At 46.0% G+C, this 115,667-nt stretch overlaps 1 protein-coding gene across 4 annotated transcripts; it reads left to right on the top strand.

Annotated features, from left to right (window-relative positions):
• Positions 1 to 51,241: 51,241 nt before the first annotated feature.
• On the top strand, positions 51,242 to 115,437 carry KLF7 (KLF transcription factor 7). Of its 4 annotated transcripts, none has more exons than XR_010373033.1 (6): positions 51,242 to 51,312; positions 51,593 to 51,849; positions 82,009 to 82,621; positions 100,886 to 101,009; positions 107,930 to 108,325; positions 108,970 to 115,437. XR_010373033.1 is itself a non-coding variant. In XM_064451835.1 (5 exons), the coding sequence occupies exons 2-5, from the start codon at positions 51,748 to 51,750 to the stop codon at positions 107,979 to 107,981; spliced, it is 891 nt and encodes a 296-aa protein (XP_064307905.1). In that variant the 5' UTR covers positions 51,242 to 51,312; positions 51,593 to 51,747; the 3' UTR covers positions 107,982 to 115,437. The 4 variants fall into 4 exon arrangements, 2 of the variants coding, with proteins under 2 accessions (XP_064307905.1, XP_064307906.1); XR_010373034.1 differs by having other exon boundaries at positions 107,930 to 109,054; positions 112,848 to 115,437; XM_064451835.1 differs by having other exon boundaries at positions 107,930 to 115,437.
• The last annotated feature ends 230 nt before the right edge of the window (positions 115,438 to 115,667 follow it).

The raw sequence follows: 115,667 nt of genomic DNA, 5'->3' as shown, positions 1-115,667 counted from the left end.
AATGCAGATAAATCTGAAGAAAAATGTAGGCAAAAAAGAGGGTGGGTAGAAGAGAGGAGTGATTACCATTAGCCTTCTTCGATTTCCATTGCAGGCGTGTGCTATCTATTACTAATTTAGCTGCATGAGGGAGCCACAATTTCTTTAAAACATGCCAGGAGTCCGGTCTGTCTCTCAGCCTGTAATATCCAAACAACAAATTGGGTCCCAGCTGGGCTGTGTTTATCAGCTTAAAAGGAACTGATTTTCTCTTCTTCCACAGTCAGGAGAAAAGCATTGTCTGGCAACACGAACTGAGATCGACACTCTCTCTCAAACTACCTGCAAATGGTCAATTTCAACCATTTGGTTGTCCAAGTACTGATTTCGGCTCTGCAGGCTTTAACTGCACCCTGTAACTGGTGGCACATCCCCATCATCCATCTCCATCCCCACCATTCATCCCACCCGCAGTGTCCATCATCACCTTTTATCCACCACCGCCATCTTCTACACAACTAATTACGCTTTGACCTCTCTGGCCAGATGCGCTGGCTTAAGTGAAAATGACTCTAAGCTGATTTGAATTGCACTTAAACAGGCAAACAGGAAGCTGGGTTCAAATAACTAGGTTTAGCCTTTTTTTGTGATTGTTCTTGCCTATTGTCTTCCGGGTCGATTTTCATGGACTGCTAACTATTAAAGCATGGTGATTTGTACAATACTTCCACTAGCCTTGCTATTATGTGTAGGTAAGAATGAGATACTGTATCTAATCACAAGTATTTATTTATCCAATTATATAACATATTTACTTGTGTGGCTATATAACATATAATTTAATTTGTTCTATGAAAATAGTGAGTCTTCCTTACTAGATTTGTGTCAAACCATCTGAACATAAATTGGAATTCAAATAAAAAATCACATTACTCTAAAGTATTCTTATTTAACTATTGATAAAATAGCTCAAATGAGCACAGTGTAAATGACAGTAAAATTGGCGTTTACAACAGACCTATTAGACAGAAGGGAATTGGACTGAGAAAAACAAATCGATATTTTTCTACACCACGCTTGAAGTAAAAACTGTGCGTAGAGAAGGGATCTACTAATTTAAAAAATCTTGGCCAGTTTATTGGAGGACAAATGTTTGTTTCTCCCTCTGTCTCTCCCCCAGGGATCATCTGCCAGGGGTAGGTGAGGGCTGTGGTGGGAAGCGGCTTCCAGCCCTTCCCAAGGCCCCTGTCTGACCTGGTGTCCCCCCCTTTGGGATGATGTCCCTCAGTCCCACTGAAGTGACCCCCACATGCCACTGCTGGGAACATGCTCCGCAGCATTTTCAGCATTGCCCAGGGGCTCCCAATGCTGCAATGTGCACCTGCCTTGTTGGCTGCTCCCAGCGAGCCCCAGTGAGCCACTGCTGAGGAGTGGGGAAACAGCCCCAGGACCATCTGCATGAAAATCTGCATGAGAAATTAGTGTCTGAGGAGCATCTCCTGACCTGTGGCTTAAATACAAAGCATCTCTTTTTTTTCTTTAAAGCCTCTGTTTTTACAGCTGTCGAAGCACGTGCTCCCCTACTGTTCTGCTGTTCCTCCCAACCCTGAGGACAGCAAACCTTTCGTGTTGCCAACCCACAGCCATGACCAACAGCCCTGAGATGCTCGTGGTTCCCGGAGAGCCACAAGACAGCAGGTGACAACAAAGTGCTCTGCAGGCGGCTGGCTGGCCTGCACCACCCAATCTGAGGATTTGTATCTCCTGGATGGCTTTGGTTGCAGAGCAGGGAGCTTCACAGTGTGCTCACCCTGGCCAGGCAGCAGGCAGCCTGCGCCTGCACGAGCTGTCACACTGGCCCTGCCGGCGGGAAAAGGGGAGGCGATTGACTTCAGGTCTCTTTGGCAAGATAACTGTTGATTGCCCTCCTTTCCCCTCTCCCTTAACCGGTAAGTTTTGATATCAATGAGTGGCCACGCAGAGCTATATACAAAAGGATATTATACAGTGGGGAAAAGCCAAAGCCAAACAGTTGGCTGAGTGTAGGCTGTTCTGTGCCTTTCCAAGCATGATAAAATTAACAGCATTATCTCTGTGTGTGCACTAGCACTTTCAGAAGGCTAATGGTGTCAAAATGGCAAAAGAAAATGAGAACAGGTTTGGGAAGACAGCAGAGTGTTATCCCTAGAAGAGAAGATTTGTGGTTTAATTTGAATAGCGTCATGTTGGAAAGATTCTGCCCTGGATGGAGAGTAAGTTATTTTGAGAGAGGAACTCTCTTGCCCATTTCTATCTGTAGGAAGAGATTAAGGAGGACAGTGGCAAGGACGCTGCTGGAGAGCAGCATGTGGGGACCTGAGGTTGCTTAGCAGAGAGTATTTCCTCACTTTTATTTAACTCTAGGGCATGGGTGATCTCTAGCCGTCTGCCCACCACACCTCTCTCAATCTGCCAAATACATTTAGCTCTTCTGGGAGCGCAAACAAACAAATAAAACCAATGTAAAGATCCGTGGCAATAGTTTGGTTTCATTCATGGCTGCTTTTAGCAGAGAAGGAACAAATTGGACACTATCTATCCAGGTTTCTTGCTGAAATTTGGAGTTTCCGATGGACTACACCTGGATTAATCTTGATTTCTGCAAAGTGGAAATGCAGTATAGACTTTGTAGTTTGCAAAGCCACAGCCAGGTCTGATGTCCCTCCTGATGTCTCCCACCGCAGATTCTAATGGTTGACATAAGATCCCCACTGAGTTATAGTAGCTTTTGTGCTCCTGAGCACCAAATTTCATCCTCCTCTCATTCTCTGGGTTTGCCTTCACTTCGGTGTTCACCATGGCTACAGCATTAACTATGACCTGTCAAACAAGAAGGTGGGAGAAATATCCCAAAGCTGCTTTTGGCTTCAAGACTTGGCAACACTTACGATTACTGTGATTTGTGAGGAATGGGATAGATCATGAGCTATACAGTGAGAAAACAATGCAGCATGGTACCATTTCAGTGCCAAATTTTCATGGGTTGGATGACACAAACATCTCAGCAAGGCAGAACCATGAGAGCCATGGAAATCCTAAAATGCAAGAGAAAGCACAATGCTATAGCACTAACTCCAGGGAAATGCTGTTTCTGTAAGCACAGCACCGCAGATCTATTAGGGCACACCAACCCAGTCCGAGAGGAATAACCTTGGGTTAAACATCTGTGAAGTCCAGATAACGTGGGGTTAGCCTTGTCTGTGGAGGGCGCTGCTGTGCTGGATGTTGGTGACTTAACCAAGTTAAAATTCGGATGATGGTCTGCTCTATTAGGGTAGTTCACTTGAACTACCCCAGGTCAGCCCTCTTGGGGACAAGTCTTTTTTTTCCCAGCACTGACTTCTTTGCACTGGATCCCTACTTGCTAAGGACACCTCACCCCGCCCGGGCTGCTACGCAGCCATGAGCTCATCGGTGCTTTGGAGCAGTGTCTGCCATGCCTACGTTTGGATTCATCGCTTAGCTGCCAAAAATCCTGATAATAACATTCTTTGATCATTTCTTTCCCCATCATTCTTCTCATGTCATCTCTGCAGGGACGTACCTCAAGTGATGAAAGGTTTGTAGGGAGAGGTGGTATTTCTGATTTGAACAAAGGATGTAGTTGTGACAACCAGGTGGACTTTGGGCCAAGCCCTTCTCCGTGCTGCCGTGCAGTGTGGGGCAGGGGTGCCTGCTGCGGGGCCTGTGGGAGGCCAGTGGTCCCAAAGCACAACTGTGTGCTTTTACTGCAGCAGCAGGTCCAATGGAAGGTATCACCTTTCTCTGCAGGGGTTGCTTTTGGGAGGGCAGGAGTAGGGTCGGAAGACAAAGCCCAGGCTGAGGCAGGACCTTGCTTCCCCCAACCTTCCTGCAGCCGCCCAATTCCCGGGGCTGGAGGAAGCACCTTCCTGCTGAGGCTCTGCACTGGGGCACACTGCCCTGCTCTCCCTTGAAACACTTGTGTGAATGCCGTGCCCAGTGCTGAGTGGGATGGGGCTGCTACCCTGCCGGAGCACCAGCATGACCTCTCTCCCCAGCACCGTGGGACAGCTTCTTGGAGACCAAGATTGTTATTTTATTTTTCTCCTTTTAAATCTTCTAAACTAGAACTTATGCGCAGCCTAAGCAAAAAGTCCTGAGGCTGCAACTAGCAGAGAAAAGAGCTGTAATGACTGTATATATTTAATGGCAGATTGTAAATGACTGGTGATGTGTCAGCTGGAGGTCTTCAGCAGAGCAAGACTTGATCTTGAAATGGTAGCTGCCACCCGTTATCTGCAATGAAACAAATGGAAGTACTTTTGTGTCTTTGCTTGATGTCTTTTTTATGTTCCAGGTTTGGAGATTTTCCTTGTTCCTGTGAAGCAGACTGTGCTGACAAAAAGGAAAATCACCTGCAGCCGGCTTCTGTGAGGTGACTCGTGCTGCAGCCTGAACACTCCAAGGCTGCTTTCTGGGGCTTGCTGTCAGCTCGGCATCTGCTGCCCCGCATCCACTGCATTCAGGAAAGGTGAGGGCCTAGAGACAGAGGCAAGCTCCTTCACCTCTCACTCCTTCATCTCTTGCTCCTTCCTAACTCCTTGTGTGGACAGTACAGTCCTGAAGGGATAGCTCTGGCCAACAGTATACTTCAATGAAATATGGGTACTGGCAATGGCATCTGCTGTAACCTTGGTCAGCCCAGGTTATCTCTGTTCCCTTTATTTGCCTTCCTGCCTTTGATCTTATCCACCTAGATTTGTGCTCATAAAGAAAAGTGTGATTTCTTACACAGTCTGTGGAGTCATACGGTGTCTTTTCTGACCAAGTCAGGGAAAAAGATGTAGTTCAGATCAATCCAGATTGTTCTGGCCGGGATGGCCCCTCGTGGCTGGAGTTACTTCACCCTTTCTAAAAATATCCATCTATACCCAATGTAACAACAACAACAAATTTGTTTTGAAGAAAACCCAAAATATATTGATGCTTTCCCATTTGCTCTGTCACTGTGAATGCTCTATAAGGGTCATACAAACATTTTGGGATTTTAGACACTTATTTCTTGGGCGCTGATTTTGGGGTGGTGTCTGTCCAGCGCAGGTCCCTGGCTCAGCAGTCAGCAGGGTGCAGCCACTCCCAGCACAGCGCAGGGTGCAGCCAGGATGGGATCTGCCTGTGGGAGGTTTTTGCGGGGTGTGGGTTACCCCAGCATGGCTGCCCTGTGCAGCCCCGCTGCACATGCATTATCAGGGCAGAGCTAAAGATGGTAGCAGGAATTTGGTTTCCCTTACTGCGTTTTGTCTTCTTGGGAAGCACAGCTTCATGAGGGGCTGCTGTGGAGTGCAAATGGAGCTGTGATATGGGTTTAATTACGTCGCTTCTGGGGTTATTGCAGAGAAAGATTAACTTTTCTCCCCTTGCATTTAACCCTATTGCATGCACAAAGAACACTGAAGAAACCCAGAAATCTCCATGTCAGTCTTGAACTGAGGTGATCACCTTTTCTAGGGATCCTCCATCTGGTGCAGGTACCGCGGGCTGTACCCCCAGGCCCATGAGCTGCCTGCTCGTCCATGCTCCCACCCAGAGTGACATCTCCATGCTACCTCGAATGGCTTTCAGGAATGGGCACCATGTGGGTTTGCAGTGCACAGCTAGAAGAATGAAAAAAATGTCAAGATAAATAGGCATTTTGCATGCTGGACGCCTTGCTTGCAGGGGCTGATTGCTGAGGGGCTGGCTGCTGGTGGCTGGGGAAGGGACACTACCAAGAGCTCTGGGCACTGGCATTTTGCTGCTATACTGAAGGGGGATCGTGGCATGAGATCTGCCCATTTTATAGCAGTAGGCAAGAGAGGGGTGCCTGGTGCTCTGCCAAGTACGCAGTCATGAGTGCCTGACTCTCGAGCCAACAAGAGAGAGGCCAAGGAAGACAGCAGGAACTTTACTCTGCATCTTAATTTATAGATGTTTCCTTAATCCTCTCACAGACCTCATCTGTTTGAGAAATCAGGTTCATATGTCATCTGTAATGTCTCCTTCCAGACAAATAGCACCACAGCATCTACAATTTCCATAAGTGTGTTGCACTTTGAAGACGGAGATACATGGGACACTTCAACATAGCTTGCTTTTAAGTGCTGCAGAATTTGCCTCATCAACATGAAGGTCTATTTGCCGTTCAGTGCATGCCAGTATTAGTTTCAAGTTGCTCAGATGCATCAAGAACAGAAGACCCCGTTGCGCTGGGAAAGGTACTGTCAGCTGATGCATCGCCCAGATCCTCATTTAGAAGGTAGAAATTGAAAGGAGGCCTCAAAAAAAAAAACCACAAAGCACAAAAAAAGAGAAAGGAACCCCATAAACTTTACATAATTTGCTGTAATTTTACACATGTCTTCACATTAAGTGCTTATATTGTCAGAGGAGCACTCAGGATAAGTAATGTCACTCAGCAAGTCACAAATGGAAGCTATGTCAGCTGGTGTTGCAAAATGGATCTATAACTGGCTTTTTGTCCCTCAATTTGAGATGATCTAATTCGATTTCTGTGATTTACAGCTAGGAGGAGGATGCTCATGGTCTTCACGCTCCCGCTGTGCTCCTGGGCTCAATGGCTTCCCCTCTTTTGAATATCCTCGGTTTTGGAGGTAATTCGTCTCTGAAAAGGGAGCGTACATTTCCTACCTAAACTGATTTGTATACCAGTAGCTGGAAAAGGGAATTGTTTTACCTGTCCTTGCTGACAGCCCAGGATAGCACGTATCACTCGTGCCAGCCCTGAATTTGGAGATCACGGTGAAACTGCATGTGTGAGAAAAATGAGTGAGGTGTTTGGGGTGAGTTATGGAGACCTGCAAGAATTTACTGCTGCAACATGGAGCTGCCAGTGACAGCGGCGGTGCCGTGTGCCAGTCCAGGCTGCTGCTTGAGAGCCTCCTCTCCGCGTGTTTATTTAATCTCCATAGCTCCATAGCTCTAACACAAAACCTCCTGCATCTGTGGGTTTCCGTGGGCTTCAGCAGGTTTTGGATCAAAGCTGTGACATATAAAAATAAACTGTCTATAAAATCTCACAAGCTACTACTTGGGCAAAGAAGGAATTGGCACTTAATGTACTATGTCTGATTTAGCAGAAGAGGTGTTGTATCTCAGAATCAGATATGATTAATATTGAGATAACCATGTTCATATGGTAGAGAGCCAACATACTTATCTTTGCAGACGTAGTTTGTTAAGGTCCAAGTAGCCTGGTGAGGTGCTCCCACTCTCGCTGGTAAGTGAGAGGCGGCAGCTGCTGATAAACCCTGTGGACCTGAGAGCTGGGGCTCTTCCCAGCTCACGCCAACAAGAAGCCAGAGCACCAACATACAAAACCCATTTGCTTTAACAGCGCTTCCTCCCTCCGTGCTGGTCACTGTGCCTTCCCATCTCCTCAAGCACGGCAGTGAGCCCCTGGCTTGCAGGCTGTGCATGGGTCTGGTGTGCAGGGCAGGGGGGCAGTCGTGGGCACACAGGGGCTCCACGCTTGCTTGGGCACTGCTGTAAGTCACACACGCATACACGTGTGCATGCATGCACCTCTCTACCAGACTAACCGCCCCTGATGGCACTGTGGGGTAAATCCACTCTGCCAACCTAAAGCCTCTCTTAATAATTGCAATTTGCAGCTTTTTCCCTCTCTGGTGTTGACCTGCAACAGGGTGCGGGTACAAACTGCTGGCCAGCCTCAGGGTCTCAGTGATTGCACTTTCAGCATGCGTGGAGCTCCCAGAGCCTCCAGGGTGGAAGGTGCCCTATGAAAGGGGAGGTGGTCACCCCTCGTCTTGCTCATCCCACAGATGCTCACATTGCTAGCTCTGTGAACAGCCCCAGGTAAGCTCTGGCCTGATCTCGTGAGCCAGGATTTTGAGAAGAAAAAGTGCAGGGCTGCCTTTGTGCACCCTATGCCGCAGCTGCTCACCAGGCCCTGAAGCTACACTCCCCTAAAACTTGGGTAAAATTTACTGCTGGCTCTCAGTAGTGGCAGGACAGATAGAATCCTGCCACAGTCCTGGCAGGTCTCTCGTGGCTTCCCAGCACCTTCTTCCCTTGCTGCATCGTGCTCAAGTCATGAATAAATGTATTAACTACAGAATAGTCTTAAGCAAACATTTATCTTGCAGAGCAATGGCTGTTGTTAAAGACTCAAGGGATGGATGTTTAGGAAAACAAGCCCATTGGAGCGCAGTGCTGGAAATGAGGACGTTCTCACAATAATTTTTTCCTGGGGTTAACAGTTTCCAAATAAGCAGGTGAAATGGTCTGAGGTGATTAAAGCAATAGAGAAGATTAGTTTTGTTATATATAATCACCTTTGCTTCTCTTTTATGTGTGGAGTGATTTTCTCAGCAGGATGTGTTATCTATTTTAGGGAACACTAGACTCCTTTTTTTCCCCCCTTTTTTATTAATGTAAATCAGGTTTTTAATCTTTTTGTGTCAATTTGATAGACTGTAATAGCAGTTCTGTTTGGTAGTAGTTTCTCCCTTCCAAAAGAACTTCTTTGCCTTTGCCTCAGTTGTTCTAATTTGAATAAATCTGGGATCACACCTTGGCTTGTGGAAATTTGCTGAGGATCTGCAGTGTTCTGTGTGGAGCCACTCCTTCAGACCTCTCTGTGAGCTCTCACAGGTGGGATGTGGGATGTGGGGGGCAGGTGGGAAACCCAGGCAGCGCCTGATCTTGGTAACAAGAGGGTACAAAGGCTTGACCCTCTAGGGACGGGTTATGGCTTCATCTCAACTATATTTCACTCCTGCTCCAGGAGAGAGTGGACACCTCCTCCTTCCCCCCATCTTCTCAAAGAGATGAAGTTTTGGGTTAAATGAGGCAACTCTCAAAATACACATTCAGGTTTTTTTGACCATTGCAACTTTTTCTAGTGGTAGATGCAGTGCTGGGCACTTGCTTCTCCCTGTACCTCACATGAAGGCACTGATTTTAAATGCTGACTTTAAGTGGCAAAAAGCAGCAGCAGCATTTTTCAGTGGAGCTCAGCTCTGCTGCCCTCAGCTCTCTCCTGATTTTGTGCGGAGGACATGGCTGCCCATTAGGGGACATTCCCATCTGAACCCCTCCACAGCACACTGCCTTGGGGACCTGCAGACCCTCAGCTGCCGCTCCACTTCAGATTACAACCAGAGAGAAGGGAAATGTGTAATTTGGCATCCTTATGCATTTTATGGTGAGCTGAGATAATTCTCTCCATCAATCCCCAGGTCTCAGTGGGGCATCCTCACCAAAAGATGCAACATGTAGAAATGCCTTCACCAATATGGGATGTGTTCATGATGGCATGTGAGCCAATACAGCCTGTCAGGTACATGACGGGGTGCAGAAGAGCCTGAGAAATTATTTCATATAGACCACTTGGAAATCAATCCCTGGAGCAGCCTGGATGAGAACGGCTCCCTCGGGAGTGCTGGAAAATTAGCGTTCATCTGGCAGGCATGTCTTTAGGAGAAGGTGGAGATGGCTGCGGGCTGCCTCCTGCACTCCCCAGCCCTGACAGGGGGACCTGTGTTTAGGATGCTGCCCACACTGGGAAGCTCTGAAATCAGGGAAGGTAGAGCAGGGATTTATTTCCAAGGAAATTGTGTCCAGAAGGCACAGGGCAGCCCAGAGAGTCAGTCCTCCTTGCTCAGCCCCTCTCCCCAAGCCCCCCAGCCTGAAAGCTGCCAAGACGGGTGTGTGTGTGCTCTTTTGATTAAGCTGCCACAGGGGCGCTTGCCGGCTCCGGGGTCACTGTCTACTTTTACAGAAAAGTTAAGCGTTATTGGGACATAAAGAAGGAAAACGCTAGATGATTATCAGGGAGGAAAAAAGGTTACAGTAAAAAAAGGAATTAAGAGAAAAATAACAAGTTGACCATTATTAGGGAGGAAGATGCAAAGAGATAAGAGGTGGTCGGGGGGAACAAACATCTTGTACAGTATATTAGACTTCGGTGCGGATGTAAGTATAAAATGCTCCACAAGTCCTGTAATTGAGAAAATCCATCAAACGTCCTGACAGCTGTTCCAGCATTTCCAGAAGCGATAAAACTTGAATTTATTTCACTTCTGGAAAGGGGGCAGTATCACCTTCTGGCGGCTTTAATGAAATGCCATAAAATTCGAGGAAAAACTGTGCTGTAAAGTAATAAAAAAGGGCAGTCAGCAGCAGGTTGTTTGCTGAAACACTGTCAGAGGGGATGTGGTGGGGTGGACCTGCTCCTGACAGCCATGGCACCCAGCCCTGGAGAGATACTTCAAGCCCGGTCCCCGGTCCCCACAGACGGTGTGCCTGCAAGCAGCTGGAGCAGGGCTGAGCACAGCTGGGTCTCGGCCTTGGCCAGGAGGCATGGAGGTCATGGAATAATCAGCATGTGCCAAGGCTTAGGCAGGGCTGCAGAGGACCTGGGAGAGACATGTGTAGCTTCTACCTGCTGCCGGCCAGCCCAGGCACCTGGGCCAGCTTGGAGCAGAGGAGGGCTGCAAAGTGCAGGAAATTGTTTTAATTTGAGTTTGGTTTTTTTTTTAACTGTATCATCTGGTGACAGGAGAAAAGGTTGTTGCTGCAAAATGCAGTGGTATCTCAAGCTCATGCAATACCTGCTAGGTAGTGAGCTTGTTTTCCTATTTAATTTGTTAATTGAAACTAAATTTGTAATACAACGTTTAACTTATTTAAAGACTCACAGACTCTGTAATTTAGCCCTAATTTGTTGGCAGGAGAGCACACCTTTTGCATACATTTTTCTTTTTGGCTTACCATCATCTCTCACATAATTGCTGAGATAGTTTCCTTCCATTGCCTAATTTTGTGTAAATGCCGCAGGCACCTTGGGAGGCAGCATTACTACCCCCAGCTGGCAAATATTATGGATCTAGGTAATATGTTTAAACAAGAGTGGGAGGAGACGTCTAAAAAAAGAAGCGAGGAAAGGAGCGATGCTGGCCGTGCGGAGGGACCCCTCTCCTCCTTCCTGGGGCTTGCAGGGGTCAGGAACAGGAGTTACCGCTCACACCTTGCCTTCCCTGGGTGACACAAGGGGAAAGTGGCCAGGAAAGCAGAGCAAGAGCCACCAATTTGCTCCCAATTAGGGCTTAGTAATGTAAAATCCTCTGTGCCAAACAAAAAAGTTCAGGGTGAGGCCATAAGAATGATTTGGCTAACACGTGCCCCAGTCACTAAAAGCAGTAAAACACTCTGTGTAATGCTGGTTTCTGCTCTTTGACCCTCTGTGTCACTGGCAGCATGGCCGTGGCCACCGCTGTGTTTCTGCCAGCATCTCTTACTCTTGGACACTGCCTGTGGTTGATGAACCTATGGGGAGTAACTGGGACATCTGTATAGGATGAGAAGTCTGTACTTTGGTCAGACTGTGGTTTCCAGTAGCTCGGCTGGAGGATGAATTATGGGAGTCATGTGGGAGCAGGAGTTTGCTGGAGGAGGCTCAAATCAAGGGAAGCCTCCCCTTGCCAGCATGCACGAGATGGGGCTGCTCATGCTCCACAGAACACCGAGCACTTTCCACCACCAACCAGAAAATAAAGAAAGACAGAAAAGGTGGTCTGTGAAAGAACTATGAAATTCCTAAGTGGGCTTGTCTTTTCACACATGCTGGTGTATATTGGTCAAGTTGGAGAGGCTGAGCCCTGCTGATAACCTGCATGCTTTATTCTGTGTTCCCAGCCCGAGTCCCTGCTGCTTACAGAGGTGTTGAAACAAGCAAGGGAATGATCGCCTTCAGCCTGTGATGAGAATACGGAGCCCTTTTCCACTGACAGGTGACAGGCAGCTTGTGGCCTCAGATCTCTTGCTTCAGGCCAAAAGCCCAGTGGGGAGCCAGGGCTGGTGCGTGGCATTGAACCAGGCATCACAGCTGTTTCCTAGACTGCTCGTTGAAAAGAGCTTTCTCCACAATAAGTACTCTGAGACAGCCCATGACTTCCAGTAGCAATTATTTGAGTTTTAGGCAGGGGATTTCCCAAGACTTCGGTGACAGCATATTAGAGGCTGATACTAAAATACCCTTGGGCATGAGCGTGGCAGAGCTAACCCCTTCAGTAAGGGACAGCGCTGTGCTGGCACTGCACCAGTGGAAAATCCGGCTCCTGCCCAGCCATGGGAAGGATCCTTTTGATTAACCCGAAGTCTGGATTTCTGCTTGAAGGTTCCCATGGCAACTGGGCTACAAAGATTAAATATTTAAAAATATGGAAGCAATGCTGACATGAGAGGTGAATGCAAGAACGGTGGGGCAAGTGGTGTCTCTCTGCTCCATCCATGTGGCTGGGTCATGGTCAACACTAGTGTCCTGCAGCACTGCTGCTGCCACCTTGCCTGGCGAGGCTTCCCCAAACTGGGAGCAGCCACCCTGCCCATTGCCCTGCACATTGGCATCACTGCCCAGAGCCTTGTGGGACATCTCCCCCATCTCCACACGATTTTCTTCAACAGAAACTGCAGGGCACAAGGCTGGCCCCTTTCAGCAATTGCTCCCATTACAATCAGGGCTCCTTAGCAAAGGAGGGGGGAAAATATCATTTGAGTGAAAACTAAACCTTCCCCAGGCCTCTGCCCAGTGAAATGGCATTTGTGGAGAACTTCAAATTTGTTCCCGTTAATTTGGGGTGGGGGGAGCAGACCAAAAAGCATTGCTGATTTGCTTTCGTTTTACAGCGCCACTGTTGGAAAGCGCTGCTTAGTGAAAAGCAAATGCTCTCTGGGAAGTGATCAGTTTAATGATATTTTGATAGAAAATTTCTAATCCACTAAAAATTAGTAATCTGTTTTGTCCTCCTTTTTTTGTTTCTGGCGTACAGTGCCAGTGCATTGCTTGGGTGGCACTGGCACTGCTCACTGCGGTAAGATCATTCTTCCAACTTGGATGGTACCTATCCTAGAGTAAACCAAAAATAGCAGTTACAGCAATTCAGGATCTTTGCTGGTAGTTGCATATTTCAAGCTTAAGGTAGTCACCTCTTTTCCCACCAGTCAACATTAATTTATTGATACAGCGATTGAGTAATAGTGGTAATACTAAAGGAAGGCAGTGCCAGCATCTGGGCGTCCGCAGAGAGGTACAGATGGCCTCTCCAGACACGGCAGAGCTTTAATGGCACTGCAGTTTCAGCTCCTGTCTCTGGAAAAGAGATATCTCATTTCTGAAATCACTGGGAAGTTAGGGAAGTTGAGTTTTTAATGGTACCCACCATACCTATATCCGCGTTTAACATTTCAGCCTTGTCTCTAAGGTAAAGAAAAGTGAGGCTCATTAGAGTCCTTTTTCTAATTAGCTGCTGCAAACAGATTTTCTTTTATAAACGCCTGAATGTAAAGTTATTTGTGTACCTAATTTCTTTTTTATGTTACATTTATTTTTAAGTGTAATTCACTAAGGCTTAACATTTGTAATTCTTGCAGGGGCATTACAACCAACGATGCACATTTATTACAACCCCTTAAATTGCCACATTTTATTTCCATATGCTTTTGAATTGCTATTGAGCTTGTTTTGTGCTCTTCCCATCGTTAAAGTGTATTTTTTTATTGTACATAAATGGTAAATAATTGATACCTGCCATCTGGTGCCAGCCCTATGTCTCCACCCTGTCCTTTTATTGCTTGCTACCTCTCCCCGATCAGCTCTTCCCCTTTCTTTCCCAGTTTTCTCTGCATCTTCACCCCTTTGCTTCCCGGACATGATTGCAGCAATGCAGTGCTGAGAAATGTGCTGCCCTTCACTTCTGCTCAGTCCAAAGCCTCTTCCTCCTCCCTGACACCTTTCAGGGGAGGCGATTCTCCCTGTAAATTATCATCCCACCCTCCCTACCCAGGGTTCCCTCATCCCCATGGTCCAGCTGGTCCCATCATGCAGGGACCACTGGGGACCCCCCACCAGAGCTGCTCTGCCGTGACATGGCCGAGCTTTGCTGCGCAGCTCCTATGGCGCATGTGTGCCTTGTTACTCTTACAGAAGCAGCATCCTTGCCAGAATTTTCTCCTGTGTTAGCAGCCGTGTGTACAGACCCATGTGAGATACACACACCCAGCTGCAGCTCTGGTTTTCTTTCAGTATAGACTGTGCTGCAAAAAAGCAGCCAGACATTACGGTAGTTAATGGCAGCAAACTTCAAGTGCTGGCAGCTCTAGAGATAAGCAATGAGCCAGAAGCCACGGTGACATGATGCTGTCACCGGCCCCTGCCCTGTCAGGGAACAAAAAGAAGTCCCTCCAATGCCTGAGGTTGCTCATCAGTGAGTTACATGGGCTATGTACTCTAAGAAACACATTTGCAAAGTATCCAATTGCCAAAGTCAAAGCCCAGAGCTGCCTGCAACCAGACTGGGTTTTCCACGGGCAAAGCACTTTCTTTCTCTTAGCTTGAATTAAATCTTTCCAGACATTAAAAAAACCACCCTTGGAGGCAGATTCTTGGGATTGAGAATTTGTGTCTAAATGGTTAAAAGTTTGGCAATGTTGTGAGTGACCAAAAGCAAGGTTTTATAACGGGAAATGCCTGGGAATATTAGTAGCCAGCATTATTACCAGCCCAGCCGATAATAACAGCTTGTGCTGTGCAGAGATGTGACCATCCGTGCTGAGCTAATTGTTGATAAAATCCTAGGAGTTATAATTAGCCCCGGTGGGACTCCTCATGCTGCTAAACCGAAGTGCGTGCCTCCCTGTTTGCAGCGGGGAGCTGCAGGGCAGGGTGGTAGCCCAGCACCCCCAGGGTGCAGGATGCGACCCAGTGATGCAGACCTGGCTGGGCAATGCTGGCTCCAGAGAAGGGGAGGACGGAGATGCTTGGAAGGGTTGGGAATAAAAGAGCCAGTGCTTCACCCCGTCCCCTGTTCCCCACCTTTGTATGTGACAGTTGAATTGGGCTGTTGAATGGGCAATTGAATGACAATTTTGCCGTTCTACCCTTGTCGGAGCATGAGCCCTCTCTAAAGGCCGTGAGGCCTTTACTGCCTGTGAGACTAGGAGGTTTTAGGATGCTGTACCTGTCCATCCATCCATCCACCCATCCTGAGCACCGTATGCCAGGCACAGATACACAACTGCTCTGGGCAGCATTGTGGGTACAGGTGCGTAGCTGTCTGTATATGGTGCCTGACCCCTCCAGCAGCCCCAGGACAGCCCTAGCAGCGTCCCTGGGGATGGAGCAGAGGTGGCCTCGGTCCCCCCAGTGGGGCAGGTACCAATGGTTTTTGCCTCTCCTGAAGCTTGTGTGTGTGGGTGAGCTGGGCTGATGCCCCTGAGAAACCCGAGAGTCTCTGTGTGGCCGTGGTGGGTGCCAGCCTGTGGGGACTGCCAGGGGACAGGCCTTTGTGGTGGCAAAGAGGGGCAGCAAAGGGATGGTGAGCGGGAGGAAGAAGGTGTAAGGAGAGTGGCAGGAGGTGGCAGAAGAAGGGGAGAGAGGTGGAGAAGGTCTGTGTGCCAGTGCTGAGGCTCAGGTAGCCTGAGATCTGTGAAGGGGAGGTCGCTGCCAGCTGTGGGTCAGAAGTAGCAGTCTGTACCTGAATATTGATGACCAGCGGTCCTAGAAGATGGGAAATAAGCTGAAGGCTAAAGGCATCCCTCCTGATAGACTGTTGCCTGCAGTATGTTTAGTAATGAACTGAGCTCCTTTCCATACTGCCTGTATTTCAGTGCATGGGGAACAGCCCTACTGAATGTGCCTCGAGCAACTAACTCCCAGAGAGATATAGATGGGTTTTACTCTGTCCTGAAACCCCCTTTCTGGCAATCTTTCTTCACTGGGAGACCAACTGATCAATAATTAAGACATAGGATAATTAAAATCTCGTGAAAACCTTCTCTGAGTCCTCAAAGTGAAATATATCAGCTAATCCACTAGCTACATTGCTCATCCCAATTTTGCGACACCTCCCAAGCACGGTGATCTGACCACGCTGTTTTGCTGCTGTGCAGAACTGGAGACAACAGCCACCAGGAGCACCAGTCACCTGTGGCTCCCTCCGGGACCCTGATGCATTTGCAGCATCGGTTGCATCATCTTAGCATGGGTGCACGCAGGGCACGTGCGTGCCTGCTGGCTTTTGTTTGGAAAACAGGGCGGTTTCAGCTACTTACAGCCACCAGAAACTGGAAGCCCCGGGTCCCTTTGCGTCTGAGCAAATCCACCCACCAGGTATGAGCAAGATTCACCATGAGTGTCCAAAGTCCAGTGAAATTCCACCATGATGCAGGAAGACTAAAGGCATTTTACCTGTTTGCTGCCAGGTAAAAGGTGACCATCATAAGAGTTGAACCTGTAAACTGGGCCCTTTTTTGTGTGTTCATAAATCTAGTAATGACAATAAAATGGCAGTTTTCCTGGCGAAAAAACCAGTCTACTTCTGGACATCTAAATGTTAAAACATGCCAAGCAGCCTTTGTACCAAGAGTGCTCCTGCTCCCTCTGGCGAAGCAGAGCCCCTCTGCCCTGGGATGCTTTCCTGGGCACATTCAGGCCTTTGAAACACTCCAGCTAAATAGCATTACTCAGGAGAATTTCTTTAGAGAAAAAATGCTGTACTGGAGCCAGGCGCCATCAACGTGTGATTAATAGCAAGTGGTGGGGTCTGCACTCACCAGTGGGGGGGCAGAAATGCTCTTTTACTCCCAAATGTCTTTGGCACAAGCCTTGGCAGCTATTTCTAAGCTTTCTCCTGAAAACTAGCCATCTTGCGGGATTAAAAAATGCTGCTGTGTCAACAGCTGTGTTTACGGGTGCAGGTGAAACGCAGCACTGACATTTCCACGTTGTCCAAGCAAGACAGTTCCTGACCGTAGCTTTGTGTGGACGCTAATTTTGGCCACCGGACCACATCACCTCCATCCCCCAGGAGCAAGCTGCAGGGGTGGGGGGCTGGGCTGCCACCTGCCTCTAGCCACCCAGCCACAAGCCCACCCCTGCAGGTCCCCCCCCGCGGGAGTCCGGGTCCCTGGGGGGCACATTTGTGCTCCCCTGCAGCCTCCACATACCTGCAGGCCACGAGGATCTGAAGAAACATCTGCCACTGCCAAGGCTGCTGGTGCCCAGAGCTGACACCGAGGCTGTGAATGCGTCCAAATCCTCCCACACCCCCAGCAAGGCTTCGAGGCTGGCAGCGATACCCGCCGGCTTCACAGCATGCTGTGGTGGTGCTTGCAGGGGGGTGTGTGTGTGTTACGGCGGCTCTCAGGCCTGAATTTTCTCCCTCCTGTCTGATGGGCTAATTATTATTGATTGACATTTTTGGAGTTTTCGGGGTACTTTGGGGGAAAAGCAGAGTGTGGGAAGAGGAATATGTTGACAACTTTTTCACATAATCCTTTCCAGCCCCCTCATTTTTCAGTCAGACATGGAACACATCCAAATATCTGGGATTTTAATGAAATTAAAAGCAAGCAGACCCAAAACCACTTGAAAAACGCAAGAAAAGCCACAAATGGCTGTCTTCCTCCTCTCGAGCCTCCATGATGCATGGCTGGGATGGGTGTCCAAGGAGGTGTGGTGGTGATGCAGGCTCTGGCCCTTGCTCCTGGCCCCATACTGGGGCAGCACTCCCCACCCCGTGGTGCCACATGGCCATGCTGCTTGGGTGCTTGGGTGGCATCTGGTGTGAGCATCCTCACCTCCCTCTGCAGCCTGCCACCAGGTCCTGTGGTAAGGGTTATTTATATGAATGTCCTCTGCCACATGCATCCTCAGTCCTTTTACAAGGGAGGGAACCAGTGGTTTTGGCCCAGCACCCCTGCACACTGAGCTGTCTTAAGCAATGTTTTGAGACCCATACCTGCTGGTTTGTATTTATCCTAAGCCCTGAGCAAAACCCCACTGGGAGCTGCACCTTGGCACATGCTGTTCAGGATCCCCAAAGGGCTTCAAGCAGGTTTGTCACAGGAAAAAGAAGCTGTTTATATTAATAAGTAACAATCTGCTTTATCTTAACTGGACTGAAGCAAGCAATTTTTATTGCATATGCTAGAAAGAGGCAGTTAAAGATGGTTACAAGGGACAAATGATTGTGCACTGAATACATAAGCATCGACATGTGCAACATGTACCTCAGCTGCTTTAAATGCATTTGCACAAGTTTAACCACTGCTGCTGGAGGTAACTTTTGTATTATATTATGTATGATGCAAACTAAACTGGTGTACAGTAAATACCTAACTAGCAGGCTGGATTTTAAACTGGTGACAAATTTTCCTTGGAAACAGCAGCCTGAACTATCCACGTGGCTCAGAGGCATCACTGCATCCCCACTGCCACGGCTGCTGGCGCTGGTCAGAGCCAGCACAGCGATGTCTCTGAAAGATGCTCCCGTTCCGTGCTAGTACTGTGTAGGTACAATCCAGACACAGCTGGAGCTCTGGCTCCTATGAGATACTCAGATCTCAGCCTGCAAACACATGCTCTTTGTATTTTCCCTGGGCAGCCTGCTTAGCCTTTAGGCTTCCTGGGTTTTGAATTGACTCTGCCTTTTGAGTGGGAGTTTTAAGAAAAAAAAAACCAGCAGGTTGAAAGCAAAGGAACTGGCTGTGCTGACTAACCATTTTGATTTAAGGCTAATGTCGGAAATACCAAGGGGATAAGCAAAGCCTCCACTTTGTGAGCAGCACATTGGCAGTCAGCAGCACCACGCACTTAAAATGGATCCTGATACCTGCTGCCCTCCATTTAAGATTATTAATGTTACTTAACCTAAACAAGACCGGACAGGAGGATTTTCCCCCAGCATGGATTAGTGAGTCAGGAGTAAACAAAATTCAGCAGAAATCCTCTTAGTCATTTTTATCAGGGGTAGATTTTCACGTCTGAATCTCAGCTGCCAATTTGCATGGATAATCTCAGATTAGCTTTAGTCTGTGGTTTATTTTTTTGCTTCCCGCCTCCTAAAGAAGTGCACTTCTGCAGTGACAAAGGAGATGAACAGTTCTTTAGGAGAATGGCTGTGACATCTAAATAACAATGATAAAAAAGTCCATCTAAAAGGAGCAGCTCAGTGCTTTTGGCTCCCCCCCCTTCACTATGTATTATTCATAGTAGACAACAGGACCAAATGTGTACGCTCCCTGTGCAATTATCAGGAGAACATATTCAAAGACATATGCTAGTGCCTCTTAGTGAAAGGAGATGTGCAAGTACCCATTATTTACTAGGCACTGTTATAAAATCTGCAAGTTTGACTCCAAGGTTGCAGCTTAATTGACTCCCCCTGGTAGCTCTTGTCATCCATCTAATTCAAGCCACGTGAAAGCGTGGTTGTTGTTTTGTATGTGTACAATACGCTGGCTGCTTTGGCACATGCTGGTGGAAAAAATGTGGTTTGCATTGATTAGCCTTTTTTGTGGCAAGGAGAGTGGCTGAATGACAGGGCATCTGAGAAGTATGTAAAACTTCAGTGCTTCACTCAAAGCAAATCATCGCTGAGGTCATCTGTGTTATCATCACAGCTGCCTTTGGCCCTGCTCCTCCCAAGCACAGAAGCCTCGATAAGGATCATCTGCTCAGTTTATTGCCTTCTTGATGCAATAAATATATATTCTATGAGAAAACCCTTCTGAGGGATTTATTTAAATCAGCCTCCCCAAATTAATCTCTGCAAACTTCCTTCCTCTTCCTCCCACACCAGTTCTCTCAGTGTGCTGTAAGCTGCAAGGATCTCTTCACTGATTCCTTTCCGTATCCCCTTCTCAAGCAGGCAGTAATCTCTGTGAATGTGGAAATAATTTAGCTCCAGTCACCTAGACCAGTCCAGCTCTTTTTCTCCCCAAAGCACGTCTCCCAGAGATGAATGCCCCTTTGGAAATGATGTACTGAGGGGCGGTGGCATAGAGGCACCACTAAAAGCACCAGAGGAGGGTGCTTTCCTCCGTCCCCTTTCACAGTCAAGATGAAGAAATCTGTGGTTATTTATTTTCAGTAGAGGCATTTGACATGGGTGGTACAACCACTGCCAGAATAAAGAGCCATGTGAGGGATGAGGAGCCTAGTGGATAACTAGCACAGGTGAAAGCCATCTAGTGCCGCAAAGCTTCAGTTTGCAGGCTCTGAACATCCCCAGGAAGCTGCCCCACATCCTGGGGCTGCTGCTGGTGGGGCTGCATCCCACGGAGCACTGAAACACTACCGCCCAGGCTGGCGATGGGGACTGTCAGTCAGTGATCCCCCAGTGCAGGTGGAGAGCCCGCCCCAGAGCACACTGCTTTGACACTGACCCATTGGGTGGGCAGGAGGCAAACTGATCCCAGTGCAGAGCTGGTGTCGGGTTGGTTGAAGTTAATAAATAGGGATGACAAAACTTCCCTGGATAGGGGATTGATGCTGACAGGCGTCACTGAAATGAAAGAGAGCAGCAAAGTCCTTGTTGTGTCACCTGTGCCGGGCGCTGGTGTGTTTTAGGCAGCTGCTCCGGCTGGGAAAGGGCTCTGCAACAGGCCGGGAGCTGCAGCAAGGCCAGCAGCAATGCACACCCTGTGTCATTGCTGCACCTTGTCGTAATTTATCTGCGGCTCCTCTCTCCTTTTCCCTCCTGTTTGGTCTTGCGTCAAACGATGTTTCCCCCAGGCTGCTGTCTGTCAGGGGAGCCGTCCTCTGGTGATGCCAGCATGGCAGAGACCAGGGAGCCCACAGCACCTGGCTCTCTCTGGGTGGGACCCTGGAAAAAAGCAGCAGCAGATGATGTGCTGAGGATGCACAGGCATGGAAATGCGGCACCTCTTTCCTTTTAAACTGGGAATGTCCCAAAAAAGGAAGGCCAATATTTAAATGAAGTTTTGGGATGACAGTATACTACAGTTCCTTAACTGGTCAAATAAACATAAGAATCTGTATGGAAATGCTCATCCTAATTTTGAATGAGAACAAATTCAATTAAATAGGCATATTTTGGAGAATTTGTGTGAAATATGCGAACTATTTTAAGCAGCCCTGCTCTCTGCAGTGCTGGTGGAAGAGGAAAAGCATCACTTCCAGCTTGCGTAGACTGGGAGAAGTGACAGAAGCGGCGCTCTGGTGTGCTTTCCATGCGAATCCTTAATGTAGACATGCTGCAGTACCGCAAAAGGGAATTGACTTAACCGCAAATGAAGCAAGGCCTTAAGTGCTTTGTTGAACAGCAGCCGAGCTCTTTGGTAATGAACCACAGTGACAAAAGAAATAAAGAAGCAAGCCGTGATAGCCTGATGTGGTTCCAGTGGAGAAGCTGTTCTGATGGTTGCTGGCGTGTGAGATGACATGTGAATACAAGCTATCTCCGCATGTTGCTGCAGTCTTTCACCAGAGGCTAGTTTAAAAACCTTGAAGACTTGGCAATTAAGAGGACCTCTAATTGAAACAGAACAATGGTAGCATTTTAATTGCCATGCAGCTCCCCTCTGGAGCATCATGGTCTAGCAGAAATCCAAGATTTCTACAAGCAGGTTTAAAAGCAGGTTTTTAAAATCATACAGAAACAATATGTCATGCATGTGCTTTTCCCCACCAGCAGTTTGCATTGGTGGGGAAGGGATTAGTTCCTCCACAACACCAGGGCCACATGCAGGTGGAAAAATGGGTGACACTTGCCTGGAAACCATTGTGTTGGAGAAGAGGGGAAACCAGATTCTGCAAGCACTGGGCATTTTTAAATGCATTAAACTCTGCTCTGGAGCCCAGAGTTAAAACAAACCATTGGCTGCTAATGATTAGCAGCTGGACAGAGACAAGGAAAACTGGCATTGCAGACACTGGGATGGTGTTGTTGTGATGTGTGCTGTGGAGGTGCTGCAGAAACCAAGTCGCATCAAAGAGAAAAACAAACAAACAAAACCAGAGGTCAGGATATTCTTTCCCACTACCTGCATTATCTTTTGGTTTGGCACTATTGACATGGAGCTCTTCAAGGAAGGGACATTCATTCCTTCTGTAGCTGGGAAGAGAAACACTACAGGTAATGCTTACACTGATAATAGATGGGATTAGAGCCGCAGTCTCATGCCAGCACAGAGTAACTGCAGTGCTGCGTGGACGTGGACCCTTTGGGGAAGGAGGGAGGTGCTGGAGGCTCTGGGAGCAGTGCCAGCATCCTCTGTGGTGGGTGCTAGGGCCCACACTGGGCAGAAGGCACTGGCAAATATATGTTGTAATATATTAACACTCTTTTATAATTTCTTTAATTTCCAAGAGTCCCAAGACATGCCGCAGCAGATAATCCTGCTGATTAGCCGAATCAAAGCTTTGTGAGCAAAAACTGCACACTATTTAGGGAGCTGTGCAATATGAAATCAATATATCGAAAGAGCACTGTCGACAGCAAACAATGCTGATTCACAGCCCCGTGGTGCTGAGGGGAGCAGCACCCCACCGCTCCCCCTTTGCAGCGCACATCGGGGGACACTGCCAGCACCCTTGTTTTCATCACCGCGGCCCCGGCAGCACTGTGGCAGCCTGTCGCTCTGCCACGGGAAGGACCTATTAGATAATTGACTGTATCCCCTGCCAAGGCAGGAGGTAGTCTCCTGACAGAGGCTGTAACAGATATTAAACATACTGCTCTTGATCTCAGCAAAAAAAGGCCACTGGAGTAATTTTTTTTTAACCTGCTAAGTAAAAGCTTTCTAGCTAATATTAATAGGTTTTATCTGATGAAAATGGTATATTCATCAGGGAAGACCTTCTCTTTTTTTCTCCCCTATTAAACTTTCGAAGAAATGTTTTAATTTTTTTAAGCTGTCATTGATTTTTTTTGTAAGCAAAAATGGACATGTTCAAGCAGAAAAAAATCCATTTCATTGTAAACCAATTTTCATTTAGGAAAACACTTCAACATACAATTTCCAGCTTGGCCTTGTCACATCCTCCTTGTCCCACTGTCACACAGGTCAAAATGTTACTGGAGACTGATAAGAGTGCAAAAAAGTGAGCTTGTTTTAGCAGCAATCAGGACGTTTATATTTGTTTCCAGACAGTTTTGTCTTGCTGTTTTCCTTTTTTTATATCAGCCAAAGAGGCTGAAGCCCTCAGGTAGCTGTATGTTGGTGCTAAGCCCATCACAGGGAGATTTGTCCCTCTCCCTCTTCCCATTTCTAAATGACCTCCTTAACTAGACACGGAATAAAGACCCGTACTCTGCTGAGCAGCCACCAGCACCATCACCACGGGTGATGACCAGCAAGCAATTCCCCTGTTAACACCAACTCCCTTGCTGAAACACTGCCTGTCCCATGCCCCCAAAAGCCTTGGTGCTCTCAGCCTTGCCCTGCTCCCACCTGCCCAGCCAGGGATGTGGAGCGGAGCTGGGGGCAATGGGGGACAGACCCCCGGCAGGGTCCTGCTCCCTCCAGCTCAGAAACATGGGGTCACCAGCATGGTAAGCTGCTCTGTTCACCTGGATAACATTACCTGCCAAGCTTCTGGATGTTGCAATGGTCCCTTGATGCTAGTAAATACTGGCAGTACCAGTGGTACCAGCACTGCACAGCACTGCACCCCTGCCTCCCTTTTGGCTCTGTGTGCCTTGTGGCCTCATTAGCCCCAAATTATGTACAGCCAGGGCCACGTATGAGCCAATCTCCAGCAGCCAGGGCTTCCCGCTGCCAACCTAGCACCTCTGCCTCCAACCTCAGACCTGTTTTGCAGTTGCCTCCGTTAGGTACCAACTGAAGGAAAAGAGGGAAAAGGTGAAAAGCAAGGAAACGGGCTCCCGCATTGTTCGTCTCCAAAGGAGGGGAGGAAGCTGCTGCTACAGCCCGCAGGGGCACCGTCTGCCGTGAGTCAGCAACCAGCCAGATTTACTGCCGATTGATTAAATTAACATTTGTTATAAGCCAGGGAAGGGAGGAAGGGGGGAGAAATCCTCTTCACGGCTCTTGAATTATTTATGCCCTGGAAGCCTCCACGCCGTGCTCGGGGCAGGCAGCAGCAATGCAAGCTGCAAGGTCCCACGCACAGGGACAGGCTGAGCTCCTGCAGGACCTCCTGTCCCCTGACAAATTATAGCAACACAGGGTGATATGGGGTGTGCAAGATGCGCGCTCCAGAAGGCATTTTTTTCCTGTTATTTTGGCTACAAGCTCTGGTTTTCCCAATAACAACATGATGGATGGAAGGGCCACTGTATTTTTAATGCCCTCCACTAAGCCTTCACTGACTGGCGCAAGCGCAAGGGCAGGTTTGTGTGGGCAGGGGCAGGCAGGGCTGGCTTTGCTCCACTCCCCTGGCAGGGAGCCAGGAACAGGAAAAAACCCAAGCTGAATTCCCACCAATTCGATGTGATATTTTTTCCTAGGTGCCGATAATGAATCTGGATGGAATCAGCTCTTAGATGTCAGTGAAACCTGCCTCCATGTGCAGTGCGTGAGACATGAGGTGCTGACTTTGGGACTGGGCTCATGTTCTTCTGTGGGGGCTGTCTGGGCTCAGTACGTGCCTGGCAGGGAGGGGGAGAAAAACGTGGCAGCACTGCGAGAGATGTGTTACATGGGCAACGCCCGAGTGGGCTGGACCTGCTGGGAGAAAACATCCATCCCAATCTGGGCTCCCAAGCCGCTGAGCCAGTGAGGAGCGGGGATCGTGGGTCTTTTGTTCTCGTGGCTCACGTTGGGTTTCAGAGCCAGCCAGCCCTAACACAAGACCATAGCCCTGATCGCAGTGGCCACCTATTTGCAGAGCTGGCACCTAGCCTGAGTGAGAAATAAGGCAACTCTCTCCCTTCTCCTACAGACTAACGTGCTCCACGCAAACACCATCAGGATGCATTTCCTTTCTGCCAGCTGACATGCCATACAGGGACGATGCTGTGAGCCCCTTGTCCCCTTCCAGGGTGACAGGCAAGAATCACAGCCCCTGCAGGGATGGGGACACATGGTGGGGACAGGACCGTGGAGCAAGGAAAGGAAGAGCCACCGAAGCATGCGGGCAATAGCGGGGGTGACCCCAGGAGCAGTGCCACCTCCTGTCCTCACCAAGCTTTCCTGACGCCCAGCCACTAGCTGCACCTTTACAGGATCTTACCCCACAGCCCATGCTGGCATGTGGAGGCTCCCTTGCCCCCTATAGACCTACACAGCACCCCCAGCCCTCCCAAGTCCCAGGCTGCTGTGCACAGCTCTGCAACATCAGCGGAGCTGCCACTGTGCCTGTACCAGAGAATAAATTTAGGTATTTAAACTCCTTGTTACAGTCAGCCATCAAATATTCATAGTAACAGATAAACAAGGAGAGGAGGGGCGAGCCTATTGCACAAGTGCTGAAAAGGGAAATAACTTTATACAACCAGCTGATTAAGTTATAAATCTAGATACGTCCAGGATTTATTTAACATGCTGTCTGGATGTAAGCACGCCACAGTTGCCAGGGGAAGCCACAGCTGCGAGTGAGGGCAGGAGGCCTGCCATTTGTCCAGCCCTGGGATACGAGTTGGAGGGGGTGGTAAAAGGAGGGAGGGTCAAGGAGGAGAGGAGCCTGGGGTTAGGGGTACAGGCAGAAGTCAGTGAGGAAATTGAGGAACTGCACAGCCTGCAAGGGGATACGGGAGTCCATGGCAGTGGGGTGTGGCAGCAGGGCTGGTGCCCAGCAAGCTGGGGCACCAGGCAGGTCTCTCCCCTCACTGCCCAGCTTCATCCAACCTGCAGGACACTATAATCCTACCTCTGGGATTTAAGCTGGGGGGCTCTGGTTGCTACTGTAGCACAAGATGAAGAAGGCAGCAAAAGCTGAGAGGTGGGCTCAGGCCACTGAGCCCCTTCCCATAAGTGCTTGAAGGGCCATTGCCCAAGGACGGTTTCCCACAACTGTCAGCTGGGAGGCAAAAGGCTCCTCTCCCCAACTCCTGCAAGCAACAGTCCTGCTGTCCTGGTTTGCAACGGCGAGGCTTGAAATATTGCAGGGAAAAAGCCACGTCCTTGCCATGACAGGATGAGGCATGGCACCAGCTGGAAGATGCCTTAGCAGCCCCTCTGGCCCCAACTGCACTGTGATGGTGGTCTGGGTTTCCCTTCCCCTCTGAGCGGCTGCTCAGCCTGAGCACAACCTCCAGTGCACGGAGAGACTACAGCAAGGAGCTGTTTCAGCAGGTTTTCAGTTACCAGAGAGAGGGCAGCACACAGAAGGAGCTCCCTGCTGCCCTGCTCACTGAGCTGCTGGCAGACAGAGCTGCCCAGCAGGTACAGGCAGCCCCAGAGGTCATCAGCAGATTTTCCCTCACCACTGATAGGAAAAGGGGTGGGTGCGGTGGGAAGGCTGTTCTCCCTCTGCACACCCCTTCCCCCAAGTCCTCTCCCCATCCCTGCTTCCCCCTGTGGTTGTGCCCGCTGCAAGGGCACCAGCCGGTGCAGGAGCCCTGCAGTGAGGGGAGGCCTTTGCAAAGCTTATTTCTGTACAAGGATTTTCCCCTCAGCCAGGCCAGGATTTTCCTAACCCCCAAAGGCCCGGCATTGTAAAGGTCAGGGCGTATCTCACTGGCGCAGTGCATCCGGCACGATGAGCGGATGCCTGGACACTCTCCCAGCAGCCAGTGCATATTCCCGGACAATATCACATCGTGAAGCTCCAGGTTTTCTATGTCCCACGGAGCAGAGCCGGCAGGGAGGGTTGGAGGGATGCCAAGGGGAGTTCAGTCACTGATGAAGTTTCCAGTCATATTCTATTTTAATGTTGAGATCCTCCATTTGTTCAATTCCTAAAGGTGACCCACAAAGGAAAGTACAATTTGGGCTCATGCCCAGTGTTCCCTTCCCTGTGCTGAAAAAAAGACCTGGAAGTAGGTGTTTTTATAAAGCTACTTTTTGGCATTAGAAGTGTGGATCCTTGTTTCACCTCAAGACTCTGGGGAGGCAAAAGGACTTGCAAATGGTGTGGTTACAAAAATGATAATGATGTGAGCTGAGCCGCTGAGAGGTGACCAGAGCAGGCTGTTTGCTGTCCGGTGTTTCTGTTTGTTTTGTTATTAACATCACTTAATTTCAATGACCAACTGACATTTTGGACAAAAAGCCTTTGTTAAAAACTCAGCATCCTTCCCCCTGCTACAGTACGCTTTCCACAGCTTCATCCTCCATCTGCTTCAGCAAAACATATCGACTATCACTTCCATCAGCTAAAACAGCAAACAGGAAAAATCTTTAATAGCTTTTCCCCTCCAGGACTTCCGTCATACAGAAAAGATAACTATGAGACAGAAACGCATATAAGAAAAGGCTCCAGGTGGCCCCAGGGCTGCCCCAGCTGTGTGGGGCTCTTTGCTCTTCCACAAGCCACGGCAAAGGTGAGTGCCGTTCTCCCATGAACACATCCCTTTCTCAGCACAGCTACCCCCTGCCCCCCATTTTGGGGCAGGATTCATGGCTGTCCTCTGGTCAAAGGCCAGTAGCGTGAAGCCTGTACATCTCTGTGTAGGCTTTTGTCTCGATCTACGTCCGTGTCCTTGGAGCCTGTCACCCCTGCACAGACACCTCCACCCCTCTCCTCTTGCCTTTCTCTTATTTCCAGAGCCACTGTTAAGAGCCAGGGTCATTTCTGACCCTGGGTGTATGCCTATACAGTTGAGAGTAAAAACACTCAGGAAATTTAATCACTAATAGAAATCTACTCCCCATGGGGCTAACACAGCTTCTCGGTGCATTGAGGTTTTCCTTGTGATGCCCCCACCTTTTCCAGTCCTTGCTGTCAGGCCAAGGCTACTGCCAGTCCTTAAGTGCCTGCCTCTGGGTGGAGCATGCAGGCATGCTGGCAGGCAGGAGGAGGGCAGTGGCGCAGGGCTGGGGATGCTGCTGCAGCTCTGCCTGTGCTGAGTCATGCCTGCCGGATGCTCCTGCAAATCCCTCTGTTTCCTACACCGCTGGAAAGGTACCAAGAGCATCAGCATTGCGAGCCCAGTCTCTGCAAAATAAGACAACCTGATCTTTGCAGTAGCTCCTGTTGAGGCCCATGGCTCCCTCCCCAGTGCCCTCCAGCCACCTGTCTTGCCCAGGTCAGGCAGCCTCCCTTTGGTGTTCAAAGCAACATCCTTGGGCCTTCTCCAAAAAAAGCTTCCAGACCTGGTAAGATGCTGCCATAGCTTGTTTACAGCCTACTGTTCCCACTCCCGTGCTCCTGTCCTCCAGCAAGTACAGTGATGCCTCCCGCCTGGTTGTCCCATCATGTGGCACTCACTGGCCATGAGCATCACCACATCCATGCAAGGACCAGAGAGACACCAAAGTGGCCTTCAGCAATAGAGGCCAGATGTTGAGACTCGATGTTGGCCTTTTGTTGACACTTGCAAGCACGGGGGAGGTGAAGGCTCAGAGGGACCGGCCTGCCCTGCACCCTGGGGGGGTCACATCCCACAAGCTCCCCTTCCCTTCACCTGCAGGCAAGAGATTTATGGCCTCTGTGCCTCCATTTCCCTGCCTGGGACCCAGACATGCATCCCTCCCTTTCCAGGCTGCTGTGACAATGGCTGTGTTTAAAGCCTGAGGTTCCTAGACACTATGGCAACGGGGCCATACAAATACTTAGGGCTGAGCCACCCTTTGTTTGGGATTTCTGGAGCTCTGGTGTGACTGATGAGCTCTCACCAGACCAAAACCATCAAGAGCAGGCTCTGCTGGGGCCAGGCTCCTCTTGGCGCCAGTAGGATTTGGACCAGGGCCCATCTTTCAGAGGAGGAGAAACCAAAGCTTCTTTTAAACCATGCTCATTCTGCCAATGGTGGTGAGGACAGAGCGGAATGCAGGTCCACAGTGGCCCTCCAGGGATGGAGCTCGACCAAATCCACTCGCTTTAGTGGGCTGTCCCCGTCCAGCTTGACGGGTGGCTGCTGGGACCACCGCCTTGTCCCTGAGGCCGTAGGGCTCCTGGCATGGGCAGCAGACCTGTCACACTCCCAGCTGTTGCTTGGGAAGACAGGGCTTCCTCTGCCCAGCTCCTCAAGCATTACCCATCATCCCTCCACATCTTCCTTTCCAGCAAGGTTTCCTGAGGGGATAAGGTTACTGCCACCAGGCTCTGCTGACACCTGGGGACTGAGAGGCTATACAATCAGCTCTGGTTGACATTTGCAATGTAGGAGAGACTAGAGAGACCAACCACAAGACCCCATGATCTCAAAGAGTTCTCTGAGGCAATACTGTAAATGCCAAATAACCAGCAGTTCAGGCTGTCCCAGGGGGTCTCCCCTTCCTGTTGGGCATCTAAGCATCTCCCTCCCAGTCTGGGTCCTTACTACAGTGTCAGAGACAAAGTGAAGGTCTGTGGAGAGAGAACAATTCCTTCACCACCCATCACATGTACTCACCAGCTTGCCCTCCCCATGCCCCAGGGCTGAGCTGCTTCTGGCTCTGGCTCCTGCTCTCCAGTTTTTGGTTTAAATGGGGGCCTCTCTGGGCTCTCCCTCACCCAGAGGCTCCCAGGGCCTCCAGCGCATCTCCCAGACTGCCAGAGGGGCAGTGGGAGTCTGGGAAGGGTGCCGACCTGCATCAGGAAGCCGAGCATCAGTGCTCCATGGGAAGGGAGCACTCCTCTCCCGGCAAGGCAGCATCCCCTGAGAGGTGCATGTCCATACACCTGGTGCTTGCTCTTGCTGTCCCCCAGCAGTAGGACCACCTGCCACTCCAGTCCTGGAGGTGCTGGGGCTCAGCACACCCTGGTGCCCCACCACCCGGGCAGAGACCGGTGTCTGCAGTGTCTGTGGGGCCCATACCGTCCCTCTGCCCTGTCTTCCCCTGGGAAGGAGGGCACAAAGGGAGGGGAAGGGGGCAGGGAGGCATGAAACGCCCCTCCAGCAGTCAGGATCCAGCCAGGACAGGTGCTCAGATCCAGGCTTCAGGCACACTCCCCATGCCCTGGGACAGGCAGAGCCTTTGCTGGTGCTCCGGCCCCGCGGCTCCAGGTGCTCTGCATGAACGGGTGTTTGCCAATGGCAGCGCTCGTCTGGGCACGCTTCCCAGCACCCACTGCACAGGCTGCTGGCTTTGGCTTTGGGCTTGCGACATGCCTGGGGTCCTACTCCAGGCTGGAGGTCCCTGTGCAGGACAGCAGCATAATTAACTACTAATCTTCCTCCTCTCTGGATTTGTCCAGCTCCGCTAGGTCTCCCCGCCACTGCTTTCAGGCATTTCATTGTCTCCTGGCTCATTCACTCCCACCCTCTTCCATCCCAGGGCTGCTCTCTGAAGCCACCAAAGCTGCTTCTTGGGTCTTACACTAATTTTAACTGAGGCTCTTCCTTACCCTGGGAATTTTGCTAGTGTGTCTGTCAAAGCTGCTTTTGAAAGCTTTGCTACTCATTCTCACTAATAATTTAGTGTTTGGCTTCTGCATGGCTTCCCACTGTTCTCCTGGCTCCACGACTCTCCTTCCTGCTTCACTTTTCTTCTTCCTCACACAGGTAGGGAGCAGGAGCCAGTTAATATTTGATTTCCCTCCTGACTGACACGTCTGTGAGGCATCAGGTGATCAGCTACAGACACCCAAGGAGGGAGCGCAAGCCCCCCTAGAGCTATTCGCAGCCCTCCCAGATGTCTCACTTTGCTGCTTTTGTGCCTTATGATGTCCCGTCCCCTTGACCCTCCCAACACCCACCCCCCGGTCTGTTCTCCCTGTTGATAATCCATTATCTACATTTAATGCTTTGCTGATGTCCTCCCCTTTGTCTGATGGTGAAACCCCGACCAGATGTGAGGCGGCTTCTGTTACTAATGGCAAATCCTTTTGCAATAGCTGGTTGGAAAATGGGGAAACCGTTTTCATGAAATAAAAATTGAAACACTGGACTCAGTTTCATTCTGCGGGCCTCACAAAGGAATAGGTTTTGTTTGGCATTATTTCTATCTTTTTACAGAAAATCACTCTTTGGAACTGTAGCTCAGAAGACGGATTTGTATTGTCAGTACTTGTGTTGCTGAATGTTTCCTTTGCTGTACCAGTCTAGTCACTATTGCCCTCATGGTCCACTTTGCCTCTGAAAAGAAAAAGGGGAGCTAGATAGGGAAGAAAAAAATGCAAATGCTCTGTTTTGTGTTCAGACCTCAGAAAACTGAGGTCACTGGTAACATTTCCAGAAACACAATTTCCTTCTGTGCGTGCTGAGCACGCCCAGGCTCCAGGAAGGGGGTGAAGTGTGGCTCAGAGGAGAGTCTCCAGTTAACCCTCAAACTCTGTTTTTATCATTTCACATAATTTCCAGGGTGCTTCTGAAAACTTCCTTGCTGCTATAATAAGGTGTTACGTTGTCCCATAGTGCCACCCTCACTCAAGGTTACCCTCAGCCAAATTATTATCAAAATATATCAGGGCTGGCTGTTACTCACTGGCAGAGCTTTACAGCAACAGCAGAGCTGTGGTATCCAAAGCCCTTGAGATCCTGCAGACGGAGCCATGCCACATCAGACAGCATGTGAATGGAGACCCCCAAGCTGGAGGGATGCAGATAAGGTGTCACCATGTGCCCCTTTCTGGTGAGCCAGAACTAGCACAGCATTTTGGTCTTGCATTTGGGCCGTGTGTTCTGGGATCTGCACCATCTTTTTTGCTGAGACAGGTGGTAAGAGGAGATCCTGGACTGCAGGAGCCATGAGTACTGCCAGCAAGCTGAGAGAGAACTGTCCTCCTGATCAAATGCTTATTCCCATCACTACAGATGTGTCTAGCTCTGTTTTTCCTTCAGATGCAAGCGTTCATTTTTGCAGCTAGTCAGAAATTCACTGACAAATGCCAGCCTGAAATGTTCCATCTCCTGTTCAATGAACTGTCACTGAACCAAAAAAAAAAAGATCCGCAAGGACATGGCTGGGCTCCTGGTGGGTCTGCCCAGAGCCAAGATTTGAGGAGCCTCCCAGACTTACTCATGACATTCTTCCAGTTGAAGGGAAATCTAGCTAGTTTTTAAGTTTTGGTCTAATTCAGAAGGATTTTTGCTTTTAATTTCCGGATATGATGGCATATCCTATGAACTGGAAAGCCTGTGCACCAGCAAAGTAGTGTGTTAGACCTGTGGAGGTTCTTCTGTCCTATCACTTGGGATGAAGAAGTTGAGGAACTTATTTGATACCCCCGAAAGTGGACACAATAAACAGAATATGCAAACCGCAGCCACACAAGGCAGAATGAACACTTACGCTGCCCGAGAGATTCAATGGCAGCTAGTGCAGAAAAAATGTTGGGTTACAACCATTAGATGGCTTGGAGCAGGGAGACCAGGCAGACAGAAAAACTGCAAGCAGTGGCAGCAGGGAAGTGCAAGAGGAAGCGGCTGATGGGGGCTGAGGAAAAGAGAAGAGGGAGAGGTGTGGGACCACACACCAGCAAAACCAGCCCTGGAATCATGAGCAAAGACATTTTTCCTCATGTGATTTTTCCCAGGCACAAGGAAACATTTCTTTGTGAAGGTAGAGGTTGGCAACAGAGGTGCTTCCCTTTGCCACCATTTTCTCTTTCCAAGGCCCAAAGCCTGCTGGGCACTGCCTTTTCTGCTCCCCACCACCACCAAGGAGAGATGGCTGTAAGAGGAGCAACTGACCTCAAAGAAGCTGAGCCCCCTGGCACAGGAGTTTTGACCTGGGAGGAAAAAAGCCCTGGAAACGGTGACAGCATCTTTACCTAGCTTTTCCCCTGAAGCTGAAGGCAATAACAATGAACACAGTGATGGGAACAACCAGGGCAGCCCCATCAGGGCCTGCCATCCTTCAGTCCCCTCACCTTGGCTCACAGATGTATTTTGCCCTTAAGAGCAGGGCTGGTGGTGGGTCTCACAGGTTTAGACGGGCACTGCTGAGCGCACAGTGTCAGCAGGAGGTGCTCTGTGTTCCCTTCTTTGTTTTCCTTCCCATGTTTTTTTTTCCTGGAAGCTTTTGCTGCTGAGGTGCCATCCCGGTCGGCAGGGGCAGAGCCATCCAGCGTGCATAGGTGCTGTCGGCACAGGACGTGCGAGGCATTGCTTCACCACAGTGGGGTTAAATAAAAGTAGGTCAGGAAACTAGGTTTGTCAGAGCTGAGTACTGGACTGTCACCTCACTTGCCATCAGTGTGGGAACCAAAAACTGCCAGCACCAGCCAGCTAGTGAGCAGAGTGCTGGGCAGAGTGGACAGCCCCTGCCCTCCCAAAGCCATGGCACCATACATGGCCCCACTGCTGCAGTCACCTCTGGCAAAGGCTGAAGATCTCCACAGGGATGATTTGGGTCTTGCATGTTCCCCAGCCAACCAGCTGCACTCACCTGATTGATAATTGAAGCAAATCTCTGAGCCCAGGGTGAAGGCACTAATTGTAAATACCCACTGCCTCCACTGGAGCGGCAGGACAGCACTCCGCCAGCCAGCAAAATGCTCCTCCTTGCTGGAGGGGTCTGCCACCGGTCATTGATAGAGGAACAGAAATCACCGCATGGGCCCCCCAAATACTTGAATTTGCCTGTTAGTGAGCCAGAAAATCACCCATGCTGCTGCTGCCTCCCACAGTAGGAGGAATGCTTCTTTCTTTAAGACACTTTTTAGTGGATGAGCTGCAAAGCTACCACGTGTGTTTCTGTGATGCCCAGTACAAAAGTCCTTTAAATGCTTGGAGACCCCAGTATGCTGGGCTCCAGGATGGGACTAGACTTTGTGGGTCAGGGCAGCAGAGGGGATTTCTAACTACCGAGGGAAGGAAGATTTAGGCCTTGTGACCTGGAAAGCAAGTCAACTCATGAAGATCATGGCTGTATTTTGGCAAGCAGGGCCCTTCTGCGTCAGGTAGGGTTGGCAGTGGCTGGGGCTAGGTGGGGAGGAGCAGGACAAAGCCCCTACTCCCTGCCGCAGCTGTGGCAGGCAGCCAGAGAAACATGGACACCTATTAAAATTCTTGTCCCTGGCTGCCCCCCAACCCGTGGCTCCCCCCTGCAGCCACCCACGCAACTTTTTGGGGGCTAAAACTGGTGCTGCTCCCTCCTCACTCCTGGCTAATTGCTTTAATGCATCCCGAGGCACTCACCCTGCCTCCCTCCCACCAGTGGCTCATCATTTATTCACAGGGCTGAAACCCCCCGAGCTGCATCCCGCTGGCCGTCACGCTGCAGGGGGCTGATGCGGGACGGCTGGCCAGCTGTGGAGAAGGATGACATCATTTTCGTGCCGGGAGCAAGGCACACGGGGCTGGGGAAAGGCTTAGCCCACTTATCTTCCGATGTACACCTGCAATTTTCCCTTTCAATCCCCTTCCAATCTGGCTACTCCCACGTGAGTTACTAATATAGGACACACAACGGGGCTTCTCCCCGCCTGGCCTATCCTCATCTATTCAACTAATTAGCTCAGTTTCGCTTGGGGGGGTGTGGGGCTAGAGAGGGGGAGAGAGGAGGAAAGGGGAGGGGGAGATCTTGTCTGAAATCCATCCTTCTGCTCCATCTTACGCAAGCCCAGGCTGGTCAAGCTGAGCACAGCTCTGCTGATGCCAGCCAGCAGGACCCACTGCGGGGCTGGTGTTTGTTGGCTCTAATGCTATATCCAGTGCCCTGCAAAACTGGGGTACACGTTCCCACCTGCCCCGCCAAAACACCTGCCCACAGCAGCAGCCTTGCAGGCACTGGGGCAATATTGCCCCTGCCCTGGGGAAATTACACACCCCAGCTGGCTGGTGAGGCAGGGCAGGAGGGGAGCAAAGAGCAGAGGCATGCTAATTTGTTTTTCTCCTGCCTCTTCCTGCAGCTTGTCCCCATGGCAGATTGGAGACAGACAGTGGGCTTTGGAGGATGTTCCCCCTGGGATGGAGTCCCTGACCTCCCGGCGTCAGGACCCACCAGTACCAAAACTACCCACAGCTGGACCCGGGGCAAGCGAGAAACTTTACAAGTCGTTCGGCAGGGAATGAGTGGTTAATTACCATGTGCCACTGCTGTTAACCTCTGCAAATAAGTCTAATTATCACAGATTAATGAACAGAGCGCAGGCACATCCGAGAGCCGTCGCTAAGGGTCTTTCTGGGGACACATTTCATTATCTTTCTGAGTGCCGCTGTCCTGCCTCCTCTGCTGTTCCCCACCCTGAGCCATGCACCCTACTGATGCTCTGGCTGTCCCTGAGAAATGTGGCCTCATGGCTCCCATGCTGCTGCAGCAGTGGAGAAACCCTGGGGGTGTGCCAGGGAAGGCAGAAAATCAGGGTCCCCAATGGCTCCCAGAGCTCTTCCCACAGACATCAGCATGGACCTACAAGGATGCTCGCATATCAGGGCCATCCTCTTACACAGGGTTATGGGGGGGCCCATAATGTTTGGGTTGTGTCTACCTTAGAGGCCCTAGCTCTTGCAGGTAAATAATCAGATAAGATCCTTTTGTCTCATCTGGGAAAGAAAAAAACCCAGAAAACCCAAAGCATGTCATTAGTTCTCGTGGTTGCAGGGAAAAACTCAAGTGAATCTCACAGGCTGAGAAAGCAGACAAAGGAAAAAGAGACCATGGCTATTGATTTTTTTTTTTTTAAAAGCCCATTCCTTCCCCACCACTGCCTTACAAGAGCCCATGGCTGGGCAGAGGGGAATCCTGGTACCTGCTGTGGGATTGGTAGCAGCACAGGCAGCCACCTCGCAGGGCACAGTTGTGGGACCGGGCTCAAGATGGCAGGAATGGCAGAAGGCTGGGGATGGTATGGGATGCAGCCTCAAAGCAAGGAGCATTAATAAATGATAACATTTTACGATCATGTCAGGAAAGCTTATACTTCCAGCATTAAAATAAATAATGAAAACTTTTTTTTTTTTTTAGCTATTCTGGCTTATTTTCAGCACTTGCTGAATGGCTGATTCTTTGTTACGATTGCTTACCCAGCACTGAAGAGCATCCTTTCAGATTTGAACCAATTAGCCCACGCTCACCTCGATGAGCACTGCTACAACACAGGCACACGACTGTCGTACTGAGGCTCCCATGCCAGCAAATTGCTGGAGTCTTTTTTTTTACCCTGCCTGAATTTAAGAAGTTGCTAGCCCCATTTTCATGCGGTCTGATGCCAGGAGGGGTTTGCCAGCAGAGAAGGGAAATTTGCACAGGGAGACGTGCTGCCTTTGCAACCAGCATCTTATTGCCCCGCAGAAGAGCCTCGATGGCCTCGGCTGTGTTAGGATCGAATGTGTCCCACTGCCTCCCTTGTGGTGGTTTTGCTGCCGAGCAGCACAAACACATCCCCATCTTTGACACGCTGTCGAGGGGAGGAAACCAGCAGATGCAGAGGAAGCTGAATAGGCAAATGAATGTTAAAATAATTGGAGCCACCATTTCAGACTTGATGAGTATGTTGCTCAAATTACAGCTCTGCCTTGAAAACAAAACAAAACAAAAGCCCCAATGAATGTAACATTAATTTAATAATAGCGAAACTTGTAAATAATGTAACACTCATTTAAATGGTTGCTCATGCAAGATCTCTTGAGAGGAGAGTAAGGGACTTTATAATTTTGGGGCTAGGATGACACATGTTCCGTAAAATGTGATATTTTATTCATCAGCTCCTCCAAGAGCTGGTGGGGTGGTGGGGCCGGTGGGGCTGGGCCTGAGGCACTCACAGGCAGCCCCCAGCCCTGCCACTGGCTGTGCATGTGCCCCCTCCTACTTGCTGGTCCCTTGGGTTTCCCCAATACCGTCCCTCCTCATGCCCAGGTGCTGGCAGCTCCCATGGGGCTCCCCCAGTCTGGGGCCCATCTCCCCCATCCTGTGGACATTTGCAACACCCACACATCTCAGATGTCTCTCCTCTCTTCGATGCAGCATTTATTTACATGTTTCTTTTATCTGTCACCCTCCACCACGAGGTGGAATTAAATTCACAGAAAAAGAACAAATGCAGTCCAGGGCCAAGCTAGTAATTACCATCAAACCCAGAGAAAACAAAAGCAGAGACACTCAGTTTGACTCTGTGTCCCTTCCATTTTTTTAAGTTGCCCTTTTCCCCCTCTTTTTTCTGCTGTAACAACCTATTACCAGTGCCTACAACTTCCTTTCACCAAGGACCTTTGGGTTTTTCCCTGCTTGCTTCCTCTGCTTTATTTATTGACATATTCAATAATTCAGAGAAATCTTATTTTAAATGCACAGGGCAGAACTTGCCCCCAGGTTTAAAAAACAAATCCCGTCACATTTGGCAAACAGCTGCACACAGAAGGCAGACATCAAACATATATATCCAAATATGTAAATTCAAGGAATCAATAGATACAGCATACTCTTTATTTTCATTTTTCATCCAGAAATAAAAGCTCACATGTAACATTATCATAATATCGCTGTATTGATTTCCTTGCGGTAAGGAGCATCCTATGAGACGTGCCCCAGGAATAAGCTTTCCTCCTGGAGTGAAGGTCAGCCTGCTGCCACGGGGACTATTCTTACACGACCAAAAATGCTTGAGGGACAGCTGATTTGCAGGGCTGGGCTCTAACCTAGCATGACCAGTCTTCCTCCTCCTCCTTAACCCAGGATGCACCTAAGTGCCAGCTAAGGGAAGCCCTTATGCATGGGGCTTTCAGTGCAAGTCCCATGGCACCTAAGTGCTCCCCCACCAAAGACCTGGGGTCTGAGCTGGTGACACGGGGGCTGAAGCCTGCACATTGGCATCTGCCATTCATTTGCCCCCAGTCTATATTGATCCTGTGCACTAAATTTATCCTGCTCCAATATGTTATTTGGAAGGTTACCTCTCCTCTTTCATAGCCTGTAGTATACACTTATTTTTCATTTCCCTGGTGACCACCATGTTACACAACCTCACAGTTGACCAGCACTCTCCAGCCATCACCTGCCATGTAACTGCCCAGGTTTGTTTGTAGATAATTGAGAAAGAAATGTAAATACACCAAGATGATTAAGATATACACAGCTGGTGTCAGCAGAAACAGGGAAAAAGGAGCGAGCACCGAGTACGTGTGAAAGAACAGCCCATATTGTTTCATACTGACTCATCCAGGACTGTTAGCCTCCAGATGATGCCAAAGGCAAAGAGGTTGCATTGCAAAACCGCCAGGCTGTGCTTCTGGGATTTCTTCATGCATTATAATTTTCATCTTGCTGCTGTCGGTTATAAAATAAATGTGTACATCGATAGAGTAGTGGCAAGCAAGCGTCTGTTTTGAAGAGACGTTGGCATTCTCTTATAAATGTCAGCTGCTGAACAGCAGTGGGCTCCGTCACCTGCTACTGCTTCTATGCTTCCCTTTTATTAAAAACACATATTGACAATAAAAGCTCCAGCTAACAAAAAAAAAAAAGCCCCTCCCTTCCCAGAAGAAAGACCTTGCTCTGCTCTTCTTAGAAAATCTTTAAACATGTGCCCTGAAAAATGACCTTACACATCTTCTCCCCTCCTGTGAATGCCATTGAAGTACGCTTTTAAAACCAGGCAGTAAAAAGTGAGGCTCCTGCAAGCAGCTTAATAGAAGTGCCTCTCACAGGCACTGCAGCAGCAAACGTTTGAGCTTTCTAAAATACTGCATTTTGTCCAACTTGCCCACACCCAGCCAGGTGGTGCTGTGCTGTGCTGTGCCATGCTGTGCTGCGCATGCATGCGGAGTCACTGCTGCACGGCACACGGCCTCCTGCCCCATCCCTGCAAGTGCTGCAGTGGCACTGAGCACACACAGGGCTTGTGCCACTGGCACTGACACCAATGCCTGATGTTTCTTGCTGAAATTCAGGGGCATCAAGTGTGGAGGGCTTTGCTACCCCGGCAGATGGGAGCCGGGCTGGAGCTGCTCCTGCAAGCCTTTTGCTCACTTCTCTGTGTGCAGGCAGTAAGGAGAGGTTGGAAGCTGGGCAGATCTGGAGGGGATTTATCACACACAGCTGACTGAAGCACTGCAGATGGCACTGGTATAGTTTTACTATTATATCAGTTTAAATTATTTTTTCCTTTTTGGTAGGTGGATTAATTTTTAATTGAAAATTGTTTTTAAAAATGGAAACCTCTTTCCTTTCTAAGTAATACAGGAGAGAGAATTTAGAAAAGTGTACCATGAAAACAAATGGGCTTTATTTCAACAGTTTCTGCCTAAAACCTCGCTATTTGACTTTCTGTTTCTTTACTCCTGCTTTCCTTTACCAGGTGTCTTGAGGAAAGGAGGCCAGCAATGTTTTAGGAGGGCAGCTTACTGTACACAGTCCACTGGGCACCTCAGACTCTCATGCATATCTCGGATTTGCAGTGGAGATGCTGCTAAACAGACGATGGTCATGCCTGTAGTCTGCATCCCTTTACACCTCTGTATCAGGCAACCAGAAAGCCGTAAGCCCCAACACTTTCACAGAAACCCCAAAGAAAATACATTGTTAGGGAACACAAGCATGTGAACCCTGTCGCATAAATGTCAATCACTGCAAATCCTAAACACTGGCCATTTGTAAACTATCTGACTGCAAGTCAAATTGTTTTATGGTTAGAGGAGCATTTAATATACTATGAACAGTTTAAACTTAGCATTTCGTATTCAGTGTGATTAATGGCACCATATTGTATTTCAATTACTATGAGATACTTCCCCGTAATAAACGATGGTAATAATATTCACATTACTTCAATAAAAAGCATCTTCAAAGTGTGATGTATAAGTGCCATTATCACAGCCTAATGTGAAAGCGTCATACAACAAGTTAGCAACACTGATAACAGAAACCCCAGCACTCAAAGGTGTGTGAGGCAGAGGTATTACCCTCTAGGTGAGGAAGCCATACCAGGTTCCCTGTTGCTTCTAGGTACAACTTCATAAACTCCAGCCTGGGAGCTGATGAGGTGGGGACTGTGAGCACGGACATCCTACAGTCATCTCCTAGGCACTAGGGCTGATAAGAGCTATACAACAGGTCACACCAAAGCCTTTCATCCTCTCTTTCTTCTTCAATGTGAAACCTCATTAATTGAAAAGGGAAGTTATTTTTGCCCATACTCTTTTAACCTGCTTGCTTGCTTTTTAATTGCTAGCACTGATTTAACTTGAGTGCCCAAGAGCATATCGACTGGAAACAGCTGCTTTCCACAGCTTCACACCTAGAATATAGTTGCATTCCCCATCAGGAAGTGGAAAACTGGGGAAAAAAAATTCAAAACAAAAATTTTAAATTTCAATAAACATTAAATTGTTTTTGTCTTGGCATCTTAATTTTATTTTATTTCATTTGACTAAAATAAAAAGACACTTGGCTTAGATGTCAAAACACAACAGCATATCTAAAAAATTAGATACAGTGTTAAGCATCACCTAGAAGAAGATAAAGATAAATTAATAACTGTTATGAACAGTGTATTTATAGCTAGCAGAAAATGTAGTAAAACGAGAAGGTAGAAGCAAAACATTTTTGCATCACAGAAATGACAGTTCTGCCTCTGTCAAAACAAGACATTTCACCATTATCAAAACAGAAAAACCCAAATGATTCACTTTGGCTTTACTGTTGAAAAATTATGTCTGGATTGGCACATTCTCACAAAATGCCTCAATTTCAAAAAAAGCTGCATGTTCTTTGGATGAAAATTCACTTCTGCTGGAGACCTTTGCAGCCACACCTGCTGAAGGGCTTGGGAGAGAAGATGCCTCTGGTCACACTTGGCACCACTGTCCCTCTCGTTAAGGAGCTGGCCCTCTTGCCTGAGACCCATGCACCCCCTCTGCTCGGTGGAGGCTGGATGGACTCAGCAGTCCCCCTGTTTCTAAGGTAAAGTATAAGCAAGTTTGTCTCCCCACTCCACAAAAAGCAAGGCTTACCCTTTAGTGCTACCACTAAGAAGCAGTGAGCAGTGCACCAATAACAGTGGTATTTCATAAAAACTCTACAAGGTATTTAGAAAAAAATAAGAGGAAGAGCAAGAGAGAAAATAAAACACTACTTTGCAGGTCAGCTTCAACACACCCAGCGTGAGGTTTGCAGGAGAGCATGGAAGTCTCAGAGGGAACTATTATCCGTAGATCACCGCCTGGGCAGACCATAACAGCCTCTCCCAAGCTATTAGAGGCAATTGTTTCAATAACCATTTGTCCTGCAATCAATGGCAAGACAAATGGCAATGCCCCTCCGGAATCCTGCCAGTCTAGTGGGGAGGACACAACCCTCAGGCGGTGAGTCCTGAGGGGACATGAGCCCCTGGCCTTGCTGTAGTGGCCTGGCCAGTGAGGGCCATGCACGCAGCTGGACCCACAGTGGCTGATGCCCTTCTGAGGCTGGGAGGCTATATATGCCCATTGCTGCCATGGATACGTTGCTTCTGCAGTCCTGCACTGAGATGCGTCCATCAACATGCTCTGCAAAGCACTGCTGAACTACCCGGTACCCTTGATCATGACCACACAGCTGCAGTCCTGCACTACAGACTGCCTCTGTGATGTTTTAAAAATCCCAGACATTATGACCTGTGGCTTTTATTAAAATAAACACTTAGACAACTTAGACATGGCTATAGACCCCAACACTGCCTCCTGGCACCGCAGCAACCGAGGTCTGCAGTGGTCCTGCACAGACACATGGGGTGACCATGTGAGCTGAGTACCATGCTGTATTAAAGCCCTCCCACAGTGCCTTCCCATCTGGGGGCTCAGGGGATCTTCACCCAGCTTCCTGCAGCCAGTGAGTGCTGTGCCTGGGGACATGCACCGTGACAGGCATAAGGATCAAACCACCACAATAATGTCAATGTAATTTTATTAACTGTCTACTCTACTCAGAACAAGAAAATACCAGCTTCTTCAACAAGCCTGTATTTAAGGTTTTCTTTCCAAAGACTGTTTCATTTTGTATTCCTAGACTTTTCTACCAGCTTGTCCAAAGCAGGAACAAAACATGCATGACAAATACAGGGGCTGTGCACCCTGACACACACTCTGTCCAAGCCCAATTTAAAGTGGAAATTACCGGTAGAAAACAAAGAAACCTCTATAGTTTATCAGTCCTAATCCAATTAATGCTAATAATGTAGGTTACTAATAATAGTATGTAGCTCTCTTCAACACAAATCAAACTTGTACCGCTTATTGTACGGCTGAGAGATGGAGGCAGATGTAGCAGTAAAATACAAGTTGAGTCTCCAGGTCAAACCAGGCCATCCCCTGACTATGGTCAGGGTTCCTCGCTTTTCAAGTTCCATATTTTCATTTCTTGTAGGAACACATGTTTCTACTTAAGCCAATGGGAAATTTGCCATTGACTTCAAAGGGACCCAGAGTGAGCTCCTGCAGCAGTCGCTCTCCTTTAGGAGAAGGACTGTACATCCCCAGGTTTGGCACAGCATGAGTAATCCTGACAACTTATGAAGTCGTGGACACAGTTAACACCACAAGTGCTGGGTGGAAGTTTTTGCAGGAATAGTCTGCTAACCTTCATCATGGCAACTTACCAAAACACACCCAAATTTTCACAGAATTCAGTGAGTAGGTTCATAAAAATGATTAAAAATGGATGCATGCTGTAGTGGCCCTGCCCAGAAAGAGATGAGTCATGGTTTCTCAGGGCACTCTCTGCGGCAGGACTACACACTTGAAAAATGCAAGAGTGCAGTGGTTCAGCCCCCACGTTTGGTTTCCGCAGGCAGCCCCTGCTGAACCTCAGTCTACCCAGGGTGGAGAAGCTGAAGGGTGGGGAGTTTGTGGCCAGGGCTTTTCCTTCTCATCCAAGCAGGGGACGGCTCATTCCCCAGCAGAGCTGTACTGACAGCAAGAGCAAGGCAGTGTTGTACGTCACCCACCCAGACCATGCAAGCCCTTGTTACTCCCCTGTCAAAAACCCAGTGATGTCTTTGTGTGTTGCTATGGAGAAAAAGTGATGTCAGAGAGTGAGGCAGTCGCTGAGCCTACTTGCCTGCTTCCAAGAATCTGCAAGAGTTTCTGGAGAGACACACATATCCCTCTTCCTTCGCTCCTCCAAGGCTTTGCCTCCCTGTCTCTCAACTCCTGGTTTCAGAAATCAGCATGGATCCACCACGCACAGCGGGCACCAGCCTTCTGCTTGGCAGACAAAGCTCTGGCAGGAATGATGACACCCAGCATCTCTACCCTCAGCCACCCACAAACCAGGTGTCAAGAAAGGGGGTTGCAGAACAAGACTCAGATCTCCTTGCCTACCACTTATCACCGTATGACCTCTTAATTTCTTTCCTCGGAAAGAACAACCTTCCCAGCTTGCCTTCTGCAGGTGTTTACCTCCCATTAAAGAGGAGAAGGGAGGCTGTGTTGGTGACCTCCACTTTATAAAATGATTTCCTCCACCCCTTAGAAAATAATCTCATAACATTCCCTGTGGCTTTAATAGTAACAGCCAATTACTCACTGGTGGCAGGAATTGCTATGGGTAGAAAGGGCGGAATGACAAACTGCTGGCTACCCTGCTGAGCACTGCCTGAGGAAAGGACAGCTCAGCCGAGCTCCCTCAAGTCCCAAATAAAGGTGGGCAGCCAGGGGTCTTCTCCAGCCATGGGGGGCTCTGAAGGAGCATGTACGATAGCTGCAGGCCAGTCCCTGTATGTTAATCTGCAATTTGAGAGGATACAGAGTTTATTCTGGGTTCTGACTTGCTTTGTGACTTCAGGCTAAGTTTTGTCTCTTGCATTTAACCTGTGAGCTCTTGTGCTGTGAAGCCAACACCTCTGGATGAATGGAGCGCTCCTGGTGTTACTGCCTTCCTACCAGCAGCCAGGTATCCATCTGATCCAGTGATGCAGCATACAACACAGACTGAAGAGATATGAGATGCTCTGCTGAGTGCTGCTCGTGCTACAGACAGAGCCATGTAGACCCTCAAGGGAAATCAAAGCCAAGGAACACAGGCTGTGGTGGGAGAGAGGCCCAAAGATCAAATCTCCCTCTTGAACAACATCCGTTTTCCTTTCAGCAGCCTGCAGTTGCCCAGCAGATGAGGGCTGAGCCCCCAGGAGAGCTTGGTTGTGAGCAATTTTATTTGCAGACTATGTCTGCAGGGCCTTGTTCAAAGGTCTGTCTTCAAGGAGGGTGAGGGCTGAGAAAGGGAGGTGCAGATGGTCTGGGGATGGGAAGGGGTTGGCCAAGGGAAAAGCTCTTTCCATCTTTTTTTCTACAACAGCAGTCCCCAAAGAGATGCTCTTTAGAGGGGGAAATGCTGCGAGACCCAGGTGATGCCCCTGTGTCATGCCAGCAGAGCCTGATTGATAAACCAGAGCAGGGGCTGTAGCCTGGGGTTGAGTTTGGCTCCAGTCTCTTTGTATGAAGCCTGGCTGCTGCTGTGGGGTATGTGTGCACTTGTGCCCAGCCAGCTATTTTATTCTTTATGCACCTCAGTTTGGGAACATGAAAAACAGCAGGCAAGCACTGCCGGACTGCCTGCATGCACCCAGCACAACTCTGGCAGGCAAGCTCAGAGCCTTGGCTTGCTTCCCTGTACCCCAGCATTTTCTTATTAATTCACATATCCATACTTGACTGTGAGAGCAGCTTCTTGTAAGGAATAGGACTAAGAGGGAAACCCCAAGAGGATGTGAAAACAGCACAGTAAGGGTCTTACAGCTTCCAGCTGAAGACGGGCTTTGCTTTCAATGCACTGCATTTCCTTCATCTGTGAAAAGTCTAGGGAACAAAACCCAGTGATGCTGCTCTAACCCCTACTTTCTGGAGAGACCTCTCTGTCCCGCAGGTGCCAAGTGCTGTGGGTGTTTGTTGTGGCACTGCAGAAGAGCTGTGCACAGCAAGCCCCTCTTGCTGCATGTGCTACCTATGCTGTGATGCCAGCTCTTCTTAAAAGGGTTCTTGCTGGCTAAAGCCAAGACAAACCAACACTTTTTCCAGAGTAATGTGTGTAATAACACAAGCCAGTCCCTGGTTACCATCTGCTGAACCATGCCAATATTATCCTATTTTATTGTAAGGTTTCCTATAAATTACCTGAGTGTGATCCAACTCAATTATTAAAAGGCCACCAACCCAGAGACGCAGCACACAAATGTGTATTTCTCATGTCTGCTGACAGCTGCACAGCATCTCCCAGGGCTGCTGGGACCCCCTTCCCAGGCCACTTTCTAGCAGCATTGCTGCACTGTTAGCAACAGCAGCCCAGAAATGTCTACAAAGTGGACAGCCTGTGTGGAAGCTGTAAGAGTGCAGCCTGATCCCAAGACTCAAAAGTCTTCCTTGCAGCTCATTATTATTTATTATTTGTACTGTAGAAGTACCTGAGAGCCTACTAATATGATCAGAGACTGTTTATGTCAGAAGCTGAACACCAACAGAATAGCAATGATAACTGCCCTTGCCAAGAGGTTCAGAAATGTACCGATCACTTTGGGCAGAAGGGAGGACTCGAAAGACACCACAGGGAGCGGTTAGATCCAGATGGGTTCAGAGCTCTTGGTGGGACCCAAAGGAAATCATGTTTCCCACCAGTAACACTGGGGTTGTACCTATCTGCCTCTGGAAGCTTTGACCCATCACCATACTGCTCTGAGCGCAACTGCAGTGCTCTCCAGGACAGCACTGCTTTGCATTCTGGCTTTGAAAACTAGGAGACAGAGACCAATCCTAATGTGAACAGCCACACCCATAAGGTAAAAATGATTACAAGAAATATGAAAACCCTAGAGCATGTGAACAAACCACAACAGATTAAGACTTCCCCAAAGTGGAAACTCAATCCTATTACATGCTGAGTGTTCTTGGTGCCTTTTCAGAACAGGGAATCAAAAGCCTCCAGGCCAGACCTGGATCAGGCCCATTCAGCTATGATTTCTAACCTTCCCTTGAAGCATCAGGCTTTGTTTTTTTTTCTCAGCCCAGACAACTCATCTGGATAATGTTTCCACTTCAGGATGGCACATCCTGATTTCCCATCAAACATCTCCTGCATCCAGCCAGTGATCAACTTGCAAAGTCCACTGAGACTTTTGGATGCCCTAAGCTATGATTATGGGTTAAACCCATTCATCTCTAATCCTGGAGGGTGCTCATTAGCTGCCTTGCAATTAAACCCATTGCAATGTCTACAGGGTACTCATCTGAAAAGGAAGGGGAGCCAAACGGTACCTGTTTTTAGTAAGGAGGTGAGGCACAGGAACTTGCTGTGCCACACTCTTGTGTCCCTTTCCATTGCTGCAGATCTGGGGAACAGCTTGTGGCTCACTGGAGACCAGGAGACACCTGCACCCATGCAGGCCCAGCAGGGAGATGCCACCACCCTGCTTCACAGCATGTCCGACAGGCTGAGCCAAGCACCACTGAGGGTGATGGCTGCGAGCTACAGCCATGCTGCTCACCAGATGGAGATTGGAAGACAAACCACCTCCACTGCCTGTGCCTTTGGGATGCTGCTTCTGGGCCACACCTTCAAGAACGAAGCATGAAATACTGAGCTATCCTCCACGTCACTGAAATGCTGCTGTGCAGGGATGGGAGAAGGATGAGGGGCCAACAGTAGCAGCCCTTCTCAGGAAACTGAGGTGTGAGGAGGTGAGAGGCTGGGAGGTAACAAAGTGGAGGGAGAACCAGGGATGTCTGGGGCTTGCAGAGAGATGCTTCATGCTGGGAAAGGAAGTTGTCATCCTTTCGTCTGCTTGATGTTTGTTGGGATTTTGGTTCTCATCAGATGTGGACGTGGATACAGATGCACAGACACATTTAGATAGCGGGAAGGGGCAACGCTGAACAGCAGGGTGGCTTTTGAGCTCTCCTGCTGCGCCTCTGCCAGCCATGCTGCCTGGCTGTAAACCACCACCATGAGTCCTCCACTCCCCTGACAATAGCTTTCTGCGTCCACCCCTGGGGAGGATGCAACTTCAAATCCAAGCATGCTCCAATGGGCTTCTCAGTGCTCTTTAGTGCTCCTTCTCCCCTTTGCTCTTTGGAAGCCTTTACAACCTTAACCCTATCAACCTGCAGGCATAGCCTCTTCCTCTCCAGGAGTGACATTGACTGAAGAACCAACACCTCTGAACATTCCTGTCATAGGCTGTAAGCACAGAAAAGCCATATTGACTCTTGATCTGAGACAGGGGAGAGGAAGAGATGCAGCTGGCAGCTTAACATGCAGATGTGATGGTAGAAGAAACTGGTAGCCTGGACACCTAGACCAACTTGCTGCAGGAGAAAGTGCTTTAGCACTTTGGTCCACTATGGAGAAGACCATGGGGTTTAATACTGTGTCACAAACGGTGTACAGGGGATCTCAGTGTAGCTGTTTCATTGGTACCAAAGGAGGTATATCCAGTGAAATTTTTAAACTATAAATTGATATACTACCCAATGGCGTTATGGCACCTTGTCACTGCCCAAACCAGATCAATGAAACACAAACTGAACACTGCAAAGTCCCCTGCAAATAAGCCTTCCCTGTCAGGTCCCAACTATGCACCACTCACCATTGCTCCTGGGGGCAACGGAGTTGGATATATCACAAGGGAAAGCAACCAGAACAACCAAAATTGTGATTCTGTGCACACCAGTGGCTTGTTAGGGACCCAGCCAAGTGCAGCAGGCAATTCTGCACTCCCAACTTGGAGAGGGTAGAAGAGGTTGTTGCCAGGGGTCCTGTGGCAAGCAATGAGAAATTAAAGCTCTTCCCAGAAAACAGTAAAGTCACCTTTCCTCTTTCTCTGGAAGACCAGAAGGAACAAGGAAATGTTTTCTTTCTTTTCACTAGGACAACCCACTCCCATTGCCCCTTGATGCCAAAAATACAACCCCATCCCTTTTCCCAGATTCCAAGACCCATTAGTGCTGTTGCATAACCAGCCCATATCACCTCACTGCATCTTCCCAACATTTCAGCAAGTCACAGGAATGATGAAGTTTGGGGCTGGTCTAAAAAGTCCTCTCCCCATCCAGCCTATTCTTTTTACCCATTATGGGACAAATCTGCGCTATGGCTGAAATGCCCATCCTTACTCCCTGCAGGTCCAGCCCACACACTTTGCCTGCATTTTTGTGTAGTCCTCTGTGCCCTTGAGCCCAGCTGCGTAGCAGTGGGGAGGTATAGCTCCTCCTCCACGTCTGATTACGTTGCTCTCTGGGTGGCGTGGTTGGGCTGGAGCAGGGAAAGTGGCTATCTGCCAAGAGTAAGGTCAGTACAGCCTGGGAAACAAAAGAGAGCGGGGTAGAAATCTCCCTCCATTACCTCTGGATTAGCACAGGTAGATGCTACCTCAGGTGCTAGACCGACAGCATTACACCCAGTGTATTACCACATTCATTTTTTGTCTTGACTTTTCTACTTCTGCCAAGTGACAACCCCATTCTGCTTTCTCGACTAACCTCCAAAGCAGAATATCCAAGACAATAAAAATGCAATGTCTGCCTGGAAACCACCCAGGCAAGCAGCCAGATCTGTAGCCCAGCTCTTTACCTCAAGGCTCACAGCCAAAACGCTGCCCTCAGACACAATTCCTCCTGAAGCCAGCCAGAGCAGCAGACCAGCATCTGCTCACTGGACCTGGCCATCAGTTACAGGGCAACCTGGGCACAGGCTGGGCTCTTCATTGGTGTAAAGCAGCCGAGCTCCACAGCTGAGAATGCCCTTCACCATGAGGGTGGAAAAGTGGCTGTTCCTACAGGACATGCATTCAGCAGAAAGTTCAAGATAAGATTGACAAGTAGAAAGATTTTCATTTATTCAAATGAGAGCTACTCAGTAGCAAATGGAGGTGACTATCACAGCAGAGGGGACTCCTGGGCTGCCTGTATACCTGAGCTTGAGAATAAACTAAAGCATGAGCCACCCACAGCTTGCACAAGCTAGGTCTCCTCTCATGCCAGTGCCAGAGGGGAGTCTGAACATTAAAGCACTGAACTTTCTACATATGAAAGTGTTAGTTATGCTAAACAACGCCTGAAGTATAGCACCAAAATGTTTTTCAGCCACAGGAACTGCAGAATTTGAAGACAAAAATGTATATTTAAGTAGTTTATACCATAAACCTTCGCTGCTTTTGTCCTCTATTTTCTTGCTTAGGTCAGAAAAAGCCCTGTATATGCATACGGCCTTGTTCTGACAAGCTGTTAAGGATAAATGCTTATCAAAAGCTTTCTCTGAGATGGGTATTTCCCGCACAACCCTCTCAGTACGGGAGCTGTGTTATGATACCCAAGTACTGCATTTTTCCAGATCTGACCATGTAAGTCCAGCTGTCTCCTCTCCTGTCTAAGTCTTCCCTTCCCAAGGTGCCCAGGAAAGGTGTCACTTTGCCAGATTGAGGCATGCTTGGAATTGGTAACAATGGTCTGTAAGACCTCTCCAACAATGCTTGCTGCATTAACCTTCCCTCTCATCCTCCCACTAACACACACATTTATGGGTATATTGATGAGAAAGAACAGTTTATTATTCACATCCAGCCTCACATCTAGCTTTTCTGCTAAGCTAAGGGTGCCAGAGATGGTCCTATTTGAGCCAACCTACGGCTCCCTAGGTGAAGGCTGGGAAACAGGCATCATTTTCACAAGCTGCTCACTGGAGACAGCCATCTTTGAGTGAGTTACCCCTTCACTGTCCAGACCTGCAGCCTCAGGGTCAAAGCCTGAGCAACAGCTCCCTCAAGCCACCCCACTGCTTATGCAATGCAAGCACCCAAACAAAAAAGTATTTTTGCAGAGGTGAAACTATTTATTTGAGAGAACTGCCTGTACCCAGTCTCTTCAGATTACTGCAGTTCCTTCAGCAACAGCTTCGTTGCCCTCTTTCCCTCTAGATTTTGACGCCTCAAACTAGAGTGCAATGCTTCCTCTGCTTTATTCTAAAGTTACAGCAGCATTGCTTGCCAGCACCTACAAGAATTTGGAGTTCGTGTAGCCCTTATCTGGGCTTTAAATATTCCAAAGAAGCTTATTCCAAGAAGCTTTCCTCAAACATGGCTTTCAAAATTGTTAACATAGTCCCAGCCTTAGAAAAGGCAATTTGTTTTCATCACCTAGAAAGAAAACAGACCATGAACTAATTAGCACTGATTAGTTTTGCTGCATCATACTTTCACATCAATCTGAGTGGGACACCTGGGATAAGACCTGTGTGTACTAGTGGCATTGCAGCAATTTACACCAGCTGAGGCCTGGCCCAGGCACTCTCATCTGGTTGGGGAAGGAAGACAATAGCAAGTAGAGACCTCTTAAGTTGCTTAAGGCAAGAAAAGTGTGATGCAACCCCTGCAGGATCTGCTTGCCCTGATACCCAGCCCTACTCACACAGCTGACAACCTACCATAAAAGGGCAGCAGGGGGATGCTCAGCAGCAGCCTGGTGGCTAGATACAGCCCTGGCAACGCAACTGATGGGACTGCAGGGCCCTCCAAATTTGAAAGCAACAAAGAGAACATATTTTTTCTATTACTGGACCCCCCATCATCCTTAAATGAGCACACTGTTCTGCAATCCTTCCAAAAGGAGAAATGCAACTGCACCTAGTGCCAGAGCAATTTTGGGGAAGCTCAACACCACACTAACCATTTAAGGTCAAACAGCTCATTAGCCAACCCAAACTAACTCTCAAAGAGGGCTCAGCTCACAGTTAAGCCTGGTTAAATGCCACAATAGATGCCTTAATAAGCACATGAGCATTTCTGGAGATAACCTGGCTGGATTAACAGCCAGCACTGCCTGTACCTCAGAAGCTGGGTTGCTGTGGTCTCCACACAGAGGCACCAAGCTCCTTACACTGGCTGCCCCTGCTCAGGGTATAATCCCACTCTACCTCCTTCCAACACCCCCATCACCTGCGCATCTTTCCCCAGGCACCTGTGACCGAGAAAAAAGTGCTTTTCTTGGTCTGGCCATCCTCAGCCCTAGGGGACTCGAGTGCCAGGGGCTGGAGAGAAGTGCACGGCTGCAGGCAGCGCGGGAAGGACAGGCTGCTCGGACGGCACCAAGTATACAGCCCCTTCTCCATCCCTCCAGCGCCCGCGCCCCGGCGGGGCAGCCCCGCAGCCGGCGGCGGGGAGAAGGGCAGCCGCAGCCTGCCCCGCGCCCCCCAACCTCGCAAGAGCAGCGGTTTTCCGCCGAAACCGGTAACTGCGGCGGGGCCGGAGCGCGAGCGGGCCGCACCGCCCCTCAGCTCACTACAATCTGCCACCGCCGCGTGCCCCGCCGCCCCATTATATAGCGCCCTAAAAATAGCTCGCCGCGCACCGCCTCGCGAGCCACGGGGAGGAGGTGGGAGCCGCCCTGACGACCAATCGATGGCGCCACCGGCGGTCCGGCACCGCCTGCCTCACCCTGAGCGGCGTCGCCATTGGGCGACAGTGACTTCAGGAGCGCCGCGGGCCCGCCCATCCCGCCCCGCCGTTTACCCTACATGGTCACGCGCTGCTTCAGTGGGCGGGGGTGGGGCGGCCGTGAGGCGGTGGAGGCGGAGGCAGCGGCGGCGGGGGGGGCCGGGCCGGGCCGGGTTTGCCGAGGGAGGGTGAGAGGAAAACCGGGGGGGGTGAGGGTGGGGGTTGGGGGATGTGGTCTCCCGAAAATAAAGGGGGGGGGCAGGGCGGGCGCGAGTGAGCGCGCGCGCATGGCCGCGGCGCGGGGCTGCGCGCTGCGCGGCGGCGGCGGGGACGTGCCCCGGTGCGGCGGCCGCGGGGTGCTCGGTGCGCGCCGCCGCCTCTCGCCCTCCTCGGCCCGGCCCCCGGCCCTCGGCCCTCGCCGTCCCTCCGCGCTGATCCTCTCTCTCTTCTCTTTTTTTTTTTTTAAAGTGTGATTGAAACAAAACAAAGCCAAAGGGACGCTGGATCTATCATTGGTTGATTTTCCTCCTCCTTTTTTTTTTTTTTATGATCAAAAACAACCCCCCACCCGAGCAAACAAACACACACAAAAGCAGAAAGAAAGGGTCTTGCTCAGCAGCAGCATGGATGTCTTGGCTAGTTATAGTATATTCCAGGAACTCCAGCTTGTCCACGACACCGGCTACTTCTCAGCTTTGCCATCCTTGGAGGAAAACTGGCAGCAGGTGAATCATTTAAATTACTCCTGTAAATCTCTTAAGCACAGGCAGTAGATGCATTGGGGCTGCATTTCTGACTTTATTTTTGTTCTTTAATACAGGGTTGTTTGTTGGGGTTTTTTTTTTTGGTGGTTATTTTTTTTTCCGCGTGGGTAGACCTTTAAATCTCTGTATTTTTTGCCGTGACGAACCGAGCAGTCCATTCAAATCTGTCTGCCTTCAGTCCTTTCTGAGCACGCCCGGCAGCACCTGAGATCCGGTGGCATTCTGTAGGGTTTTGTTTCTATTCTGACTACTATTTTTATTTTATTTTGGAGCTCAGATTTTTTTTTGTTATTGTTTTAAACGAGGCTGATCACTTCCAGCCAGTGCTGACAACTGGCAGCTGGTGGAAAAGGAATAGATCATTCTTATTTTCAGGTAATTAGTATATGTCAATAAAAACCATAGCTTAAACCAGAGATGGGGGGTGGGCAAGTGTGTGGAAGCAGTAGCAAAAGCTTTTAGGCTAAATTCTGTAACTAGGGAGGTGACTTTTTTTCTTTTTTTTTTTTTTTTTAGAAGGTGGGGAGAGACACATGCTTCTTGCTGTATCTTAAAACAATGACGCCTTAGGCTGGTTCCAGTAAACCAGTGTGTTTTGTGGCACTGTAGGGTTAATATGCAGACAGAATTAGGATGCTTTAAAGATTGAAATCAAGTATTATGAATGCAATAAAATGATGATTGGTGGCATGAATAAACAAGACCAAGGAGAAGAGTAGGTTACAGAGAAAAGTGTTGTATAAAATGAACTATGAACCCAAATGCATAGATCTATAAATAGTTATCAGCTGGGATACTGAGGGAAAAGGAAAGACAGGACTCGTCATTATGGCAGGATATTGTGAGACAATCCTGTTTCTTCATGTGGTTTTCTGTCAGAGGTGATATGCCAGGTGAAATTCTGGAAACTAGTGTCTCTTTAAAATAAAAAAAAAAAAATCCGCTAGTGGGTATGAATAGTGGAGTGTGGCTGGGATGACATGTGGTGCTAATGCAGCGCACGGACCCGTGGCACTATCGGTATAAGAATAACGAGCCACTGGGTTTCATCTTGCCAGCATTCACCTTAGTCTTGGCTAGCATAAGGGCAGCGTGTGTTAGGTCTCCGGTAAGTGACAGCTTGGGACGTTCATTTAATTTTTCCTTGGAAGTGTATGTGGGGAGAAATGTGGATGGTAGGGCTTCAGGGGAGCACTTGGGCTGTAGCATTGTCAGCCGGCTGGACCGGGGCTGGATCTTTAAAGGTTTGCCCTAGTAAAATTGTTTTGGCTTCAGCTTTTTGTGTGTATGTGCCCACACATGAGAGGTTTATCGACAGCTACAGTGCAAATGCATTTAGGATTTAATTTGCAAAACGACCAGTCCAACTTTGCTTTATCCTCCAGGGGGGAGGGGATGCTTTTTGTTATTAATATTCAGCTCGCACATCCACGATGGTCACATCTGCTTTCCTTTTATATTTTTAACATGCTAATTAAACTGAAGAGGTTAATATAATTACATTTAAAAAATTAATTTCATAGCATTGTTGTTGTTGGATCAGTTGCATATTCAGTTGCATATTAGTAACAGTCCAGACAGTCCAAAGCGAGATAATCTGTTGACATAGCCAGCATGCTTTAGGCAGTACCATGTGTGATACTCTGTCTCCTGCTGCCTTCTTTTATGTGTGGAAGAGCAGCGGTTTGTTTTATGCAATACAGTGTACCTAACCATGCCCACTGTTACTATTGCGAAATTTAAACTTACACTTTCCTCGTTAAACCCCACTGATTCTCCACATATGTTGGAAAAGAGAAGTTGAAAATAATTTATTACATTTTCCCTTATTTCTCCTCAAATCCTCCAACCAGTGAACCAGTGCCTGATGTTTCATAGTACATCCTGTATTTACAGTTTGTTTTTATTCCCCTGTTGCTGCCTGAATGCTCCTTGCAAACAACAGGGAGCAAAACTGATGTATCAGTGGTGGGAGCAGCTGAAGCTGGCTGTACGGAGCATGCTGTCACGCAGGCTTGGCAGACCCACTGACACAGAGACCCCAATTTCATTCTTCGGAATCACTTGCAAATGTGTCCAGGTCTTGGGGATTTATTTATTTTAGGCAAACTGTAGCAACTTTAGGACAGGGACGAGTGGGGTGTGTGTGTGTTTTTAAAGGTAACCCTTAAAACTGTCCGGCTGCAGTCAAGACACCAGGGAAGAGAGCTGACAGCGCAGTGACCGATCCTTGCAGGAAGCGTCAGGATTGGGAAGCAGCAGCTTTAATTTTGAGTGAAAACGCTTGAATGGGTCTTGCCTCCACTCCCATGAAGAGCTCTGGTGCCATACCTAAGCTCCACAGAGGCTCTAGAGCAATGCTTCTCCCAGCAGCAAAACAGCACCCTGGGAGATTACTTCAGCCTCTGAAAAGGGGGGAAGTAGTTGTGTGGGTCAAGAGCAAGCTTCCTTATCACATTGTGAGCTACATTTGTTTTGTGATTAGCAGCTACATGTGCTTGATGTGGAGAGGTTAGTCCGTGCCAGTTCCTGCTCCTAGGAATGGTGTCTCCTGTGATATCGTAAAAGATGCACTTGCCTCACTGAAAATCAGAGCACCCCTTGAGGTGAAAGTGTTGACATAGTCCTGTCTTCCTTTTCTCCTGAGTCTGGACCCCACTTTTGTAGCTGCTGGCTGAGGACTACACCACAGGGGCAGTTGCTCATATTTCCAATTGTGAAACACTCATCACTCACGGGGGGCACTGATGGTGCAGGCAGGTTGCTAAATGCTTGAATGCAGTCAGCTGATCTTTCCCTTTTCTCCTTCCCACTGCAAGAGAAATGTGAGCAAGTTTGGCATTTGTGCTTTTGACAATTAGCATTGGAGTTGAATGACAGCAACCCAGCAATAGGTACAAAACAAACAGATTTTGTGTAGGAAGAGATTGTAATCTCTTGTGTAGCTTTCTTTTTTTAGGAGGAAAAAATACAAACAAAAAAACCTTCACTCCACCCTGGACATAGTTTACATTGTAAAAGTGGAAATACCTGAAGCAGAAGCTGGAACTGAACCCGTGATGTGTTTCACATTGTTTTAAAACACGTGTTGGGAAGGGAGAGCTTGGTTTTTAGGCAGCAAAAGCTTAGCTTCTCTGTCAGCTTTGGGTGTACTCCTTCAGGCAAAACACTTCTGAGGTCATGAGGGTTTTTTCTTGGAGTGGGGAGGTCAGGATCTAATGAGTAATTCATAGCACAACTTCATCAGGAGAGAGAGAACTTTGTTTAGTCTTTGTTTAGCTTTTCCAGCAGTGTTGAGCTGCCACAGCACTGAGAGAGATTAAAGGAAGAGGTGGGCTCTGTGCATTGGAAAATGAGGTGTTTGCTGTATGTCAGCTGGCTGGTGTCTCAGCATCTGTGTGTTTCTGCCTGGCACTTCATCCTGGCTCTGACTGAGCCATCCTAGTTGCTTTCCGTATCTGCGAGCTGACTCTGCAGTTCAGGACCAGGGCAGGGGGAGATTTCAGCACCTGCGTGGCTGCTGCAGTGCAGCAGGAGGACCTCTGGCCACATATGCTGTTGCTCGGGGGTGTCCGTCTGATGTGGCATCCCCAAGATTGGAACCAGACTGCTGGGAGAGGCAGCACGAGGCTGAAGAGCGCCTCATTACTCTGCAGAGGAAGGAAGTGGGTAGGAGGCTGTTTCTGAGGGAGGCGACTGTGAGGAGCGTAGCCCGTGCAGCTGCACGTGGTCCCACTCTTAGTGTGCCAGGCTGCAAAGAGGGGGAGAGCAGGGCTGAGAATTGGGAAGGGCTGCAGACTGTTCTTCCTGCTGGGCCTTCACAATGTAATTTGGGGGGTCATTAAAAGATCAGTGTGCAGAAGGCATCTTTTGTAGTCAGATATGTCTCTTTCTAGGAGTAGCATTTCAAACCACCCCTATTATCCTTCTCCATAGGCCCCTTAGAGGACTTTGGAGTCACCATCCTCATGTGGAGAAGGGGTCTAATCAGGAGACATTTTGGGGCTCTCTTCATATTCTGTGTGGGCCATGGGGCAGCCCATAGTATGGCAATTCCCATAATGTCAGAGCACAGGGGCACAAAGAGCAGGTAGATGCACACGATCACTGTGTGTGTAGCTGATGCAGGTATATAAAATCAGCAGGACGTAGGTGCCAAACCCTGGCTTATTCTAAAAGAGCCGGCCTTTCCCACGTGTGTCATCAGGCAGAACAGGTCTAATTGGCTGGAAGAAGTGGAAGTAGCCTTATATCATTTGCCTGATAACCATTGCCCAATAACATTTCCTCTTGCCTTGGCTGACCCGGTTGCTCTCAGCTGCAGCAAACAATGATGCTTCCGAGGGAGACGCATGTTTCCTGTAAAGCATAGGATCAAGGAAGCCTTTTTTTTTTTCTTCATTCTTGACCCTGTCATAGAGCCTTCTTTGCATATTTTTAATCAAGTCTTCACGTCTCAGTTTCCCCCTTTCTGAAGTGACTGACAGCAACGATGCTAAGGTTTGGTCTTTGTATGGTGGGGAGACTGAGTTTTGACCCGTTCTTGCAAAGTGCTTTGAGATCCTTGTGCTGTGTGAGAGCTGAGTATCCCGAGGTGACTAATCTAGCAGAACTCTTACATCTTAATGCTGACTTCTGTTTGGCAGACAGGGTCATTTTCAGGTCTATAGGAAAAATTTCCACTGCTACTGGAAAGGAATAAATCACACCGGAGAACATTCCTGCCTCCCCATCGTCTCCATTGTTCTAGTTTAATGGCATAGTTGGCCACTACATAAACTAAACCATCTCTTTTAATATTGCTATTTCATCTTGGTTCCAGTCACAGTGTAACACATTTCTTAAGTGCTTATAGTACATCATGCCTCTTGAGAATAACTTGCAGAAATGGTTGACTTCCAAAAACAGTCACATGTGTAAATGCAGTGTATTTCAGACTCTGAGCGCTGGTCCATTTATACCTGCAGGCATTCTGCTTGCTCCATGTGCTGAAAGCATGCTCCTGTGACCTTAAAGAAAGAGATGGAGAAAGAGGAAAGACAGACTTGAAAGTGCTGTCTCTATTGTTTCATGATTCCTTAATTACAGAATCTGTTGTTGTAAGTCATTATTTCTCGGCATTATGAAAGTGTAGAGCCCCACAATCCACATTACAGGTCTTAAGTAGCTGATTATGTGTGTGAGTGACCTGTGTCAAGTGATTTTGAAATGGGCTAAATACCACAGTCATGAAGTGGGTACTCAACTAGAAAATATTTTTACGTATGTGTTTGTGATGCTTTAACCTCCCCTCCCCCAAGCCCATGTGTTTCTCTATGTCCTGTTGGGTAGGCAATGCATAGATAAGAGTAGGCTACGTAAAAATCATGATATATATAGCTAGTCTGCAATGTGATACTTCCATGTGGAAATGGCAGAAGGTCTTCAGTTCCATGCAGTAATTTCACACTTAAGCGCTGCAGGGTGGAGGCAAATGGTATCTTCTGGATATTGTCACATTTTTTGAGGCCCTGTCAAATGACTCTCCACTGAGAAACACCCAGTGTGTTGCTTCTCCATTCTGCCCTGGGAAAGATGTTACAGGGAAGTGAGAAGGAAGCTGCTTCTGTTTGACTCTGTAGCTGCAGATGAACAACCTTGACTGCAATTTTCCTCATAAAACAAAGGGATTTTGCTCACTGGTTGAGCAACATTGGTGCTGAGTACATTAAGCAATGGGGTAATAGTACATCTCATCTCCTATCAAGTTTGTCAGATTCTGCAGAGGGGAAAAATAGTAGGCTTTTGATCACTGTGCTCAAAACCTCATAAAAAGTTATTCACAGGTATTGTAATTGGTGGCGGGTTTCCTTTTTGATGGTAGACCTGAATTCTGGAGAGTTAATAAAGGTGTTTTCAAGAATGGTGCGGAGTCCCTCTTACTTTTCTTTCTGTTTCCTGGACTCTCAAGTGCCTGTGCCCATTCCCTTATGTATTTATCTACAATGCCCCCACCACTTCCAAACTGCCAGTGACACTCAGGAGCTGGGAGTGCCATTTTTGTGGTGTCTTTCAGGCTCCAGCTGCAGGAATCACCCACCTGAATTGCTGAATTTCTTCTCCCTACAGGTCCTCTTTGTACTATGGGTGCTTCTGCCTTGGTCCAAATGCATCTGGATTCACATGAACCGCAGGGTTCAGCTGATTCTGTAGCAAACAAAACAAAACAAACCTGTCAGGGAAAGACCCTCCCCTCCTCCCAGATTTTCCTGGGTAGAGAACAGGCTTGGAATACAGATGTTACACAGGTATATTCCCCAGCTTGATGCTGTTGTATTTGAGATGATCCCAGTTTTCTTCCATTGGCTTCAGTCTTGGTAGGCACGATGCATGTTTTGAGTGTCTGAGTTTGGTACTCTCTTGGCCGTGTCTCCTTCCCAGCATTGCTACTTGGAGTTAAAAAATCATGTGCTTGGTTCCCAAGACACTGAGGAGACTGTCTTTAAAGTCACAGGCTTTTTATTTTTTAATTTTATATTCTTTTTACTTCCCTTGCTTCTAAGCCACTGAAGATTTGTTTTATTGTCTTTCATTCTCAAAAATAAAAAAGCCAGGATTTCTAACAGTTACTTGATTCCAACTGCATTAAGAAAATGCCACTAATGTGGCATGTTGAGAGCTGGTAGTACAGAGATAGGTGTGTATGTCAAAAAAAGCTCACGTATTGCTGCATTCACCAGGCTTTATTTGCAATCCCTGCTCTGGCAGCAGCTGGTGAGGAAGGCTGCCTGGCTGTTCAGGTCGTTAGGCTGCCTGTGAGAGGAGGGTTCATGTCTCATTTCCTTCATAGGAGAAATAATTTCAGCCTTTATGCACAAAGATAGTTAGACGTCTTGGATTTCATCAGGACACCAAACCTTTGCTTCTCAGTTCTTCAGTTGCAGGAGTAGTTGGCAGCTCTTCATTCTTATAGGCCTGCATCAAGGATTAATATTATGGGTTTTCAATGCTTGGGTACAGCAGGTGGGGCAGGAGAGGGTTGCACTAGGCTAAGGGAACACGGGCTGCCAGCCCCTCTGAAAAAGCCAGCCCAAATCCTGCCCTGCCAGCCAGCAGGTGCTGAAAGTGCAGGACAGCTCCTGCGCAGGGAACCCTCGATGGGGTGCAGCATTGCCTCTCCAAAAAATGAAAGTAAGGATCTGAAAGGTAAGCTTAAATCCCCCTTTCCAGAGCTCTGTGTTGTCTTTGAGGCAGCCTGTACATAGCACTAATTTAACTCGTCTAGGTTTTAAAAGGTGTTGGAGTTGGGTATAGGAAGCTCAGGCAGGAAGGCATGGATTTTTTTTTGTTTGTTTAAAAGGTTTAATATTTCAACTCTGATATATTAAGCTGCTCTGATGCTCTTAATCCTTTTAAAGCTGGTACCCATCCTCTCCCTGTTCTTACACATGAAGGATCCTTTCCAATCCACAGCATTTCTGCTCAGTGCAACTGTGTATTCATTACATGTGTTATTGTTTGGAGAACTATTAAGATGCATGTGGTATACTTTACAACATACACTAAAGAGTCTGAGTCATTTACGCACAGACTGCATATTAATGCTCGCTGAAGGTCCAGCAGACATACTCATTTAAGTGTCATAACATTTTTGAACATGGTGCTTATAGACCATGTCTCACATGTCCTAATCCTCTTGGTTATTTCCCAGCATTGTGGACCTGAGTGCAAAGCTGGGGTTAAATCATACATGGGGGATCAACAGCTCCTACTCTGCAAGGGATAGAGAAGTAAGAAGTGACATAGGCGAGCCTGGGAGACAGTGTGATTGATGGGGAGGGATGCAAAGGAGAAGGACAGTGGCTTGTGAGAGACTCTTCTGAGACATTTCAATTAGTGTCCTGATTTACAAACCCTGCCCTTAAACCTGCAGCCTCTCAAGGTCAGTTTTAAAGGGACACTGGCATAGTGTTGATGTTTGACCATGATGGACCTTTGTAAACCAGCACGTTCTGACAGAAACTGCAATCAATGGAAGCATCTCCATCTACATAATTAAAAAAAGCCCTGGAAGCAGGGTTTGTGTTTTTTGGACAGGATTGTCTTGCCCACCTGCTGCCTTTGCAGCTCTCACACTGCAGCATTCTTCTCATGCAACTAAAGTGAAGTGACTGGAAATCAAAGTGCAAATGACTGTTGGTTTGGATTGTGTGCTGAGGAAAAATACATGCAGCATGGCAAATAAATTAGATTTATAAAATGCTTTCACTACTAATAGGCTACTGTGCTGTTAGGCATTTGGTTTTAATCCTGACTCTCAAGTGGGCAAAGTTCATTTTCAAGCATAAGGAAGGTTCTTGAGGCTCTTGGGTTTGTAAACATTTGCAATTTCTGCTGACTTGTCTTCGCTCTAGCCCAGGAGGGGAATCAGCGTTGCGCTGAATTGCTTTGTGCTGGTGGAGGTGAAGTAGGGAACTTTAATCACCTTTAATCGCCTACCTTTATCCTCCACCAGGGCTAGATGGAAAACAAAGGTTCCAGCGAGCAAAGGCTGTGGTGAAAAATGTTCATTGGTTGGAAGCGTAGAAGAGATGAGAATGCTCCTGTCTGCTTGCTTTTTACAGCCAAAATGGACGTTGGCACCACCATAGCACTTAGGTGTGATGTTAAAGACCCAGATTTAAGTTGCTGCTTTGCTTGATTCAGGTCTGCCCGTCCAGATGACATCTTGGATGTGTGAAATTTCAGTGGATGACGTGGTGGCTCCAAAACCAATATATTCCAATAAAACACTGTGGACAAAAATGTTATTTTTTTGGAGACTGTTTGGTAGAAATGTTTCAACCAGTTTTACTTTCTAGAAGTTTTCCTGAGGGCCTGGCCCTGTTTTTGGTGTGAGACTTGGTTTGGCTAACGCCTTCAGCTTTCTGGTCAATTTTAGCCTTCCGTTTCAGGGACTGCACCCCTAAAACTTGATTCATTTTTCCCAGCTATCAGCAATTTCTGTTTCTGCTAGTAAAAGGTATCCAGACTCTGTATCCTCACTCTCTTGCATCTTTTGAGAACTGCAGCCACAACCCTACGTGATGCCGTAAGCAATGTCTGGTTACTTCTGGTCTCTAACATGGGGGGGCCTGCTCTCCCTCCCTCTGGGTGAGGGTCTGGCAAGGTGTGTTGATGCACAAGATGCACAAGAGCAGTGCAGTCACATGTTTTTCTCAGCTCCTCGCAACTGCTGGTCACTATTCTCTCTCCTCTGCTCAACTGCTGCTGGTGAGGTGCTGTGCCGGTTGGTGAGGAATCAGTGCGCTCACCTTCTCTTGGCACCTCTGGCTTATTGCTGGGTGTGAGGTGCCCCACATCCCATGGTGCAGGGCGAGGTGAGCAGCTCTGGGACTTTCTTGTTTTCCTGTGGCTGCACAGTGGTTTGAAGTGCTGCCTGCTTTGAGCTGGTGAGAAGTACTGAATAGTCCTGTTTTGGGGTTTCTTTTTTACTTTTCTTTCTTTTGGCCTCCCCTGTCAGTCTAGAAAATGTATGCGGCTTTGAAGAAAACATTCCGCTCATCTACAAACTACTACAGCTGCCGCGTGAGTAATATAACTATGGAAAGGAGGAAGGGAGAAGGGAGGAGGAAGATGGGAGCTGGTGTTTCATATGGAAAGCATCAGCCCAGAAGTGGCTTTGTTTCCAACACATGGGCAGTGGAGAGGCTGGGTTTGCTGCTCAATGGAAAATCTGTGCCAGTGAAAAGAAACCTCCCTCATTAGTGACTAGATCAGTTAGGGAGGGACTTCGGTGTCTCTTGCTTTTATTTTTAAATTTGTCTGCATTTTAAAATAATAAAGGAGAAGCAGAGGGCACTGGACTGACTTGATTTGAGAATGCAGACAGTTTGGGCTATTTGCTCTTTTCTGTCTCCATCTGACGCTGCTCTCCCAGTTCACTCTGGTGGTGTCACAGCCCTCCTCCAGCTGTTCGTAAGCTGTGCTAGCACCTCAGAGTGCTTACGAACATCTGAAGGTTGCTGTACATCAGGTTCGTAGCAAGGTGCATATTCCTTCTGGTTTGGTTTCTGATCTTTTGGGTAGTGTAAAGTCATGTTTGTAGGTTTTCCTGCACAGTTGAGGAAACCAAGAGCTTGGGTTTGAAGAGGAAGGTGGTTCTGATATAATCAGAAGCCTCTGAGAGTTGGGGCTTTAAGAAGCATGTGGGGGTTGCAGTCAAATAGTGAAACTTAAGGGATGTTTGTATTTGATTGACTAGAAGAAGGAAGCACCTACAGTTTCGGAGGTCTCCAATATCTTGGAGAAGGCTGCTATAAGTGCTAATGTGACCCAGTGAAAGAGTTTGTAAGGTGCTTCTCTTGCAGGTGTGAGAATTTCTGGGTAAGTGGATGTCACCTGGGGTAGTTTCCTACTGTCTGCTGCAGGAAAACAGCTTAGGCTTCTCTTATCGGCACATCCCTTAGCTCTCCTGTGTTTTTAAAGTGAAAAGAAAAATTGCTGTATACAGCATTTGAAAATGGAAGCACCTGGTTTAATCTATTGGGTTTTTTTTTTTTTAAAGGGAATGAGTTTTTTGGTGTTCGATTGTACAGTTAAGGTCAGGAGGAGCTGTACTGTTTCTTCCATTGATTACAGGATGAAACCTTCCAGACACAGGCTGAAATCTGTCTTCCAGTGCTTCCCTGGATGAAGATGTTTGCTTGAATCAGTGCCTCAGGAGCTGGGGTGATTTGGGGGTTAAAGAAGGTAATGCAAGGGGCCTTGCACTGCTCAGTTCGCATGCCTCCAGGACTGCCTGATCCCATGGCACCATGCTGTACTTCTGAGCTGGCTGCAAAGCTCATGCTTTCTTTAGGCAGCCCTGATTTTCTACTCACTCAAGACAGTTTTATGTTTTCTGAGAGTGCGAGTGACTCCTTTATTAATCTTTCTTGGATGTTTCAGGGTACCCAGTTTAAATACTCTTTACTGAGTGTGCCTAGCTCATCTTAGGCTTTCTGAGCTTTGGTGATTTGTTTAAAACATCAGTAAGCCCCAGCTGATTTAGAGTGAACAGAAGAATTCCAATGCAGAGTTACTTTCTGTGGTGAAGGACTTGGTAAATGGGTGACTTCCCAGCGTAGCGTCTCAGTGCTGAGAAGTATACCAGTAGGTGCACAGAGCCCCACAAAGGCTGCATTTGGATTTCTTTTTCCCAGCATGAAAAATTTGTATTTCGTTTTGAAGAACACATTTGAGGGAGACCAAGGGAAGCAAGGCATGAGTTGTTTCTTACTCCCAAATACTTCCAGCACATGTGACTTTTAGAAAATGCTGAATACCCCTCTTCCAAGTCTTGTGTGCCTGTTGAGCTGGACACTGAGTGGATGCTCTAGGTTGAAGACTCCTCCTCACTGAGACTGTCTTCCATGGATTATCTTTGTGCAGTGAGAGCTATACCAGCTGCAAGGCCATGTAATTCAGTCAGCGTTTTGTCTGAGCAAGCTGTATCTCTGGTCAGATATTGTTGCATTGTGGTATATAAGATGGGAATTTCTGTCTCCATTTCTTTATGTTGAAGTGGAAAAGGTCAAGGAAACCTTTGACATTCAGTTCTGAATGCTTTTTCTCTTTGTAAATGGGAAGAATAGTACCCACATCATGTTGGGGATTTCAGATCAGTCAGTGAGTCAGATCCTGGGCTGGTGCAAACTGATGCAGAGCTGCCAAAGTCACAGTGGCAACACACAGATTTACACTGGCCCAGTGTCCACAAAGTCACTTGACACCTTGCAGGAGAATGGTCTATACAAATCCCAGGTCTTGTCAGGATGCAGAATAAATATCAGGATGTGGGCAGAAAACAGCACACCCATTTTAATGATTTGATTAAAACAATATTGCTTCTCTATGGCTTTCATAAATGTATTTCCACTGGTGTCGGGGGGAGGAGATATTCTCCAGTGCCATAATGAGAGAGTACATTTTTTAAAATGTTGCACAATAGGCCACTAAGTTGTGCTCTAGCTATATTGGCTTATTTCTGTTTTATAGTGAGTGTGGCCTTAGGCATCCTATAAATACCATTTTTCCCTCCACCTTCAGCTAATAAATAATGGAAACTGTACCAGAAAGAAATTTTCTTTCATAAAAGAGTGGGAGGTCCTGAGCTGCCCTCTGTAAAACAAAGGATGTAGCATGATTTGTTTTCTTTGGTTTTTCAAGTGAAGAAAATGTGGGGCTGAGAGGGAAAGAGAAGAGGTTTCTAAGCACTAAATGTGCTCTCCCTAACACTGCAAGGTGGGATGATGTCTGGTGTGGGCATTGCTTCCCCCAGGACAGTAATACCTATCTGTGAAATGAAGACAGATGAGAGAGGTTTATGAACAGTCTTACTGCATGGGAAGAAGGAAGGATCCCATTCTGATTTACCCTCGGGCTTTCATATCCAGCAGTGAAGCCAACCTGAAAGTGGGTGTAAATGAGCGTCTAAAGGAGCCCTTTGTCTAATTAAGTGGGCTGTGTCATCCAGGGGTCAGACTAAATTATCAGAATGGCCCTTTTTGACCTTAAAATCCACTTTTGTAAGTAAGTCCGCTTTGAGACCTGTTTGCTCTGTTTTAATGATGTAGTGTAGAGCTGTAGTGTGCATGTGAGTCATGAAGGGTCCCTGTGTGTGCATGTACGGGTGGCCAGGCATATTTCATTCTAAGAATCCATCACACACGTACTGTCTGTCAGGTTGGAAATGTGTCTCAAAGGAGAGACCAGGTTTGTGGAAGTGGGGGCATCCTTCTGGACTGACTAGATTCAAAAGCGAATCCCATGTCATGTCATGCCATGTCACAGAGAGCGTGTGAGGCCACATTCTGATGGCAAGCTTGGCCTCTAAGGTTAGAGAAGGGTCAGGGAAGACCCTGTGTTCAGCAAGGGGGTCTTACTGGCTAATTTTGAAGGCAAATGAGGTTCAAGAGCAGGGTGCAAATCGTGAAAAGGCATTTTTAGTCACTGCTTTCATCCAGCGACAGTAAACTGTGTGTATAAGAAGATCTGGTCTAGAAACAAATAAGCTTGGAAATTAGCACTGTTAGATCATGAAATTCTTCTGCCCAGGTGCCATTTCTTATTGGATGCCTTAGTGGTGCTTCCCAGTCTCATTTGAAATCCACCTAGTGTGAGCCCTGCTTTCCTTGGAAGAATGTACTAAAACCTAATTTAAGGGAGGAATATCTAAGAGGCTGTTCTGTCTCCTACCTGAGCCTAATTCCTTCCCCTCCCATACTCTCTCTTCTCCATGAGCAAGTCCATTGCTTTGTTTGGGTTCAACCTGTTCATAGCTGCATGGTCTGTGACGCTTTTTCCCATCTTTATCTATATTAACTCTTTCAAGGATTTTTGTCTAAATGTGAAATGAGACACCTGCTCATTGACTGGAGATTATAACACTGTCTGTGGAACAGACGTGATAAATAGTAATAAATGTGCATGTCCCTTTCAGTTTTGTCATACTTGCCGCCTCTGTGTTCCTTCCAATTTTCCTGTCTATCAGATGCTAAGAATGTGTCCTCGAAGCTGTATTGGTTTTCTCTGTGTCTTATCTGTTCTAGGTCTCTTTTCAGCCTTACTGGACCTCTGCTTTATATTGAGCATGCATATTATGTTGCTGTTTCTTCCATAAATACCTGAATTTGTCTTTTTCCAAATTCAATCTCAAGGATTTATTTCCTGCCCCTGTGTGGTTTTCTTTATATACTGCCTCTCTCTGCTGGCATTACAAAAAAATTTAGCATGTCCTCCTTAACCCTTTTCCCTGCTTTTCTTCACAATGAAACCTTTTTATCAGTTTCCGTAGTTTTCTGATTTGTTTTTATTAAGCATGTTTTTATAGTGAGAGCTGTGATCCATCAAAGTAAATGGAAACAAAGAAATTGATGCCAAGTTTTTGTTTGTTTGTTTAACGAAACAGATCAGACTTTAAATGGGGTGAAGTCAAGTCAGTGCTGATGACTTGACTTGATGGTAGCTGGTTCTCAGTGCTGGCTATTGACAGTGAGTCATGGAAGATCTCAGCATTTTGAAGAGCCTAAAAACACAAATAAAACAAGTGGGATTGAAAAACACGTGGTAGTATTAGTATCGGGAAGAGCAGGGTTGCTGTGAGTTGCTGCCCTTTTTAGTGTCTATATGCTGGTTAGTTAGTCGAAGACCGCTGGTTTTGTGGTTTTGTGATGGTTGTGAGGTGGGTGTTTAACCCGGATCATGGTTAAATGGTAGAAAGCCTCTTGAATTTTGGTGCCCACCCAGGACACTTCTGCCCTTCTCTTCAGCAAAGGGAGCTGCTCTGACATGGGCAGGGAGCAGGCCTGCCCGAAACGCTGCAGGGTTAGCGGTGGGGTACCACCACTGTCCTTCTGAAGGGTCCTGCCCTCTGCCACCACCCACGAGGGTGGGTGGCTGTGGTGGCCTTGAACAGGGGGGCTCCCTGCCACCCTGGCCCCACCACCTTAAGGGAGGATTTGCCAAAGCTGCTAGCGTAAGGCAAAGGACCCTGCCTGAGCCAGGGGGAGAGTTAGCTGCTCTGGACTGCAAGGCGCTCTTCGGTTCACTTGATGGGACACCCCAGGCTCTGAACCTTCCTGCTGTGTTTGTCTGCTGTGCTGCTTTTAACCATGTCTACTCTTTTGAGTCAGTCTGGGCTGCTTGTATGGCAAAGAAATATTTTCCCAGTGTTTCAGAAGATGGGTGATTCCCTTTCCATCCTGTGCAGGAGGAAAGCTGCTTGCCCTGTATGAGGTCTGCCGAGGTTGTAACAAAACAATGGGGCCTCACCAAATAGCAATGAGGTACACAGCTGACTGTAGGCAGCCGAACTCTGCTGGCTTCTGCTTGGTTCTGCCCCTGAAAACTTCTCACAGGAACTGTCATCTTTCTCCCCATTATTCAGCAACCTCTTAAGCTGTGGGTGTCAGTGAGGGGATTTTGTGTGGAATGCAAGGACTGTAAAGACACAGGTCCTAAACCATGTGCTGTTGCTAATGATCCTGCAGGCCAGCATGTAAAAAGCCAAATATTTCAAAAGAAATTAAGGAGTGAAAACCTGCTACAATGAGGCACCACGTGGCACCATCCTTATGACCTGATGGTGTGATTGCACTATTCTGCATCCTGGGTGTATTCTTCTATCTAATGACTTTGTGGAAGAGTTGAAAACAGAGGGGTATGCAGAAAATCCGCTGACCATCCAAATGTTAATCAGTACAAAAGTTGAAGTTCAAAAATAAAAAATGACAAAATTGTGGGAAAGCAGTGCTCTCTGTGCCTACTTCTATTTCAGTACCAGGGACTGTGCTGACAAATCTGCGCAGTCTGGAGCAACAAAACCCCTCAGCAGTACCCCAGTAAGTCAGAGGACCCGACACCTACAGTCTTGGAAGCAAAGATGCAAGTTGCCTTTTTGAGACTCAAATTTTCCAAGAGCCATGACAGAGCTGTTTCAGCAAAGAAAAAAGCATACCCTTTCATCCAAGACCCAGAGGCTTAGAGCATTCAGATGTGTGTTTGATTTGATGGTTGGGCTTTGAACAGATAGGTTGTTTCACAGCCATTGCTCTTACAGAGCAGGGAAGCGGTAGTGCACCCATTTTACAGGCTGGGAAATTGGGACATCCAAGTACTAAGTTGTTGGAGAGGGGAAGTCACGAGCAGAGTTTGAAAAGGATACTAGCTTCCTGATCTCCATTTTAATGAAATTCTTTCTGCAATTGTCTTCCCTGGCAGTTTAACTGGTGGAATGTGGTCTAGCAGAGGAATTTTTGGCTGCAAACTTGACAGGAATATTTTTTTCTGGGCCAGATCCTTGCTTAGTGTAAATTAAGATGACTCTACTAGCTATGATCACAGTGCTAGCAATTTACTCCTCCCTCTGAGAATCTGGCCCTGGTTTGCAGACAGTGGGCAGCGTGATATAATTTGTTCTTTTTAATTTTAGTCTGTCTAGACACTTTTGCAGCACCCCTTTCTGGGAGGCCTTTGTGCCAGCAGCTCTGGAGCAGCACCACACTTCGCAGGTGAGAAACGCTTAGCAAGCAGCGTGGAGGTGGCCTGGTGCACTCAAACTCAGCATTGCACCTCCCTGGTGCAGTTCGGCTTTGATAGTCTCAGTGTTTTTTGCTGGAGAGGTGGCAGAGGGAATTCATGGCAGGATTTCTTCTCTGTGGAGGGGGAGCGAGTCTGTCATTTTCCCTGTTTTTGACGATGTTTTGTTCCAGCTGAGTGCTGGATAAAGATGGCTAGTGCTGATGCAGTGTTTCTGTGGTAGTTTTTCTTTCCAGCAATGGATGACACACATCCCTTTGTGGGTAAGGTCTTTCTCCTGATTTTAAAGGCCATTAACTGGTCTTGTGTTTATTATTACAGTTAGGCCCTCCTCCCATGCTGTCAATATTTACCACTCAGCCTTTAGCTTCTCTGCTGTTTTCTCCCACACTGAGTCACCTGGCATAGGGGTGGTACCTCTCTAGCCTCCTTCAGACTCATCATGAGGCACACACAGGACCTGGTTTTTACTAAATCCTCAGATTTGCTGGCCATGGTTTAGCAGGTGATTAACCAGGACTGGTTTTTTTCCCCTTCCATTCTCTTGCCAATTCCTGAGTTACTCACCAGGATTGTCTGTAACTGTATTTGTCAAGAGCCAAACACAGAAAGGCCACGACTCTGACTGGGGCTCAGAAGCAGCAGTGATATATATACGCTTTTACAACCATTACTTCTGCTTGAATCCAAATGCACTTAACCCCTAATCCTCATAATCATTTTCCAAAATTTGCAGCTCATAAAGTCCTGCCTTCTGTTGTTAACCACCTACATTTATGTGTCTGTACCCAGTCCCCAAAAGGAAGGGTCTTCATGGCTGCAGAAAAAACCCTGAAGATAGGGATTCTAAAGTCGTTAAAAACAACATTTCTTTTTGAGAAAAACATAAAGCACACTCTATTTCTGGGATTCCACCTGAGCTTGATCAATACCAACAAAGCAGAGTTCTCCCAAAAAAGCAGCTTGCATGGAAATTGGTAATGTGCAATCTTAATGATTTTGAGACAGACATTTCCCCTGTGAATTGCTGTAGGAGTTTGCACCCCTTCCCCCACACTCAGCAGAGGCAAGAACATATGACTATCCTCATGTAAGGTAGTGCAGCGTTAATAATGCTGCTGTATTGATCAAATTGGGCTGCTTTGTCACCAGAGACATCTGGGAGGATTTATTCTGACTCCTAAGGCTGTGCGTCCTAAAGTGCATTTTCCTTTCACTAGGCGAAGGGTGTGTTGTGCTTTTTGTCTTAGCCTGCAGGAGCAATGCTTTCAAAAGATTTCATGGTGTCCCGCCATCCGCTGCCTCTATAATTTCTGCTCTCAGGGCTCCCACCTCACTCCCACTCAGAGCTGGACATGTCTCAAGTTCAAAAATGCGTTGTGGTGAGATCCAGTTGTTTGCCCTTGGAGAGCAGCTGGAGGAGCAGCCACTGCTGCTGGAATGTGGATAAACACAGGGTGACGGGAACAGGAGAGGCTTCCTCTTTGCTTAGAAAGTGAGCAAAACATTGGTAAGAAAGCAGCATAGAAGGAAAAACATGTGCAGGGTGGTTTTGCTCCCCTCCTCCCCCCCCAGCTGATACTCATGACCTTGTTAAAAAGACTGCTTCAGAAACTGCACATGGTCATTTTTAAGCGTAGGGAGAAACCAAATGTGACTTTTATTTTTCCATCTGATAAATTGCCAATTGCAGGTTTTACTTACAGAACACTCTTGAGTAGTCTGAGAAGAACACGATCACCTTGATATTATATTTATGAGTAAAGATGGTATGAGGCAAAGAAAGCTCTTAGCTCACGTAAAGAAGACTTCTAATGCAGTTTTTGCTTCCAGGAATGCACCATTACTCGTGATGGGGGAGGGACACGTTAGCAGGCTTGACAGGAGGACTGAAATGTCCAGGGGCACTGAGCGGCTTGCAGGGGCAATTTGACATCATGCTTCTTTGACAGGTGTCGCGTGCTCAGTGCTGGGTAGTGATGGGACATCTGCAAAGCGGGGAATGGTTAGAGGCATTTGAAATAGAGGAAAATCCCTGAACCTTCCTCTGGTGATGGTGGGAGCGCCTCTGGGGTGGTCTTGAGCAGAACCTGTATGTACAGGAGTGCTGCGATGTGTTCTGCAGGGGTTCAGGTTCGCAACCAAGTCGCGAGTCATGCCTGGAAAATTGCATCCTGAATGTGCAGGCTGCCAGTAGTGCTGGCGATAGCTATAGCTATAGCTTGAGTGCATTTCTCTCCCTTTCTGAGTCCCAAATCCTAGACTGCTGGGTCTGAAGCAGATATCTCCAGCAGCCCGGGCCACCACAAGGCATTTTGGCTCTTGCTTCAGCTCTGATATCATGCAACCGTTTGGGAAGCACAACCACTTGGGAAGCAGAGCCGGCTGGAGGCGAAGCAGCAAAGTGTTCCCAGGAATGTTCCCTGCAAAGCAGAGACTCAGTCTGTGGTCTCTTGCATGGCTCCTCCTCTCCCAGCATAAAGGTTACCTTTGTATGTTTTTAACCAAAATAAAATTGCAGCTCCTGAAAGCTATAATTTGTACTTGGGGGAACATAATGTTTGCGTTTGGCTATTGCAAGGATTGTACCAAAGCACAGTGGCAGAGGTCTGGAAGCGTTTGGGATGACGATAGCCGGCAGCAGACTCTGCCTTTGGGGACTACTAAAAACAGCTTTAGTTAAGCAGAATCAGTGATAAAATGCCAGGGAGGATTGGCTGTACCGTGAGGAAGAGGACCCCACTCATGCAGCGGGAGAGGCTATCCTTCCTCAGTTCCTGCTCTTCCCCTTCCCACAAACCAAGCCAAGAGAGCCTGGTCATGGTCTTTCAAGCTGTGATATTGGAGACTTCCATTCCATCTCAGAAAGACAATAGAGGGAAGGAATGATACACAGCCAACCCACAAAGGCAGGCTTATCTCGGGAGATGCTATATAAGCTTAAATAGATGTGGAAAAGGGAAATTGGGGGAAATAAGACAGTTAAGGTAAACTAACTACATTTTTTAAACATCTGAGTTGGAAATATGCCAGATAACATGTCCACTGTTGGGATTATAATGACTACAATGTTTCCTCTTTTCCTTGTTGGTAAGTGGGTTTTATTTGTTTGCTTTCTGGAGAGTGGTGAGGGACTGCAATTCCCTGCAGTGCATGTTCAGTAGTGAGCTGGAGCTGTCTATGGGAGTTTAATGGGTAAGGCTGCAGTGCTGTGAACGTGACATCTTCTGATTCCTGGCATCATCATTTGGGCCTTTTCTTCTCAGGGAAAGAGGCAGTGTTGAGTTTAATTCAGTTTACTCAAAGAGGATACTTAGGGATGGGGCCAGAAAACTGAAAACTCATGGAGAGTCTCTCAGCAATGCGGATGCAGGCAGATGGGATGCTAAAAGCCTTGCCAGCCAAGATACCTTTGTATGGTATTGTATCTGCAAGGTGGTGCTGTGTGTTGTATTTGGTGGTGTACCTGGAATTAATTTGGGAACACTCCCAATTAATTTTAGAGGGAAAGGTGCCAACACAAACTTGAGGCAGGGTCTGGCAGTTTTGCACAGTATTCTCCAATACGTTTCTAGGGATATTTTCCCAGGAGAAACAGAAGGCTTAAGAGAGAGCATGAAAAGGGACGCTGACTTGCCTTGACTGCAAGGTTCCTTCCCAAGTAAAGAGTGTTGCTGAGGACATGCAGTGGGAAGAAACAAGGGAAGGAGAGGGTGCTTGTAGGGAAGAGAGTCTGCAAAGAAGAGCCTCTCTGAGGTCCTAGAGCCAGACAGGTTTCTGAGCAGGGCTCAGACAGGTCCCATCCCATCCTTCACCTTCAGGAAGAGTAGCGGTTCTCCTGGCTTCTATTTCTGCTGATGCTTCATCCATCACAGCGCCCAGCCTCTGCTCTTCACCAGCTTGTGTAGAGTAACAAAATACCACTCTTTGGGCCTTTCTGCATTGAAGTCTGTGTAGACTTGGGAGTCTGCAGGTACCCATACAGGGCATATCTATGAAGATGTGTCATGATGGCTTATCATATAGTTAGCTCCTCTAACAAAAGATGGTGCTGTGCATGGAAACATTTTGAATTAACCATCGTGGCTTCTTGGATGCTGGGAAGTTGTTGTATCTTCCAGGAATACCAAGACATTGCATTCCTTCTAGGCTATTTTCTGGCTGCTCTGCTATTAATAACTTTGTCCTGAAATAGCACTTTCATATTGCAGCATATTAAAATCCACAACAACTGGGTGGGTGTCCACAGTCAACAGACTGGAGAAAGCGAGCCAGCGCGAGAGCCATGGTTATGTAAATTGGCTCACAGAGGTGTGCTGACTCTGAGCAGCTGGTGATCTGACCTGCCGAGCTTTCTCAAGTCAATAAATGGCAGGGCTCTTAATGGGATCTCTTGGCTTCCCATGCCGTGCTGCAGCCGGTAGCCGTACAGCCTGCTGGAAACCACACTGACATGAGACTGATCTCGTGATCCTTTCATGATGAGCAAGCAGTGCCTCATCCAGTTCTGACAGTGCACCTTAGGTTGCTAATGATATCCACAAAAGGCGCTGCCAGATCTCCTTTTTGTTTGATCTGATGCATTCTGGGGATACGAGTCTCCTTGGAAGCCTGTGGGCAGCTGCCTGGGTTGCTGCTGAGTGGTTGGGCCAGTACTGGCAGGTGCTTTACCAATCTGCTCTAGCAAATTGCTTTTAAAGAGGACCGTGCTACTTTTATCAGGGTGCATGGCAACCCAAGCGCACTGCTTGTGAGATTTGAGGTTGATCAAAACACCTGGTGGCTAGAATTTGGAACAAGCTCCTTGGCAGAGCAGTGTAGAAAAGAAAAGCAATGGAAAACACACTTGGCTGTAAGGGAACGTCCTTTGGAGGGCACCTGGCTTTTGAGTAAGAGACAAGTTTAGCTGCACTGGGATGTTCAAGTGTGAAGACTGTTGTTTCTTTGCATAGATGATGAAAACCGTGGCCTAGAAGAGGCGGAAACCAGTTTGTGAATGCCTCCATATAGATTGCCCCCCCCCCGTCCAAACCAAACCAAACCAAACCAACAATAACAACAAAACAACCAGAGAAAAAAGAAACAAATCCAAGTATCAGGATGTCTGAAGTTGGTTTTTAAATTCTTCCCATTTTTCCATTTGGTTTACATTGTTCCTAATAAAGTAGATGAGATTTGTAATATAAAATAACCATCTCCAGCCATCAAAGAACATGTCAGATTCTAATTCACATAAGTCAGAGTTAAATGGGGCTAATCAAGAGCAGAATTTCATGGAGTTTGAGTGTTGGCAAGGTCCTCGGCTGATGTAAACAGGAACCATGAAATCAGGGCTGCTTTGTGCTGATTTACCCCAGCTGAGAATCTGTTGTGCTTCCCATCACTTAGTTTCTAGTGTAAGTATTTTTCTCAGTGTGATGGTGAAACTCAAGTCTGTTGTCTCTGCTTTTCCTTGCCCAGACTGGCATGTTTATCACAGTAGCACATGCATCTTCTTGCTCTTGTAAGATAACAAATTGCCCAAATAATAATAATAAAAAAATCAAAGAAAAAGCAGCAAATGGCTTTTTGTAAATGTGCTTGGACAGATGCTGTGCTCACGTTAGTTTAAACTTCAGCCAAACAGCCCACTGCTCCCTGCGTGGCTGGAGGCAGGTTTTGGTCCTATATGTTTATTATCATTTAGAAATGGTATAAATGCTCTTTTATTCTTTTTTGTTCTGACCTTATTCTACAACACATTCCCCTCCTTCCTCCTGCTTCCTGTTTCCCAGACAAGTCCCCGCCTCTTCCTCCCCACAGCCAAAAATAATACAAAAGGGAACATACAAAAGGTTTTTTGAGCCATGAGATGTGATAATGAATGGGTATCATATACAGGGTAGATACAGTAGTTCCAGTGCAAAAATGTTGAACTCGCAAAGTCTAGATGAGGAATTGCACGTTTTTGCATTAGGATTTCAGTGTTATGCATCCTGTTGTTTAGTATGTTTTTAGGTCAGAGCAGAAGATATGACTCACAACTCAGGACTCTTATGAAAGGTAACATAGATTGAGTGTATTGAACACATCTGTTCTTCAGGTTTGAGTTAATAAGCTTATTGTGAAGAATAGTGCTTACGATTACGCTGTTGCCTGAGAGTGTGAGAACGCAACTGATGTATACATTTGTGTCAGCTGCTGAGGAGGAAATGTTAAGCTATCTCTGTATGTTAATGAAACATCTCTAAAGAGTACATTTTTTCATTCATGATCCTATCCAGAGTAATTACAAGGAATCCAGTTCTGCTGTGTAACCCCACTGCAATACTTTGTAAGGATGAATCTTAATTGAGGATCGAGAGCTAAAATATTGCTCTGCTTTGTATGTTCCACAGCCATCAGGATTTGCTCTTGTATATCCATTTCCGGTGAGAAGTTTACAACACTCTGGGGCATGCTTTGAAACTGATCCTTTGATTTCAGTGGGAGCTAGGATGGGCAATTCAAGGAGCTAATTGTGCCTTTTTGCTATTTGTAATGCTAAGTTAAAGCTGCTTCCAAACCAGACAGCAACAGGTTAAATACACAGCTGAAGAAGTCTGGGGAAAAGTTTGCAGTGAAGGCCACTAGCCAGCTCACTCAAAGCCATCCAAGGTTGTTACATAAATAAATGATCTCTTCAAAAAGATTTTGAAACACACTTATGTTACATATATATCATTTCTCAGATGGTCGTTGTATGGCTACTTGCTGTCTGGATTGTATGGCAGCATGCAGGACTTGTTGGTGTACAAGCACGCATGGTTTTATTGTATTTTGATACTAGCACAATTGGCTGCCTGCACTTTCTAATTCTTGATTTCTCTATCCTTAATCCTTTGCTGACATTGATGCTATTTTTTCTTGTTGTGACTGGTTGCAGGTATTTTTTCCATCTTTATTAAACAGGCAAAAAACAACAAAAGCCCTCCAAAGCCCTGGTTCAGTGTTTGCAGATTTCTTTTATCCTTTTTTTTTTTTTTTATCTAGATGCCTATCAAATTCAGCCATGCTTAGCTGCAGTCCTTTGTTCAATATCTCACAACCAGTGCACTGAAATTCTCTATGCTTGAGCCCAAATACCACAGATTTTTAGCAAACAACTTTGGCTTCTCCATTTAAAAGAATATTCATTAGATAAGATGTATTTCATTATCACTGAATTTGGGAACAAATCTTCATTTTGACTCCTTGGTTAGGGTTATAGGTTCAGACATTTTTTTATGTTTGAGACATTTCCTTTACCACCCATTTCTGCTGGTGAAAATTGCTAATTTATGGCAAAATTTGTTTCTATCCTATGAGCTTTAAATACTGATCAGTGTCTTTGATAATGCTGGTTACATCATGCCCCAAAACAACAGGAAAATGGCTTGTGTTTATATGAAGGTCCTTTATGTAAAGTTGCAGAACTTTTTACATTAAAATGTATCTATGCTGAATGTGGTTGAGGCTTCTGAGTTTAGCATCTTTTATGCTCTGAAGAAAAATGCTGTGGTCCAGGGAGAAAGCTGTCTGGGTTGTGGTAGGAGAGAGTTCGTTGAGAGTGCTGTTCTGCATGAATAACAGTGAATGGGCTGGTTTGGCTGAATACATTTCCTTAAAGGTTCATTCGCTGGGCTGAGACCCAGGGGGATAACGGGCATAGGCCATTATTATATTGAAGAAACTTGCAAACAGAGGCTTGAGTCCTGTGTACCATAGCAAAGAGTTAATAGACTTGTCCATTGCAAGCTCTGATGGCTGGTGAGACCCAGTCAGCTGGTGTTAGAGAGGACTAGCCTGACAGCTCAGCCATATAGTGAAGTTACCACAGGAAAACAAGTCTTTGCCTGTCACATGATCTTTGCTGACCATGTGTGTGCCTTTTTGCTCTTGGCAAAAGCATGTTTGTTGACCGTAGAGTTAACTTGATTTGCTTCATATATACAAGGGATTAAGAACATGCATGCAGATGTTTACCACGAGTTAGCTGTCATTAGGTGTCTTCTTGTTGTACCTGAAAAGTGGTTTTAGCTGTCTTTTTTTTCAATTAACTATAGAACATGTAGGCGAAGTGTGCTGGCACATGACTAGGAGTTCTGTCTTAAAACCTTTGCAATAGAAATGATTTGCTATCACCTGAAACTTTTTCTTTCTACTCATTCATTTCAGACTGCAGTTTTCCCACTTTCCCAAGCGTATTTTGCAAAACCACTTATTTTAATACTAAAATTCTGTCTATTTTATGCTGTCCCAAATGTTAAACTTCTGATGTGCTGCAGCTTTTTGACAACTAGCAACTGCCCAGTGGAGGTTGCCAAGAGGAAAAGCTGGAGGTTTTGGCAGCTGGGTGGGAACAGATGACAATCTTGGAATAGATGGGCAAGAATATTGGGTTTTGTTTTTGTTCAGGAAGTAATGAAGGCTTTTGGCAGTGGGAAGAAGGTGCATCTTTCAAACCTTGTTTTAGGGTTAAGGACAAAAATAGCCTGGCATTTCAGGGAAGGCAGGTGAGTTTTGAATCTCTTATTCCTCTTAACTTCAGGGCTGCCCCACAACATCAACTTGAATATCTGCCTCTGGCATCAACAATGCAAGTGCTATGGTAGCTCAAAGCTTTCCCTGTTCTGCTGAAAAAGGAAATACTGACACCGGGCACTGGACCTGGTGCTGATTTTTGCTCTGAGCTTGAGTGAACTGTGGTATCACTGACCTTAGAATTATTGTTCTGGGTTGCCTTCAGACTGTGGTTGCTTTCTCTTCCTTTGCAGTCTTGAGACTTTCACAATTATTTGAAGTGAGAGATGAGACCCCTTTTTTATGTGCCAGTGGAAAGCAATGGGGCCATGATAGAGGTTGGAATTTGACCTTCACTACTGCATGTGTAATTCTGCTTTGCTTGTATAAATTATGCTGCAAAGATACTCCTTTCAAGTATTGTAAACAGAGCTGGTAGATCAGACCTGCTTGTCAACCACATTCAACATTTTCATTCTCTGTCACAGCCTGATCTAAGTATCCAACTTCTTAATTAGGTTTTGGATAACTTCCAAGATCGGTGCTTGACGTCCAATTATATCTGCAGTAAAATGGCACTTAGAAGTAACTAGCACTTCCAGATAAGAACTTCCCATGATATGCTAGCAAAATTCAAAATCAAGGTGTTATAAAATACTTCAGCATCAATAAAACAGAGGAACCCAGTGAACATGTTGATAAGGTGTCTTCCCTGACTTTGTCTTCAAATCATTTTAAGTGTTTGGGCTTTGTTTTACCCTTGACAGAACTTTACCGTTGCCACATTGTCCTGTCTTTAGCTGTGGAAAATGCCCAGGAGTTTGAGTGCTGTAAACACTTCACAGTATAGGCAGGTGCTTCTGAAGTGATCTGTGATTTTTCAAGAGCCTGCATTTATGGGTCAAATTCTGATACACAACATGCCTGCCAATTGAGACCAGTTCTTTGCAATTCATTGGAGCAAGTTTAGATTTATGCCCTGGCAACTGAGAGTTCATTTTGGGCCATTAGTTTGAATTAGGTTTTCCAGAGCTGTCTGGACTTGAACCCAGATGCCAGATTTGTGTCCCTGTAGAGGCCCCTGGCCTACAGGCACGCCTTTCCCCCGTCATTCTCTAAAGGGCAGACAGAGACATCGGGTACCTCCACTGCCTTGATGCTTGGCATGTTGATGATGGTGGTGGTCCCAGGTAGGGCCTTCCCGCTGGTTGCTCTCGGCGGGAGAGTGATGCAGTCAAACATCAGTGTCATGACTCCAGCTCCTTTACATCGGGATTTTGAATGTTCTGGGTTGCATTTTAACCTGGACAGCTGACAAGTACCCTAAAACTTAGGCTGTCTGAGCCAAACTGAGAACCAAGAAGTCTGTGAGGGGTTGGAAAGTCTGGAGTTTGTTTTGGTTTTGTTGAAGTTAGTGGCAGAACTGTCTTGATTTCTGCTGGCTGCAGAATTAGGTGAGTGCTAAGCATTGCTTAAAATGGTACACATATCACATCTCTACTATCAGAGGCACAAGCTGAGTTTCTCTTGCATTGTATTTCATAGTGGTGAGCATAGTCAATGTGTTTGATAAATAATCTTTACTTTCAGTAGATGATGTTTAGATGTGCTCCAGAGGTGAGAATACAGGTAGATTAGAGGTCATACATTTCTGAATTGACCGACATACTGAACACTGAATTTCCCTGAATCAGTGCTACTGCAAACACTGAAAGAACTAACAAGTAAGAAGTAGGTCCTTACAAGGCATAGGGCAGCACTATAGTGAGTGCCTTGTGCTGTCTGAAGGATCTGGTGCTGCATGTAGAAGTGTCATGGTGTGCAGTTTACGTGTATTCTGCTGTACATGCCCCAGAGGACTGAGATGATAGTGTAATGTGCGGAGCGAAGAGATGTTATGAATTACCGGTGCGTAGGCAGGAAGCACAGAGCATTTCTTGCAGGTGATAGAAACATGCCTCTGCTGGGCAAGTGAGCCTTTTTGTAATTGTATCCAAAATTGAAAAAACAGACTGAGGCCTTATTGAGAATGTTCACATGCCAGACTTCCATCCTTTGCTAGCTGGCTTTCTGCAAGTATGTGGAGTCTCACAAAGTCACATTCTATTATTTGTCAGCCATGAATCATAATTCCTTTTAACAGGCTAAATTGATGATCAAGGTGCAAGGAGAATGACCCTTGTTAATCAGGGCAGATAGCTTGAAGTAGTGGGTCACTTTTTCTCCCTTGCCTGCGAAAATGGCTTGACAGCAATCAGTAATCTTATGGATCTTTTGTTCCTGGAGGGAGCCATCTTCCTCTTCCCATTGCAGTTTTCAATGTCTTTATTGCTGTAAATGCTATAGGGACTGGGTAAGAAAGTTTAATACCCACCAACATGCCTTCAATGTAACAATCAAAGGATAGACTTAATGTTGCAAGGAACGTGTATTACAGCCATTACACAAAGCTCCCCCTCTCTTGCATGAGTGGTTAAGGAGAAGCTGGACATTCAACAGAACTTTGACAAGAGCAGCTAACTCCTGCCTTAGGTATCCTTTGAACATTTTCCTACCAGCCTGGTAGTGGAAGTAAGAGATCTACAGGGGTTCACCAGCATCGGAATCCAGCCGTTTGGGTTCATATCTCTGTGGATAGTGGTCAGTATCCTGCTGCTCCCACAAAAAAATGGTAGTTTTTGGTGTGCTTGCTGGCAAATGACTCTGTGGGAATGGTGAACAAAGAACTCTCCTGCTCCTCCTGATGGTCCACTGGGCTGGAGTGGGGACCTTGGTAGTGTCAGCCTGCCTGGTCTCTCCAGCTCAAGATGAGGGGGTGGGCTTAGTAGGCTTAAAAATTAAAGTCTGGCCAGGGCAGGAGTGAAGAAAGCAGGCTGCTTTCAAAACCCTGCCTCACCACTCCCTGGGTGATTTGGGCAGGAGGTGTGAAGGTCGCGTAAGGTACTTGGCAGAAGTTGGGAAGTGCATATGGGGAAAGACGCTTTGTTTCTACCAGCAATTGCCTACCCTGGCAAATGTGGCAGCAGGTAGGGCCCTGGGGGGAGCGGAGGTAAAGGGAGGGCTGTGGCCATAACCCCTCACCAGGCTTTGTCTGCCATGCAGATTAGGTGGAGGGCTTTTCTGGCTCAGCGTTGCTAGGCTCTTCCCCCCTACTGACTTGGTGGAGAGGCTGAGGGGGGTGGGAGGGAGGGACAGCATTATATTGTTTCTTTGAGTTGTTTTTTCCCCCCTCTATGGGGAGATGGGCTTGATCCACTGGTTTTGGATTTCAGAGGCAGAAGGCAAGACATGACCAGCTGGTGTCTTGAAATGGCACAGGTGCTATGGCTGCGGGAGGGGGGAGCCAGGAATAATTACAGGTTTCTGAAGCATCAGGCTTTGCCTGAAAAGGGCTCATCGAGAAACTGCTCTTTATGGAAAATTAATGGTGAAGCTGGAAAAAACTGTCAGGCCCACTATTGTTGTCGTGGGGTAGTGATGCCTTAAAGGAACAGAACCTCCTGCTTGCCTCCCCTCCACGGGCAGCCCAGAGCCAGCGCACAGCTTTCTGATCCCATAGCAATTGAAATTTCATGTCACTGTCATCAGATTTAATGGCCTTAAGTCCTGGCCTTTCTTTTCTTTTTTTTTTTTTTCCTCATTCCATCCCTAATTTGTAATTACAGTTGCTCTTTCCCTTGGAAGCCTTTTACTTATTCAGCCCCTAAACCTGTTTCTGCCCCACTAGGTGAAGGCTAAGTGGCCCAGGAAGACCAAATTTCATGATGTGGGGAATTCAAAAGCATCACCTCTTTTGGTGAGGGGGGTTTCCTGAGAGACTGTGGAGCTCATTTGGAAAGCACCCTTCAAAACCTGTTAGGATGCATCTGGGAAGAGACCAGATCCCCAGCTAAAGACATGCCTCACTGTCCCAGAAATGCACTTTAAAAAGAAAATGGAAAGGTTGCTTAAGGCAGAAGTGCTAACTGGTAAGTGTTTCACCTCTAGGCCTGCGTGCAGACACATCATATATACAGTGTCATGCCTCTGAAAATAGCCTACACGCTAAAGTACAGCATGTCTCTGTTGCCATTTTATTGCTTTTTGTCCAAGTTTGTCTCTACAGCTCAGGTCTATAATCAGCTATTATTTTAAAAAGAAACAACAGGTGTCTGTCTGACAAATTCAGTTCTGAACTCTGAAAGTCATCCCAGCAAGTTTTATCTGCAACCAGCAGTGCTGTTTCCTGGGTGCATAGAAAGTAATAATCTTGAGCTACCTGATAGGTCCTAAAAAGCTGTGAGTGGGGCCTCTGTACCCAGAAGGCAGGAGCCTTTGTCTCTCCTCTGGTCATATGAATCTTTTGTTTCTCTATCAGATGCTGGACTCTCCAGGTTGGGACATAGTTGGGCTGCCAGCTCCCATAGGCTGAAAATTTTGCCTAAAATCCCTTACTATCTCTAGAAGTGTTCTCTGAAGAGTAGTTTTTAGAGATATCTAAAAAGTATTAGTTAGAATGTCTGTTTCTCCAAGTCCTGTGAAATTGCAGCAGAGGTATTAAACCAGCTAGCCTTTCAGGCAGCGAGAAGTGAAAAATAGCACTAATAAACTCCATTAAAAGTACCTGAAACTACAGTAAACAGTTTTCTATAAACAGTAAAAGTTTATAATGTTGGTTATGGAGAAGGCTGAGCAGTGTGATGGTGCCTGGAGGCTTTATTGGGGGTAGCTCAGGGTACCTCGTATAAGGTACATTCAAGTATGAGGCTCACCCCATCCTCGTGCTGATGATCACTGCTATGGAGATGAAGGAACATGGTTTTATGTGGCCACCTCTTTGACTGCATCTTCACCTGCTTTTTAGTAAGGGGTGTGTGTGCGTTCATGTGCAGGTCTCATGTCTTGTACACAGGAAGCCCCATTTGACTGGATGTGCCAAAACCCTCTCAAACTGACAGTAGGTCCCTTTTTTCTGTCACATTCTGTCTCAGGCCCTTTAAACAAGCTGTGCTGTCACTGGAAGTTTTTCCCTGTCTCCTATCTTAAAATGCTACACTTCAGAATTATGCTGTTTTAGGAAAAGATTGGGCCCCAGCCAACTATGCTGAGTTAAGTTTGGAGTGAAAGTTAATGTTTGTGAAGGAAGAGGAAGCAGTTCTTTGGAGAGGTGACTTTTTGTTTGTATGTGGCCAGATAATTAGGATAGTTTCATATGGAGGTGACTCTTGGCCAGATTATACTTAAAATTGGGAAGGGCCTGGTATCCATCGGACAATGTACAGACTCATGAAAATGCAGCGGATGCTTTCTGCTTGTTGTATCTTCATTTCTACCATAATATCTGTTACCATATGCAGATTATTTCCACTCTCTGTCTCAGAGCAGCATCAAACAAGTGCCGAATCCTTGTGTCTCCCAAAAGCTGACTGTCTCGTGAGAAGGTGCTGGCATGCATGAATGCTGCCTCTGAATGGCACTGGACCATGTTGTTCTCCTGCCCTAGGTGGGAGCTACACTGTAATCTCTCTCTAACAGTGGTTTCTTTCACTTCCCCTCCTGCAGACATGCCTGGAGCTGGAGCGATACCTTCAGACTGAACCGCGGAAGATCTCTGAGACCTTTGGTGAGGATTTGGACTGCTTCCTTCATGCCTCCTCAGCCCCAGATGCAGAGGACAATATCAGACGGCTGGACCCCATGCTTTTACCAGTGGAGACGAGTACATGTGACAAAAGCGCCAACATGGACATTATCCTCTCACGGGACAAGCTGTTGTCTGAGACGTGCCTCAGCTTGCAGTCTACCAGCTCTTCCACAGAAGGCTACACAGCCGTCAACCAGGCCCAACTCAATGCAGTAACCTCATTAACGCCCCCTTCCTCTCCAGAGCTCAGCCGCCACCTTGTAAAAACCTCACAGACTCTCTCAGCGGTGGACGGCACAGTGACGTTGAAATTGGTAGCCAAGAAGACTTCACTCAGCTCTGTGAAAGTGGGTGTAGCAACAGCGACTGCAGGGACAATAAAAAGCGGGCAAAGTGACAGTGAACAAGGAGGTACAGGGGCAGAAGCATCCCCAGAAAATAAGAAGAGGGTCCATCGCTGTCAGTTTAATGGGTGCCGGAAGGTTTATACAAAGAGCTCCCACTTAAAGGCTCACCAGAGGACTCATACAGGTACTTGTGTAGGATGCTTCTCTCATCTTGTCCTCCCGCCACCTAACCGTAACCATCTCCTTTTATTCTCATTTAGAAAAGAAAAAAAAGTCTTCTGAAAGTCCAAGCTTCTGTCTGTGAAACAGGGCAGTGGAAAAATATGGCAGGCCAGCAAATGTACCCATTATTCAAGAGAACAGAGGAGTTCACCATCTATCATTAACCTGTTGGGGTTTCATATGTCTTATGGGGCTTGCTGAAGAGTAATTTTAGGATAGCTAAGGGATGTAGATGTATCATTCATGTTAAAACTGTGGGCATGCCAGTTTGGGTTTTTGGCACTCACTTCCCCAAGACAACTTTGAAAAAGTTCATTTTAGTGAAGTGTTAATTGCTTCAAATAGAAAATAGTGTGGGTAGGGTTTTGTTGCCTTTTGTATGGGGGAAGGAGAAAAACATATTTCAGATCTGAGATACGCAGTTCAGGAATAATGTGTGCGTGAGAGGGCGTGTGTATAGATGCAGATGCACATACCCTTGAGATACTCATGATCTTGGACTTCTCTGGTGATAAAATACAGTGAGAACAAATGAAAGAACAGTGTGGAATTTGAATGGAAGAATTTAGGTAGAGAGGGAATAGGATGTATAGAAAGATGTCGGGCTGTTATTCTGGGTAATATTTACTAATATTGCATGTAAGCTCCGCTGTGTAAGCTTCCTGAAGCACACTGAATTGACCTAAGTTTGGCTGTTCAAGGTCCCCAGTCTTCTGTCATTTGTTCATAGTTCCCACTAGCTTTTCAGCTGGTATTCATTGGCAGTAATAGCTGTGCAGTTCGTGTGCATTGCTGCTTTGTTCTAAGCTTCACATGTGATGAGAGATGATAAATTCCCATTAGCACTGTCTTATCATGTGATTATTCTTGTTTCCAGAGGGATTGCTGTAATCAGTTTTCTCAATTTTACTGTAAAATGTGTGGTCTCTTACGATAACTGCACATTTAATTCATGATCTTATCATGCAAGCAGATTCCTAGAAGCAAGGTTGTTCTTGCAAGGTAGAAAATAACATGTTGGACCAGTGCAGTAAATCAAACCAATGTGTGGGTTGTTAAGAGAGCTGCATCCATCAAATACTAGGCAGCCCTGTAAAAGTTACATGGTCTGAAGTATAAATCATACTAAGATGCAAAAGGCATTGGTTTTGATCTTTTTATATGGGCTTTCTAGTGCTTTTACAGGGGATAGCCACCTTGCCAGGGGTGACCTCACTTGTGATCCAGTGATTTCAAAGCCAGAGAAAGTAGTGCAGTCATTTTAAAACCTGCAGCAACATGGTCAGGAGGCTCCTCGTAGTGCCAGGGCTGCTGTGAGGCCGGCCTCTGCTGGGGCTGTGTGGGGGGACATCCCAGCCAAGGCCTTCCAGAAGGCGACAGGGCTCCTGTGAAAGCACAAATGCAGATTGTGAGAGCTGTTGACATGGTAGTCTTGTCTGTTTAGATGTGACCCCTGTGAACCTCCTCGAGCTGGAAGTGATGGGTGCATGCAGCTCTTCCTGAAGTTAGTCAGGGATGTGACATGATCACCTAGAAAGGGTGAACTTGTAGAGTTTTTCTGGTTTTGTCACCCAGTAGGTGGGGATGTGGACAAGGAGTCCTGAGAGAGCACTTGCAAAAACCACTACTCTTTCAATACCTCCACCCTTTGGAGTCAAAATCTTTGCAAGATTTTGTATGCTTTTGGACCCAGCCTTAGGTCTGGTTGAATTTTGTATCTGAGGTCAAAACCTTTCCCCTCAGTAGCATCAGCATGTGAAATCTCATGTTTTGTAATTAATCCATGACAAGAAAAATTTCTTACTGGCTGTGTGATACTTCTGTTGAATAGCCTTAGACCGTACCTAGTGCCATTGACGTGTATGTGTCTGCCCATCCACAGCAGTGCTCAACATGGTGAGAAAGGCAAGTCCACCTTTGCTGGCAGATGGGAAGACCTGTATCAGATGATGAGACTGCAGCTGCCCGAGTGCAGTGCCCGCACCTGCCACTCCCAGCACCTCACCTAATGGGTTGAGCTACCGCTCTGATCTTGCCAGTTAAACCATCAGTGGTTTAACTAACCTCTAAACCATTTACTCGTTCAAGGGAGTGTTCCTGTCTCCATCCACCAAGTCCTAAGCAGATAGCATGGGTTTTTAGAAAAGCAGGAAGGCAAAAGACAAGAGGGAATACAAACCTGGATGAGGAACTCTCCTGTCTTTGTAGCCATAAACCACCCTGCACCTGACCATGTCCTAGCTATGCATAGCTATGTAAAAAGCATGGTTTTATTTTGCGATGAGGTCTGGATGCAGCCTTGTTGGTAGAATACATCTTTGATGCACAACCTGGGAGCAGGTAGGCACCTGGCTCCCATTTTTCTCTGTGGAAAGCAGATTGCCTAAATACCTTTGAACATTTACATCTTGGGAGCAATCTGAGTGCTCTGAGGGGCACTCTGGGGGGTGTGATAAGCCTATGTAACTAGCTTATTTGAGTCTAAAACAGAAAGTAATTCAGACCCCTTCATCCTGCTTAAGTGCTCTGTTCCCTTAAAAACTGCTAACCATTGGATGCCTTAAATCAGAGCTGGTACAATCAAGACATTAAATCTGCTCACACTGACTTCTGCAGTGGGGGTTCCCCGCAGGGAACTCCTGCCTCCAGTAAAAGAGGGACAGAGAGGAATAGCTGTGGAAATTTGGGACTGAACTATAAATGGCAGGGCTGCCTCCTTTCCCATGCACGCCTTCAGGGCTACGGACAAGAAGCCCTTTTCTCCATCGGTGCTTTGTTTTTTTCATGCCATGAACTGACTGTGCTGTGCGTTGCGAATGCACCCAGCAGTGCCAATGGCTAGTAGCCACTTGGCTTAGTTGTTGGCTGAGCCAGAGGGTCTGAAATGATTGCAAGATATTTTCCTTTAGCTGGTAGTTTGTTAGTATGTCACGCAAGAGCATCTGCCAGTGTGGGCTCTGTGTAAAATGGTGTGAGTGTCCTGATAAAGAGCTGTCAATGTGGGGTTCATAGGCAGGGATGCAAATGCAGGCTGGTCATCCAGATTGCACGTGCAAAGTCCACTTGCTGGATCAAAGGGATTTACTGCAGTGCATGAAAGGAAAACCATGGGCTGGGGAGCTGGGGGGTGGAAGGCAGCGGAAGGAGGTTGCATTCCTTTCGTCCGTATGTAAGGCTGACCGGACAGATGCTGGCTGGCGTTCCTCGCTGCTGCGTGATGAGCCAGGCTGGGCTGGAGGCAATACAGACTGATAGCAGCTTGCTAGATTGGAGATGATCTTCTTTTAGAGCTTTACTTTGCTGGGGAACCCAGAGGCAGTCAGACCCCGCATTGCACTTGGCGTATCCCCCACATTACCCCGCATTTCATCCGTAAGAGAATCAGGACAGCACTGTAAGGCCCATCAATGGTTGAACTGGTTATGAAACCACCTTCTGGATGACCTTTGGAGAGGGAAAAATAATCATCTGTGTGGGAGAGAATTTCATCTGGAAGGGAAAGGGAAAAACATTGTCTGGATGAAAAGGGAAATGAAAATATTTGACTGAATTCAAAGTAAGCCGGGGCATCTCTAAGTGAAGGGTGTGTAAAGGAGCTAAGAGCAGTGGTGGGACTGACTGTCACAGGGCAGCAAAGAAGCCACAGAGGGGAGAAATAGTGGCTGGGCCTGTGAACAGGAGGAAAAGGTGAGCTGTAGGTTTGGAAAGACCATGCTGCCAATGTGAAGGTGAGGTATAAACATCTAAAGGAGCCACCAGGACTGGCATGGTAGTCCAATCCTAGCACATTCTCTCACAGTTATTCATGGAGCAGACATAAGTGCAAACAATGACATTTTGTCCCTTTTGAGAGGTAGAAATTTTTGTCCAGCCTTTACACATGCATGGAGATGAATTGCCAATGTAATGGAGAGTGGAGAGGGAAGGAATTTGAATGAGTGAAAACCCATGTATAGTCATCAGTACTAAATTAGAAAACAGGATATTGCTGGCGAGTGTCTGGATGCAAATAAGTCTAAGGGTGAGCTGGCCTGTGACCTGTGGAAAGATTAGTCATGGGATGTGGCTGTGTGTCCCAGATCAAAGACCTCTGGAGGAGATTTCTACCTCTTGACAAAACCTATCAGCCTACCTTGCAGTAATGTACAGGGGAAGGTATGAGATGGTATGGGTGCTTTCTGGACAGAGATAAAGCATCACATATAAACTGACCAGGAAATCCTTAGGATTGGGACAGTGATAAAAAATGTCCCTTAGGGACTGGAGTTTGCATTTTATGAGTATCAGAAGGTTTTTTCTTTGTCCATCCAAAACCAGGATCTGATACAACCTAAGCTCAAGTCTGAGAAACAGCAGTTGGGCACCTTGCACCTATATTTAGGTTTCTAATGCCTAAACAGGCGAGAAATACCCATGTAAATAGATATTACCAGTCTAGATGCGATCTTAAGATAGCACTTATTTAAGTGGAGTTTGTTTCACATTGTTAGGACATCTTATTTTAAATTATATAGTTCTTTGATCCAAAGTGCTGGGTGAGAGTAACTAAAACAAACAAATCCACCCTGCAGGAAAACAAATTACTACATTTGCAAGAAAAAGAGGAGGGACACAAGAGCATTAGAAAGAGCATTAATGAACAGGAAGGTTTTTGAGATGGGGTTTAAAACATCAGAGAAGAGCTTTCCTGAAGTGTTGGAGATAGAAGAGGAAATATCCAGAATTTGGAAATTATTGGAAAAGACCAAATTGAGGACAGCAGGCTGGATGATAGATAAAGAAGATTAATACAAAGTAAAGGAAAAAATAGAGGAAATAAGACTATCTGTATCAGTGATACCACATGAATGGGAAGCTGCATTGCTGTGCTGTGTTAGTGTGGTACAGAAAGCCAGTGAAGAGAAAGAAAAAGCAAATAGCCAAGCACCACCTCAATTCTGCAGGATGCAAGATTTTGAATGATGGCTTAGGGAGAAGCATTTGGGAGAACAGTATAGGTAGCATAGAAGAAATGAAAGCCAAAGCCCAAGATTTTTTGTTGTACAGAGGCCCACAACTCCATAGCAAGTCCCCAGCTCTGTGCACAGGGCTGCAACCCAGCAAGGGGACACGGAGGGACGTGGAGGATGCTGAAGCTCCAATGGCAGCAGCTGTAACAACAGTTGAATTTGCCACTGGAAATGAGAGCAAGGGCATTGAGGGAGGAGGGGTGTGTGAGGAAGATCTTCATTCAGAGCTGGATTTGTTTTTGGGTACAATTGCGAAACTGGAAAGATGTGTTTTGTTGTGAGGTTGGTTTTTTTGGAAGTTTTTTGGGTAAAAACTCAACAAGACTTTATCAAAACTGGTTAAAATAAGCCCAACCTCGTCATGAGCTCTTTAAAACTTTAGGGTTTTTAAGCCTTTTAGCCATTTAGCAAGTTTGGAGGGGGCTGTTGTGATTTGACTGTGAAGGGCCAGAGCCTCACTTCATTGTTACAGTGAGAGCTTAGGTTGAGGAAACGAGCTTTGTGAACTTCCCAGGCAGGAGGAGGATGGGCCCTGCCAAAAGCAGCCCTTGCCACGTAAAATACTGGTGGTGGTCATCCATTGCTCAGCCAATACCTGAGTTCTCAGTCCTGTGTTTCTACTCCATCATTTGCCAAATCAATAGCACAGGACAGTCTTACTGTTTGGATTGGAAAATGTAAACAGGTATTGTTTGTTTGTGTGCCATGTGAGATGATTTTTGGCACAAGGGAGACCTAGAAAGTGATGTTTGCTGTCTGTTCAGCAGCTGCAGGAGAGAAAGTGCAGGCGCCTCCAAGTGTTATGGCAGGCTGCCTTGGTAAGGTATGGAGGAACCATCTCTATTTAGCCATCTAGTGTTTTCTTTATACCCATCCACCCCTGAGACCCTGTGAGGTACCCAGCAAGGGGGCGAATGACAGGGATCACAGAAAAAGACTCATAGAAAAAACCTTCAACTTGTCTTCTGCCGATTTCCTTTTGTGTTGCTGCTGTCCCACACTGGATAAAAACGGCAGGTTAATGATGAGAAGCTATGATTTTCTTGTCCATTTGTCCAAAATCTGAAGTATTGAGGTTACACCAGAACCTGAATCAGAGATATGTGCTCAGAGATGCTGTTTTAAGCTAAGGTGGGCTTGCTGGACAAGAAGGGCCTGAGCATGCTGGGAAAGCTGAAGTGCTCTGGTCAGGAAAAGCCAAATGTGTTACTTCTCATCCCAAAAGCAGGTGTTGGGTTAGGCTCTTCCTAAGCCTAGTGTGGGCATCTGAGTCTGGGTCATATCTGGGCAAGCAGCCAGGAGCCTGGACAGACCTCTCCTAATCCAGAGCCTGCCTTTCGCACCCCATGCAGACACGGTCCTGCATACCTACGTACCAGCAGCAGCAACTTGCAAGCAGGAGTGGATGAACTGCAAGGCTTCGTGCAGGCTGACCTAAATACAGAGGACCTAAATACAGCATCCACGCTTCTGCCAAGGGTGGTGGGGTCCCAAATAAAACCATGAGCACCATGGTGTAGGTGGTGCACATCGTGTAGCACAGACCAACTGCAAGCAGGGAGACCAGCCAGGCCTGCATTATCACTAGGAATAATGGCTGAAAAAAAGTACTTAAAGATAGCTAAAGGGCAAGCTTATGATCCAGAGAATGCAGGGTGGATTTAATTAATAAAATTGCCTCTTTCTGTTTTGCTGGAGTTTAGGAGAACATGTATTTGTGTCTTCAGAAAACAACTGACTAACACCACCCTCAAAAGCCAGTTGGTTACCACATTTCAAGCAGGGAATGGGAATGTGCTGCAGTAGATTGAAATCAATAAGAGTCAAGAATGTCAAGTGAGGGCAGTTTAAAGACTAGTGCAGCCATTTTGGAAAGGGGAGGACAAAATACTGCATGGGACCTGCTTTATCCACAGGTCTCTGAGAGTGTCCAAAACCTTGTAGTCACTGCAGAACCAAAATCTTTCCGTAGGTCAGCTTCACACATGAGAGGAAGGCTTACTAAGAATTAAAAGCTTTTAAAATGTTGCAGGCCAGTTCACAATCCCAGCAGTCCCCATTTGTAGATAGGCACCCAAATGTAGTTGTGTTGGGCAGATTTGCTCCTGAAGGTGTCTGGCCTTCAAAACCTGGGACTGAAAGCTGGGACCACAAAAACAATGCTGAAAAAACATTTGCAGGTGTGCTAGCTAAGCTAACAATGACAAGCATGTGTTTCAAGACAAAAGCTGATCCCCAGCTGAGTTCTGAAAGAAAGGTGTCCTCACTGTATGGCAGTGCACATTCAGAGGCTTAGTGGGGATTTATTCCTTCTTCCTCTATGTCTGGACTCTTATCACTGGCAGAGAGAACTTAATAGATTGGTTGGACAATTTTGCAGTGTCATTCTGGCTTTTTGTGATGACCATAAACAATCATTATCACACTAGAAGCTTGTATTAGTTCTTGGAAATTAATGTTATAAAAATACAGGCATACACGTCTGCATGTAATTTTGTTCAATATGTAACTGCATGGAACTCTATTATGGTTAATTTTGCATAAACTTCCACTTGGACATTTTCTTGTTGGTTACCTGTAACTTTGCAAAGCTTTTCCTTCTTCAGAGTGAAATTTTCCACATTTGGTCTTTTTCCAGTGTGGTTACTGTTTGTTATTTTTAAGTTGGAGGAAAAATATTTGGGTTTTAGGAGAATGTGGCATGTGTGTATTGGGGAGGGGCAGGGAGAAAAGAGCTTCCTGAGTGTAACAAGTTTAGCTAAAAACTTGGCCTATGTAATGGAAAATAGTCTTTGAGTAGAAGGCTTCTAAATGTGAATATCTGGGTAAAAATTAACTTGAATGGACTAAGCTATGATCTGTTGTAAACTGATTTCCATATGTTTGTGGTACATGAAATATAATTTTATCATTAATTCTTTGCAAAACCCATAGAATCACAAAGGTGATTCTTTTCCTGGACTTTGTTTGGCTTTGAATGTGTGTTAGGAAATGTGTTTCATACAGAAAACCACTTTATTTCTAAAATTTTTTTCCCTGAAGATGCAACATCACCCAGCAATGGAATTTTATAGTTACACTCATCTGGCAGCATGCATGGCCTGGGTGATTTCCAGCTGGGTGCTTGTACCTCCCTTAGAGCTAAAGACAGGTAATCATCTGTGCCTTTTCCAAAATCCAGATAAGGAAACTTCCTAACGGGTAAAATTAATTATCTTTACTTGCTGCCTTGTGGTCGTGAGACCAGGCTGCTTGGTTCACCAAGGTTTGCCCAGCAGTGTTGCCAAGAACTTCTTACCAAGCCCTGCTCAGCGTGAAGCAGAGAGGAGCTCCCACACTGCCTGGGACAGCCTGCCACCTCCAGCCCCAGGAGAGGGAAAAAGCACTAAGGGGGGTGGGATGTTGCTCAGAAACATCACGTGCCTGCCACCGTGTAGGTAGCCCTGCCCTGACACCAGGGCAGCCTTCACTGTGAGAGCTTGCCAGTACATTTTTTAAGTCCAAGCGCGCAGTTTCCATTCCGCCTCCACTCCCAAGTCAAATCCGATATCTGAATGAATGAAAGTATCCTGAGTCTTGTTCTGTTTTTGTTGTTGACAAAACTGGGAAGCAGAAAGGAATGTATTTTGTTTTCCCCTTGTGTTTTATTCCTGTGCTGTCTCTGCCAGTAGGCATCATTTTTTTGGTCATCTTTCTCCAATTTTTCAGTGGCAAAATGGAGAAAATTGAGTGACAGTTAAATGGTGGAAAACATCAGCACTGTAATAGTTTGAATAAGCAAAAAAACACATTAATTAGCAAAAATATGAGGCAAAACCATTTAAAATGTTAGCATTAGGAAAAGGGGGTGTCTGTTTCCATAATTTTTTTTCATTGGTTCTAGCCACTGGTACAGGTCTCTTATATTTTGTCCAGAATATTTGCCTTCTGATTTTGCCTGGAATTTCTGAGAAACTGTTGTCCTAAAACATGGGTGTCCAAAGAGCACTTCTTTGATACACTGCTCTAGATTATATAGACTATACACCATGTCTTGTAAAGGGATGTCTTCATTGTTCACTCTCTAGGATAACTTACAAAAAACAAAGGGAAAAAAATATACTTCAGGGTCCTGGAAAAATCTGACCCAGTGAACTGCTGAATTTTACTCTTTTTCATCTGTTCCTTCTGCTGCTGCTAGCTTGCCTTGCACCTTTGAGCTCACAGAGCTCCACTGAATCTGAAACTAAAAGCCCTTATTAGAGGAGATTTTTTTTAAAGTTCTTGCAGCTCCTCTGGGGACCAAAGTAATGGCAGCTTGAAGCAGTGGAGAATGTGTAATTAGGGCAAACAGCGATGCCTCGCATGATGGGGAGAAACAGGAGGAGAGGAGGGGAAGCGCGCAACAGCCGGGCGTGCACAGGCTGTTACTAGGAGACCCCAACACAAAATGCATGAGATGCAGGGTGCTAATGGGCCAGCCCGCCTGGGTACCAGCCTGACCTGCTGCACAGCTGCTTCTGCCCTCCTGTTGCCAAGCAACTCCATCCTTATGTTTTTCTTTTCTAATTTTTTTTTTTTAAAATCCCCCCACCCCCCTTATTCTGGAGGCTTAATTGGGTAGTTTTGCTGCTGGTGTTGCTGCCGGGTGCCCGCCTGGGCCTGCCGCTCTGCTGCTGTCCCCAGGGCCCAGGGTTGCGGGAGGATGTGGTGGCAATTAATGGGGCAGAAGCACGGGTTGTGCGCCTGGGCTGGCGCCGGTGTCTGTCCCCTGGCCCTGCTCCGCGCCAGCCAGGAGCATCCTTCAGAGAGGAGCTATGGAGAAGGGGTTTGAAAGGGGAGCAGTGTTTCAAAGGCTTTATCACTCTTGACGAGAGTGTTGCATAGACCTGAGGAGATAAAGCACGGTGTTCCTCCCCACCCTCAGTGTTCGACATATATGGCAATGAGCATTCATTAAATGCGTCTCTTAAGTAGAGTAGAACATGAAGAAAGTACATTTCTTTGAATATTGCTACATGCTTTGCTTTTTTCTGCTTTTCAGCTAGGCAAGTGGGCTTTGTGGATGTGTGTTAGGTGCTTGTGTGTGTTTAAGACATAATGCTGCAAAAATTAATTTTTTATGTCCTGAATGGCTACATGCTGAAGACCGCTTCTGGCTTGATGGAAGAGCTTTGGCAATGCCCTTAGGGACTAATCTGGAGCTTGGAAGTTTGTAGAAAGACTGACTGGACATTGAGTCTGGTTCTTAACCTCTTTTCCCTCATTTGTAATATAGACGTGATCAGAGCCATCTCTCTATAAGGGCACTGCTGAACTTTTTGGATGAAAGGACCTGTACATTGTTTGTGGAGAGGAACTGCTTTTACACTTGATCATCCCTGCCCATCTAAAAATAGGTACAACCTTCTCACATTGTGTATTTCACAATCCTGTCACATTCCTTTTCTGCCCCATACTGTCTCCTGCCAGCTTTTCTCTTGTGCTTTGTCACCCTTTCAAAGGCTTTTCCAACTTTCCAGCAGGTGGCAAAACTGTGAATAAAATGCCTTTTTTTTTTCTTCTTTTTTCTCTTTTTGGGTAGAAAGCATTGGTGAGCACTGACCACTGCCCCCCCCTTGCATTCCTTTGTAATAATAAAAATAATAATTAGGCTTTCTATTCTCCAACAAAAATCAATTAGGAGTATATTGAGGAATGAAAGGCTCAGAAAAGTATCTGAAATTGATTTTTGTAATTAGTTTACTGCTTGATGGGTTGCATGCACATACGCTTAGATGTTAGCATTGATCTCCAGAGGATGTGTGTATTAAATGGCCTGCTCTTCCTTTTTGCTAAAGAAATGAACTTATTAATCTTAAAAAGAGGGTGATGTTGTGTGCTGAACTGCAGCTGCTCACTAGCTTTTCTGTAACCTCACCAGCAGAACAGCCGCCTGAGCTATGTGATGGTAAGTTGCTGAATCTAGTGTGAAAGTGGGGATATTTAACAAGTAGCTGGTCTTGGGCTACTCCTGTGTCTAGTATTTGACAAAGTGTTCATATGTAATGAGGGAGGACAGGCATGGGTGTTAAGGAGACTTGTCTGGTTAGATTTCGTTTTTTCAGGAGACCTTAAAACAACGTCCTTCTGCAACATGCTTCTCTATTAAATATCACATAGCTCTTTCCATAGGAAGAGAGGAGTGACCAGTAACATTTTCTGTTGTGCCACATGCTGTGTGCTGATGTTCAGCTAATTAGAAGAATTATGGCTTGGCTTCATTCATATGCCATGTATGTAGCTTGCAAAGCTCTCTGGGACCCTTGGAGATCAAGAGTGCTACATAAATATAAAATATTGTTAAGGTGATGTTCCACATTAGGCATCTCATTGTGCTGTGGCAGACTTTTGTAATAAACTGTAAAGCAAATACGAATGGCTGCCGGTGTTTCTCTGTAAGGTGATTTGGGGGTCTGCTTCTCACCGAAAACCACACCAGCTTCTGGCATTCCTGAGCTACTTGTGTCTGCACCAATGGCTTCCCCATGGGCACCGGCCTCTGAAGGATGGCTTGGGTGGTCCTGCAGTGACACCGCTTCTTGTTGCAACAGCGTGGTCCCAGTCACCATCCTGGGAATAGCATGTCCCAAAAGGATTTCTCAGATAGGGTGGCAAGGAAAATTGTTAAAATACTCTCTTAAAAAGCCAGTGACACTACTTGATTCTTCACACATTTCTTTGCAAGGCTCAGGCCCCCAGAGCTTCCTTACAGGAGAAATCCAGGCAAGAAATCTTGCATTTAATTCCTTTTTCAGTTGTAATTTGCAATTTGTCTGGTTCTCCAGGAACACCACATTTGGAGCAGCGTAGCTAAAGCTGTCTTTCAATACATATTTTTAGAAATTGAGGCTTTTAGAACTAGTTTTATTTTGAATAGTTTTGAATCACAGATTTTAAAAAGGAAGGAAATGTTTTGTGTTTCTTTCATAAAACTTTTTTTTTTTTTTAATCCTGAAACAGTATGTAAATAATTCACGGTGGATTAGAACACATGGTGATTTTTAAGGGGATGTTTCTGTTGTTTTCTTAACAAGGCTTTTGCACGCTAGTTTTGTGTAGTTACGCAGCACAATGCTAAGGAGCTCTTAAAACATAGTACAACAAATGCCTTATTTGAATGTACTTCATAATGTGCATACAGACAGGATTTGGATTTTTCTCCCTCAGTTTCTTTAAGCATTTTTGGCTAAATTGGTTCTACTGGCAAAAGGACTCCCATGACTGTACCATGTTTTAGCATGGAGAGATACCAGCAAGGATTTTGACTGTAATTCTCCTCTGAAGTTCATTGCAGAACTGGGGACTTAAACTACTTGATTGTTTTACTAAGCGTACTGTAATCAACATATGTTTGTGGTATGGTATTTAAGGTGGGGTGCAAGGGAGGCATAAGGAAATAGATATGGATGGGTGATCATAGTATCTTTGTTGACTTTTAATTCTGTAAAGGTACAGGGTGAAACTCAAGCCTGAATGGGCATTTTTCCAATTACTTTGATGAAGCCAGGATTTCAACCAACAGCATTGCAAACTCTGTGATTTTTTCATGCACATCCCTAAATCTGGAGGGTTTTCTTCTTAAAGTCTCCACTCTTGAAATCCAGGGAATAGAGAGTGAACTCTTCTCTCTGTATATTGTAAAAAAATGTTTCTAGCCTGCAGGGCTCCAAAGAGAAGTTTAAAATCATGGCCCTAGGTTATCTACAAAGCAGAAGGCAAATGATCTCTAAATATTACTATTTTCTTTTTTAAAATCTCATTATTTCTATGGGAGACTAGACTCATGACTTTTTAACCCTTGTGGTTGACAGTAAGTAATGCAAATATAAGGTGTATAATATGCCCAGTGTCCATTGTGTGCTGTAGTTTTGTGATCATGACAGTGTCCTCAGGTGATCTCAGTTCTGCTGTACCTCTGTGTCCTGAAACCTAATGTTTCTACTAATCACCCTCTGTTGAAACAGCCACTGTGTGATGGCTGTAGCAAATGCTGCCTTACTCCTTGTACAAAAGAAATATCCCCGGGGACCTAGAGGGTGCATGTGGGATGTAGGTGGAAAGGACGTGGGGCCTCTGGATTTTGAGAAGAGCCACCGTCCCCATTGCTGTGTTTTGTGAGGAAATATTTATTGTGAAGGCTTGTATAGGGTTTACAATCTAAGTATGTGTTGGAAGGAAAACTTGATGTTCTCTGTTTTGTGCCTGGAGAGCAAAGATACAGCTGCCTGCAGCTGAGCTGCTTGCCTAGCCCCCTGTACCATCAAAGGAGAGAAATTCACCTCCAATTCCAGTCTGACTGGGGTCTGATGTGCCTTTGCATCTCCATTAACTTGAAAAAGAGGCTTAAGTGGCTATTTCAGATGATGGCTTTCAATATCTGAAGTTGCATGAGATGAAACTCACCAAGGCTGCCCAAGGCTGGAAAATAGAGGGAGAAGTCTCAAGGACCAGTGCAGTGTCTCTCCATCGCAGAACCAGCCCAGCTCTATCAAGTTTTGCTGGGAACCCAGTGTGTGTTTACAACAGTAGTGTTGCTAGAATTCTGTGCTTGGCTCTTTCATATTTTCATATGATAAATTTTTGGCTTTCAAGAGAAAGCTACACCAATCATTTGTTTATTTTTATAACTAGATGCCTAATATTTAGAGTCTTGCATTTGTCTTAGACACCAAAGGAATAGTGACCCGATTTCAGGGCTGCCAAGTCTGATGGATTTTTGTTATGACTCATAAATTCTAGCTTCACTATTGCATGTTTCCCATAAATTTGCAAAGGTCGTCCTCCAGTTGCCAAATTGGACCAGACTGGATGAAATAGGGAAGATGGAGGACCAGGCGGTATTGAAGTGTGCTTTGGAGGTACTTTTAGAAGTACGAGGTACCATAAACAGAAGTGGAACGAGGAGCATCCCAGTCTCAGGGCATGAAAATATGGTCCAGGAAGATAAAAAGATTAAAATTGGCTATGACCACAGGGCAGAGTCACAATGAAGAGAGGCTGCTTCACAGAAGCATGCAGTCACGATGGACTGAAACCCTAAAGCATACCTGAAGGGCTAATAGTGTTTCTGTACCACTAGCTTTTCTGATGATAAGGTCCTTCTCAGTCAGTAGGTTTCAGCACAGCAATCTCTGCGCTTGCAGGCATGAGCAGGATGCTTCTCAGGGATCTTCAGCAGGCAGCTAAGGATGTGTCTATGTGAGTGTTTTCTGGTGATCAAGTGTCCGCTTTTGAAGTGAGTCTTCTGGTTGCCCCCATTCACTGTGCTTTGGTTCAGCCTGGCCAGAGCACAGACATGGTTTTGGATGGCCTGTCCTGGGAGGTGCTCTGCAAGTGCACAGCTGGCACGCTTCACCTACAGATGGGTTCAGGCCACAGGACCAGGCTGTGGCTAGCCAGAAATAACAACCTTCAAATGCACGTAGTGTGGTTGCTGGGTCCTGCGAACCCACTGTTTCACTCAACAGCTCGCCTTTACTGTGCTGCACTGCTCTCTGATACACATGCTGTCCAAGGAAACTGGAGTGTGGTCAGTAAGCTTGAAATCACTAGGTAGCAGTCTCCACCTCCCAGGGAAAAAATTAGAAAAAGCTGAAAGCCACTATTCTGGGTCAGTTCTAAAAGATTTTCCATAAGCAAATGGTATATTGTTTTAACAACTAGTGCTCATCTCAGAAAATTGTGTAATTTGCTGCTTGAATGTGTGTCTGCATTTCTGGCTGCCTGCCCTTCCCAGGTGTGCTTGTGGATGTATGAAAGCTGAACCAGCCTCACGGTGTGGAGCGCGTTCTGAACTGAAACAGCTGCATATCTGGGTATTGGCTTCTTTTTGGATGTGCATTGGCTGCTCCATTGAGTGCATTTGTATAAATGTGGATTTATGGATTTGTTTAAGCACTGCACCGATCTTTGTGTTGTGTAAAGGTGACTTAAGGAGTAGAGCCTCCTTCCTGGGAGTGGCTCATAAGCAGGAGTTTTAAGCGCGGTTATTAATTTTGAGGAATTAGAGCCTGAAAAAGTCAGTGTGGCACAGCTCCGTGATGTTCCTATTTTTAATTGGATTTTGAAGCTCATAATTAATTTGTTAAAAAGGAGGAGATCCTGGCCCTGTAGAAGTGAGTGGGAGTTTTGCCATTGCCCTCAGCAGAGGAGGATTTCACCATCTATCCTTTTATTCTCACTAATGCTCTGCAACAAGAGAAGAGCACCCTAGCACGTGGAAAGGATCCTTCCCATTTCTTCTCTCTGCCATTGCCAGTAGTGAGGTAGGAGGACCCTCCCCCCTTCTCCATTCCCGTGCTTCCTACATATGTACACCTCGGCAAGATACACTTTCATATCATCTTTGGGTAAGGTGAAAGCAGCCATTAAAGAAGCAGTTTGTTCTTAGTGCAGGGCTATGGAGCGCTCTCTCCTCCTGGCCTCTCATATTTTTGAGTAGCTGCAGGAGGGCAGGAAATCTAACTGCTTTGAGGTCTGTGGGTCAAGGAGCCATCTGACATGGCTTTAAAAGGTCACCATGCTCCTTTGCATTTATCTTGTTCTACGTGGAACACTTATGCCAGCCTGCTGTCTGGAGCACAAAGAGGTACTGTCTGACATTTTGTGGAACAGGGCTTGGGTTACAGAGGAGTAACATCTGAAAACAAAACTTAGCTCAGGGCTGTGCAAGGCCAGACCAGGAACACTTGCGAGAGGAGTCCCTGCAGCAAGTAACAGAGATATGTGGCATCCCATGGGCTTACCAGTAATCATACTTGGCATTTCTGTCTCTCGGAACCTATGTATAGCACTGTGCATTTTCAAAGTTCTTGACAAATGTTAACAAGCCAAACTCGGCTTCTGTCCTAATAGCCCTTGTTTCACAGAAGGCCCAGGATGTTTTTCCTTCACCCTTCTGCTCTGTAGGCAATTGTATCTTCAGACTGGCTGTACCTGCCAGATTTGGCTGAGCAGTTGTCTTCTGTGTTTGCTTTGCAGCGTGCGTAGCAAACATATGCTGCAACGCAGTTTGTCTGCCTTGCTGTCTCCACTCTAAGGTAGGCACTAGAGAGCGTCAGAGAACTGAGAACGCTGAATTATCATCGAGGCTTGTTTACTGACAGCTTTTAAAAATAATGCATGAACTGTTCAGACAAAACTGGTGCACCATCATAGACATGACCAGGGCTGGGGAAATCCCTTTTTTCTGAGAAGGGGAGAGCAGCTGCAGTGTGCCAGGTAGGATGTCAAAGGCTTGGGCAGGGGGAGAGCACTGCAACTGAATTGAATTTAGTGCTTGAATTATAGTTAAGTAACCAGCCCAGAAACAAGACAGCAGCACTTGGCTCACTAACAAAAAGTTTCTTGCTTTTTTTTTTTCCTGAAGAAATCCTATTAAAAGAAAAAAAGAACAAAAGGCAAGTCTCCAGAGATGACCAGGCAGGCACAATCTAAGTGGGGTGGTGTTATTGTTGGCTCAGTCCATTGTCCTGTTGGGCATTTTCCCATGGTGGACTGTGGCACACAACAGAGACATACAGGCCGGCCTTTCTGTATCCAGGGACTGAGGGACAAATGGATATTTTGGTGAAGTCTTGCTGGCTGCTGCCCCCTCTTCATTGCTTCACCCCAATGAATCCTTTAATTGAGCTACTGAGCCAAAGAAACTTCTCAGAGGCCAGTAAAACAGCTTAGCTCCAGCCAATATCTCAGCTCACTCTGCTGTTCTCTCTGGGGTGGATGACCACTGTGCAACAGAGCTGCCTGTGCAACAAGAAGTCTGCAGAAACTTACCAGAGAACAGCTTTTTTTTTGCCCATGTGTTCTGATGCAATTCTCTTCCCCTCTTCAAATTTCTTGCTCTTTTGGCCTCTCCAATTTGTCACCTTGAAATACATAGGTCCCCCATTATGAGATCTCACTCCTTGCTGAATAGACATGCTAAATATAGAAATCTGCGTCTCTGCACTGAGAAATTTGTCTGCTGTGGTCAACTGATTGTTTCACGTGACTGGCATAGAGAGGTCATACAGACTGCAACTTCAGTTGGTCAGTGGTGGGATTTTTAAGATCACTTTCTTAGCAATTTTAAGAACAAATAAATAAGTAATAATCCCTTCTCCGTTTATAATTCCCAGCTTAGAAGCTTGGTAGTGAAAGTGATTTCTTGTCTGTGTTTTATCTTGGCTCCCTCCTCTTCTAATGCATCCATCCGGTGCTGACTGCGTGGGGAATAGTGACATGGAGTTTATATAAGAGCAGATGCACTGGAGCATTTGTTCTGGGGGGAGGTGATACATTTGCATGCACTCAAATACACGTGTACTGTGTAAGAAAGGGGAGGCATGAGACCTTGGAATTCTCCATCAGAAGATGTTAATGACTCCACGAATGTTACACCATGGCAGAGTTTGATCCACAGAGACTGGTTTGTGTTAGAAAATAGGTAAACGTTAACACAGCAGACCAGAATCTCTCCTGTCTTATTACTGTACCATTTCACTGCCTTCAGTGGTATGGTTAATACCAGGCAGAATAACAGCTGATAAAGGTGTAGTGCAAAAAAACTGAAGGACCAGCTGATTTAAAGAAGAAAATGTACCTCCTCTTGCACTCACTGTTCTGATGCATAATTTCTTGAGCCAAGGAACTATTTTTATTGTCAGAAGCAACTAAAGAAGGTGCAGTCTTAGGGGTCAGCGGGCATGAAAGTTTGAGGGGAACATATGTGGGTCTGGCCATGTAACGGGTAAATGACGGCTGTGGTAAAGCATGCGATGCAATGGTGGTGATCGCTCTGGAGTGGTGCACACCTGCAGTGTGTTCAGGTGTTTGTACAGCCACTCACAAGTACCACAGTAATTCATCTGGCAAGGGCAGTGTGAGGTGAAAAGCTGATTGAAAGTCAGGCTCCAGCAACACAGCAGGACAGGCATTTGGGGACATTCTGAGGGCTTTTTTGAAGAGTAGTTGGGTGGTTTTGTTAGAAATAAGGTTGTGCAAGAATTTTAGCAGTGATAAAATTTGGACTGGATCCATCCTCAGTACAATGCATCATAAGACCTAAGTTGTTTACATCCCACACTGGCCATGAATTGTGTGATGGGCTAACCTGCCTGAGAGGGACAGAGGTGAGGTGGGAGGACACAGGGCTTGCAAGTTGAGTGCTCAGTAATCCTGCTGCCATGCTGACTGTTCTCTCCTCCCCTCTGCAGGTGAGAAGCCTTACAAGTGCTCCTGGGAAGGGTGCGAGTGGCGTTTTGCACGGAGCGACGAGCTCACGAGGCATTACAGAAAGCACACGGGTGCAAAGCCCTTTAAATGCAACCATTGTGACAGGTAATGCAGCATCCTAACACGGTGTTCAAGCAACATGTGGACTTTGTGAGTGGCATGGAGCTGCCAGCTCCCTGAGACAAGAGACCTGGCTCCCAGCAGAGGGGTCTGTTCTGGCCTCCTGTCCCGCTGCCTTGATCCCTGAGAGGAAGGGACCCCTCCACTCTTCCCCTGTCCTCTCTGCCTCAGTGGCCAGGTGGGCTGGCAGAGGAGGAATAGTTCCAAAGCAGCCTAAACCATTTCCATCCCACAGCACAGAGGAAGATGTGGGACCAGGCATAGGTCTGACTGAAACCTACCAGTGTCTGTTGTGGGCACAGGATTCAGTCTGTAGGGCAGCTGTTCTTAATATTCTCAAAGCCGAGAAGTCCAGAAGGCCCTAGACCACTTCAGTGTTGGACCTCCCAACAAAGCTTCTCCACAGTTTCCCATCTCCTGGTTGCCCTCATAGAGGCAGAGCTCCCTCTACCTGCTCTGCTTCAAAGGCTACCCAAAGCACCACCACTGGTTGCCTGCATTTCAGCAGAGTGGTCAGCAGAATCTGATGGGCCCCACAAGTACGCAGGTATATGATTTGGGGGATGGAGAGTGTGTGTGGCTGTTGTGCCACAAATCTATAGGAAATATCTAGGAGAAAAGCCCTTAATTTCTGTACAGTTGTTGTCTTCTCTTACCACTGAGTCCAGGGCTCCATGCTACCCGAGATGAAACGGGAAAGTCAACACAAGAGAGCAAAGGGCCTCATTTTCAAAAGCACAGGAGTGATTTAGGCACATCTGACAATTCAAGTTCACGGTGTTGTTTTGTGTAGGATCAGTGATCTCTACACATTCCTGCTAATTAGTGCATCTTTTCCTACAGTTTTAAATCCCACCCTTGATATCTGTTTGATGTGGGAAATACTCTGCACCTTCATTTTGTGTGGGCCCAGATTTAAAAGCTTGACAGATGCCCAGAGCCAGGGCTCCTGAAGAGCCTGTCATGCAACAGTCATTCTCTGGGCACTCAGAAATGAGGGGCCAGTCATGCCTGGTGAGCTGAACAGCCAGCAGCTCCCAGTGAGAGCCATGGTCGCTGCCGCTCACTGCCAATTCCTTTTTGCAGTCCTCACTGCTTTAGTTGCTTGAATCAATGATGAGTTAATCTGAAAAAAACTGGTCGTCCTTGCTTGGTGCTGAGCATTTTTGAAAGCTGGGTTCTCTGAATTTAGAAAAAAAAACCCCAACAACAAAGAAAACTCTCCTCCCCATTCCCAATCCAAATTGATAAGAAATTAGGGTGGAGCAAAAGCAATTACCCATGTAATGACTCTTGACAGCACTGCCAGGATCGAACAATGAGCACTGCTCCCCCTCGTACCTCCCCAGCTGGAGATTGGCAGTGCCCTGGGTGAAAACTGGATCCACTATTGAGTAATCAAATAATGTGCTTGCATCTGAACATGTTATCCAGCTAATCCTATTTATATATTTTTTTAAAAGAGGCTTAAGAAAATTACCCATCTTTTTAATGCAGCACTAAGGTTCTCTGTTCTGATAAGGAAACATTTTGTAATACAATAAAGGCTCTAGGAAGCCTCTGGGTACACCAGACCAGCAGAGAACATGTGTGGAGAGAGGATGTGTGGGACATAAACAAGGGACCCCATCCTTTTATGGGAAGGAAATTTGATCATTTTCACATCCTGCCTTTCCAAGAGCTTCATCTCCTTGAGTGCTCTTCCGCCCTTGTCTCCCCTCTTCCCGTGCCCCTTCCGCCATGGAGGGCTTCCTCTTGGATTGTCTTTTGTTTTATCCCTGCATTATCTTTTGTTTGCTCAGAATGAGGGACAGGATAAACCAAGTAGAGACCTCTGGAGTTCTGCTTTTGTATAAGCACCTCTGTGAAGGAGAACAGTTACATTCCCATTTGAAATGTAAGGCATTGTCTTTGTCTTTTCTTTCCTCTGAAGAACAAACTAGCCAGCCTAGCTCCACAAACACACATGCGCACGCACACACATACACAAAAAGCCCCAGGGATTCTGTGTCAGGGCAGACAATATTTTTAACAGAGATCTAAAGAAATACAGCCAGTATTTTCAACTCCTCAGTCTCTTTCAGCCCTTTGTCAAGTATTCATTCTTCTCCTCTACATATTATCCCTTCCTACCTAGGTTTTTTCTTTGGTGGCAACTCAGTCACTGCAGTAAAGGCATGCATTCCTGCAATCATCTAATGCATTTTCTGCTCTTCAGCTGAATCTGTAGATGAAGGAAAAATATTTATTAATAAGCTAAGAGTTCTGGGGATTGTGCACTGTTAAACTCCATGCACACACCATGTCTGTGTGGTGGTAGGAGACAGATTTGTCATTACTGTCCTAGTCAGTTGTTGCAAGCTCATAAAGCAACAGTGCCTGTTCTTCTTTTGACCCACTCTACCATACCATTGTTTTTCCTTCTTTTCTCATTCAGAGATCTCTCTACTACCACCTAATGCAGACGTCACCTCAAGCAAGCCCTGAAACATGTGCCTAAATCTGTCCTTAGCTATTTAAACAGGCTTTTAATGTTAAAGATGTTCCTTCCTGAGCCAGGGTTCCCAGCTGGAGAACAGTTTGTCCATACTTGAACTGCTACCTTCTATTGCACCCACCATTATTGACAGGAGTTGTAGTCACTCCCTCAGACATCCTGGCTCGCTAAACTTTAAGGAGTCTTTTGTGGCTGCTTTTAACAACACTGACTTGCGCAAAAAATATGCCTGTTATTGTTCAGAGGTGAAGGCCATACCCTGGCAATCACAGCATGAACGTGGTGATTCAGATAGCAAAGAAGGGGAATACTGTGCAGAGTCTGGCTGCAACTCACTTCCCAGGCTGTTTTCAGATGCATTTGTGTCTCTGACCTTCTGGCGGACATCAAAGGGGTATTAATGTCCTCTGTGTACAGGTCAATTTCAAAACAAAAGAGGTAAGAAGATGTTGATTCTCTTCTCATGCTGTCCCAGCCCTATCACAACACCATGCAGCCCACAGATCACGTTGTTAGTTATAGCTGGCAAACTACCACTGGTTTGAGTAGCACCATATGTACTGCAAATGGTGTGTGGTTTGGTGGCAGCAGGGGAGAAAGGAGAATCAGCTAAAGTTGAGTGGAAAGCAATGTACAAGTCCCTAGTGCCTTCTAGACACCAGGGATATGCTGGCTATTAGCATTCCCCAGGAGTTATGCTCTTCAGAAACACAGGCTAGGGTTATGTTCCTCACACAGTGCAAGCCTTCAGCACTCCAAGGGGAAGAGGATGACAGGGTAGTAGCTCTCACTTCTTCGGCATAAATATGTGTTTAGGAGATAGCAGCTTAGTGCCAGACTGTTGGGGTATATATTTCTCTATGTATGTGTTCGTGTGTGTGCATGCAAGTGGTTTCCTTTTTGACAGTAAGCCAAGAGCACACTTAGCTGGAATGAACATATCCCACAGTGGAGAATCCACAGCTGGTAAGAAAGATGGCTGAACAATATATTCTCTTCTCATCGTAGTTGCCTTCCCTCTTTCTCCTGCAGAGGCTTCAGTGCTGAGCAGTACTGTGTTGCTAAGGAGATAGAGCAAAAAGAAAAAGGAAGGAATCGTGTCTGGGAGCAGGGAATTTATGTATCATGCATCACTGTATGACTTTCAGAATTAGGGTATCCTATTCTAGCATAAACTATCCCTTCTAGGAAGAGCTGGACTTGGGGAGGGATGATGGTGAAGATTGTGGTGGGCCCACAGACAATGTGCCGAGCTTGTCTGGAATTGGAAGAGGTGTAGAGCCAGAGGTGCGGAGCAAGGTCTTGTCTCACAAGCAGGACTAGAGACAACCAAGCTGCTGTTTCTTAATTTGTGAAGAAAGGAGTTTCCCTTGACAGCTTATCCTGTGGAGCCTCTTCCACTGCTGCCTCTAATTCCAGAAGGAAAAAAAAACCATGTCTGCTGATCAATAGCTTTTTTTGACAGTGTCATTTAGTGGCAAAATTTTGTAGGAACTGTTTTACTGTTGAAAATAAATGTCTGCATCCACCAGCCTTACCAAGAGATAGAACTAGCTAAATTAGTCGGCAGGAGAATGTGAAGAATTAGTATTGTACCATTTTATTATCTGTAGATTGGCAAATATGGCACCATTTTATTAGCTATAAAAATATTATAGGGCTGAAAAATATACTAGATGCTAATACTGTGGTTACTGATGTGAAACAATATATTGAATCCATATTTTTAACAGATCTTTCTGTATTGTGACTCAGCATACAATTTCCTGGGTTGCATCTATAATAGAGACAATTGGAAAGGAAAAGCCATGCTTGGGTAGTGGTCTTATGACTAGTCCTAGACTGAAGTGCCAGCTGGTGCATGTCTTTTTGGCAGCCACTCAAGCTGTTGTTTTGTTTTGGCAGCCCTTGTAGCCAGTGTATGCTGCTTTCTCAGTTTAGACTGACAAGAGGGATGTTGGTCCAAGGGTGTATTTTGGCACTGTAGGGCTAGAAAATTCTAGCTGTGCTGAGCCTGCTGTGTTGAAAACCAGGTGTCCATTGTCAGATTCATGTCTGTCTCGCTGTGCTTCATAGGAGCTTGGAGGAATGCAGCCTCTATCCTATTTGAAGCCTTTCTTGTTAATTTTTGCCACTCTGAAGGTATTAACCCCCAAGTAAGCTGCTACAAATTAGTAGAGACCAGCTGACTTGAGCAGAGCTATGCTCATCCATAGAAGACAAGTAGCTTTTCTGGCAAAAGTTGCCTTCTTATGAAGTTTGTCTTAAAAATAGACCTCTTGATCTCTCATCTCTGCATGTAGATGCAGACGGATGGCTCATGCAGGGCATTACTGCCAGTGGGACAGAAAAGATTCCCTAACTATTTAAAGTCTCTTCATTTTTATAGTTCTTCTCTTTCTCAGCCTTTCTCTGCTTAGGGTGTTTATCCTCCAGGTGTTTGCCTTTAGATTGAGTCATCTTTTTTTTTTTTATCTTTGGATTTGGCTTTTTTAACTGAGTAGTTAATTTGTTCTTTTACATTCTTCTTTCTGAAAAATACAAGATACGCAACTACTGCTTTTTTGGAAAAACATTCAGTGCCCGTGTATGAGCTGTCCAGATTCTCACAATAAGCCATCTGGATATTCTTCAGACCGATATTAGTGGCTCCTTTATACTCTAATTCTGTGGGGCAGTGAAAAGACATTCCAGGGAAGTTAGTTCTGGGAGTAGCTTTTCATGATGCCCTCGGAGCCTACAAAAACAGTTTACTCAAAAGCCACAGATATGTGGTTTTTGTGTGATATTTATAATAGATGTGTTTTGCTATTAGTGAAAATAAGTAAGCCAGTGTCTTATGGCTTAGGGTAGAAAGAAGGCAAGCCAAGATTTGCAGAGAACTTGGAAACCTTCCGTTTTTTAGTGCTCAACTTGAAGAATCTAGTCAAAGTCTAATTTCTGAGAGTGTCTGAGTCCTGCTGCTCTGACAGTCAGCCTCCATTTTAGGGCTTTGGGGTAGGCAGCCAGAACCACTGCCTGCTTGTCCTGCGGTTTGCTCTCTGGTGCCATACATGTCTTTAACAACGCTGTGATGGTGGTTGTGAAATGGGTTGGTGCTTTCAATCCTATTTCCAATGGGTATGAAGTTGAAAAAATATTCTTGCATACTGGCAGTCTTGATAAAATGGAGTATATATTGAATAACAGGGGAAAAAAGCACTTGCCCTCCTGAGAACTTATTCCCCTGATCACTCTGACAATAGCTTGGTGAAGAGCCTGAATTTGGACTGCTCTTCCTGCTGCTGTGAGTGCCCTGCAGCATGTCTACTATAAGGCAGCTGTTCTAGAATAGTAATTCCTGATTAACTGTTTGTGGGGTTGCTCTTCTCCTGGACTAAGTGTGTTTTATTGAGTATCTTAACCCACTTCCCAAGTGGATGCAGTAATTTCAAAAGGCAGCAGCAGTCATAAGCCTTTAGAGAGGGAGTTAAGAATAGATGCTTCATTTCAAATTCATGCCCTAACTTATTCTCAGTTAACTGCATGTTTAGAACAGCCCTAAAATTCAACTAGTTCTCTGGGGTCACCACTCTTAAGTCCGTCTCATCAGCATCCATCTACATGTTAAGAATGTCAAAACATACGTTTTCTTATGAGATGGAGAAGAATTGCTTGGTGGGTAGAGAACAGAAGTTGAAAGCTGAAGTCCTGGCCTTTTTTTTTTTTTTTCCTGTTTTTACCACACTTCTTGCGTGATTTACAATTTCCTTGCCTTCTGTCTCAGTTTTCACAAAATAGGCGTAATACCTTATCTTCTGTCAACATCCTTCAGGGAGATAGCATTCATCAACATCCACATATTATCACCCCAATTCCCAACAGAGAGAAAGGGAGAGATATGTAGCCTGATGGATTGTCAGCTTCCAAACTCTGAACCAGCTTTACTTCCAGTTTGGAGTGAGAAATGAGAATTCAGCTTTCAAAACTGGCGTCATACTTTGGTGCTTGTTGCAGGTACTGGGCACTTTAGAGAGGTGGTGGTTTTTTAAACTGGTGTTGCCAAGTACTTGAGCAAAACTGACTTGGTTTATTTCATTTTTTATATGCATGCACACACTTACACTAAATATTTGATTTTGTGCTACAGGTGCATAGATGAGCACTCTTCCTTGATGTTTGACTCAGTGAAAGAAGAGGGAGGGGGAGTAACAGAGAAAGAAGAAAAGTAGTTTATTTAGTTGCTGGGTAGCCAGGATAGTGGGCTGTCTGTGGTCACAGAGGTCAGTCACACAGGGTTTGGTGGTGATCCATGATAATCTAAGGAATGTCTCTAAACTTGGATATATATTTCCTCCTGTACAGGAGCAGGAACCCTGTTTTCCCAAATCCTGTGTTTATTTCATTTTTCACTTGCTTTATTTTGCAGGTGTTTTTCCAGGTCTGATCACCTCGCTCTCCACATGAAGAGACACATCTAAATATCAGTCAACTTGGTATGGATGTCATCTGAGCTAAGTGTTGTGAGATGAAAACAGAACTCCAGTTACAACACGCTGCCTTGCAGGAGAAGAGAACTTGATCACGTGTAATCCTCTGTACAGAGACCACACGCTCACACTGTCATGCACCCAATTATACTTCAATACGTACATCAGTTCTTTATGCCTTGCCCCAGCTGGATGGGAGAAGATGCAGGCGGCAAAATGGTATAGAAGTGAAGTCAATGAGAAGGAACAGTGGCTTACAGTACTTCATTCCTCTTGGATTTGTTTCCTGTTTTTGCCAGTGGAAATCAAAGAAAATGGAGGAGGCTTCCCTGCAGGTGGACGGCAGTAGAAGGGGCTTATTTAACTTGCTTCTCAGTGCAACTCAATAGGAGAATATGTCGTCTTGAAGTTGCATATTTGTAGCACTAACTTCCTTTTTAAATAGATGGGGGGAAAACAATGACCTAGAAAACCAAATCCCAGTTTGGTAGCCAAAATTAACCTCTTGGTTCATTTGTTCTTTGTCTGAGAATTCCTAATGTTCAGTGCATCAGACTTCTCACAGACACTTTGACCTGTCTTGGTTTTGGTTCTTCTTCCGAGAACTGAGTTATTGAGATCCTTTTAAGTCAATACCAGTGGCCTTAATGGCAGTAGACTGTGGAGTGACACTTGTAAAACAAATATCCTCTTTTTGGCCTGAGTTTATGTAGACTTCATGAAGGACTATATTTTTGTTGGTTGTTTTTATTTTAATTTTTGTTTCGGCTATTGCACAACATATGCACTAGGGACTCTGGAAGCTGCTGCCATGATGGCTAAGTGGCCAAGGGATAAACCCCTGAGAAACAGCACCTAATATCTCTGTAGGCCTCACCTTATTGCCATAGCTAGGACTTCTTGTTTATTTGTTGAACAAAAAACTTCAAAAGCTTATTTGGAAGCTTAAACATTTTTTTCTCTTTTCTCCACGAACAAGTGATCTTCAGAACTCCTTGTCTTCACCTGGATATCAGTCTGGGACTGGCCACACAGGCATGACTACAGGATTCCTTCCACATCATGTGAGCATGTTAGCCACAACTCACAGTGACTTAGTGATTAATTATGTTGCTTTTTCTTGCTGTTCTTCTATTAATCAATTTAAAACATTAGACTTTTGTTTGTGTAAAGAGCACCTGCAGACGTTTTAATTTAAAGCTAATGTTTGTTGAGCATCTTACACACACACAAAAAAAAAAAAACAAGCCAAAAATCCTACTCCAGTCTCTGAGTGGGAAGTTGAGAACCTCTTCCAAGTACAATGGCTTCATTCAGCATTACCCTTTTAAAGAATTTATCAAAGTCCTCCTTTTCCATTCATCAAGTTGATGCTGTAGCCCACTCCTATATGAAAAAAATGTAACAGCGTGAACGGTGAAGGAAGGGTTGGATTTTACATACAGCAGTGAGGCTTTTCCAAATGATTGGTCTAAAGTATTACTAACCTAGAGGTCCATTTTGGCCTACTGTGTGAACCGTCAAGGAGAAGTGGAGGTCTCATGCTCACCCTTCAGTCCTATTGATAATTTGATTTCGTTGACTCAAAGTGGATTAAAGTCTTCATTACAAAAGAAAAACACAAAAAAATGTATCTTACCATAACTTGCATTTGAAACTATTTGGCACTGGCCCTGACTCCAAAGACTGCATTTAGGACCATAAAAATGGCCTATGCAAGCAGGCAGGTGGTCATTAGGTTGTATATTTTGTATATTCTGGGACCATCCCTACAAGATGTGTCTAGAAATGAAACGAAATGGCGCGTGGTCCACAAATGGTTGCTGCTCTTTTATACTGTATTAGCCAACTGCCCTTCTTTGACTGTTTTGATTCATTGACTGTTAAATATTTCCCTTAATTTATGTTTTGGGAGGTAAAACTGTACTCTTAGGGGAAAAAAGAACAAACAAGAAACTCAATAGATGTTTAAGAGCCGTCACCGGGATCCTTGGCACTTGAATTCTCAGCATTTTGCAACCTTTGGTTCCAGTGAGAGATTGAATTTACTCGAAAGATGCTGTTTTTCCTCACAGTTTTCACAAAACACTGTGACTGTCAACTGAACACTTTAGGGACAGGGGGGAAATACGATGTCTGGCCCATATGGCATGAAATATGGACCAAAATCTAACCATCTTTTAGGGACAATGGTGTAACATTCATGGTAAGAGCATGAGAGAGAGCAAGAGAGAGAGTGAAAGAAAAAATAGAAAGACAGAGAGAGAGAGTGAAAATTGAGTTTATTCCAAAGATTTAAAACTAACTGTACTCTATATGTGTATATATATAGCTTATATATATACGTATACATTTAAAAATTGCGGAGCACTGCTTGCTGACAATCTCGTATTTCTCTACTTCTGTATTTGCATAATTTTTATGGCCATTCCACCCAGCTGTTCCACTGGGACTGAGGGCCCTAGAATCCAATTTATGTTGGAATATATAGAGCATCCTGCCAGATGTCTAATGGGAACTGAAACCTCAGCTGTGTGAAACTGTAGAGCATCCAGTCAGTGCATTAGATTAAAAAAGGGATAAGAGAATCCTAGAATTTCATTACTGTAGTGTCCTAAAGTGTGTGCTCTCAAAACCACCACCATGATATTCATTGGCTGTGAACCTGCATAAATATCCTTCTTTGACCTCTGAATGCACTTGCCTTTAGACATCCTATCAGTAGTCTACAAACCTTAATTATTAAGTGACAGGCTCTATTTAAAATGGAAAAAATCAAGCAAGACTGTTTATTTACTTCCAGTTGTCATTTATGGTCTTGTTGACATCTTATTTAAATATGGCAGAACAAGGGCCCCATGGAAAAATATGTGCTGAAATATCTGACTATTTTGTTCTAGAGGCAGGCCTACATCTAAATCATGGATCCAAATAGCCTAAAAACATAGAGAAAAGGGGGATAAGAGACTTAACCAGATTTCAGATTTCTCAGGCTCTCTCTGTAGCAGGTCTTGAACTCTGAAGCCAAATTTTGGGCTTTAGGACCATCTCTTCTGTTTGTAAAGGGAGATATTTTTCACCTGTATACATGGTGGATTCAGTCAATCTCTGGACTTCAGTTTTTGGGTGCTCATATGCAAGTGTCTTAGGCATTACTAAAATTTCAAACCATAGCTGGTATTTTGCAGGAAGAGTCTCCATTTTGGAAAGGCATAATTAGTGACACATTCCAGGATTCATTTTTATAATGACAAGTTTGTTTCTTCGCAGATATTTTAAGCTGTGCACTTCAAGCTTGTGTAATCTGTTATAGCTAGATCCTTTTTGGGCCTGTGTCTCCTTGCTAAAGTTGTACAGATGTCCTCTATTTGTAAACTATTAGTAGAAACAGACTAATGAGGAAAAGCTAATCCTCTCTCTAAGACTTCTTAGAAGCAAACCCATAAATAGATGATTTGGTGACAGTTGAGGACCGAGTTATCCAGACATAGAAAGGAGTAGTTTAACCTTATTTCCTTCATGCTAGATTTATGCCTATTTGCAAAAGAGAAGCCATTATAAGAAAGTCAGATTGTGTTTTCCAAGGCCATGGAATGATATGATGAGAACAAATTGAGACAAAAGCCTCACAAAAGAGTGTACATAGAGGAAGCAACTAAAGCAAATGTGAGGTTTTGTGAATAGCTAAACAATATTTTGGAGCAGAACAGTCATCATAGAATCATGCAGGTTGGAAGGGGCCTCCAGGGGCCATCTTGGCCAACCTCCAGCTAGAGCTGGTTGCTCAGGGCCATATCCAGCTGAGTTTTAAATATCCTCAAGGATGAAAAGTCTATAACCTCTCTGTGCAAGCTGGTCCAATATTTGACCACCTTTATGGTAAAAAAAGAAAAAAAATTAAAACCCCATGTGTCAAGTAAGAATTTTCCATGTTCCAACTTGTTTTCATTGCCTCTTCCACTATGTACTTCCAAGAAGAGTCTGACTCCCCCTCTACACCCTTTGTTAGGTATTTGTAGACAGCAATAAGATCTACCCTTACCCTTCCTAAGGTTGAACCATGTCTCTCAGCCTCTATTCATCCACCATGTGTTCCAGAACCTGATCTTCATGGTGGCTGTGTTAGACTTGCTCCAATAAGTTACAGTGTTGATATAATTTATTTATTCTGGATTTTTCCATTATCTAATTGAGACAAGCTATACTCCATGACAAGATTCTATTTTGAAAACTGGCTTATGAAAAATTACTTACGAAGCACCAATATAAAGACTTTTTTCTAATCAGATTTGCTGAATCTGTATATAAAAGTATACTTATAGAAATAGGGTTTCTATACTGCCAGCTTGAGGCCTGGCAAGCAAAATTCTGTTTTACCAATGTAATCATTGCTGTTTTACCTTAAACTTAAAAATGTACTGTTTTGCTCATACTATATCAAATATGAAGACACACGATGCTATATTTTATTCACTTTTAGACCAAACCAACAAGTTGCATCTTTGTTCTGTTTGTTTTTCCCCTTAGGAAATAAAAAGCAACCTAAAATATCACATGTATTATATAAAGATTGATCTAACAGAAAAGGGGATTCCAGAGTCCAGAGTATTTTTCATTATCCTAGAGATGTTCTTTTTCAATAGCCAGTACTTAATCTAGAAAATTATATTACCTGGATAAATTGGCAATTAAAGAAGAGAAAGGATGGTCTGAAATCCTAGAGTCTTTCGATGTCTTGGACAAGGCCCTGAGCAGTCTGATCTAACTAAACTGTTTTTTAAACAGAGGGTTGAATTAGGTGACCTACAGAGGTACCTTCCGATATTAATTTTACTGTGTTTCTATGATTAATTTCAGATCTCTCACTGGTGAAATGTGTACTTCCCAGTCTTGTGCTGGCAGAACAGACTGCAGGACAGGTCTGTAGAGTTTCTCTCACACTCTGATAGTTTCATCATTTTTAAACCTTATAAGGCCTCTTCATGAGGGAGAGACTTAGAGAGGAAGAAATCTTAAAAAAAACCCCAAACCTTTAGCAAACCAGTTTGAAGCAATATCATAGCATGAGATGTGTCAGAGCTGCAGGGACCAACCAGATATTAGGGAAACAAGTTTTGCTAGCCTGGAAGACCCATGTGATGTCTCAAAAGTAGTTTCCTGGACCTGAAATCTAAGCCAACATATATTTCTATAAAGGTGAACATCAATTTTTTTTTTTCACTCATTCTTATTTTCCTCAGACTTTTTGGAATTGGGTTTACTGGTTTTTTAGGCTAGCACATTTTACCTTAATATATGGAAAGCAGTGACCAAACACAGATGGAGAAAAAAGAACCTGAATTCAAGAGGAGCACCTAGGTCCTTGCTTTTGGAACTGTTTTAACTTCAGGAGTAAAAAGATAACTAATCACTAGGGTGTATGGCTAAAATGGAGTTGATCAATATGCTGGTTTCTGTGATTGAGTGTATCTTATCTGTGACCTTTCTGATATCTACAAAACAAGGCTTCCTCCCTCGTTTTTACCTGGCCCTAGACAATTTGGGCTTTTTAGCTGTCTCTAATAAAAAGGTTGCTCCTTCTATTTAACATACTTTGTTTATCTGTGTATAAAAGAGGTCATAATTGGTGCTTTTGACAAAACTGATGAAAATCCAACTTGCTTAAGTGTTTCCTTTTCTCTGCCTCTTCCCTTAATGTGTGTCAAAATCTTTAAATTTAAAAAATAAAAAAGAGGAAAATTTTGTAAATAATTTAATGTTACTAGGCCAGCACCCAGTGGATTAAGGGCTTCTATTCTTGATTTCATTCAGAACTTGGCACATCCTGTCATTCTATCTAGTAAGACTGTTTTTAAGCTTTCGTATCCTGGGTGACACCTTTAACCCAACACTCTTTTGAAGTGCTTTTTGCTGATATCAGATCCCCACGTACCAAGAACAAAAACAATGCTTGACAATAACTATTTAACTCTGTCTTGAAGACTGAAAATTATTTCCTCCCAAGATACTACAACTACTAATTGACAAGACTTGCCTGTCTTTCATTAGCATTAAATCTACGCCTTCTTGAATGATCATTTCCAGATCAAGCTTGGATATTCTTCTTCCTTTTGTCACATTTGTGTTTCTTTTTATTAATAGTTATGGGATGACTAGTGCAGTCTTTCTCCTCCACAGCTCTACATTGGCTTCAGTGGCAAGATTTAGCATTGTAAGAACTGTAGGATCTGGCCTACCAGGTACTAAGATCTGTCTTGTAAAGCTGAGACTTTCCTTCCCTCTTACAGGCAGAAGTTCAAGACATACTCGTGCTATATAAGTTATATATATGATGATATAGTTGTATATATAAATTATATACATAACAATGTGGAGATGGGGGGGATGGGTAGGCTGCTTTTATCACCTCAAGAACGGGTTTCCCTACCTGAAAACTTTCAAATGCAGGCATCATTTTTCAAACAGGGTTTTATAATTTTCCTTAATGCTTGTTAATGGCATTTTTTTGTGTAATAATTGAAGTTGGAACTCTTTGCAATTTTCAAAATGAAAGCTTTGATGACTTTTTTTAAGTGCTTTGGTCTTAACTTCTATATACTGCCAGAAAACAGGTTCTCCACCCTGTCTCGGTGTGGGTGTGGGTGTACAACAGTATACCGTATCTACCTACACAGAAGAGGAAACTGAGCTACTGACTTACAGTTTGTAGTAGCCAACCGTGCCTATTGCTTTGATTTAGGGAGGGCACTTGCTGTTGCCACTGCATTTTAGGAATCATGTCAGCTTCTGTAGGAAAGTTTTCAACAATGCTGGGAAATACATGTTGCTGTGTACTGTGAATGAGTAGGCTGCAAATCTGGGGGTTGGGAGGGGAGGTGGGAAGGGAGGGGAAGGAGGGCTTAGCATGTACACACTAAAAGTGAACTAGAATGGACAGAAAGGTGACAATTTTAGCCTTTATTGTTGGGCTCTCGGGGAAACGAAAAGCTAACATGCAGTCCCTGGAAGGCCTGATGGCTGAAGGGCTGATATTTCTTTATATTTTGCAACATACATTTTACCTGTCGCTCTGTATTTTAAACCCCAGGCTTGTCAGATTCTGGAAGTAGATCAAAACACTGGTTTAAACACTACTTTGTTACCAAGGCCATGTCTCTACCAGAGAAGTTGTCCTGTGTTAAAATATCAGTCTAGTTAAACCCTTTGCGGCTGCACCTGTTACTTGATTGCCTGGATTGATTTTCCGTTGGCATTCTATGCAGTTAATCTGAAATGTAAGAAATGCTTCACCCAGTTCAGATACCTCTACAGGAAGATTCTTGCACCAATGTAAGTAGCTGGCTTTGAAATCACTGTGTACAAACCATGACAGCTTTTCTCTTAGAAACAAGGCCTTAGTTTTGCATGTCTGCTCATCTAGTTGAAAAAATAATAATGCAGGCTGAGTTATTTTTCTTGTTTTGCAAAGTGACCTGTTTTCTTTCCTGTCCTTTGAAACCATTCTTGCTCTCTACTACAAATTAGAAATTTTTTTTTATTTTTTTTTTTTGGGGGGGGGGGGGGGGGGGGGGGGGGTTGGGGGGGAGGTTTTTTTAGCAACAACAACAAAAAAGTATGAGTGCTCCCTATTAAAAAAAAAAAACAAACAACATTGCTTGAAGGACTTTCATTTTGCAC

The sequence above is a fragment of the Phalacrocorax carbo genome, chromosome 5, assembly GCF_963921805.1.
Source record: "Phalacrocorax carbo chromosome 5, bPhaCar2.1, whole genome shotgun sequence".
NCBI classification, from domain to species: Eukaryota; Metazoa; Chordata; class Aves; order Suliformes; family Phalacrocoracidae; genus Phalacrocorax; species Phalacrocorax carbo.
The sequence above is the reverse complement of the archived record's forward strand: the minus strand, read 5'-3'. Positions and strand labels throughout refer to the sequence as shown.

What these genes read in the sequence shown, in the direction of transcription:
- KLF7 (XM_064451835.1), top strand. Translation starts at nt 51,748, where the DNA reads ATGGATGTCTTGGCTAGTTATAGTATATTCCAGGAACTCCAGCTTGTC. An exon ending in TGGAGGAAAACTGGCAGCAG is followed by an intron (nt 51,850 to 82,008) that starts GTGAATCATTTA and finishes CCCCTCCTGCAG; the next exon opens with ACATGCCTGGAGCTGGAGCG. An exon ending in AAATGCAACCATTGTGACAG is followed by an intron (nt 101,010 to 107,929) that starts GTAATGCAGCAT and finishes TTTATTTTGCAG; the next exon opens with GTGTTTTTCCAGGTCTGATC.